The sequence below is a fragment of the Mixophyes fleayi genome, chromosome 4, assembly GCF_038048845.1.
Source record: "Mixophyes fleayi isolate aMixFle1 chromosome 4, aMixFle1.hap1, whole genome shotgun sequence".
NCBI lineage: Eukaryota > Metazoa > Chordata > Amphibia > Anura > Limnodynastidae > Mixophyes > Mixophyes fleayi.
Genome location: NC_134405.1, coordinates 256,126,324 through 256,270,502, shown reverse-complemented (window position 1 = coordinate 256,270,502; position 144,179 = coordinate 256,126,324). Strand labels below are relative to the sequence as shown.

Genomic DNA, 144,179 nt, shown 5'->3' with positions numbered 1-144,179 from the left:
ATGCGGTTCAGCCCGAGTTGCCTGTCCATGCGGTTCAGCCCGAGTTGCTACTCTATGTGGTTCAGCCCGAGTTACCACTTGGTGCTGTCTGCTCTGAGTCTTCTTACAGCGCTGTCTGCTCTGAGGCTTCTCACAGCGCTGTCTGCTCTGAGGCTTCTCACAGCGCTGTCTGCTCTGAGGCTTCTCACAGTGCTGTCTGCTCTGAGGCTTCTCACAGCGCTGTCTGCTCTGAGGCTTCTCACAGTGCTGTCTGCCCTGAGGCTTCTCACAGTGCTGTCTGCCCTGAGGCTTCTCACAGTGCTGTCTGCGTGGGTTTTGGCCATTCAGGTCTTTTGAGTTTAGTATTATTCAGTGTTGTGACAAGTATTTGGCATCTGTTAGTTTTTTTTATTTTATTTCCATTACTAGGCAATAAGATTCCCATTAGTATGTAAAAAAGGAACGAATTTTGTGTTGTCTTCTTTAGTACATGTTCTGGAGGTAAATGTATCAAGGTCCGATTTTTCAGCGTTTTAAAATCTCGGGTGTTCACCCGTGTCACAGAGGTGACTTTAGTACCTGCAAGTATTGGCTCAGCTAGTCGAGGAGGTGCGGAGTCTAACACGCCGCCGGTATTCACCAGGGACCCCCGCAAGGGAGTTTGGACTTCGCGGCGAGCGACGTGCAGGTCGCGGCCCTCCCAGGTAGCTACTTGCGAGGTAAGGGCAAATCCGTAGACGTACAGGCCGAGTCAGAACCAAGCGGGCAGATAAGGTACAAATTCAGGAGGCAGAGGATAGTCAGCAGGCCGGGGTCAAACCGAAGTAGCAATGCAGGACACAGGGAGAATCCAAAGGCGAGGTCAGGAAGCCGGGTCAGTAACAGGAATCAATAGGATGTATACAAGTAGAATGTATAGCTGGAACGCTGGAGGCTAGATAACTAGTTGCTCTGGCATCCTAGTGATGTCAGAGCAGGATATATATAGGAGGTCCTTCATGCTCATTGGTGGACAGTGATTCGGCGGTCAGACAGCTGGCCGCCGACAGGAAGCTTCAGCAGCGCGTCCCGTTGTCATGGCGACGGGCGCGCATGCGCACACCGCCGCCGGAAGATGCGTCTCCGTTGCCTAGCAACGGGACGCTCAGGGAGAGTCAGACGTCCGTCCCTGCTTAGCGTGGAGGCGCGGGGACGGCGTCTGACAGTACCCCCCTCCTCACAATCGGAAGACCCATCTGGTAAAGAGCGCCGTTTAAGAAAGGCGGATAATAATCCTGGGGCATGCAAATCTTCTTTAAAAACCCAAGACCTCTCTTCTGGACCAAAGCCTTTCCAATGTACCAGGTACTGTAACCGTCCTCGAAATTTACGTTCCTCCAGGATTTGACTAACCTCATATTCGTCCCCCATAGTGGTTGGAATGGCATGAGGAACAGGGGTGACCTGGGAAAACTTGTTGAGTATCAGAGGTTTAAGGAGGGAAATATGGAAGGTGTTATGGATCTTCAGAGCCAGAGGAAGTTGGAGTCTAACCGTAACTGGGTTAATGATTTGAGTGACTGAGAAGGGTCCAATGAAGCGAGGTGCCAGTTTCATGGAGTGAACCCGAAGTCTCAAATTCCTAGTGGACAACCAGACTTTGTCCCCAACCTGGAGGACTGGTACAACTCTTCTATGATTGTCAGCGGAAGTTTTATAATGACGTCCAGACTTGAGAAGATTCTGTTTGGTGGAAGCCCATAGTTTAGCCATATCTTGAGTCATAGCGTGGGCGGCAGGGACCGTGGGGGGTGGGAAAGAAAACGAGGGAAGAATGGGATGGGTCCCATATACAGTGAAGAATGGGGAATATCCAGAGGAAGAATGATTATGGTTGTTGTGGGCAAATTCGGCCCAAGGTAGCAGAAGACTCCAATTGGATTGGTTGTGTGAAGAAAAGCAACGAAGAAACAATTCTAAATCTTGATTTACTCGCTCTGTCTGACCGTTGGTTTGTGGGTGGTACCCAGAGGAGAATTTAAGACTGATACCTAAGTCCTTGCAGAAGGCTCTCCAGAAGCGAGAAATAAACTGGACGCCACGGTCCGAGATTATCTCTAGAGGACAACCGTGGATGCGGAAGATCTCCTTGATAAAGATTTGTGCTAGTTTAGCTGCAGTTGGAAGGCCCTTTAGGGGGACGAAGTGGGCCATTTTAGAAAATCTGTCGACAGTGACCCAGATGGTGTTGTAGCCGTTGCTGGGTGGTAAATCAGTAATGAAATCCATTGAGATGCTAGACCAAGGGTGGTCAGGAATTGGAAGAGGTTGTAACAGTCCAGCGGGAGGTTGCCTAGGTACTTTATTCTGAGCACAAGTAGTGCATGAGGCTACGAACTCCCGGACGTCAGTACGGATGGTGGGCCACCAGTATTGCCGAGAAAGTAATGAAAGAGTCTTCTCTGATCCGGCATGTCCAGCAAACTTAGAAGTATGTGCCCAACGGAGCGCCCTCAGACGAAGGTGTGGTTCCAGAAAGGAGCAACCGACAGGCGGTGTCCGAGTGATTGCCACAATGCAAGAAGGTTCTAAGACCGGTGGGGGTTCTACCGAGTGAGGAGTATCAGAGGTATCGAAGGAACGGGACAGAGCATCAGCCTTGGAGTTTAGTGAACCAGCACGGTAGGTGAGTCTGAGATTGAACCGAGCAAAAAATGAGGACCATCTGGCTTGACGGGGATTCAGGCACCGAGCCTCCCGAAGGTAGATGAGATTCTTGTGATCGGTAAGTACGGTGACCGGGTGGAGAGCACCCTCCAGGAGGTGACGCCATTCTTCAAGTGCAGACTTTACAACTAATAACTCTTTATCTCCGATCCCGTAATTAGACTCAGAAGGGGAAAATCTCCTAGAGAAGAACCCGCAAGGTATTAGTCTCCCAGAATTAGTTTCTTGCGACAAGACTGCCCCGACACCAATCGAGGAAGCATCAACTTCGACTAAAAATGGTTTGTTCTGATCAGGTTGAGCAATCACTGAAGCAGAAGAGAAGGCTTTCTTGAGGAGTTCAAAAGCGGAAATAGCTTCCGGAGACCAAACCAGAGGATTAGCTGTTTTTCTGGTCAGATGGGTAATGGGTGCAATGATGGAAGAAAAGTGAGGTATGAACTGTCGATAATAGTTGGCGAATCCAACAAATCTCTGAATTGCCTTTAGTCCCAACGGTCTGGGCCATTCGAGTATGGCAGATAATTTCACAGGATCCATCTGCAGACCGGCTCCAGATACAATGTAACCCAGGAAGGGGATCTGTGATACCTCAAAAACACACTTCTCGAGTTTGCAGTATAACTTATTTCTTCTTAACCGGGAAAGAACCTCTCCTACATGAGCACGATGGGTGGCCAGATCTGGAGAGAAGATTAAAATGTCGTCTAGATAGGCTACTACAGAGACGTAGAGAAGGTCTTGAAAAATCTCATTAATAAAAGACTGAAACACAGCAGTGGCATTGCACAATCCAAAGGGCATCACAAGATATTCAAAGTGACCCTCTTTAGTGCAAAAGGCAGTCTTCCACTCGTCCCCGGAGCGTATACGAATGAGGTTATATGCTCCTCTCAGATCTAGTTTAGTAAAGATCTTGGATCCAGAGATCCTATCAAACAGTTCCGAGATGAGTGGCAACGGGTATCTGTTTTTCACAGTAATGGCATTCAATCGCCGGTAATCGATGCAAGGCCGTAAAGTCCCGTCTTTCTTTTTGACAAAGAAGAATCCCGCCCCTGCGGGAGAGGTAGATTTCCTGATAAATCCACGCTGGAGATTTTCAGATATATAGGTAGACATGGCAGCATTCTCGGGGAGAGATAATGGGTAAATTCTGTCCTTGGGAAGCGGTTTATCAGGAAGAAGTTCAATAGAGCAATCCCAGGCCCGATGAGGAGGTAGGACCTCGGCCGCAGCTTTGCAGAACACATCTCTGTAGGAGGTATATGCAGATGGTAATTCAGTCTGAGGAGATGTCCGTCGACAAGGAAGAGTAGAGTGGCCAGGTTTTAGACCAGACAAGCAGGACTTGAAACATTGTGGGCCCCAAGAGGTAACCATAGCACGATTCCAATCAAACTGGGGTGAGTGAAGTTTGAGCCAAGGTAATCCTAGAATGACAGTGTTGACAGAACGAGGAAGAACCAAAAACTCGATAAGTTCAGAATGTAGCACCCCTACCATCAGCCGACTAGGAGAACAGATGTGGGAAACCGACCCGTTGGAGATCCGATTCCCATCCACTGCGGTGAGAAATAATGGCTGAGGCAATTTTAGTGTGTTTAATTGGAGTTGTGATGCCAGAGTGGCAGTTATAAAATTCCCGGCAGAGCCGGAATCCACAAAGGCTAGGGTCTCAAAGGGGCCGACAGGTGAGTCCAAGGAGATGGGCATGAGGCAATCTGTGCTAGCAGTAGTGTAGGGAGTAGTAACTCCAACTCCTAAGTCGGCCTCCCTGCCACCGACTAGGAGGGGGCGTTTCCCGGTCTTTTAGTGCACGAAGATATGGTATGACCAGGATCCCCACAATATAAGCACAGATTCTGTTTGAAACGTCGCTGACGTTCTTCGGCAGAAAGCCGAGATCGGCCAATTTGCATGGGTCCCTCCTGAAGTATCGGATTTTGGAACATGGGAGCTAGGCGAGTAGGGACCCGTCTGGAGGTGGAACGTTCCTGTGTACGTTCTCGGAAGCGTAGATCAATGCGGTTGCATAGGGTGATTAATGAATCCAGATCAGTAGGAAGCTCCCGAGACGTTAACTCGTCCTTAACTCGATCTGACAGGCCTTGCCAGAATGCCGCTACTAAAGCTTCGTTGTTCCAACTGAGTTCTGAGGACAAGGTGCGGAACTGAATGGCGTATTGTCCGACTGTCATGGGTCCTTGGCGGAGGTTAAGGAGGCTGGAGGCAGCTGAGGATATGCGACCTGGCTCATCGAAGACCTTACGGAAGGTCTCAATAAAGGTGGAAGAGTTAGAAAGCAGTGCGTCATTTCGCTCCCACAAGGGGGAAGCCCAGGCGAGAGCCTGTCCGGATAGTAGAGAAATGATGAAAGCCACTTTGATGCGTTCTGAGGGGAACGATGCTGGATTACACTCGAAGTGAATAAGACACTGGTTCAGGAATCCCCTGCATCTCTTAGGCTCTCCGTCAAACTTCTCCGGTGGAGAAAGTCTCAAAACAGCAGTGGATGCCACGGAAGGAGAGGAGGAAGTTGCTGCAGCCGCAGAGGTGGTCACGGGAACATTCTGAGCTGCGGCCATAGAGGTCTGGAGGGTCTCGAGACGTGAGGCGACTCCTTGAATACAATGAAGCAACTGTGCTTGCTCAGCCTCTTGTTTCTCAACTCTATGCGCCAAATGGAGTAGTAGGTCACGTGCTGAAGGTTCATTAGACGACTCGGTCGACATGGTCAGAGCAAACTGTCACAGAGGTGACTTTAGTACCTGCAAGTATTGGCTCAGCTAGTCGAGGAGGCGCGGAGTCTAACACGCCGCCGGTATTCACCAGGGACCCCCGCAAGGGAGTTTGGACTTCGCGGCGAGCGACGTGCAGGTCGCGGCCCTCCCAGGTAGCTACTTGCGAGGTAAGGGCAAATCCGTAGACGTACAGGCCGAGTCAGAACCAAGCGGGCAGATAAGGTACAAATTCAGGAGGCAGAGGATAGTCAGCAGGCCGGGGTCAAACCGAAGTAGCAATGCAGGACACAGGGAGAATCCAAAGGCGAGGTCAGGAAGCCGGGTCAGTAACAGGAATCAATAGGATGTATACAAGTAGAATGTATAGCTGGAACGCTGGAGGCTAGATAACTAGTTGCTCTGGCATCCTAGTGATGTCAGAGCAGGATATATATAGGAGGTCCTTCATGCTCATTGGTGGACAGTGATTCGGCGGTCAGACAGCTGGCCGCCGACAGGAAGCTTCAGCAGCGCGTCCCGTTGTCATGGCGACGGGCGCGCATGCGCATACCGCCGCCGGAAGATGCGTCTCCGTTGCCTAGCAACGGGACGCTCAGGGAGAGTCAGACGTCCGTCCCTGCTTAGCGTGGAGGCGCGGGGACGGCGTCTGACAACCCGCAATTTTAGTCCAAAAGTTATCAAATGTATTAAGGTGGGATTTTTACCCTGATCTTCAAAATCTCTGGTCATCTCTGGCGCTTTGTTGCAATGTCAAACACTCCCGTGTTTAGCTAACTCTCCTGTGTTGTCCTTGTTCTCAACATAGACAGATGGAGAAAATGATCCACAAATATTGGTATTTGTTAAGACAAGACACAATAATAGGCAATATGATTCCGGAAAAACCAACATTCATCTATAGGAAGGCGAATAACTTGAAGGACACACTTATTAGGAGTCATTTGCCAGAAGAGAAAAGAGTGTCCAGTAGAAGTAAAGGATTTCATAGGTGTGCTCAGTGCATTGCATGCAAAACGTGCAAAATGAAACAAAATAAAATGACAGTCCTTACTTTGAATGGAAAGAAGGTCCAAATAGAACAATTTATTACTTGCCATTCAAAAAATGTAGTGTATGCCATCGAATGCAGCTGTAACAAGATATACATAGGAAGGACCACTCGTCCATTAAAGGTGCGTTTGAGAGAACATCTGAACAATATAAGAAGGGGTTTAGAAACCCATGCACTTTCACAACACTTCAAAACTCATCACTCATGTTCTGTGGAACATGTGATAGGTTTTTGGGGACTACAAAAAGTAGAAGAATCATGGAAGAATAGCAACACTGTTGGGTATCTATCTAGGTCTGAAATGAAATGGATCTTCAATATAGATACACTGATCCCCAAAGGCCTTAACTCTGAATTCGAATTAAAGTGTTTTTTATGATTACAGTCACAGCATCCTTTGTATGTACTCATGAACAGTGTTTTTAATTGTTATTATTGTTCTCTATGGATATTATTAGCATGTTAGGATATGGAGGAAATATGATAAAGTAACAGCACTAATGGGGGACGCTGTCATAGTCCTTATTTCCATTCATTTACATATGTCTGTTTATTTTGTGAGTCATAGTATCATCCCCCGGCATACACGCAATGTCAACAATACAGAATATCCATTTAGAGCAAAGCGGAACAAGTTACCATGGTTACGTGCATGGGGCTGGACATCATGACACCGGAACTTCCTCTTGTATCACAGAACCAAGCCTCGTTTTGGAAAAGGGGCGGACTTGGAAGGGAATAAAAAGGATGCTGGAAACATTGAATATTATACCTTGAAAAAGACCGATCCAGATCGAAACGCGTTGGTTATAATCGTTGTGCAGACCGGAATTGCGGGGACTACATATGGACATATGAGACTGATTGTGGAGAGGGATCGTTCATATTCATACCATCTTGTTCCATGCGTGTTATCACTGCTTTCCGGTACGAGCATATGCAACTGTTTTAAATCTGTTTTTAATTAAAAAGGTTAATGCACCAGATTGTTTTTATCTTTACTGTTTATGAGTGCAAGAGACCATCGGGATAAAGTTGTAAAGAATCCGATATCAGCATTACCTCTGAGGGCTTGAAAACTTCCATTGTGAAGTAAGCGCATACCCTAAGGGGAATTCAGTTTAGAGTGGAAACACGGGTGGAAACACGGGTGTTGTGTGCAGTAGTTTTATCTACACACGGGTTCTGATTCCAGTGGGATATTACAGATTGGACAATTTGTGCTTATGATCTGCACCATTGGTTTTTTTCTTGGATTATATATCCTCCTAGCCCAGAGACCTGAAACCTGAACATAGAATTCATATGTGCATGTATCATCTTTCCCAGTGTGTGTGAAGGCAGCGCCAAATGTATGTATTGATATTGTTATATTATTTACCCCCTGCTGTTCTTCAACATCCTGACATCGAGCTTCCCTTAATCGTTGAAGTAGATGTTCCAGAAGTTTGTGCTGGAGCGGTTCTTCTAAAAAATGCAGTAGGGCTAATATACAGCATATCTTCAGCATAAATTTTGTAGTAGTTTTCTGCTATGCAATCATAGAACATTCCTGAGGTTAAACAGACTGCTGAACACTTAAAATTAGTGTGAAAAAAGGTTTGGTTATCTTGCACATTCTATTTATCAGTTTAAATATTTTGCTGATCTTCTAACAATTTAAATTCAAGGTTGGAGATAAAGTCTGTCTGACAGGAATCACACAGGAACTTCTGGATTCAAACAGCCAGCCAATTAGACATTACCTGCAGACGAGGCGTTGAGTCTAATGGGTAGGCATTCATCAGGAACCCTCACAACGAGGTATGGACTTAGCTGCTATCCCCCACAGATCACGGCCCTCTGAACATGTATTGGAAGTTACTGGTTGGTGGAAGAATCAGGCATGAATAATGTGGAATACACAATCAGCGAATAGCCCAGAACGCACTGGTGTAGATTAAATAACCAGAAACGCACTGGTGTGGGTGGAATAACCAGGAACACGCTGGTGTGGAGGGCATAACCAGGAACACGCTGGTGTGGAGGGCATAACCAGGAATACTCTGGTGTGGAGGGAATAACCAGGAACACACTGAAGAGGATGGAATACGCATAAACACACCCGCATGGTTGTTGAACATGGTGCCTTAAATACTAAGAAGATAATAGGGACGGGGAGGCAAAACCAATGGATACTCCTGCAATCTATAAAACTGTCTAATACTGCACTACTGCAATATGCTCTGTGTCTATCTCCTGCAATATACTCTCTGCCTATTTCCTGCAATATACTTTGTAGCCTGTGCCTATCAATAATACTGTCCTTGCAATATACTCTGCTGTGCTTATCTCCTCATTCTATTCTAACACTGTATTGAAGTAACTTTACTTATGATATATATACTGTTTACATTGTACTAAACTCCCTATTTAATAAATCTATAATCCTGTAATAACCACATTGTATTCTCTATTACATTGCTTACTCTCTATTATCTAGACTGCCAGATGTACTGCTGCATTGAATTGTTGGGCTTATGGACATATACCAATTTGCTTGGGCATTAACTTTTCCTTTATAGCTCAACTTGTACTGTAAATGATTTTTTTTTATTTTTTTTGCATTATTCTATTACATTTCTCACTAAATTAAATTAAAGAGTGGAATGTGATTGAAGTGAGTTAATACAAATTTACAGTAATTTACGATTAATGTGAGATTAAATGTGAATGTAATACAAACATGTTAGTAAATTGATATATGTAACACTAGTATTTAGTGGGGTTTTTTTTATCAGATTTTACATAACAAGTGCAAGTATAACTATAATGAAAGTTGAAATATTTACACATATAGGCCTACATATACTGTATATATTTTGCTTTTACTAAAAATTTTATATATTTGTAATTGTATTGTAGCTGTATGAATCCATGTATTGTTAAGTTTCTACACTCAGACTTTGGAAAATATGCACACTTCTAAACCATGTACTAGACATAGTTAAGATTAGAATGATAGAAGACTATTTAGAAACAGACTACTATTGTCCTTTGCCTTGCTTGAATGTATAAGTAATATAGCTTTATAATGTAAGATAGATGTACCGTTACAGTACCGTACAGTTCACATTTTATACTTAGACAGAGGATTACTGCCATCTACTGTTTAAAGATAGTCCTGCATCCTATTTATATCCTATTAGACAGGAGAATTGAATTGGTAAGACTGGAGAGTATAGAAAGAGTGAAATTTGAAAGGATTATTTAGAATCTGGTGGATGAAGAAACATCATGCCAGTATCCATAATGAAGATTTCTTGAAAGTAATGCATGATTCAACCTACAGAGATGATTGGGATTCAGGACTATTTTTTGTGCCAACTTTATTATTTAATAACATTTATTTATATTGTGCCAGCCTATTCCATAGTACTTTATAATTGGAAACAAAAGTAGACTGGATATTAACAGACATTTTATACTTAGACAGAGGACCCTGTCTGTAAGCTTACAATTTATAGGAAAATATGAGTTTAATACATGAGGTACCACATATTGGATATTGGGCCAGTCAATATGCGGTGCTTAACCTCATGTACTTATTAGTCAGTTCAAGTGAATAATTTTCCCTACATCATTTGTGTCATTTTATTACTCTTTCTTTGTACTAGTATTTCATGGGGGGAATTCAATTTGGCATGTTACTGTTAAAAGTAACGCGGTGTGCGCATTATTACCGTTATTACAGTAATAGCGCGCGTAATTACCGTTATTACGGTAGTTCTAATGCCGGCTTTTTGCTCGCAGCTCAGGGAAAGCCGGGTTAATATTACCGTAATAACCTTAATATCTTTAGCGAGGCGGTACTTCGGGGGCAACTGAATTCCCCCCCATGATTGTAATCTTGATAATGTGCTATACCTACAGACACCAAATATCTGAAGTTTGCCCAATTCAGTTTGTACATACTCTAGTGTTAAGTGCTGCTATTAGATACATGCAAGTAATGACTAATGGTAGTTGTAGTTTATTGCCATGATCATTGCACATAGAGCTGTGATGTCACTTGCAAGCTGCCCTCCCCCCAGTAGGAATGCATTATGAAAAAATACACAGCCAGAAAACTGTTACTTGGATTTTCAGAAGTGTTTATAAAATATATTTCTGGGGTCACAATAAGAAAAAAAAGCACATACATATTTTTGTGCAAATGTTAGCTTTAATACAGGAAATATTATACATTGAATTATCATTTAAAGTACAAAAAAATGTATTTTCTACTATCTCAAACAGAAATCATGCATTAATAAGTACAGTTATGGACTATTTTATTCGGAACTCCAGAAGGTGCCAAAATCCAGAAAGGAAAGATGTAAATAGTTGCTGCTGTTTGGTGATTTTGTCATATTCACAAATATGTTTCCTACAGTTACTGTGAAGAAATCTGCTAAGTAATTTATCAAAGGGGCAATTCCAGTTGCAGGATATGTAAACACAGGGTTTATTTTAAAATGTGATTAATGCAGTTAAACATTATCCAGAAAATGTAAAGTATAATAGATCCCATACATTCATTTGCAAATTAAAAGTTCCAAAATTCAAACCTTAGCTTACTAATGTCAGCACTAAACTTGCCGTGTGTGAAACTGTCCAGTTTGAAAATGCTTTCAAGGTGTCCTGCACTTCCTCCGAGTAAACAGTTACAATGAGTTTCTGCCTCCAAGTACAAATGAATGAAAAGAAAGGCAGTATCCAGATGCATATTCTACAACTACGTACCAGAAAGTAACGACACACTTGAGAGTGGGGGCCTGATTAATTAAGCAACGTAAATACCGAAATGTGCCATATTTCGCGTAAAATAGTCCAGCGAGTGCCTCCTAATTATACTATTTCATACAGCCATGTTTTTTGGAGTTCCTGCACCTAGGCTTCAGAAATATGTGAGTGCCTTTCTTGTGATATGATTATATATATATATATGTATATAGTGTGATACTGGCACGTCGTGGCTGAGATCAGACACAAACAACTTCTTGCTTGGAAATACGGTGCTTTTTAATGTTCATGAAGCATATTAGACTTTTGTCTGGATGACACCAGGTGACTCTCGCTCTAACTAGACACAGTTCAGCTGCCTAGTCACTGGCCAATTAGGTGGCATCACTTTGGACAGTATCCGGTCATGATATTGTTGAGCCTCACCCATGCTGGTGACTCCAATCCTCCCTAGGGTAGCAATTTTCAGCTGCTGATAGTTACCAGCCTGGTAAGATAGGGACCTAGATGTTCAGCCCAACTCTCAGGTGGCCATTTGGCTGGAGTGGGCAGTTATGCTTTTACATCATCGTCAGAAGTTAATTTATGCAGCGTGGGTGCAGCTGGAGCCTCCCAATCTCATCTCCCCTGAGCAATCACCTCGCGGAGATGATGGGTATTTTCCACCTGTGCTGCTGCCACTTTCACCAAAGATCTTATTACATCTTCAATTTTCATAGAAGTTTGGACTGAGAAGTGGAATCTTGCTTCTCTTAGCATCCACACAGGCAAATAACAAAACTCCTTTGCACAGGATATTTTTTGCATTGGATGCCCTGCTCACAAGAACAGAGTCTTTTAGCCTCCACTCAAGCACTACAAACCAATCAAAGAAAACAACACACCAATTACACCTATGTGGTGCGTGTACTGCAAGAGAAACCAAAAGGGCATTTAACCCTGTCTGCAGCCTGTTCCTGCAGACTCCTTGGGTTTCTACCTATCCTTATACAGGAGAGGTGTGGCAAATAAGCCTCTTTGTTGCAATAATACATATGACTGTCAATAAATTATTTATCTTCAGGTAAATTATTGAGGAATTTGGCAGGCAAGCCCAGTGGGGGGGATTAACTAGGTTAAATCCATTATAGGTGTTCTCAGGAACCCAGTTTAGCAAATGCAAAACCTGACTGAGGGCCTGATTCACTGAGGGGGGTAATGCTGCAGCAACGCAACCTCCGGGGTAGGAGAGAGATTTTGTCTAGTAACCTTATTGGCTAGCTGGAAGATTTGTACCCAGAACGACTGTATATGGGGACAACTCCAGAATATATGCATCAAATCCCCCGGTATATTGCATTGCCGTCAGCAAAGTTTCGACTGGGAAGGCCACATTTTATGAAGTCTAGTTGGGGTAAGATACAATCTCTTAATTAATTTTATCATCATTTCTGTGTGATTTATACATTTGGACATTCGGAACGAGTTTGTGAAAATGGCTTCCTATTCTTCACTTTCCAACTCTAGTTGAAGGTCAGATTCCCACTGCAATTGTATTTTAGTTTTATTTTCTGATGTAGAGGGGAGGGTATAGCGGTACCAGAAGGTAATGCTTTCTGCCACAATTTTGATTCAATGGAGAATTGCTTATTTTCCAATGCATTTCTTTGCTGCGTGGTGACTTCTTCAGGTAATGAATATTGCATGCAGTCCTCTCCCAGTATTTGAAATGATCTCATGGGTGGAGGGGCTGTTAATTGCTTAATGGTTTCATTTTATTCCCTTGCTTGCTACTCCTATTTCCTAATTAATCCTTAAACTTGAAATGCCATCAGGTGTGTGGATCTTCTTAAGTAATTCATTCTGAAAAAAAGGGCAGTTGAGTTATGTTGTAGAATCCCTAAACCGTGCTTTCAGGTTATGAAGTGATGTTTCCCACATTCAATTAATGATGTTGTCCATAAGTGGGGTATGGTTTAATTAAACTCTTCCATTGGGCGACCTAATATTGATAGCTCTTTATTATCCCTCGTTCAAGATCTCATATAATAAAGCATAATATGCCATTTACATCTGTACATGATCATTTGATTAAACAGTATATATATCTTCTATGCTTGTCTTGTCTGCTGTTCAATGAAAACCTGTCTTGAAAAAGGTCTGGATGTAAGACCGAAACGTCGACTATAATATAAAGGAACTGGATTGAAAATAAAGAATAATCTATCTGTTTTAAATGGTGAGTGCCCTCTCTATTTTTTGAACATGTGCTAGCTACTATGGAAATGGGAGCTATTGTGGAGCACCCCAAAGAGGATTCACTTGAAGATGTGAGTGCAGCTTTTTCCAATAATATTTAATATATATATATATATATATATATATATATATATACACACACACACATATATGTATATATATATATATATGTATATATGTGTATATATATATATATATATATCTATATATCTATAATATAAATGTCTAGTGGCGTGTGTTAGTCTGTCTGTGTGTGTGTGGAAAAAATAAAACCAAGCTGCAGCGCCACCTGCTGGGCGGAGTTATACACTGACCTACTAAATTCTTAGTGTGTGTGGGAAAAAAAATTCAGAAAGGGCTGAAATTTGGTATACTAAGATGTTTTTAATTTGTTAATTTAATTTGTTAATTGTTAAAAGTGTTTATAAAGATTTAAAAAAAATATATATATATTTCTTGAAGGAGAAGTGACAGTTGGGAGTGGTTGGTGGTTGCCGAGGGTGACAGTGGGGAGTGTTTGGTGGTTGAGGCCTGGGCTATGGCCCAAATGCATGACAAGAACCTTTTTTACACCTTAAGGAGCTTGATTTGACTAGAATGCATGAGTATCATGCACGGGTTAACTTGTATAATATAAATGTCTAGTGGCGTGTGTTAGTCTGTCTGTGTGTGTGTGGAAAAAATAAAACCAAGCTGCAGCGCCACCTGCTGGGCGGAGTTATACACTGACCTACTAAATTCTTAGTGTGTGTGGAAAAAAAAATTCAGAAAGGGCTGAAATTTGGTATACTAAGATGTTTTTAATTTGTTAATTTAATTTGTTAATTGTTAAAAGTGTTTATAAAGATTTAAAAAATATATATATATATTTCTTGAAGGAGAAGTGACAGTTGGGAGTGGTTGGTGGTTGCCGGGGGTGACAGAGTGAGAGGAGTGTGATACTCAGGACCGCTGAGAGAGATCCCTGTGTCTGGATAGACATCTGGATAGATGTGGCGATGAAAATGAAGGATAAGGTGATGGAGAAGAATAATGAGGTGGTGACATGTGGACAAAACCATGTTAAAAAAGGGCGCTTACGTCGGGAAGTAACGCTCTTCCCCGAGGAGGCCTGGGCTATGGCCCAAATGCATGACAAGAGCCTTTTTAACACCTTAAGTAGCTTGATTTGACTAGAATGCATGAGTATCATGCACGGGTTAACTTGTATATATATATATATATATATATATGATCTCAGGGACGAATTGAGAACTTAATGTGGGTGGGGTCAACACAAAAGTAGGCGGGAATTAGAACTACTGGAACTTGGTTGTAGTAACATTTAGGAAAACTAGATGTGATGACTTAATACACAGCGGGTCATTTCTAAAGAAATGCAGGGAGAAAGCTGCCAGTCCTGCACTATAAAAAAACATGATTCCTGTAGCATGATCTGTGACTGGTTTATGCCTCTGTTCTCCAACTTGTTTAGTTGCCTACTAACGACCCCTCCAATATTCCCTTCATAGAAACATATCTGACTTTGATAAGTTTAACTATTACGAAACAGGTTGGCAGAATCCTATTTTATCAGTCTGCCAGAGCAGCACAGGAGCACCTCACTGCACTGTTGGATCTTCCCCTGATGTCATGAGATGCAAACTACCAGTCAAATCTCTCTCTTTAATATAAAAAAATGTGTACTGTGTGTTTCAAAAAAATACATTAGAAATAATCCTTATAATAAATGGCTATCCAGTGTGATCACCACAAAGGTGAAATGCTTCAAGCATCTGCAAGAAAACATTTATTTTGTAACAATTGTGTATGAGCCATAAATGTGCCCTGGTGATTGGTGGTGGTTTGAATTAATAACAGTGCAGGGAGGGTTGGCAGGCAATGGTATAAATAAAGGGGGAGAGCTATTCCAATTGTTTGCTGGTAATATAGTAAGTACAAAGAAGGAAGTATTAATGATATTGTCAGTGCAATGTGGCTGGTCATATGTTCAACAAAGTGATCTGAGAATGGGACCAGTGCAAGGTAGAAGGCAGGCAATGGAATCAATGCAAGAAGCGCCAAAGCATTTTCAGAGCTGTAATAAGGCTCTGGGAATCCCGGGGCACTAAAGGACGGGGGGGGGTTATCATTTTAGACTAATACACAGTCAAAACTGTGTGCACTACTATTAGGCAGCTCTGCCTTCACGAGCAGTATAGCGTAAAGCAGGACATACCTCCTGTGAGGGAACAGTGTCTACCAAGGTTTAATAGCCTAGCGAGTTCCCCTGTACGTGGGTAAAGACTTACACCCAGGCAGATATCCAACTTAACCAATTGTAGCTTTTATTAATGCAACAACAACAGGCACAAAACCAACATATGTACAGGAGTAATGATTACAGGTATGCACAATGGACACGAGAGTGTAATGCTTCGGTCCCGCAAATAGTATCTGTCTCGTTACCTGCATTCTATTCATCTGGAAACTGCCATGTCCCAGCATCAGACACTTTTTAGTTTATTCATTTAGCTATATTCAGATCTGTGCAGGTGCAAGCCTATTGCACTTCAGGACCTCCTCCCTCTTTTTCATTGGCTAAGCACTTCTGGGGCACTATTTAAACCTCCTGGATTCACCTGTCTGATGCCTGTTCTTCAAGCTCACTTCCTGCAGCCTCCGGTTCTGGTTCCTGTTCTCCTTGTGGTTTGCCTGTGTTCCATTCTGCTCTCAGTTCGTGGTCTGGGTTGAACCATCGCTGCTCCAGTACCTCTCTTACCATCTCCAGTGTACTTCATCGTGACAGCTTCGGTTCTCTCATCGCTACCACTACACCGGTGACTCATCAGCTGTTACCACGAGTTACCTCCGCTACTACAGTCTGCTCTCAGTCTCTGGCCGTGTTGAACTATCGCTGCTCCAGTACCTCTATTACCATCTCCAGTGTACTTCATAGTGACAGCTCCAGTTCTCTCATCACTACCATTCAGAGCCTTTATTACATCTGTGACTCATCAGCTGTTACTACGAGATACCTCTACCACTCCAGTCAGCCTTCAGCCTCTGGTCATGTTGAACTATTGCTGCTCCAGTACTTCCATTACCGTCTCCAGAGTACTTCATAGTGACAGCCTCTGTTCTCTCACTGCCTCCTCCCAGAGCCGCAACTACGTCTATGATTCATTAGCGGTTGTCCTGGGTTACCCCCGCTTCTTCAGTGTGCTCAGCCTATGTCTAGTGTTGAACTTCCGCTGTTCTAGTATCTCTACTACCTGCTCCTGAGTACACCATTGTGACAGCTCCTGTTCTCTCGTTGTTATACCGCAGGGCACCTAATTCTCCTAGTGACTCATTGGCTGCTGACCATCAGCCTATATTATTGTTGATCCTGTATTTATACCACTTGTCTGTGGACTCCATTGTCTCCATCCACTTCACCTGGCTCCCCCACATCGTTCTGCTGTACACTCACTCAACCGCGACCTGCAGGTTTGGTGCAGCTAAGACCATACCTACTTGCAGGGGTTCCTGGTGAAAACCACCTGCCTGTTAGACTCAACGCCCGTGGGTGGGCCTAGCTATGTTCAGCAGAGCCTAGGGATCACTGTGACAGAGACTAGTACATACAATACAGGTCCAGTCCTATTATGGCCATCTTGGGAAATCCAACTATAGGTTTATGTTTTCCTGGGAGTGCGAAGCCCCAGTGACTGTCAGCAGGGCAGTGGTCTGGCTGCACTGTCACCTCGCTTTTGGCAAGCACACAGATTCACAAGACCTGGGGGTAACTTATCCAAACGAAGAGGAACAAGGGTCCTCGCAGTCCATCCTCCGTCAACCTGCAGGAACCATTACATCCTACACCAGCCTGATCTTTCCTCTAGGCTGGTACTCCACTGCTCTTTGTTATACCCACATGACACTGGATCACTATTAAATAACTTTTGGAAAAAAATGTATTTAAAGGAAATAGCGCAGGGCGCATATTTATATAATTGTATAGGCACTTATTTTTGTTTATTGTAAGATAGGAAGTCGTTATCTCTGAGACCAGGGTAGAAAAATTGGGTTTTCTGTTAACTTTGCTATAGGATATGCATATAGCTGATACAATGAGCCTGTGTTTACCAAGCCTTTGGTGTATTGTGGTTTGGGGAAGTGGTTTGTTGTGAGTCCTTTTGTTGATCTGTGGAAATGTGTATTTGCCGACTGTCTGAAGTATTCATGTCCGTTAGACCTTTTGACTTGCTAGTGAGTCTCCTGACTCTGAAATAAGATTCAGGAAATCACAGCAAGGTTTTTAAGAATATTATAGCTAAGTGTAAATTTTGTTAGCCTTGAAATACATGTAAATTTCTGTTTGTGTGAATAGAGTATATCCTGTTTCTAAAAATAGACTATTTCTGAACTGTATAAAAGATGAGCTCTGTGAGCATGTATCGTTCTTCTGAATTGTCATCTGACCTGATCACACAAGAACCTTCCACCAGTGCGTGTGAGCAAATAAACCATCTTGCTTCAAAGATCTGCTTGGAATCATCTTCAATATTGCTGTTTTCCTGTGATCTACAGATTAGACCCTAAAATCTAATCCGTTCTCTGCGGTTTGGACCCAAGCTATTCCAGTACCAACGCTCTGCTGCTACCCAGCAGCCCTGGTTAGTGTGATAGGCCAGGGGGAATCCATTCACAGCAACACGGATCCATAGTAAGAGGTCCGGAGTTACTAGCCAGATACACCAGCAACGAGATACGCTAGCAGCGTTAGTGACCCAGAAGAAACCCGGTTCTGGATGCCGGTATAGGAGTCCAGTGGTGGCAGCTCGTGTAAGCCCCTCCTACTGCGGCAAGAGGGCGCTTTTTGGATAACGAAAGGGAACGGTGGCAAAGTAAGCCCAGCCAGTTCCCAGCAACAACAGACAGGGTGGCATAGGCGGTCCATCCTGTCACACCACAGAATAGCCTCAGGCTGTAGGGGTGTGTTGACTGTCTGCTGTGTCTTAGGATATTAAGGCATAGGAACAGTCCCGTAACTAGACATTTTAGTGCCCTGGGCGAGATAGGGCACCGGCGCCCCCCCATCTTAGTGGGAGTGACTTTTGTCGAGCGGGTGCGGCCAACCTACTGTGGAGGTGTGGCTATCACTTTTCCTTCTATGTGTCTCAATGATATTCCTAAAAGCTGTAAAGAAGCCCAACAATGTTGAAAAAACTTGTATCTATACACAAAAACGAATAAACCCTGTCTCAGTGTAATTATGCGTTATACATAAGAATTTGACTTACCATCTCAGTGATGGGGTGCAAATGAAAAGACTGGTACATCCACTATGCCCTGAGACAGGTGAGGTGGCGAGCTTCTCCTTCTCTAGTTCTACCTTGTCCTGGTATGGGGCACAGGGGTAAGCCGCTCTAGAGAGGGGTTCCAAAAAAAATTGACTTAAAATAAAAATAATATAATAATCACAGACAGTGTAGCTTTTTTTTTATACATATTACGCTCACAATCCCAAGCAAATTGTACAAACAGCACACTTGACAGAGTGAAAGGTGATGGTATATTGTGAGAGATACAAATGATTTTTTTTCTTTTTTAAGTATATTTTATTTACAGTTTTAGTTTCAACAGCATACAGGATAGACTGTAAATCAAACAATTTGTTAATAAAAGTACACAAATAAGAACATTGTTATAACGGTACATATCAAGTGAATTGAAGGTGAAAAGAAGAAGACAGAAAGAGAATGAAAAGAAAAAGGGGGAAAGGGGGAGGGAGGAGAGGGGGAAGGAAACTCAGCCCGGCATCCTGATGTCAGCAAAGTGTTCAGTAAACCATTTGCAATCGAGGCCACAATATCTTGCTTTTCATTTAACTTAAACTCTGATTTTGATCGCTCCCTGGTTGATCTGTTCCGTAGACAGCCAGCCAAGGTTGCCATGTGTTTTGAAACTTAATGGGTTTATCATTTATTATACTTGTAATGTGTTCACAACGATAATTCTGCCATATCCTGTTTATGATTTCAGCTAGAGTTGGGGGTTCTGCTTTTTTCCAGTTTGCTGCCACTGCAGTTTTAGCGGTGTTCAGAATGTGGCCCACAAGCGCTGCTGTTTGTTTGCCAGTGTCTGGGTTGATTCTGTGTAGGAGTGTGTAGGAAGGACAAGGGGGTAGTTGTAGCGTAGTTACTCTGTGTAGTAGATTATGGACTTTTTGCCAGAATCCCACAATTTTAGGGCATGACCACCATATGTGATGGAAGGAGCCCTCTTGCCCACAGTTCCTCCAACATAAGTTAGAGGAATCAGGATAAATGGCTTTTAGGCGAGTGGGGACCAAATACCATCTATAAATTAATTTATAAGCATTCTCCTTGGTTTTCACACATATAGAGCTCTTGGCGACACATGCTCTAATCCTAGGCCCATTCCTCCACCTCTAATACCTCTCCAAGGTCTTCCTCCCACTTAAGCTCATACCGATCTTTGTCAGGTTGACGAAATGCCACCAGGATGCTGTAAAATGTAGAGATTAAACCAGTAGGGAGGGATTTGCTTTTGCAGAAGGATTCTAAAGGTGTAAGATAGTAAATGGTTTTAAGTGCTGGAATTGAATGATATAAGTGTCTTAGCTGTAGGTATTGGTAAAAACGGTTATGTGGGATGACATGTCGACGTTGGAGGTCCGCAAACTCAGGAAAAATACTTAAGGGGGCTATGTCTCTCAAGAACCTGAATCCACATGAAGACCAGAGCTGATAAAAGGATTATTGTTGTCCAGGGGGTTAAGGTGGATTATTCCATAATGGAAACATAATTTTGCGATGCGCTAGCAAGTGGAATGTTCGGGTACAGTAGTCCCATATCTGGAGTGAAAAATGGGTAGTAGGTGGAAGTGAGGAGAGAGGCGACCGGTGTTTGATCGATATACTTATAAGGGTATAGGGCGAGAGAGTATGCATAAGGTTAGCTTCTATGTCAACCCATAGCCTCGTACCTAGAGGAGAATGGAACAAGACTAGTTGAGTTAGGTGTGCAGTGATATAGTACTTAGAAATATTTGGAAGGCCCACTCCCCCCTCCGAGGATCGACGATGAAGCACGCGGGCTTGCACGCGAGGTCGTTTCCACTCCCAAATAAATCGAGAGACCTGCTTCTGTAAAGTCTTTAGCGCAAGTGAAGGGACCTGTATAGGTAACGCCTGGAATAGATAAAGGGTCCGTGGCAGTAAATTCATTTTTACCGCCGCTATGCGGCCTAGCCACAAGATGTACAAGTTGTCCCATTTCTCGAGATCTCTTTTAAGTGCATTCAAGAGCCGGGGAAAGTTAGCCGCATATAGCTGACTATATTGGCTCGTTAAATAGATCCCCAAATATTTAAGCTTATCCGACTGCCATCTAAAGGTTGATTGACGTTTGAGGGAGTCTAATAGATGAGGAGATATATTAAGGGGAAGGATTTCAGATTTATCCATATTAATTTTAAAATTAGAGACTTCTCCGTATTTGTCTACTTCCTCCTGTAAAGAGGGAAGAGAAGCAAGAGGATTGGTGATTGTCAGTAAAATATCGTCCGCGTACATTGAGATTTTATAGTCATTTACACCTGTCTGAATCCCTGCTATCCTTGGGTTATTGTGAACTCGAGATGCCAGTGGCTCCATTGTTAGGGCAAACAGCAAAGGGGAAAGTGGGCAGTTATTTGGAATGGTTGTGACGCGGCGTGAGATACAACTGATTTGATGGCGATATCAGCCATATATTTTCCTGCATATTAAAGATATGCAGTAAAACTGGATATATATTTTTTTATGCGTTAATAAGCATCAGGCTCCACTTAAGCAGGTGACCGCTTTCTCATTATGGTTTCCTGGCCATGTGAAGATGTGCGCTCTCTGATTTTAAAGATGTCCTGGCAGAAATAAATAAAATAACTCCTTGTATTCTTTTTAAATGTTGAAATCTATAAATTGCAGAGGTGGAGAGGTGCTTGGTTGCATAGGGAGAGGAATCAATAGCAGAAAGAAAGAAGTAATATTGCCACTGTATAGGTCATTGGTACGGCCTCATCTAGAATACTGTGTTCAGTTTTGGAGGCTGTTTCTCCAGAAGGATATAAATACATTAGACACTGCACAAAGAAGGGCAACTAAAATGGTGCATGGCCTACAGTACAAAACTTACCTGGAAAGACTAAAAGATCGCAATATGTATAGTTTGGAGCAGAGAAGTGAACGGGGGCACATGATAGAAACTTAGAAATATATTAAGAGTTATGACAAGGTACAGGAGGGAAACATTCTACAAAGGAAGATAAGTATTAGAACACAAGGACATGCACTGACACTGGAAGGAAGTAGGTTCAAAGGAAATCTGAGGAAAAACTACTACACAGAAATGGTAGTGGATAAGTGGAACAGTCTCCCATCAGAGGTGGTAGACAGGGCCACCTTAACTACTTTATGGGCCCCCAGGCAATGCAGTGCACCGGGCCCCTAAAATTTTTTTTATATATATATTTATATATATATATAGGGGCCCCCTTAACTTACCTTAAGTCCGATCCCCTTCTCTTCTTTTTTCCGCGCCGTTGAGTCTCTTATGCGCTCTTCCGTGCTGTGCTCGCAGTGAATGCTGGCTGTGACATTACGCCCAGCATTCACTGCGAGCACAGCACGGAAGAGGGAACCAGGGAGGGAGCTGGATCGCTGCTGACGTGACCGCAGGTAAGTATTTTCATTTTTATTTTTTTTTCAGGATTTGTTTTTACAGTGCTGCCTCGGACGGGCCCCCTTGCCCGCAGGGCCCCCGGGCACCTGCCCATTGTGCCCAATGGAAGAGACGGCCCTGGTGGTAGAGGCTAATACAGTAGAGCAATTTAAACATGCTTGGGATAGATATAAGAATATCCTTACAAAGCACTAAGGATCAAATATATGCCATCAAATTCTATGTTTCTTTGGAGAGAATGTTTCTTTTCTCAGGAGGAGCCAGGTGCTGTGCGGCATTTTGGAACCACTGAGCCGCCGAGTGCCCAGCGCCGGTAATCTGTAGTCTGCAGTCACAGACCCAGGGCACAAAGGCAAGTAGCACACAAGTGGCAGAGGCTGACACACACACACACAGAGGGAGGAGGGCAGAGGCTGACACACACAGAGGGAGGGGGGCAGAGGCTGACACGCACACACACAGACGGAGGGCGGGCAGAGGCTGACACGCACACAAACAGAGGGAGGGGGGTAGAGGCTGACACACACAGAGGGAGGGGGCAGAGGCTGACACACACACACAGAAGGAGGGGGCAGAGGCTGACATACACACAGAAGGAGGGGAACAGAGGCTGACACACACACACACACACACACAGGGAGGGGAACAGAGGCTGACACACACAAACACAGAGGGAGGGGAACAGAGGCTGACACACACACATACACAGAGGGAGGGGAACAGAGGCTGACACACACAAACACAGAGGGAGGGGAACAGAGGCTGACACACACAGAGGGAGGGGAATAGAGGCTGACACACACAAACACAGAGGGAGTGGGGGCAGAGGCTGACTCACACACACAGAGGGAGTGGGGGCAGAGGCTGACACACACACACACACACAGAGGGAGTGGGGAAGAGGCTGACACACACACACACACACACAGAGGGAGGGGGGGCAGAGGCTGACACACACACAGAGGGGGGGGCAGAGGCTGACACACACACCACGCACACAGAGGGAGGGGGGGCAGAGGCTGACACACACAATGGAGGGGGACAGAGGCTCTCACAAGCAGAGAAGGAAAAAGGAGAAGACAAAAGTTGTCACACTCATGGGAATTTGTTGAGGAGTCAGAAGAAGACATTTGGGTGAAGCTCTGCCAACTTTCCGACAAGCTCCGCCCCTCCGAAGTCCTTGAAATGGAAGGTGTGCCAACGCTGTCACACACAGATGGGGCGTGATTGAGGGGAGAGAGACTGTCCCAGGGGAGGAGAGAGATAGAGAGAGTCTCACATACTGAGTTTCCGATGTCCAGCCTTATATAGCATAGGCTCGACGGCATTCTGCAGTCTGCTGTCATAGAGCCAGAGCAGAGAGGCAAGTAGCAGGCGGCTGCTGCACCCCCTTGTACTTGCGCCCTGGGCAACAGCACCGCCCGCACATGCCTAGTTACGGCTCTGCATAGGAATACAATACACGTTTCCTAATTAAGGTGCTTAAATCACATACAGAAAGCCACAATGTTTGGCTTATGAATACACTAATAAACATCATCTCATTTGCCTACAGATGTAGCTAAAAGCACAATATTACAGTTTCTCATTTTTAGCCTGTGACGTGTGATTAACTAGCAATGTAAATAGCAGGCCCAAATATACACAATCTATATAAATGGGTACAGCATAATGTAGTGGTGACTATTCACTCCATTGTGTTTTAAACATAACACTTGCCTGACTAGATTTTAACAGAGGAGGGGATGCTATCCCTAGCTAGATCTCCCGTTGTTAAGATAAACAAAGAAAGCTTCTGTTAAATAATAGTCTCCTCTACCTGATAATATAATTATTGATGTATTGTTTCTGCAGACCTAGAATACACATAGACTTACTCTGTTGGCATTAGTAAACAATAGTAAGACCTAGGAATAGCATGAATACCTCACTGTCACTCACCGGACCGTGAGTGCCTCTTCCCGGACATTTAGGAACCGTGGCCGTCCACCATCCTGAGGGTCTGCGCATGCGCAGCCCTTTTCTATACTTCTGTGTATACCCCTTTAACTCAATTGGTAGATCAGGCAACACTCCCTATATTAAGCACCTGTGGTCAATACCACGTTGCCTGATCTTGGAGTCTCATTCCTCATGAGTCTCTGAAGGTGTTCCTATATTCCTCGTGTATTCAGCGCTGCTGATTCCTGTGGTTTCCAAACCACTTCTATGCCTGTGGTTTCCAAACCACTTCTACTACTGTGGTTCCCATACCACTTCTACCATCAACTGTATCATCGTGACTGTTTGCTGATCCGTATCCGCTGCCTCCGTGCACTACAGTCTTCTATACCACTTCATCGCTATTGTATGTCTATTGGACTGTTGCTGATTCCTATCCGCTGCCTCCGTGCACTACAGTCTTCTAAACCACTTCAACATTATACTAACGTGACTGTTTGCTCATTGCTATCCGCTGCCTCCGTGCACTCCAGCTTTTACTTCACTCACCTGCTTCTCATCAAGTCTGTTTGCTGATTCCTATCCGCTGCCTCCGTGCACTACAGTCTCCTGTTGCAACTCGCCTGTGTTCATCATCGTGACTGCCAGCTGATTCCTATCCGCTGCCTCCGTGCACTACAGTCTCCTGCTTGCAACTCGCCTGTGTTCATCATCGTGACTGCCAGCTGACTACTATCCGCTGCCTCCGTGCACTACAGCTTCATCTCATCTTTGCTGTGGCTTCCTCGAGACTGCCGCTTTCATTACCATCTGCTACACTTCGTGATCAACAGCTCCTGCCTGCGCTACGCTCCGGTTTCCCATCGCTGTTGGTTCCCGTGGTTGCTACTGGTTACCTCCGTGTGCCGCTGAGTCCTGCTGCTGTGGTCAGCGCTATCGTCCATCTCCTGCTGATCCACTCTCCACGCCTTCACGTGTTCCACTGGTCTCTACCCTCCTGACAGCCTTGGATTTGTATCTCTGCTACTACCCTCTGCTGCATCATCTCCATTCTCCTGGGTCCCTTTGAAGTCCAGTTCCACGTGTTGCTGACTCCTGTGGATTAGTGTACCTGTTGGTCTCCTCACCGGTGCGCTGCACCTGCTAGACCACTGCCTCACCTATCCTGGGACTTCCTATCCAGTCGGTCTCCAGTCGCTCAGGTACCGCTGCAATCCATCTCACTGCTACTACTGAACCACGGTATGCATACTTCTCATTGACTGTGCTGTGTATTGCATATCTTGCTGGACTGTGATTGGTTCTCTCTGGAGTCTGCTATCCGCTGAGTCTATTGCCATCATTGACTGTGTTATCATTGTGCTGGACTATTTCAAGAGACTCTCTAGATTGCAGACCTGCTCAGTCATTTATATATATATATATCTATATTGTGCATATTACTGTGGATCGTGTATAAGGTGCCTGTGTATATTCTGTGTTGCAGTCTTCCCCCATGCACCTCCTCACATATATATTCAGTGGTACAACTTGCTGATGTCAGACCACTGATTCCTGTTCCCGGTATCACCTGTTCTATTATCCTCTCACATAGCAGTGGTACAACTTGCTATCGCAGACCACTGACTACCTGGATACCTCCACTTGGATTCCATTCCTTCACTCAGACAGCGGTACAACTTGCTAACCGCAGACCGCTGACTCTCATCACCTCCTTGTTTCTGTTGGACATTCCTCCTCACTATAGCAGTGGTACAACTTGCTATCGCAGACCACTGACTACTTCACGTGTCCTTGTCCATACAGTTCCTTGTGTATTATCTCATTATTACCAGTGTTGCTAGTCATAGACTTTCCTGAGCATCTCATCGGCCATCATTTCATGTTCCGTGATCACCCAGCTACCAGAGTACCCTATTACCATCTACATTGCTCTGGTAAGCCTACCACCTGGTGATCCCTGGGTAAAGACTCCTAGTGCCCGTGACAGTAAGATCAGGCCACGTGGTAGACCCAGATGCGGAACCTACCGCCAAAGAGATGCTGCAACATCTGGTTAGCCGTGTGGAGCAACAGGATGCCCGCCAACAGCTGTTACTTCAGTGTTATCAGTCATTAACCGCCCAAGGAACATCTGGACAGACTGTGACAGCTACTACTGAGGCTCCTGTGCTTTCCTCCATTTCCCCATTGCCATCCCAGGTGTCTACAGCTTCCACGCTTCACCTGCCTACTCCGTCAAAGTACGATGGAGACCCCAAGACGTGCAGGGGTTTCCTTAACCAATGTTCAGTCCATTTTGAGCTCCAACCTCAAAATTTTTCTACCCATCGTTCCAGAGTGGCCTATCTTATTTCTTTGTTTTCAGGACAAGCCCTGGCTTGGGCCTCCCCTCTGTGGGAGAGGAACGATCCAATATTACAAGATAGTGCCAAATTCATTTCTACATTCCGAAGTGTGTTCGATGAACCAGGTCGTGTGACCTCCGCTGCTTCCAGCATCCTCCGTCTGCGACAAGGATCTCATACTGTAGGCCAGTACGTCATTCAATTTAGGATCTTAGCCTCTGAACTTCAGTGGAACACTGAAGCCCTAGTTGCCGCCTTCTGGCAGGGGCTTTCCGATAAAATTAAAGATGCACTGACTACTCAAGAGCTTCCTTCGTCACTTGAAGATTTGATCTCTCTATGCCATCATGTTGATATGAGATTTCGTGAAAGAGAGGCTGAGAAAACGACTTCTGCTAAGGCACCTCTTCGCTCTAATCCTCAATTTCGTCCAGTGTCACCCGCTGTGATTCCCATGGAGATAGGACGTTCCAAGTTATCTTCGGAGGAGAGGAAACGAAGAGTCAAGAATAGACTCTGTATCTATTGTGCTGATTCCACTCATGTTCTCAGCTCCTGCCCTAAGAGATCGGGAAATGCCAGGCCCCTAACTAGTTCTGGAGAGGTGAAGTTAGGGTCCCTGGAGTCCTCTCCATCAACTATGAAATCTAAAGTCTGCGCCTTTGATGTGACTATCTCCTTTGCTACCAAAACCTTTGAGTCACAGGCATTGATTGATTCCGGAGCAGCAGGAAATTTTATTTCCAAATCGTTGGTAAATCAATGGTCTCTACCCGTGATTACCTTAAAAACTCCCATTACTGTGACGGCTATCGATGGATCACGTCTCATCAACGGTCTCATCACCCAGAGTACGTCTCCAGTAACCCTTCGGATTGGTGCGCTGCATCATGAAGAGATATCGTTTTTAATTCTTCCTGTTACGACAAGTCCGATTGTCCTAGGCCTTCCATGGCTTCAGTGTCATTCTCCCCAGATTGACTGGCGCACTCCTCAAGTCACATCTTGGGGGTCTGAATGTCACCATCATTGCCTTTCCCAAGTCATTCCTCTCAAGGTACAGCAAGCTTCCATCTCAGCTATTTCACCGGGACTCCCTCCTCAATATGCTTCATTTACCGATGTTTTTGATAAAGCTCAGTCTGAACGTCGTCCTCCTCATCGTTCTTGGGATTGTCCGATTGACCTTCTTCCTGGCAAGACTCCTCCCAGGGGTCGGGTCTATCCACTCTCGTTACCTGAAACTCAAGCTACATCTGAATATTTACGGGAGAACCTCCAGCGTGGGTTCATTCGACCTTCCACTTCGCCCGCTGGAGCTGGGTTCTTCTTTGTCAAAAAGAAGGATGGATCATTACGCCCTTGTATAGATTTTCGTGGACTCAATGCCATCACTATCAAGAATCGGTATCCCATTCCGTTGATCACTGAGCTATTTGACCGCATTAAGGGAGCCCGTATTTTTACTAAGTTGGATCTTCGTGGTGCCTACAATTTAATCAGAATCCGTTCCGGTGACGAATGGAAGACAGCGTTTAACACCAGAGACGGGCATTACGAATATCTAGTAATGCCTTTCGGGCTATGTAATGCCCCCGCTGTTTTTCAGGGCTTCATCAATGAGATTTTTCGGGACTTATTATATGTATGTGTCGTCGTCTACCTGGACGACATATTGATTTTTTCACAGGACCTGCCTTCTCACCACCAACATGTGGCAGAAGTCCTCTCCAGGCTACGGAAAAATTCATTGTTCTGTAAGTTAGAAAAATGTTCATTCGAATTACCCCAGATTCCATTCTTGGGGTATATAGTTTCCGGAGTTGGCCTGAAGATGGATCCTGACAAAGTAAATGCTGTACTACTTTGGCCCCAGCCAACTACTCTTCGTGCTATCCAGCGTTTTTTAGGTTTTGCCAATTACTATAGACGCTTCATTCAAGACTTTTCTTCCATTGCTTCTCCTATTGTGGCCCTGACTCGAAAAGGGGCTAATCCTAAGCAATGGTCAACTGAGGCTATTCAAGCCTTTCAAACATTAAAAGAGTCCTTCTCTTCGGCTCCAATCCTTCGACAGCCTGATGTGACACTCCCCTTCTTCCTAGAAGTAGATGCCTCTAATGTGGGCTTAGGAGCTATTCTCTCCCAACGCTCGGAACAGCAAAAATTCCACCCTTGTGCCTTCTATTCTCGGGGTCTCCTACCCGCAGAGAAGAATTATACCATCGGGGACAAGGAATTACTGGCTATCAAAGCCGCATTAGAGGAATGGAGATACTTGTTGGAGGGAGCTCGCCATCCGGTGACGATCTTCACCGATCATAAGAACTTGTCATATCTTCAGACTGCCCAATGCTTGAACCCTCGTCAAGCAAGATGGTCTCTTTTCTTTTCCCGTTTTGATTTAATAATTACCTTCAAACCAGCTGCCAAGAACAAAAAAGCTGATGCCTTATCTAGAGCCTTTGTTACGTCCTCTGATATAGAAGAGGTTTCCAACCATACCATTCTAGACCCCAAATGTATCTCACTGGCTGCTTCATCCACCAGAACGCTACCATTTGGGAAGACCCTTGTGCCTCCTATACTAAGGAAGAAAATCCTTTCGTGGTTCCATGCCTCTCGTTTTTCTGGACACGCCGGTGAACACAAGACTTTTGAGATCCTCTCTCGAAGTTACTGGTGGCCTTCAATGAGGAGAGACGTCAAAGAGTTCATTGCTTCTTGTGAATTATGTTCGCAATTCAAATCCTCCCGCAGAACCCCAGCAGGGTTGCTGCGACCACTACCCATTCCGTCCAAACCATGGACCCATATTAGTATGGATTTCGTTACTGACTTACCACCTAGTAAGAACCATAACACTATTTGGGTGGTAGTGGACAGATTTTCGAAGATGGCTCATTTCATCCCTCTGTCTGGTTTGCCTTCCTCGGCTATCCTGGCTGAACATTTCATTAAAGAAATCTTCCGTATCCATGGATGTCCATCTGAGATTGTGTCTGATAGAGGAGTACAATTCGTGTCCAGATTCTGGCGAGCCCTTTGTAAAACCTTGGGCATACGATTAGCACTCTCATCTTCTTACCATCCGCAATCCAATGGACAAACCGAACGTGTCAATCAAGATCTTGAGACTTTTATAAGGATATTTTCATCAGCCAATCAAGACAACTGGGTAGAGTTACTCCCTTGGGCTGAGTTCGCCCATAACAACATGTACCATGAGTCATCATCCAAAACTCCATTTTTTGTGGTCTACGGTCACCATCCGTCTTTTCCGGAATTTCCTGCCCTCCCGCCCACCCAAGTTCCTGCGGTGGAAACTGTTTGTCAGACCTTTAAAAATATCTGGTCTCAGGTCAGAACCTGTTTAAAGAAGACATCTGTCAAATATAAATCTTTCGCTGATAAGAAGAGGCGGGCTATTCCACCACTAAAAATTGGAGATCGTGTCTGGTTATCCACAAAAAATATTCGTTTGAAGGTTCCATCCATGAAATTCGCCCCTCGTTTTATTGGTCCATATAGGATCATTCAAGTTATCAATCCAGTATGTGTGAAACTCCTTCTTCCTAAGAGTCTTCGGATTTCTAATGCCTTCCATGTATCCTTGCTCAAACCTCTTATTATCAACCGTTTTTCAACTCCTCCCTCAGCTCCGCAGCCAGTTCAAGTTCATCAGGAGGAGGATTTTGAGATTACCGAGGTACTAGATGCAAAAATTTCGCGAGGAATCCTCCACTTCCTCGTTCATTGGAAGGGCTTTGGTCCTGAGGAGCGCTCTTGGATCAAAGCTGAAGATCTTAATGCTCCTGCCCTTTTGAAGAAGTTTTACTCCAAAAATCCGGACAAGCCCGGTTCCAGGCGTTCTGTGCCCACCTTTAAAAGGGGGGGTACTGTCACTCACCGGACCGTGAGTGCCTCTTCCCGGACATTTAGGAACCGTGGCCGTCCACCATCCTGAGGGTCTGCGCATGCGCAGCCCTTTTCTATACTTCTGTGTATACCCCTTTAACTCAATTGGTAGATCAGGCAACACTCCCTATATTAAGCACCTGTGGTCAATACCACGTTGCCTGATCTTGGAGTCTCATTCCTCATGAGTCTCTGAAGGTGTTCCTATATTCCTCGTGTATTCAGCGCTGCTGATTCCTGTGGTTTCCAAACCACTTCTATGCCTGTGGTTTCCAAACCACTTCTACTACTGTGGTTCCCATACCACTTCTACCATCAACTGTATCATCGTGACTGTTTGCTGATCCGTATCCGCTGCCTCCGTGCACTACAGTCTTCTATACCACTTCATCGCTATTGTATGTCTATTGGACTGTTGCTGATTCCTATCCGCTGCCTCCGTGCACTACAGTCTTCTAAACCACTTCAACATTATACTAACGTGACTGTTTGCTCATTGCTATCCGCTGCCTCCGTGCACTCCAGCTTTTACTTCACTCACCTGCTTCTCATCAAGTCTGTTTGCTGATTCCTATCCGCTGCCTCCGTGCACTACAGTCTCCTGTTGCAACTCGCCTGTGTTCATCATCGTGACTGCCAGCTGATTCCTATCCGCTGCCTCCGTGCACTACAGTCTCCTGCTTGCAACTCGCCTGTGTTCATCATCGTGACTGCCAGCTGACTACTATCCGCTGCCTCCGTGCACTACAGCTTCATCTCATCTTTGCTGTGGCTTCCTCGAGACTGCCGCTTTCATTACCATCTGCTACACTTCGTGATCAACAGCTCCTGCCTGCGCTACGCTCCGGTTTCCCATCGCTGTTGGTTCCCGTGGTTGCTACTGGTTACCTCCGTGTGCCGCTGAGTCCTGCTGCTGTGGTCAGCGCTATCGTCCATCTCCTGCTGATCCACTCTCCACGCCTTCACGTGTTCCACTGGTCTCTACCCTCCTGACAGCCTTGGATTTGTATCTCTGCTACTACCCTCTGCTGCATCATCTCCATTCTCCTGGGTCCCTTTGAAGTCCAGTTCCACGTGTTGCTGACTCCTGTGGATTAGTGTACCTGTTGGTCTCCTCACCGGTGCGCTGCACCTGCTAGACCACTGCCTCACCTATCCTGGGACTTCCTATCCAGTCGGTCTCCAGTCGCTCAGGTACCGCTGCAATCCATCTCACTGCTACTACTGAACCACGGTATGCATACTTCTCATTGACTGTGCTGTGTATTGCATATCTTGCTGGACTGTGATTGGTTCTCTCTGGAGTCTGCTATCCGCTGAGTCTATTGCCATCATTGACTGTGTTATCATTGTGCTGGACTATTTCAAGAGACTCTCTAGATTGCAGACCTGCTCAGTCATTTATATATATATATATCTATATTGTGCATATTACTGTGGATCGTGTATAAGGTGCCTGTGTATATTCTGTGTTGCAGTCTTCCCCCATGCACCTCCTCACATATATATTCAGTGGTACAACTTGCTGATGTCAGACCACTGATTCCTGTTCCCGGTATCACCTGTTCTATTATCCTCTCACATAGCAGTGGTACAACTTGCTATCGCAGACCACTGACTACCTGGATACCTCCACTTGGATTCCATTCCTTCACTCAGACAGCGGTACAACTTGCTAACCGCAGACCGCTGACTCTCATCACCTCCTTGTTTCTGTTGGACATTCCTCCTCACTATAGCAGTGGTACAACTTGCTATCGCAGACCACTGACTACTTCACGTGTCCTTGTCCATACAGTTCCTTGTGTATTATCTCATTATTACCAGTGTTGCTAGTCATAGACTTTCCTGAGCATCTCATCGGCCATCATTTCATGTTCCGTGATCACCCAGCTACCAGAGTACCCTATTACCATCTACATTGCTCTGGTAAGCCTACCACCTGGTGATCCCTGGGTAAAGACTCCTAGTGCCCGTGACACTCACCTACAGTGTAACAGATAATATGACACAATCTCATATATTACCAATCTTAAAGCTAATATTCAAACACAGTATGGGGGTGAGCACAGACATGTTATGGGAATGAAAACACACATACTGAATACACAGTCATAATGTGTGCTAGGGCAGCCACCAGATTCAGGACAATTGGCAGACTGTACTGCTCTCTCTTACCTGTTCTTGTTACTTTCACTACGTGTGGCTGCTGGTGTCTTTAGCTCAGTTGCTGCTCTTCTGAATCCTGGAATGTTGGGGGCCTTGTTTGGAAAAAAAAGGGTACATGAAATGTAGAAAACTCCAACCGGCATTAAATCAATAGCACCCACATTTTAATCATTAGGCCTTCCTCCAGCCCAAACATTAAAATAATATTACTCACATTTGATAAATAGATCTATTTCTCTCCAACCAGCCCTGACATTAAATAAATCTATTTCACTCTCTCCAAATAGCCCCAGCAAAAAGTGTAATAATTTTACGTTTAATATAACCGGGAAAAGTCCTGGGGGTAAATGTGTTAACCTCCGGATTGTTGAACTCCCGCGAGTTCGCCGTCTTCAGCGCTTAAATTTAAAGCGGCGCTTCCTTGTAAAGGGAAAGTAATACTAATCACAACAAAAAAATGACAGTGCGAATGCGAGGCATCCAGTGAGTAATAAAGAACCACTATTGTCCAATAATTCTTAATTGGATATAGAGTCTACAATGATTGCAAAAAATAAAATCAAACATTTAATATAAAAATACTTATAATCTCCAGAAATTATCTGGAAAGATAACTGTAAACTGATGACACATAACATATACTGTATGCTCGATATCAGTAAAAAAAATTATACACCCACATATATAATAAAATCCCAATTGCAATGTCTCTCAGACTGTGAAATATTCCAATCTCCAATAAGGATAATAATGTCCAGACTGCTGAGATAAATACCCGATAAATCTCCTAGGAATATATATCCTCCAGTAATAAAGTGTAGACCTCACACAGTGAGTGTTAGAAAATACTTGCAGTTCTCGATGTCCACATGGAGGAAAGTTCCAGTTTCGGTCTCAGCGTTTCTGCAGCAGTGAGATGCGCACCTCTCAGATGTCCGGATAAACACAATGTAGCTCAAACTGTGTTCTGCTTCAGAGTCCACAGGGCTATTTTGTAAGTCTTTTAACTAAAGTACGGTCAAAGTTGCGAGATATACAAGATGGGATATACTTTAGGTGGTCTAGATGATCCAGTGATAATGTAGCGACGCGTTTCGTCCTTTGAGTAAGGACTTTTTCATAACTACATGTTCTAGCATCAGGCTCACTCTATTCATTCATCTACTGTCAGATCTGCACAGGTGCAGGGTCTGTTGCACTTCAGGACCTCCTCCTTCTTTTTCATTGGCTAAGTGTTATTGGAGCACTATTTAAACCTCCTGGATTCACCTGTCTGATGCCTGTTCTACAAGCTTACTTCCTGCAGCCTGTGGTTCTGGTTCCTGTTCTCCTTGTGAATTGTGTGCACTTCAGTCTGCTCTCAGCTTGTGGCCTGTGTTGAACTATCGCTGCTCCAGTACCTCTATTACCATCTCCAGAGTACTTCATCGTGACAGCTTCAGTTCTCTCATTGCTACCTCTCAGAGCCACTACTACATTTGTGACTCATCAGCTGTTGTCCCGACTTACCTCTGCTACTTCAGTCTGCTCTCAGCTCGTGGACTGTGTTGAACTATTGCTGCTCCAGTATCTCTATTACCAACTCCTGAGCATAGCCGCATTAAGGGGGGGGGGGGGGGGGGGCACGCATTACCTCTCCTAATGATGACTAGCTGTCAGTTACTGTCTGACAGAAACTGACAGCATCTGCAGCCACCTGACAGCTGAAGCATGCGCGATGTGAGCCTACTCTTAGCAGCTGTATTACCTAAAATGGACGAAATGGAGCTGCTGCGCATGTGCAGCTGCAGCAGCTCCTCCTCGGCATGAAGACTGAAGAGAGAGTGAAGAATAGGTGAGTGAAAAAAAAATTATACTAAAACTAAATATATATAGAAAACCCTTAATAACATGGGTATTTCTTGATTAAGTATGTAAAATGTAGCCACCTGTAACAGTAAGAGTATATATATATATATATATATATATATATATATAGGCTGGTAGAGCCAATGTCAGGGTGGCAGATTCTATTTTATTACTCATTAGTAAAGTAATTACTGAAGCCGTCCAGTTATATTAAAGTTTGAATAAAATTGTAGTACATTATATATAATTTATATTTATATTTTTACATATACATATTTATGTAATCTAATTAAAGCTTTAATATAAGTGTCAGGCTTCGATAATAACTTTAATAATGATTAATAAAATAGAGGGTCTTGCATAATTATTACACAAACACACACATATATATATATATATATATATATATATATATATATATATATATATATATATAGACATTTGGGGGAATATTCAATTACGATTCCGGTCCGCGAGATCGCGCCGGAACGGGCCATGTACTTAATCCATGGTACCGCAATAACGTGGATTTTCGTACGCAGCCCATAGGGTTGCGTACGAAAATCCTTGGAACCCGGAACCCTAATTGAATATGCCCCATATAGTCAAAATTGGTGTTAAGTTATCAATGTTTATTTTTTATGTTAGTTTAAATGTGCGGTATCATTGCTAGTTTTAATGTGTGGTGTCAATACACATTTTAATGTGGGCTTTTGATGATTGTTTTAATGTACAGTATTTTAGTTTTGTGTAAGCAATGATTTGTCTTATGCAGACAACCTAGGCGAGCCCCACTGGGAGAGCTGTAAGTGTCATACTGTGGGCTGTAGGTGATGTAGGTGTGTCAATGCTTATAGACTTATACCCAATGGCATTATTTTACATGCGTTTTATACAGAGGTGTTTGTACATTTTACAAGTACCTGTACTAATATAAATATATATATATATATATATATATATATATTACATCCAGCCATTATACCTTCAAATCTTTGTGGACCTAACCAGCTTTCCAGAAGGAGATCACTGGATCTGAGTAGAGGCAGGCAGCTGTAAGTAGTTGTAACATATATAACCATATATACATATATATATATATATATATATATATATATATTCTACAGTGGTGGAAGTGCGGGTATATATGTTGGCATGCCATACTGCCACCTCCCCAAGTGCCTTCATTGTAAAGCTATCATACTCTATGCACTTACTTTCCCATTACATTTTTTGCGATATCATTGCTAGTTTTAATGTGCGGTTTCAAATTATGGAGACTCTAAGTGTGCCGCAAAATGCAAAAGTTTGGGAACCACTGTCTTAATTTTAGATCTTAGGGCCCCCCCTGTCTTAAGTGCCCCGGGCCCCCCGAAGCCTTAATCCAGCTCTGCTCCTGAGTACACCATTGTGACAGCTTCGGTTCTCTCACCGCTACCTTGCAGAGTTCCTGTGACTCATCAGCTGTTGACCATCATTCTCCTATGTTCCTTCTCCCTCAGTGAACATCAGCATATATTACTATTGTTCCTGTGTCTCTACCACTTACCTGTGGGTTCCAACGTTACTTCCTGCATCACCTGGCTTCTCCACATCGTTCTGCTGTTCACTCACGGGACCGCAACCTGCAGGTTTGGTGCTGCTAAGACCATACTTCCTTGCGGGGGTTCCGGGTGAAAATGACCTGCCTGTTAGACTCCGTGCCCTTGGGTGGGCCTAGCTATGTTCAGCAGAGCCTAGGGATCTATTTCCAGTATAGCCAACCATGACACTGAGTTTGGACACCTCTGCTATAGACTATGGGGGTATGTGATGCAGCTATTATGTAGATACCTGCAATCTGTAACTGGGCTTGCTAGACACTAGGGTGCATACAAGTCGTATAGATGCAATGTACGCCAAACCCAAGTATGAACTCACATTGAGAGCAGTTAAGAGAGTTTGTGTCCACAATGCGAGTCTGAGGTCGAAACCATATTCTATTGTAATTTTTCCCCCGCTTAGAATGGTGTTACATGGCTTTGGTAAATATGAAGGAATATGGGGTAGATGTGTCCTGTAAACTGTACAGGGTTGTACAGTAGGGTGGTGGAAGGTCTATAGCCCATGGTCTTTCATGATAGTAGCATGTGTTCCAAAATCCAAATTTAAATCATGTGGTTCTAGGGTTCATCATCATCACCATTTATTTATATTGCGCCACTGATTCCGCAGCGCTGTACAGAAAACTCATTCACATCAGTACCTGCCCCATAGGAGCTTACAGTCTAAATTCCCTAACAGACAGACAGACAGAGAAGAGAGAGACTAGGGTCAATTTTGATAGCAGCCAATTAACCTACTAGTATGTTTTTAGAGTGTGGTAGGAAACCGGAGCAAAACCCACGCAAACACAGGGAGAACATACAAACTCCACACAGATAAGGCCATGGTTGGGAATTGAACTCATGGTCCCAGCGCTGTGAGGCAGAAGTGCTAACCACTTAGCCACTGTGGGTTTTTAGTTGGTAAATCCATTTTGTCTCTTCCTTACTAATTTTCTATATATAATTCAAAGAACACAACTGTCTGCATCTCTCACACAGGGCCTATATATTTATATAGAAAATATAAAACTGAAAAACAATATTCCTATTTCATGCTTAAGAGATTTATACGCCAATCTAAACTCAGAGTCATAGGCTACTTAAGGTAAGCCAGTTATAGTTAAGAAACTGTACCTGGGAAACTATTGTAATAATGTATCTTCCTGAATAAGGGGCCTAATAACATAGTATATGTATATACATTTTTTTTTAATAATTATTTATTTTGTGTGGTCAAAAATAAGCATACAAACAATATAACAGCACTAAGTCCAATATGTTAATGACAAACCAATGTAATTTAGTTAAACTATACAGTTAAAATAATAGAATAATAAAAATAATTTTATTATTGTGCTTGTCAGCTTACATTGGAGAAACTTATAAGGTATTCGTTACTGGTGGGCTAAAATGAAGGTGTACTGTAATGTACATGAGGAAGAGGATATGTGTGAGGGAGGCCTGCCCACCACACATGGGCTCAGGAGTATATTCAAGGGAGAGAGGGTAGGGAGCATGGAGATCTCTGCAAAGAGCCAGGGGCCCACACTTGATTAAATACATGGTCCCTCTCATGGAGATAATAGATGAGTTCATCCATGGCTGCTATAGGTCAAATTTGTTTCCTGAATGCACAGAAGGATTGGGAGACATTTCTTCCAAATTTTAGCTAATAGGCCACAGCTAAGATACGTGATGCTACGTTTTTAGAGTATTTATCTAGATCTGGGGGATGGTAGCACAGAAGGAACACCTACGGGGCCTTAGCTGTGGGAGCCTCAAATAATCTATTTATAATACCATGGATTTTATCCCAATAGGGACAAGACCACCAAATGTATCAGAGATGGAGACTGGCATCAGGGTTAAGTGGTCACATTGTGACAAATCCCAAGCACAAACACAGAGGATACTTTAGTTGCGTCTGCTGTCCGAGCTGGTGGGGAAGATAATTCCGCAATTTAGCAGCAAAAGTTCTCTTGTTAACTGTAACACAAGCTGTACCTTTTGGCTGTAAGTGGTGTATCTGCCGCTAGTAGGGAGCCATATTTTTGCTGAGGTAATGGGGACAAATATAGTATGGCAGATGTGCAAAAAGGGGAGTGGTCATGCCATATTGGAAGGTGGTAAGTTATCCCGAACACCTCTGCTCTAAAAAACACGCTTGAATTGCTGCACTCATGTGGCACCTGCTGATCATGGTAATGTCCCCAGATACAATGGTGACATACTGTACCTCCCAATTCCCTGAGAATCGAGACAAGTGTGCCTACTGGTGAGAAAGTCCCCTCAAATCTGGACAGCTGGGAGGTATACAGGACCATTCACTATACATTAGTCACACAGACAACAGGATCTCTATGCACTCATCTGCCAGCCAGCAAAAAAAAAACAAAAAAAAAAAAAAAACAAATAAAAAGGACCTAATTTAAATCCTGCATACTTAAATAGAAACTAACAAGTCTAAACTGCATACATTTGCAAATATGTTTAAGCCATCATTGAATTTATTGAGCAACTTGACTTTTTTCATTTTTTTGTAGTATATACTACTGACCCATGAGAACCACATGATGCAGCCCCATACACCAACATTCAATGTAGAATCTTCCACTATATTACTGTCACCAGCAATATATGATAGAGTTCACTATAATATTCACCAGCGCTACTTAATGAAGACATATATACAGCAGCACTATACGTGACTGCTCCAATCAGTGTACAATACACACTACTACTGTACTACCCTCACCACCATGCGGCACCACAATCACTTCCATCATGCGCCTCCCACTTCTGAGCGTGCCCGTACAGTCCCGCCCCTCTGAGCCTTTATTGGCTGGCAAGCATCACATCCAGTCTCCTGATTGGCTGTTTGGAACTGTCTGTCTTCCGGTCTCATCGTAGGCCCTGCTGCCTGACTAAGTTGTGCGGTGCTTGAGTCGGGGAGTTAAGCCTGGGATTGGGGGTTGAGACGCCCTGAATGCTGCGAGTGAAGACCTGTCTAGAATCAGCTGGTGGCTTCGGAAGTTGTGGAATTGAGTAGGGCGGTTCGGTCGGGGAGACGAGGATGAGCGCTGGTTTGGCGGTGCTGGAACGATAGTGGTGCCCCACGCCCCCCCAAGGCCTGCCTCAGCCGCCGACATGCTAATAGAGAATGTGGAGGCCTTCAAGACGTGGCTGGCCAAGTTACTGGAGCCCATGTAAGTATCTGGGGGTGTCAGTCCCGCTGTGGGGTCGGGGCCTGGTGGTAACATAGGAAGAGGGGGAGGTGTCGGCATGGCCTTGTGCCCACTGAGGGTGACAGATGAGTGGATGTGGCTCGCAGTGACCACCACTCATCACTCCCTGTCACTGCTGGACAAGTGTCACCCCAGTGGGGCACTATGACTGCAGCCAGGCACACGAGGTAAAGGTCAGACCCTGGTGACCACTGTCCTAGGGGAGGAGTGGGCTCAGGTGACGATGTATTGACAGGAGTCGGGCCCTGTGGATAGTGGAGAGGGCAGTGTGGATTGGGCTGTGCAGGAGCTGGTGGAGATTTAGTTATTGAAAGATTTTTGAGCAAGTTTATGATTGGCAGTGTTGTGGTCTTTCAGTAGCTATAGAAAGGCTAGTTTACTATAATGCATACATAAGTTGTCTTGAATTAATAACAAGTTCCCTTTGATAACATTCAATAGTAGTCTGATGAAATACCAACTATATGATTTATTGGTGTTTTGACTAAACATGGGAACTTATTGTAGAAAACAGATTGTTTCCATGTGCTGCTCTTGTATCATTAGCTATATTTGGATAGCCTTCAGTCTGGCATGTTTTTATTGAATGGTGCTTCTGTTAGATGCAGTCTTTCACATACAATGCATTAAATGAAATTTAGGTTCTATGTTTTGTTGAATGTTGAAGTCTTTGTTTTGCAATTGAAAATTCCCCATGCCTATGCATCCTCACTATTAGCAAGTCTACTTTAACACAAGGCCTGTATAGCTTCTCTCTGAGTACCTTATTCCACAAATGAGATGCTATTTAAAAAAAAAAAAAAAAAGTCTTAACTTTCACTCTAGTAAGTTAAGTAAAACTAATTGTGTATTTGTGCTATTGTGTTTATATGCATGTTGTGACTTTTAAAATATGAATGTCAACTGACATTGCTGACATTGCTTCAGATATAATATTAATAATTTTTAGTTATATAAAGCACTTTTCTCCCAACAGGACTCAAATCAGTTTACACTTGCAGAATAAAACAGATGATAAAAATAAACATATTAAAGATTAACAGAATACAGAAGAGTGCTAAGCATTGGGGTATTATGAAAGTAATGTACATTAATGAAATGCTTGAGTAAACAGGTAGGTCTTGAGTCCATTTTTGAAGATTTCTAGATTGTAGGCGCCTCTGACTGTTCAAGGTAGTGAGTTCCAAAGAGTAGGAACAGCAAAGCTAAAAAGATTTGCCATTTTACAGCTGAAGTGAGGGGAATGGAGAACAATGTTATGGGTCTGGTTAGTTAGAAGTCTGGCTTTGTACCAGCTGAAGGTGGTGCAATTCTTTTTCAGAGGTGACCGAGGTAGAGTGTATTGCATTATTCCTAGATTGTGGACACAATTGCATGTATTAGAGTAGGAAGAATGAATGCTTGATTCTGGCACTATTCATCAGGTTAAAGAATGAAGATTTGATCATGGCTGACATTTGATGTTTTGGTGCCAGGCCACAATCCAAGACGACACCAAGATTTCAGACATATGATCAGAGTTTTGGTAACAGAGATCCAGCTTAAGCACTGTTGGTTGACCCAGCTTCAATCTTGTCATTTGACCGTAGCTCCCATCATATGATCCTCAGCCAACTAGCATTCATCTATTCCTGGAGCTCAGTTAGGCAGTCGTAGAGACTTTGTATTGGGCTCTTAGTACCAGGAGCAGAGGACAGGCACAGCTATCCTCTGCATAACAGTGGTCACCCAGGCCTCAATGTCTGATTATTTCACCCATTGGTAGCATGTATAATGCATATATAGATGACTCTGTATTTTGTTCAATAGAGCAGTTTATTCAGAATAGCTATAATAATTGTAAGTTGGCCAGCTAAACAATTTACCTGCTATAATTGTAACTTATTTAATAGTCATTTAGACATAAGTGACTTGTACCTTCTATATATTTAAGTTGCATCTTGATGGAGCGGTCTTGGAGCAATTTTATTTTTGTTTTATTAGTGTCTCAAAGTTAAACTTTGCACAATAGACCTATTTGACATACAGTGTTAACTAGCACTTGGGGTGGGAAGGAGTAGTGGGAGATACTTCACTCACCTAAATGCGTAACTTTGCAGTGAACGCAAGGGAATAGAGCAGGGAGTGGCCATAAAAATACTGCCAGGCTGCAAATTCTCCTAGTGGGACTGAAGCCACGGGCCATGCCAATTCACATGCTGTTTACTAGCGGTCAATACTAACATTAGTAAAAACATGAATTTTGACACCGTGGATAAGGACTTAAAGACTTTTCTGTGAGCTGTCAAAAATGCCACAGCTGCTTCTGTTTTGTAATTTTTTAGGTGCATTAGTTACATGTGTACTGGGATTTTTTCAAACTTGTGTAGTGTTATGATAAATTTACATATATCTGTTTACATTGAATCAACTTGTATTTTAGGTTTAGCTGCCTTGCAAAGTAGGGAAATACTTGCTACGTACATGTAAACTTTAACTAAAGAAACGTCCGAAAGGTTGTAGTGGATAACCATGTCACCTGTCTAATGCATTCATTGTTAAACTTGCTGTATGTTCATTATCTCGCATGAAATCAGCCAACTTCCAGATTGTTACTTAATGTCCCATTGGTGGTTTGCATGCTGTCATTAGCCCATCATATTGCATGGCTGTTTGCAAATCTGTCTGTCCAGGTGTGGTGGTTCAGCGGTCAGTTTGGTTTCCTGATTGATGGCATCTAGCAATTGGGGCGGTTAACTGTACAGTGTGTGGGCCTTTAAGAGGGCAGTAAACCTAAATAAGAATTGTTTCAGTATGGTGAGAATTGCGTTTAATATATATTCCCATTTAGTGTAAAAAAAAACTATTGGGTTGACATTTTTGCCCTTGCTTTGCAGCCTTGTGCAATATATTGTCTTTGGTTATCAGCTATTATAGAATGAGAGTCCTATTCAGTGTATCCTCAGTCTCTTAAATACAAAAGGCCTAGGGTGTATAGGAATAACATGTGGCACTACAAGTAACACATTCTTTATATGTAAAAGTTTCTATAGGCCTAAGTATTGACCACTATACAGTTTACTATAGATCGGGAGTATCGTCTAATACTGCAGAAACTATTATTTTTTATTTATTTTTTATTTTTTTCTGCTTTTAATTCTGGTAAGCAAAGTTTTGTGTCCGCTATGTTTGCGATGTACAGCAAATATACTCCTGGTCCCAGGATCACGGTAAGGCTTATACAAGTACATCAGCAACTGCTGTAGAAGCCTGCAGCTTGTCTATTGCAGTGACCCTGCCTCCTAAATGAAGCTCTCTGCATTACATTATGCAAATGTACAGTTGGCTGTGACGGGAAAGAGGTGGCATTGTGGGACTCTGCCCTGTAGAGAGCCGTTGATGTCACGCGCAGCGTTAGAGGGATGGTGCTAGAGAAGTGTCTGATGAGCAGTTGCTATGAAACTGAAATCTGACAATACTCCATGTCACAGTAATAATGGCAGAATGTTGCACGGCGGCTTAGTGGTTAGCACTTCTGCCTCACAGCACTGGGGTCTTGAGTTCTATTCCCAACCATGGCCTTATCTGTGTAGAGTTTGTATGTTCTCCCCATGTTTGCGTGGGTTTCCTCCGGGTGCTCCGGTTTCCTTCGACACTCCAAAAACATACTGGTAGGTTAATTGCCTGCTATTAAATTGCCCATAGTCACGCTCGGTCTGTGTGTAAATTAGGGGATTTAGATTGTAAGGTCAAATGTCGCAGGGACTGATGTGAATGAGTTCTCTGTACAGCGCTGCGGAAATTAGTGGTGCTTTATAAATAAATAGATGATTGATTAAAGGTGATACAACACATCTTCTATCTATATCTAATAACTGACTGGCAACACTGGATTCCCACAGTGCATTGCATTTTTCAAGTTGCTACAACCTTGAAGTAGCATGTCATGTTGTTTATGTGCATAAGGAACACAACGATGTATGTTCGTTTTACTTTAGTTCAGTATTCTATCTTCAATTGGTTCTTGACCAACTAAACTTTTTTTTTTTCAACTTTATACAAGTTATAATGAACAGAAATTTGAAACTTGTTATTTTCTTAGTGTTTATAGACCTACATAAATATGTAAATATGCGGAAACAAAAATTGCAATCTTATTAAAATTGATGGTCATAAACTAACATGGGCATTTCAATGTTCATAGGCAATATTGGTTTTTAATTCCTGTAGACCTTTTATTTAAGTTATTTCACAGTACATATAATCTGATCATATATGGGCAAAAACTTGGCAGAAACTTGTGCCTATTGCGCTCGCAAGAATGAAGAGAACAGGGCTGCTACTGGGGGTGGAGAAGCTGCAGCACCGGCACTTGCCCTTTAGCACCAGATGGAAAGAAGGAATGGAAAAGTGTTGTCTTTCCATGCAAGGTATCTGTTCCCCAAGGAAAGAAATTGAGAACAACGAAGGAACACCTGAAGCCACCACTTCCAGTCCTCAAGTATACAGAAGTGTTCAGTTCCTTGGAAAATCCTTGTGCAAAAAGATCTTTGCGATGCAGTTCCAGGAAGAGGCATGATGTTAAATGTTTGTCAGATTCCTTTAAAATTCAGAACAATTTGCCAGAGCAGAAACCTTTCCATGATGATTTATCCCTTGCATCTGAAGTGACATAAGCCATTGTCACCCTTGTAGGGAGGAATACATTATAACAGAAACAGAAAATTGGGAAGGAGAAAGTGCATCGTCGTTACCTCCTCATGTCAGTTATCGAATGTTTACAGTCTTTCAAACGGCATCCAGATTTCAAAATTGGAAAGCCAAAATTCTTTGAACTGCGACCAAAGTTCTGTCTTTCAGCGTCGGAAAACCCCATCATTAAGCAGTTATTGTGCCAATATTCTACTTCTGCAACATCCTCGCACCATTCTTCTTCAACTTTCCAAATTTGAAGTTAAGTGAGTAACTGATCTGTTAGAAGAGAGGCAAAATGGCTGAGTTTTTAATTACTGCTGAAGGGGCTGTGGTCAGTTACAGCAGTGTTTATACAGTAAACCTTTAGCACTTGGCTAACAAAAACTTTCATTAACAAACAAATTTCCCAGACTCTTCAAATCATGTTAGTTACCTGAGTTTTTGTTTTGATATGTTTAATTTTCTGTGTTTTTATTCTTTTCTTTTTGTATCACTGAAAACAATAATTTAAATTAGACAAGATATACTTGGTAAATGCAGTTTCAGGCAGGTTAAAAACTGTTTTTTCGTAATGTTGTTCCTTGACCATTCCCATGTTAGTCTCTGACCACTTATTTTCACTACATCCTGAAAAGTACGATAAATATTTTACTAAAACTACACTTATTTTGCAAGTGCCTCTCAATTCACAGAATTTTAACACATTCTTTTGCAGTTAATATCGAGTTTTAATGCATGTTAGTCCATGACCACAAAAAACAGTGATGTTGAACAAGTGTTAACATTAACACACATAGTAAAACTTATTATTGGACCTAATACTGTATCCTTGTGATACCTTGGTTTATGTTTTCTGTTCTCTTTGAGTTCACTACTGAACTTAATACCTGGAGATTTGTTCTCCCAATGAGTATTTACATATTCCACTGTGTTGTGTTTCCTTATAAAACAAGAGGTTTTTCCCCTTATCTTGTAGATGTGATGCTGACCCTTCGGCTCTAGCAAACTATGTTATAGCTTTGGTCAGGAAAGACAAATCGGAAAAGGAACTAAAGGCCATATGTGCAGACCAACTGGATGTTTTTCTGCAAAAAGGTATAGCTGCTCTGCTATTTATTCCATGTTTACTGACCTCAAACACAACTCTAACATTATTTAGACTGTTTATTAGTGACAATAAGCACAATACCAATACCCTAAACATTTTTTCACAAGAGTCTCACACATTTTGGCTGTGATTTATTTTTCAAGTATAGTAACCAATACAAATATAGAAAATTATACAAATCTATTATTAAAGTGATAACTTGGCAGTTTACTACTGCTAAACATTGGTCTGATTTGACCTTCCTCAACTAGGATATGTAGATCTGCTTGATGCTGCAATTGGAATGCGTCCTGTCATCTAACATTTTTTTGCTTGGCTTAATTGCTGCAGTCTTTGGCTACTTTGCAGAGTCCAATTTTGTGTGTCCCATTAATATAGAGCACGTGAGCGTGATTTCTAGAAAAATTGCTAACCGGGCATGGAACAATTACACAGAATTGGATACAGATCTGTTCAGATGTCCCTTTTGGATTTTTACTTAGTCGTTGTAAAAAAAACATGCAAAAAAACAAACTGATGGTACCTCCTGGATTACAAATTCACAGGACTTGCTCTTTGCCAAAGAATTGGCAAATAGGAGTAGAATTCAAGCAACTGTGTTTGTTTAATCTTTTTGTATGTTGAAAAAAAAAATGTATTTGTTTTCTACATGGTTTTTTCTGTTTTTTTTCTCAGAAACAAATGATTTTGTTGATAAACTTTTTGAAAGTTTACACACAAAAAGTTACCTTCCTGCTGAGGAACCTGTAAAAGAAGAAGAGAAGTTGGAGATTTCTGAAAAGTGCCATGTGGCTGTGCTAGGAACTGGACAGGTGAGGATTATCTGACCATTTGTGACTCAGTGCTGTCATCAGGGCCGGATTAACCCTAGGGCTAACTGGGCTACAGCCCAGGGGCCTCGGGCATCCAGGGGGCCCTTGAAAGTGCTCAGCAACATTATTGATCGGTCGGGGGCGGGGGACCCGATCAATGCCGCTGAGCACTTTAACTGCGGTCCTTCCCCGGCGCGCTGTAGTCTCCTTATTGAGGTAATCTTGTGAGTCTCACTCTCACAAGATCTCCTCAGTAAAGAGCGCACGGGGAAGGACTGCAATGCCAGGAGAAGGAGGTAAGTGCCTTGGGGGCGGCTCAGATCACTGGGGGGGGGGGGCCCTCACGGGGGAATGGAGGCCCCCTTAGCCCAGGGGCCTCCATTCCCTTAATCCGGCCCTGGCTGTCATACAGGGCAAATATGAGCATGGCCTCCCCTGAAGCTCAGTGTACCACCTTACACGTGGGGGTAGTGGATTGGCCACTTACCAATTAGTAAACAGCAGCATATGTTTGCTACATAAGGCAGACATGCAGATGCCATCAGTCATTGACATATGCTGACTGAATTTATGGTCAATGTGTCGGCCTTTTTCAATTTATAATATATATATATATATATTTGTATTTTGCATATCTATCTGTTGCATAGTTAGGTGAATTATTATGAAGTAATCTTGGATTTCCATGACCTGTATAAAACCTTCATCCTACAGTCTCATGCTTTTATGTGACCACATAACTCAGTGACTTCTCATAGACACAAGATGTGCATTCTCCAATATAGAGTATTTGCAGCCTAATACTTTAATCTCAAACTTTCACATTGCAGGAGAACTTTGAAGAAGAACGAGAAACTAGGAAAAAGAAGTACCCGAGCCCCCAAAGAAACCGTTCTGATTCCAGTGAGAGAAGGTGAGAATGTGTTCTTCTGTTTTAGTTTCAGACAAATGTATTATTGAGTGGGTGTAAATAAAAGCTAGCGTACTTTCAAATATGTTCGCAAGTGGACCTTTAAAACATTTTATGAAAATTAATAGCTGTGGAACGGGCTCTCCAGACCACTTAAACTCTTTGATTTTCCCCATACCCCTCCATTATTATCAAATGTATTTTTATTTTATATACTTATCTGGCTGGTGTTTACAGACCTGATGGAGTATTGTGAACACACTTTATGCTGCTCAGGCCTCAGCCTGGACAAGAATGATTTGATGGGTCTGCAGACTTTTTCCATGTCATTTTGTACGTCCTTGAAGCTGCTGTATATTAATATCTATGATGACACATTATAGTGGAACCTAAACTGACTGCAGATATCTCTCACAAATGCAATTGGGTATGATGAGGGACAAACTGGACATCCATTTACATAATGCATTTTTTTTTATATAAACTTAAAAAAAAAACAACAAAAAAAAAACCATTTTTTTTTTTTTGTCCTTTTTCTGCCACTTTTTTCATTCTACTACAATGGAAAAGTAAGCACCACCAGCCCTTTATTGTGTTTTTAGTGTGATGGTTTTTTATGTCAAGCGATTATTTAAAGCTCCACAAATGAGCTCTGTTTCCCAATAACGAATCCTCTCCCCCCACTAGTAGAACTGCAAGGGACTCACCCTGGTGTCTGTAACAGCTGAGAGAACTTTAAATGTAAACTGCATTATTGATGTGGAGGAGTAGCTCCTGAACTAGACAGGTCTTGGGGATGCTCGAGGTTCTGTAAATGGAGGAATGTAGCTATTGGGAAGAAATCAGTCTTTGTTTTTAAAGCAAATACTTTAAACCAGGTTTTTCCAATTTGACTGTTGGAAACCTAAAATGCGTTGCAATTCATTTAAGCTACTTCCATGTTATTTTTCTTACATAACAATTTGGTATTAAATCATAAATGTCCTTGCAGTCCTATTTAAGAAATGAAAAATACCACTAAGATCACTCATATTTTAATTTGGGTATTAGAAATTTTTAACCTTTTTCAGCCGTAAACTAATCTTGTGTCTTTTTTTTTTGTTTTTTTTTTTAATATAGGATAAGAGATAAAAAGAGGGACGATGGCAAGTGGAGGGATTACGACAGACATCGAGACAAGTATGACTGGCGAGGTGGAGGCAGAAGTAAAAGTCCTCCCAAAAACAAGTCTACAAATCGAAGTAGAAGCCGCAGCAGAGGAAGGAGCAGGGACCGGGAAATGGCCAGGAGTAGAGGTAATAAATAGAAACCATCGTAACGCAAGAACTTGTTTTGGGCTAACTCTCTGCCAGAGCTCTTTATGCACCAAAGGCCATTTAGTATGTAATGAAAATGCCAGGATATATCTAGATTTTTCAAGAATATATTTCTGGCTACATAGTGAACACTGATGTTTCCCCTTGTTGTAAGTTTAGTCTGTACAACCGTTCATGCACTTTTCCCATAGTGTTTCCTCTCCATTATACGTTGGTCAGTCATTCCAGTATCTGACAATGTCTAAAGCATTGTGTGCATTCATGCAGTTTTGTTCGGTCAGTATGTTCTTCTTCCCCTCCTTTTGTGTGTGTGTCAAAATTACTTGCAAACGAGTCTACTTGAGTTCTATTGTACCATGTATGGTTGGATGTATGCTAGCTGCATTTGTGTCATTTAGTGGTTTGGAATATGTAAAAAAAAATATTGGTAGTGCACCATCCACCATGCGATAAATATGTAGGACATGCTGGATGACCAGAGTTGTTTGGGAATATATTATTTAGCAGCAATAACTTTTTGTGCGGTTCTAAATCTTACATATTCGCAAGAAATTAATATAGTATAGTAAGGCACTTTGGAACATTAGAGCAACCGTATATAAAATAATGGTGTACTTGGCATCCTGGTTTGGTTACCAGCTTCTGGGATTTGTCATGGCCTCTATTATGACTTTTGAATGCAGATTCCATAATGTTTGTCCAGCGTGTCTGCCCTTCTATGCAATGACTTAAACTACATAAGGTCCATTAGGAAGAGGAGGTATTCTTTTAATGTAAACCACGCTAATTTTGCCTCATTAGCACTTAACTTTGATTTCTTAAATGTCCTTACAATGGTGTAAATAATTATAGAAAATGACTTGTAGATAACTACTTTAAACCTTTTTATTTTTAGTCTCATGCATCTTTTATAGAATAACCCCATGGTCTTGTAGATTGTGTTCGATGATTCACTAGGTCTATTGCAGGCCCAGAAATGAGCATGATGGAGAGAGATCACTTCCATCTCCTGCCTAATAGAGCTGTAGGATCACCACATCATTAATGTGTGCTATTCAAATAAAATACTGCTGGCTCAAGCATTTGTTTTCAATAAATCATGACTGAGGACATATCAGGACTTTAATTCTGACAGGCACCTGTGTGTTTGAATGTTTATTAAATTGTGATTTATGTACAAAATAATGTGATTTCCCGCACTGAGACTGCACAGAGCAGAATCCATTGCATGCCGTTGACAGTATAGGTGAAGTCCGAGCCCTTCTGGCACTGACGTGTGATTATTGGACATTGGATGAGAAAGTAGGGATTACTATTAAAGACTATGGTTTGTTGTATTTGTTCCAAATCTACTGGAACCTGAGAAAGTGCTGTACTGTTTGCCATTTATTTATTAAAAATAGCAGAAATAAAAATTGTCCTTCGCTTGTCTAGTACCAAACCCTCAGTGTTGTCACGGGTGCACTTAATTTGTACCAGGATTAAAGGGCAGCTACATTCACAAGTATATGTGTTGGGGGGGGGCACTCTGGGTTTTACCATTGCAACAAGAAATGGAATTTCTGCCCATTTTATTGACAATCTCAAAAGCATTGTATTTTTTTTCTTATTTTTTTTGCCTTTTTCTTTTCTGACATTATGCAATGGTTTTATAAGAATCTCTCTGTGTTTCTGACTTATTTTGTAGACTGAAGGAGTGTTGCTTTTAGAGCAATTAAGTACCCTTCGCACTGAGCGTCAGCTCAGGGACTTTGGCCAAATATAACCTAGTTTGTCTAATTTATTCACTAGTGTATTCCAGCAAATGTGTGCATTATCATAGGTGTGGGTGTGTTATTGTTTAGTGTTTGCTTAGAGAGAGATGCAGCACTACCTGCTTCAGTAGATGTATCCTTTCTTTTCTGCCTTGGGTCACTGGCATTGGGCCTAGTTTGGTTTCTGATGGACCACTGTTATCATCGCTTGGGGTGGTCTTGCCTGCAGATGAATGAAGTTACTCAAGTGGTTGCATGGAGAAGTAATGTATAGTAAATATATTTACTTTCTTCGTGGACTATTTATAAATTGTTTTTATGCAAGTATATTTACTATTTCTTAGGTTGCACCAAGCTATGGAGTACAATTCCAATCATGCATCTAGTTATTTTTTTGCAGTAGCCATATAGGTAATGTGTATCTTTTATTTAACATACTATTTATTCCATACTTGTGCTGTGTCCTGCCTTGCAGTCTCTTGTATATAGATGGATTTAGAACAAACTGCAATGTAATTTTGGTTGGTCATATATTTGGAACATCTGTAGGTTAGCATAATAGAGTGGAGCTCTTCATATTTTAACTACATTGAACTTGCTCTTATCCATATAATTTTTCTAAAAAAAAAAATTGTGTTCCCATATTTGTTTGAAAACTCTTATGGCATGATTGTTTTTTTGATGTTTGTGACAATGCCTGCAAGTATATTAATTACATGGACAGTTTGTGCTTCCACAGAGCATCGAGAGAGGCCGAAGTTTGACTCTGAAAGAAGTGATTTGGAGCCTGCCTACAACCCAGCCTTACAGCCAGCCAGCAGCTCCACTGTGCAGCAGTATTCCTCTGGTGGGCAGGCTATACCCAGCACTGTGACTGTAATTGCACCTGCTCACCACCCCGAGAGCACAACAGAGATCTGGTCTAATTACTATAACAACCACAATCCTCCCAATTCATTTAACAGAAACCCACCACCTAAACGACGCTGTCGGGATTATGATGGTAAGTCGTTCACTCTTCATTTGTTTTTGTTTTTTAACTGTGTTTTGTATACCTTTTTGTGTGAGAGAGATCTAAATTATATAGTATAGAGATTTTTACAGAAATCCACTGCACTTACAACTTATTCTTAAGTTGTGGTAGTCCTTATCATTTAAATAAAGCTTAGTTTTGGGTGAATATGAATAGTACATCCTTCTCTGTTCTCTCTCTTCTGCCTGTCAGCACTGATACATCTATTGTGTTCTGGATCTAACATTCTAAGGGGCATATTCAATTAGCTTTTGGATTCGCGGTAACGCGCCGGAACAGCCGCGAAACGTAATACACGGTACCGCAATAACGTGGATTTTCGTTCGCAGCCCATAGGGTTGCGAACGAAAATCCGCGTTAATGCGGTACCAAAATACCCGCAAGAATGCGCACTTTTCGCGGCAACGCGCGTTACCGCGAATCAAAAACCTAATTGAATATGCCCCTAATAGTGATAACATCCATGACGCACTACCTGTCCAAGCGCTCCTTAATCCTTTGGGGTCCCATAGGACTCTATCCGTTGCCTTTTGATCTTCTCTCTGTACTAAAAATAACCCTTCTTGGGTAGATCAGCCCACTGCCTGTCTAATGATTCCCCCAAATCATACATGCTTTGAAATGTATTAAAAAATTTTTTTAAAAAAAGGGGGGCAACAAAGGTTATACCAGTCAAAAATCTTTAATTGTAGTCTGAGGGTCTTTTCAAGAAATCCTGGAGGAGTGTCTTTAAGTCTTCTAAGCAACAAAGGAACAATTAAATCTTGCTGCTCTGTTTCTGCCTTTCTCTATAATGGCTTCCATTCTCTATTGAAGCCAATTAAAACTTTATTACAAAGCCCTTATGCCTCTCCCCGACACATATCCGACCTTCTCTTACTCCATACTCCCATCAGTCCTCTCTGTTCTGCCAGCGACACCACCTCAAATCCCCACTGATAACCACTCGCACTTCAGCCTCCAAGACTTCATCCATGCTGTTCCACACCTATGGACACACATGTCCAATTGGACTCTCCACCAGCCTCCAATGCTTCGTACACTGCTTAGAAACCCAACAGTTCATCACAGCCTACCGTTTGTCTTTAAAATCCACTCCCGTTAGCCAAGCTTCCCCACATTGTCACTTTGTCATGTGCTCTGCCTCAGCCTTGCTTCTTCCCATTAGAATGCAAGTTCTCACAAGCAGGGTGATCCTTGCTCTTGTCTGCTCCACCTCATCCATTTGTGCATTCTCGTCTTTTGAGACACCTGTTGCACACTCTGCCTATTATATCTTATGCACAATAATATGAGATCTGCTCAAGAGAGCTGTTGGTAAGTCTCTGGTGCAGCAGTCTGCTTGCTGTTGCTGCTGAAACCCTCAGGATTCCAGGGTAGCACTTTGCTACTAAAGCCCCTGCGATGTGGCTGAGGTGAAGTGGCCAACAGGGGCTCCACTGGACTACCAGGAATCGGAACTATGTATTACTGCTGCTTTCTAGTCACAAAAACTGAAAGCTTTATACCTGCATAATGCTGCTGGATTCAGCCCTGGTTCCCGCTAGCAAGCCAGAAGGAACTATAGGAACAGGGTATATTGACAGGGGAAACCTGGTCACCATAGGCATCCTTGGCTAGTATGCCTTGTTTAGAAAATCGACATGTTTTCATTACAACTTGAGGAGGACTGTCTGGATGCAGGGTACAGTTTTGTGGTAGTACGCTGCTTCCTACATGGGAAGCTATACCCTTTCCCTATGTCTCCAAATATACATTGAGAGCATCCCTCTAATCTAGTGTATTCTGTGGGTGACATCCCAAAGCACTTTATCTCTGTATCTCAGATTGTGTAATGTTGCAGATAAAATGTCAAATGTCTTGTTTCACGCAAGCGTGAAGTGTCATTCCTTAATGTTATATTGAAACCCTTTGTTTAGTGTATTCAGCCAAATAGCTAATTGAGTCAAGCCATTCCATTGTATAATCAAGGTAACAGAGACTGTATGTCTAACAGTTAAAGTGTCCACTGATAGATCCTGCTGTAAGGGGGGAGGATTGAGACCTTTGACCCTACTCCCTGTGTATACAGCCAAAAATATAAGGAGAGCAGAATACTTAGGAGAGCGATTTTAGTTTGGAGGATCCTGGTGTACAAGACATCAGCAAAAGAGGACTCTGGGCCAGGCATTGTAGTGCAGGCTGGGTGACATGGTATCTATCTAGCTAAACGGTAGTGGTGATATTGCGGAGCATAAGACTCTGAAAGAGACTGAGATTATTACTTTGGAGTGCTGACTGCAAGAGACTGCTGGAGGGTATATACTACCATTTATCCTGTAGCTTGTGAACGTCTTGTGCCGTTGTAATAAAGCCTTATTTTGGATATACTCTGGTCTACCCGAGTGAGTTGAATCCCACAGAGGGTAACTGCCATCCCAGCAAAGGGTTGTATCCTCACAGGATATAATATATTTTAAAACATGCACTTCATGTACTGCCTGAACCACTGCTTGTTTTCTGATGGAAAAGCTTTTCTGTAAGCTCTTCGAGCAGGTTTGATGTATTTTTTTTTTTTTTTTTTTTGTTGTAGCACGCACATTGTATAGCACTGCAACATGTTTTGTGATTTATAGGTTAAATGATATGTATTCTGAAATGAAGTTCTTGATCTTTCACTACAAATTATCAACCTCACGTTTAGGCTGTTTTTTTTTTTTGTTTTTTTTTTTTCTTTTCTTCCTTGCTTTTTAATTTTACTATGTTTTAATAAAAGAACATGAATTTGGACAATGATTATTCATAGTCACCTGAAAACAAGTGTGTTTTGAAAAGTAGTTTGAGCCATTTTTAAGTTTATTCTGCCTTTTTTTTTTTCTTTTCCCAGAGCGTGGATATTGTGTCCTTGGTGATCTCTGCCAATATGATCACGGAAATGACCCTTTGGTAGTTGACGAGGTTTCGTTACCCAGTATGATTCCATTTCCTCCTCCCCCTGGACTTCCTCCACCCGGTATTTTGATGCCTCCTATCCCTGCCCCAGCTCACAATATGAGGATGCCAGTTCCTCGGCCACTCAGCCAGCCGCCGCCTCCTCCTCCTCCTCCTCCTCCTCCTCCTCCTGTCCATCCTGCTCCAAGTAAGTAGCATTTGTATAAATGAGCTGTGTGGTATACAGAATATTTATCATTTTCCAGGAAATAGAATAGACAGCAATTGCTAGTTAGCAAAGTTGCTTATGTGTTTTTGTTTGTCTTCTCGCATGTTTTGCACTTTATATCTACAACTGAAATATAGTGACGAGGACAGAAAAACCACTTTCTCTGTTTTCTTTACAACTGTCATGGAATAAACTCTTACTCACATGCTCATCTTTCTGGCCAGTCAGACATGTTCAGGAACTGCAGGGCCTGATAAATGTAACTACATCTTTCCCAGTTTTGTTTTATGGCTTCCAATCTTATATTTTATAGTTCTCGTTTTTCCTTAAGTGTTTTTAAGAACATATAGTGTAAAGATTGAGAGATGCAAGGAAACAAGGAAAATAACAGAATATAAGGCAGTGAGGGATATTTGAATTGGTAGAAATGGAAATTTTAGAAAACTACAAAACCTAGTGTAGAAGTGTTTTTTCTTTGGCAGTCTCATCTAGGCAAAATCTACCCTAAAATAAAAAATATATATATTTTGCTTCCAAACATGCAGGGCTTCCATTAACGCATCCTTGCTTGCTAAATAACCGTGAACAACCAGGAACAAGTATTGTGCCCAGTCTTGCACCAGTGGGAGGAAGATTGCCCCCTCCATTACCTCCTCAGAATCTGCTCTACTCCGTGTCAGAACGTAAGCATAGCTCTCACCTCCCCCTTTTATATCCTCTGAAAACTAATATCACTGTTCTGGTACGTTTCCAGCTAATTTCCCTTTAATTTTTTTAACCATCGGGTGGAATTGAGCAAAACACTTAATTGTGTATTAATGGTATTTAAAAAAACGAAAGTAATTTTGGAAAATGTTGCTGAAAATTGATGCTTTCAAATAACTACCTGGTATACAGGTCCAATAATGGACCTACTTTATCTGTGCTCATGCACAGACAAGAAGATAAGTATAGAATTACCTGCCGTGTCCTTCAGACTGTCACAATAACTGGTGGGGCTTAACTCTGCTCACCCTACATCAGTGAGACCTTTTGTTCATCCAATCCTTTTGGTGTTCAGTGAACCCAGAAGCGAGGCGTTTCAGTTTTTATTTGTGCCCCCCCCTGGTCATTAAAGTTTCAGCTCATGGGGTCAGGTTTAACCACTTGTCTTGTAAACACTCCGTGAGCTAGCCAATATTAAACTTTGGGCAGTGGGGAACATATCTTCCAACTGGTGACATGAGAAAAACTATGCTAAATGCACTCAAGACACCTACCCATTAACTTGCGTATAGCAACAAAGAAAAAAAAAATGACACTTAAATATCTTATCGTGTAATTTTAGGGGCATATGGGCTTGCTTCCAGCTGGGGTAGGGTGTTTGTATTGGGGTTTCACTGAGAATCAAAAGTTCGCACCAGTTCGGTGTCCCCAGTTGTCAGACTATTCACTGCTACCATCAGGACACTGGTTACTGTTTACTTCTGTGTAGAGCTGGAGCAGTCAGTCCTTGCTGGTTACATCCTCCCGAATGCTTAATTTGGATCTGAACTGACTGTGGGGTAGCGGGACAATGCTGAGGAAGAATGCTGATTATTGCTCAGATAGTGCTTACAAGAGCTTTTACACACCACTGAAAGATAGTCATGATGCACCCTTTATATATCCCTTTTTATGCAGTGGCTATAATGCATCCCAAGCTAAACACGTAAAGTGGATTAGTGTGGACCATGCTGTTTTTTAAATTCTATTTTTATTTAAAATGGTACAGCTTATACATTTTTGAACAGTATTATACATACATTTGAGTGTTCTCTTTAGCCATCTTTTAATTAAACCTCATATAGATATCAAACAGCGGCTGTATTATGATTCATTAGGAAACATTTAGCTATTTAACACCAGGCTTTGCGGACAGAGCTGTAAGCTATGCAAATAAACTTATCAAAAGATGCGCAGTCAGTTTTTTATTTTTGTTTACATTAATTTACAGTGGTGCTCTGCATTTACGTAATTCTAACCAGGAATGGGACAAGTACTTGGTATCCATGGACATCAGGAATGCTTACTTGCTTGTTCCAACCTGGGTCACTAAAACCTTTCCAGGTTTGCTCTGTAGTCCCAACATTTTCACTTAGACTCTACCATTTAGTCTGACAACCGCTCCGTTAGCGTTCATAAACTGATGGTGTCCATGGCTACTTTTCTAAGGTCCCCATTGTGGATAATCTTTATCAATTCACAGTCTCCAACTTTGAGCATCACTTGGTTATGCACCAGAAGCAGAGTCCCATGGTTGCCCTTGCTAACTTTAAGAAATCCATTCTGCTCCCTACTCGGAGGCTGGTCTTTGTATCTGCTATTCAACGGCAGCAGGTGACAAACCTCTATGCAAAAATGTGTAAGTTGTTAGTTTGCTCTCACTGCATTAGTGTCCTGGGAAAGACCGTCTCGACTTTCCAAACTGTGCAGTTTGCATGGTTCCATTCACGGGTGTTCCAAAACAAAATTTGACAAGTTGTACCGTCACTTAATCAGACTACAGATCAGTCTGTCGCCAAGAATGCACCGTTCTTGGTGATGAGACGCCAGAGTTGGGGGAGTTGTCATTCTCCATTGTCAATTCCCCGGTCTATGGTCCCCAGTGGAAACAAAACAAAAGATGAATGTTCTAGAATTAAGAGCAGAGATAATTTTTTCAAGTTCAGGATCACTTTCTGTTGTAATAAAATCCAATACCGCATGGTTGATGTATGCCATTGCATGTGCATCTTCACCATGGATCTTCCAGAGACAGTCAGTCCTTTTATTTTGGTGGGAGTAATCGTTCCCATCCTGCGTCGGCAAAAGGGTTTGTGTTTTTACACAAATCTCTACCTGGTCCAATTCCTAAATGTGCAATTTCGGGATTCAAGATGGAGTCCTTGAGGCTGGTAATCAACAGCATGGAATGGGGCGAGTTTATGGTGTTCATGGACATCAAGGGCACATATTTATCTGTTCCAATCTTTGAGAGACATCCGTCTAGTGGACGCAATGTCTGTTCTGTGGACCTTCCAACTTGTCTATTGTTTGTGTTAAGTCAGGGTCCCTTCCTACACCACAGTTTACATTGGTTAGCTTTAACAGCAGAGTTGTTGAATCTGTGGTTTTTAAGGCCAAGGGGTTTTCCGAAAGGGTGATTCAAACCATAATTAAGGCTTGTAAGCCTGTAATGGCCAGAAATTACCATAAAAGATTTACCTTGTGTGATTTGAAGAGTTTTCCTACCTTCTTTCTAGTTGGGGTGGTCTAAAAAGGGTATTTTAAAACTCTGTTCATTTAAGGTTTAGCTCGCTGTATCTCATCTTCCACAAGAACAAGGCAGTGTTTAGGACTTCGCCTTCCTTCCAGCCCAAGGTAGTCTACAGGCTCCAACTGAATTGAGACATTGGGCTAGATTTACTAAGCTGCAGGTTTGAAAAAGTGGGGATGTTGCCTATAGCAACCAATCAGATTCTATCTGTCATTTATTTAGTACCTTCTACAAAATGACAGCTAGAATCTGATTGGTTGCTATAGGCAACATCCCCACTTTTTCAAACCCGCAGCTTAGTAAATCTAGTCCATTTTTTGCTGCATTAGACTGTGATAAGTCTCCAGAAGAAGAGGGCTCTTATAGCTATATATGTTTAGGACATTGGGGGATGTGCAGTCTATCCCTATGAATGTGAGCGTGCATTCCACTAGATTGGTGGGATCTTCTTGGGCTCTGTGACACTAGGTCTTGGCTGAGCAGCTGTCCATGTTGGCCACCCAGTGCTCCAGTCACTGTACTCTATACCACAGTGTTCCATTGTAGTCACTCTCCTTCCCCCCCCCCCCCCCTCCATAGGTTTCAGAGAAAAGGCTTTAAGTGCCTTTGTGGCGCTGCTGCAAGTTTTGAAAGGACCTCCTAAAAGTAAGTGCCTATGCACTTTAGCTCCATGGCTCAGGGCACTATTGTCAGATAGTACTTCAACAATCATTTATATTTGGGAAGGTAAAGTATTTCCTGAAATGAAATGTTTTGTATAGGTGATCACTTCAAGCAAGTTTCTACTCCACAGTATAGTTCATTAATAAGTTTTACAGATGTCAACTCCCAGATTGTATTGTTACCTGAAAAAGCTATACACTACAAAAACCGCATCCAAAATTAAACCAACGCACACTCCATTATTTCTATTACCAATGGCATTGGGAAATGTGACAATTGTTGAATTAAACTACATAAGCAAGTTGAATACATCAGATGTTTGTTAGGTTGCAAGGCCTGTAATATAACAATAATATAATGGTAGCAGCACTAGTTTTATGTTCCGTTTTCATATATCATAATGCCATCTCATGTGTCAGGGAGGCTATCCACAGAAATGCACAAAGTCTAGCTTTTACAAAATGCTTTACTATTGGTGTCAGGGTTTTACAAGAGTACGCGTAGTTGTTGCATGTCTAACAATTCCAGCAATTCCTTAGTGTTTACCAATAGCTAACTGAAAAGCATATATGTATAAGAGAATTCTTGTTCTATTTTATTTACACTTCAACGTCACCGCATCAAATTGGTTGCTGGTATGTTTTCTGATTACATCCAACAAAAGGCAATTTCAAAACTTTCATGACTCGTTATTACCCAAGAAGTGTCTAAATTACTAATAAAAGCATCAGCACTAGACTGTTCTATTTGGGAGGATACTTAAAGGAATGTCAAAATTCCTTCAATTTTGTAACTAGTAGTTTCTGACAACATTAGACGCAGCAGAGATTTCCACTTCCAGGTTAATTCAGTTACTTTCATACTTATATCCTCCAATTCAGGCCAAGGGTGGTGGGGGAAACCCACTACCACACCAGGCTGTAAGGGTACATCCAGATGGCATCATGCTCCTATTACTGGAGTCTTGAGTGTCTTCAAATTGGCAAGATTTAAATATGGTAAGATCTAAATAATGTTATGGGTAGATTAGGAAGCTTACATGATAAAGGAAGGCCATTCAAGCCAGTTTGACTAAACATCAGTACTGTACTTAAGTTGTTAGGATGACACTAACACATCTAATATATATTGACAGCAAAATATGTTTCTGGCAGAGAAACCACCTCAACAGGCAACTTCAAACAGATGTAACTCAAATTGACTGTTAGGTTGGTGGTTCCTCTGGGTGAATAACAGAGAACCTAAAAATGTCATAGAGTAGAATGGGAAGCTTTGAAGTGAGTCTCGACTTTTCTATGACGTCAGGTCAAGGAACTGCTGAGTTAGATGGCACAGAAATGCTCTCTTAGCATACATTACTCAGATGTGACCCATAATTCAAATTTCCCATCTGTGGTCAAGAGTGGGTAGAACAGTTCCCCACCTCCTTTCAGCACATCTTTATATCTAATATACTGTACATAACACGAAGTGGAAATTTGTGGTGACTTTATGTTGGGTCTGGACAGTCTTACAGGTATAAAGATGTGCACCATTTCATTTTTAGTATGAAAACATTGCAAAAATTATTTTTGTATATTTTTTTTTTTTTTTTTTAATTAATTTTTTGTTTCTCAAATCCTTGATATAGTTTCGTGTGCAACAAATTGTCTTATGTTTCCTTACCTCCGAAAGTTAAAACAGTCAAGCAGAAACACCTATTGGTCCTCGCCGTACTTCACTTTTCAGTATTTCTTCTCTTTACCCCTCCTATTACTTGAAGATTAACACTGCATGCTTATTTTTAATGTGGGGAAAAGGGACTTGCCCTGAAGCTGGTAATGCCCAACCCCCAAAACACACATTTAAATTAACTTGTTCTGCATCCTACTAAAAATTAGTTACGTTTCCCTTGTTTTTTTTTTGTTTTTTTTTTGTTTTTTTAATCTAGATACGTATGAACCTGATGGCTACAATCCTGAAGCTCCAAGTCTAACGAGTACAGGTAGAACTGGATACCGGCAGTTTTTTACAAGGACACCGACACAAAGGCCAAACTTGATTGGGTTGACATCAGGTGACATGGATACTGCACCAAGAGGTAGGTTTTCTTTTGTGCTCACTCTCATATTAAAAAATAAAGAGGTTGTTTGTGATGATTCTTGCTTTCCACTGCACAGACAGACCGATTTGACATTGTACAAAGTAAAAGCTATCCTATGGTTGTGCTCATTGCAGAATCAGTGTGTGTGAACGCTATAGGGCACAAGTTGGTGTTTGTACTTGAACAGGTTAAAATGGATAACTATAGAGCTATATGTCTGGAACATTTATCAGAAGCTTCTGTATTGTTTTTCTACATTCATTTTTTGTTATTACAATTTGTATTTATTTTTCTCTCTTGAACGTCCAGGTAAAGTTCTTTGTTTTTGTCCATGGCAAACACTGGAAACACTGGGTTATAGAATGTGGCACATTTAACCAGCTTGGGCACTTTTAAATTTGCCTCCAAAAGCTCAAGCCCCCCACCCCCATACCCTGGAAAGCCTGCAGGGAACTCCAGGGTTTTTGTTTGTTATTTTTGTTTTTTCTTAAGTGCCCACTGTAACAGGGTATTTCTCTGTCATCCTTGGGGGACACCGGGGATATTGGGGTATAGAGTAGGGACAGGTGAACTGGCACTTTAAACTTTTAGTTTAACTAAGCCCTAGCTCCTCCCCCCTCTATACCCCACCTCCTGTCAGAGCCTCAGTCTATGTTTAAGTGCCCGGAAAACAGCTGTCTGGGCTGCGTAGCAGCTGAAATCTTTTTTTTTTTTTTTTTTTTTTTTTAATTTTTATTATAGTGTTTTAAAACACTAATAGGAGACGTGTGTCTCCAAGTTTTGACAGCTGGCGGCTCAGTGTGCCGCCTGCCGGTTGTTAGTCTCTGCTGCAGGCTGCTTTGTTAGGGTCAGGCTTCTTCTCCTGCCTGTCTGCAATAGTGTAATTTCTCTCCCGAGCCTGCAGTTGGTAGCGGAGACTCGGGAGAGTATATGGGCAGCATATGCAGCTTACAGGGCGCCGCTTGATTGAAGCGGCGGTGCGCTGTCTGGAGGGGTAGAAAATCGCAGTTGTTCCCTGAGCAGGCCGATTTTTATTAAGGGCAGTCATTTTAAAAGAGAAAAGTTCTATTTTTAGCTCAGGGAACTGGGTCAGGCTAGTGATCCCTGCTAGGCGCTGGATTGGTTGAGGAGGTTGTCATGTTGGACGATAGCCAATCCAGTGCAGGGCCCTGGGGGTGGTTTCCCCCAATGCACTTTCCCCATGGTGGTCTCTCACTCCTTGTAGACAGCCATTTTATAGCTACAGCTTCTGCCCTTTTTTGTCCTGAGTCCTGTAAGGTAAAGGTTTGGGGGGGGGGGGGGGGTGATTTTCAAAAGTTTGGCTTTTACACTCTGGGGCTTTATTGGCTGTATTGCAGGCTCACTTTCTGTTAAGTTTTTTTTTTGGGTTTTTTTTTTTGCTGCTTGTTATCTATATTGTGTTTTATTATACTGACATGTTAACAGATGGGACAAAACAAACACAACACAGAGAGGGTAAAATCCATGCGTGGTAGGGCTGGTGTTACATCTATGCTGAGTTTCACCTGTGCTGTCTGTCACGCTAAGTTAACGTCTGGGCAGTCAGGCGCGCAGGCTCTGTGCGTAACCTGTCGCCCCACGGAGAGCACGCCGTGTGAAACAGCAGCTGCTTGTTCACATACGGCGGAGCCAAGCTCTGAAATTCTGCGTTCCGAAAATATGGCCAAAAGGAAAAAACTTTTTCCAGGTTAGAAATTTGAAATCCACAGTATTCAAAGGTCAAAAGGCGGATGCTACAAATTCAAATCCCATGGTGGAACCAGCGGAACATATAGAGGTTGTACATGGAAAACACCCTGAATGAAAGTTTGCACATCAGGTATGACAGCAAGTTTTCTTTGAAAGAAGACCGAAAGAGCTGATGCTTGACCCTTAAGAGAACGAAGACGCACACCTGCATCCAAGCCGTCCTGCAAGAACCTAAGTAACCTGGCCAAGTGAAAAGAAGTAGGATATCCCTTCTTTTCACACCAGCCAATATGTCTTCCAGACTCGATGATATATTTTTGCCAAAGCCGGTTTTTCCGAGCACAGAACATGGTCTGCACCACCCGATCTGAAAAACCCTTAGCTCTTAGGATCATGGCTTCAACAACCACGCCGTTAAAGCCAGAAGTTGCAAACCTAGATGACGAAAGGGACCTCGAGTCATGAGGTCTGTGCGTATCTTGCAAATCTCCTCTGATTGTTTTTCATAAAGAACCAAGCCCTTTTCCTTCCTAAAGTTGTGTCTAGATTTCATCTAAATCAGGACATTGTCATTCCTGCCCTGACTCATAACTTGTCTTCAGATAACTGAGTCGATTCGTTATCTCAATGTCGTCCGTGCCTTGCGAGTTTATGTAAAAAGGTCACAGAAACTGCGCGAGACTGAGGATTTTTTTTATTCTCTATGATGCTCACAAAAGAGGTTGGCCAGCTTCTAAAGTGACTATTGCCAGGTGGATTACGGCGGTTATCAGTCAGGCTTATAGTGGGGCTGGGGAGCCTGTCCCAGATAATCTACGGGCGCATTCTACAAGATCTGTAAGTGCTTCCTGGGCGGCCCCCCATGGTGCCTCCAGTGAACAGCTGTGTAAAGCGGCCTCGTGGTCGTCTGTACACACATTTACTAGGTTTTATTGTGTCTGCATCCAGGGATGCAGGTTTTGAGAGAGAGAGGTGCTTTGTGCCGTTTCTTCTGAGCGTTCCCTCCCGTGACGCAGCTTTGGGATGTCCCCAGTGTCCCCCAAGGATGACAGAGAAAATGGATTTTTATACTTGCGTAAAATCCGTTTCTCTTAGTCCATTGGGGGACACTGGGCGCCCACCCTTAATGCTCTGGTTTCTCTTTCTGTTTGACATGTAGTCTTGTTAAGAGAATGTTTTGTTAAGTTTATTCTCTTTTCTTGTTTTCTCTCTATCTTCACTTTCTGTGGGCTTGGTTAAACATAGACTGAGGCTCTGACAGGAGGTGGGGTATAGAGGGGGAGGAGCTAGGGCTTAGTTAAACTAAAGTTTAAAGTGCTAATTCGCTTGTCCCTACTCTATACCCCAATATCCCCGGTGTCCCCCAATGGACTAAGAGAAACGGATTTTACGTAAGTATAAAAATCCCGTTTTAGTAAAAACCTGCCTTCTATTTTAAAACTTTACTTTTATTTTTCCACTTGCTGATCTCAGTGAACATTGGTGGCTGCAGGATGCTTGGAGTGGGCAGAGGAAGTACCACAGATGGTAGATCCATTTGCCCACTCCTGAAGTGGGATTGCATCTGGGGATGACCAGGTCACTGGACGCAGGTAGTTTCTGGAATCCCTGTGCCTCTAGCGACATCATGTCGGGATCAGCACTGGGCTGTGCACTAAAGGCACAGTATTAAGGTTAGTAGCTCCTCTCCCGTAGAGGGAAGCAGTCTCCAAATTTAAGTCACATACCTGTGCTGAGGTGTGCAGGGAAGTAGTAACTCCTTGATGCCAGAGGATTGTGGGCACCCATTACAGGCATCACCACACTAGGCACAAGATGGAGTTGGAGGGGCTGTCCTGGGGCAATTGCGATACCCTATCCAGCACACTCTTAGAGTCAAGCCTGCCAAAACTGTAGACTGAATAGCTCTCACAAGAAAAGCTAGACAGCGCTAGAAAATGGACCTACAGATCGTGTCTATAAGGACATTTATGTAAAAACATACAAAGTTCCCACTGGAACATAAAGAAATTTCTTTATTAACACAGATAAAAACAGGACAGGACCAATGATGGATATAACAATAATAGCTTTGCTAAAAGCTTGACTATTGATCATTACATCGTAATATATAGGTAAAGGAAAAACTTAGAAATATCAGTGGGTGTGTCTTGCCATGTCTACTACAGGCTGTACAAATTGTCTCATACTCTCTCTAATGTAGATTGTGGGGTTTATCCAATAACAAGACTGTTGTTAGAGCTCCTAAAGCACAAAATTGTCAGGATAAACACCTCTCCAATGGTGTACTACAACAGTAGCAGTTTTTCCTTAGGGGGCTGTTTATTACTAGAATTCTTTTGGTCACATTGCTCTGAACTTCGTTTTGAAGTGCACATTTAGTCTGACTTTGTGTGCTACAGCTTTGCTCTGTACTGGGGAGAAGGAAGGGGGGGTTTCATCTCCCTGTTCATGCTCAGACTCAAGGCCTCTAGTTGTCACTCCTTTCATCCCTCAGGGAAGTTAGTCAGACATGCAGAGATTAAACCTTTGCACCTTGTGGTGGTCATCAGAGAGGTTAACTGGCTTCGGTAGCTAAGCATTCAGCTACCAAGCCTGGGTCCAATTCGGTCAGTATGTCACAGGTTAACCACGTGGGACCTCACATGGAGGAAGCAGTCTGCTTTGCTTCTGGGACTGGTGGTTCAGTTTCACTACAGATTCCTGGGCATATATCCTAGATCTCCGGAGGATCCTGCTCAAACTGCTTTACATCGCTGGCCTTCCTTTAAACAAAGCGCAGCATTTTGCTTTGCAGGAAGCCATTAATTAATCTCCTCAGGAGTAGGGGGGGGGGTTCCAGTTCTGGAAGAGCAGAAGGAATTTGGCTTTTACACAGATGTCATGTTGGTTCAGTAACTGGAGAGGACATTTCGTCCCATTCTAAATATGAAATCCATGAATATTCAATTTTGGGTTGACAAGTACAGGATGCAGTCCTTGAGGACTGTCATCTACAGTATGCAGGAGGGTGAGTCCATGGTGTCCATTACATTGAGAATGTGTACTTGCATGTCACTATTTGGGAGGAATATTTGTACTTCCTCAAATTCGCTGTACTGTTTCAACATTTTTATGTTGGGGCGCTGACTTTTAGATGGTTGCCAGTGCCTTTTATGTTCAACAAGATCCAGGGGGTGACTCATTCCTTATCTGGACATTTTACAGATGAATGCGGGGCATTCTCCAGGATGGTCATCTTGGGACTGCCCTTAAATACTTGTAAGCAGAGGGTTTTTTGCCAGAGGACTTATTCCTCTTCTTACAGTGACTTGTTAACAACTGGTTAGTTCAGACTCTTGCATATTAACTTTATGTTGAGAATCCTAGGCAAAGATGGTCTCCACCATGGAGGCAGTGCACAGTTCCACTCGGAGTTCCAGATCAAACTTATTTCAAAATGGAGCAAATTTCACATCAGCTGACCAGCCATTTCATCAGACTGTCTCCAAGGGTGTGCTGGTTGCTCCCCTGGAGACTGAGGGAAGACAACCTCATTAGTGGATGCCCCATCGCGATTAGAAATGGACATTTGTTGTCTACAGGTGCCAGGTGGGGAGGTGGGGGGGGGGGGGGGGTTGTCGCCTGATAGTGCCCCTTTCAGAGTCTTTGGACTGGTTTTCAATGCCCTAGTCAGAGCACACCCATTTTTGGGAGGAAGGGCCGTTACCATCCAGTCAGACTATGCTGTGGTGGTGGCGTACAACAATCTTTAGGAAGGCACCAAGAGTGGGCTGGCCGTACAAGTAACTTTCAGAATCTTGTGATGAGTGCCATTTTCTCGGGTATGCCTTTTATCCTCTGAATGGTGGCATCCTGGTTGAACGACATGGTGGAGCAATACTGATCCTGGACAGGAAATCTACAGCTGTTGCTACTAGATGCCATATCAGTACACTGGGACTTCCATCTGTTTTACCTGTTCCCTCTGGTAGTTAGGCTTCTGTGAGTATAATTTTATCCCCAGCGCAAAAAGAGGAAAAAAAGGGGGTAAATAGGTGGAAAGAAATATAGGCCAAGATGATTTGTATTGCAATATTGTGTATTGCTGAGTAATCACAAAGTGAAGTAAAAAATCACATAAATATATAGCAAGTAGCTGTTAAAAACAATTCCAATAGACAAACGATGTTGCATAGATATATGTTCTGGAGTTAATACATATATAACTCAAAGCAAAAAAACTCACATTTCAGCACACCTGCTAGGTGAGGTTCCTTCTGCATCAGTTGCGTTGGCTGGCTCTTGAATCCATTATCCTCAAGTCTTAAAGCAAGGAAACTGGTTTCATACAGAAATGAATTCAGGATCTTTAAGACCTATGTCTCCTGGTGCATACAGAAGGTTCTGGCAGGCTCCCAGACTGTAGAGGATGAGCTTGAGTTTTTAGAGGCAAATTTAAAAGTGGCCAAGCTCCTGTCCCTGCACTCTATAACCCAGTGTTCCCCAATGATTGAAGGCAACTGCAGAAATTTTCTTCCATCTTACACATTATTTGGGTTCTTTCCCCAGTTCAATGAAAATCTGGGGTATTGTATATCAATTGACCAAAGTAAAGTTCTAAAATATTGTAATATGAGCATTTTTGTGTGCAAAATTATTTTTCTATGTTTAGTTGGCACTTAAATGTTACAAGTGAACTAAAAAAAAAATATTTTTTTTACAATTCTAGCTGCAAATATTGTCATACAGACAGAGCCATCACCTCCTGCTCATGTAAACAGCAACCTTAACCGAGTGGTTGTTGAACCGGAAAGGAAAAGAGTACTTGGAAGCATGAATGATGGTCCTTTTGCAAAGAAACCGTGGTTGGACAAGTAAGGACTTTGCAACCTTTTTAAATTAAGTTTTGCTCTCAATGTATTTAGCAACCATGTCAACTAATACAATAGAGGCTTAAGAGGAAATGTGTGGGCAGAGCGTGGAGTTACATAATTCTCCCTTCCTATTCAGTAGTAGACGGCAGGAGATGTTACATCCTTAAGGGTATGTAAAAACTTAGAGTATGTGAAGCTTGTTTTGTTTATTTAAACTCTGCCAAAATAAGCCACAGTGTGTGTGCTTAGTTGCTTTTGAGATATATATATATATATATATATATATATATATATATATATATATATATATATATATATATATTTTTTATTTATTTATTTTAGGGGTTTTTTTTTTTTGCTTTTTTATTTTTATTGTGTTGGACAAAAATGGAACGCTGCCTAATTGAGGCCAGCGCCATAATGCGTAGTTTGTAGAAAGTCAGCTGCATTTATTTGTTATGCATCCCCCATTTAGATGAGTTTTCAGCTGTGTTCACATGCATTGGATGCACTGACATGGAACAATAAGTGTTAACTAGTTAATTCTGTGAGCTATAGTTAAGTGCCAACTCCTCCTCCCCCTCACATAACCCCATGGTAAGCAGTGTCCCCCAGAAGAAATTAGAGAAACAGATTTATTGTATGTATATAAAGCCTCTTATAAGGCGCAACAGATTCCGTAGCACTGGATACAGAAGCAAGTAACAAATAGATGAGTTAATACACATAACTGGCACAGATGAGTGTGAGTAATGCTATGGGGACTTGTACAGAGTGCAGCAAAACATGACCGGACGTACAAGGGAGACAGACAGACAGACATGGGTCAAAAGGTAGAAGGGACCCTGTCTGCGAGAGATTATTCTAGAGGGAGGAGTGATGAGACACCGTAGGCCCAACTGGGAGAAATTGAGATGGCAAGCAAAAGAAGAGGAGGTGGTAGGATAGCAAGGCCTGAAAAGGTGAGATTTTTTGTGTTTTTTTTTTTTTGCTTTTTAGTGCGCTTTTGAAGGATTGGAGGTTGTGGCCATAGATCAATATTGCAAACAGCTGGTTCGCTTTGATCCATGCGAAGTATAGAATACTGAACTCTATGGTGTAGCTTACCTATACAGAGCAACTACAAGGTTTATAAAGTCAGAGTGGCTGTATGGCTAAATTATTGGGAATTACTAAATTGAAAATATCTGTCTACATATATCAAGTATTTGGTTGCTTGTATGTACTTATTTTAACCTGTACTAATGGATAGGTAGCATGCTGAAGGGAAATATAAGTAGCAGTTTGCATGTCTGCTCACAGTTTGTTTGATGGAGGTTCCTAATTTTTTGGGTTTTGGCATTTTTCTAGCAGTGGGACATGTGATTTTTTTTTTTTTTTTTTTCTCATTTCAATTAAAAATAAATAAATAATTGTTTACTGTGTGAATAATCAAGCGGTATCTGGGAATTCAATTGAAAGTGGTGTGTCGCGGATTGCCTTTGGAATGATCTGCAATGGTATTCTGCGGCATTGTATCTCCGCTCATTTGTCTTTGCACCACACAAGTGTGGAGATTCCTTACCATAATATGCACAGCCGGTCATCAAAGTGAAGTCTGCCGGCACATCACATACAGTTGAATTCTAGCCCTGAAATATATTGCTAGGCTACTTGTTGAGAGAACTCTTGGTGAGTTTGCTCTAACTGAGCACAGTGGGAGAGATTCCTTCTAGCAGTGGATTTTTCTTATCTGATGTTCTGTTCACTTGTGTGAGTATTTTGGCGATGTTGTAGTACACTGTGGCATCCTTCACAGTCCCAGTCACTTGCCTTCGAATTTCTTCCTCCCCTCTGACATTCAGCAGCTCACGAACCTCTTCCTCCATCCAGTGTGTCATAATTGCTGTTAATACACACTTTTTCAGAGAACTCCACCATCCACCATTTCTCCTAAACTCCTTCTAGAATCTTCCAGGGGCTCCCACCGAGGACATCATCCTCCAGAGACAGGCAGACAGCCAATCGGCTTGTTTTCTGTGCAACCCGGGTTGAAAAACCCGGGTTGCACCATTCATAAGGCAGGCAACCTGGGTCCGACCCGGGAATTACCCCTCGATAAATACCAGGTTGAAGACCCGGGTTTTTAGACCTGGGATTTTGGACTTGTACCATTCATACTGCACCAAGACCCGGGTCGTTTGAGTTCGCCCCGGCAAAAACCCGGGATTTTGGTGCAGTATGAATGGGGTATAAATTAACCAAATCATGTTTTTTTAAGGTTACCTGCACAATTACACAGCTTTTTTTGTTAATGTAACATTGTTCATCTTCCGTTTCCCAGGCAAGGAAATAACAATCACAACAAGCTAGGCTTTGGGAAAAAGATTCAGTATACGAATACCAAACTTGAAGTCCGAAAGATTCCTCAGGATCTAAACAACATTACCAAATTGAACGAGCACTTCAGCAAATTTGGTACCATAGTTAACATACAGGTGAGTCTATAATTGCAGCTAAAGGCATTTTTGGGCACGTCCATGGAAACGGAGTAATGGGCTTCTTTCATTTCAAACTGTTTCTGTTCTTCAGAAGGGTGTGGTCTTAGTGAATATTATTTTACTGTTTTTTTTGTTTTGTTGTTTTTGCTGGCTTGTAGCCAAGTGCAATGTCCTAATAGAACTCCAAGCAGTTGACATTGTTGCAGATGGTAAGACAGACATCTAATACCCCATTCATACTGCACCAAATCAGCTGCTATTTTATGGAATCCTTCAGATTAGTCCTCCGTCCATTGAAGTTTACAGTTTAAATTCCCTACTAAACACAAATACTAGGGTCAGTTTTGTTTTTTTTGTCAGAAGCCTGTTACTTGCTGGTGTGTTTGTATAGCATGGGAGGAAGCTGGAGTACCCAGTGGAAACACACCCAGAAATAAGGAGAACATATACAAACTACATAGTTGAAATCCAATCCATGATCTCTGTGCTGTAATAAGCACAGATGCTGGAATGGTAACCACTCTGCTACATATATACCTGGAAACATGAACATGATTGTAACATGGCTTAGTTTTATTCTTTGACTTTTCAGTTTTAACTCCTCCCATTTTACTGTGCTTTAACAAGTCTCTTAAACCTCCACTTTGTAATCTCACCAGAGTTAGATTTCAATAGGCTGGCATATGACAGTAATGGGTTTGATATCTCTGGGGAGTGTGGTATCACATTTTTGAATTGTCCATAGTCTGAAAGGCTGAGAAGTGAAAGGGAGTTAAAGGGTGAAAGGGAGATGAATAATGTCCTAAAACTGTCTAATTCTTTTCCCTGTACATAAGAGATTTGTATACCCTTTTTTTTTTTTTTTTGTTATAAAATTATTTTGCAACTATAATTATCCTTTTTGTAATGGTTTGCTAGATACACTCTACCATAGTGTATTTAGCCATTTTCCCGCGCAATAGCTCACTGCATCAACTAGTTGGCATCAGTGATTTACTCTGAATAGAGCAACAAGCTGCTTGCACTATCCAGTTCACACCTGCTGAAGTTCCTGCTGGGAGGACTGCATTTGTTTCTGTCCACCACGGATAACCTTTTTAAAAATTGCTTTATACTTTAAACTCTTGAATACCAGTGGATATAAAGTGTATCGGCGTGCAAAATATGTCTATGTATATTTCATCCCAATACAGGGACCTGAGAGCTACATCAAGATGGATAATCTCCATTTATAAGACAAGTTACCTAGAGCAAAATATGGCTCAAACTCGCACTAAAATGTCTTTCATATAATCCTATTCATGGATCACTTAGTTGTGTGTGTGTTATATATATATATATATATATATATATATTTTATTTATTTATTTATTTTTTCTTTCTACATTTTAAGGTTGCTTTCCAAGGAGATCCAGAAGGTGCACTCATCCAATATTTGACAAATGATGAAGCCAGGAGAGCGATATCCAATATAGAAGCCGTTTTAAACAACCGGTTCATTCGGGTGCTTTGGCACAGAGAAAACAATGAGCAACCATCTCAGCAGCCCCAACAGCATATGGCACACCACCATACAGTGCACACAATACAGACATCTATTCAAGCTGGACAGGGGCATCTACAAAAGGTAAGGCCACAGCATGCTGTCTGTTTTACATGAAAGATGAATGTGTTGCTACTCTTATTTAAAGAGCTCTTTTAATATACACACAGTGGTGCTGATCTTATATACATGAATGCAGCCTGTTTCTTAGCAACAAAGTAATTAGTCTCATGAATCAGTTGGTCACATAATGAGAATTGTTCTTGAAGTGCCTCAGTAATGTCTTGTTCCTAAAGAATGGATGGGGCTGCATTCCTGTGAGTTTTTGATCAGCCTGCAAAATGGCTGCCTCTATTGTTCCTAGACAACTTGTGTACTTAGACTTTTAATGAAATAATAATACTTGCTGTTGGTGTAATGTAAATTGTCTCTAATGTAAGCATCCTCCTCAAATATCCAATTTTTCATCAATTTTTTTTTTTTTTTTTTTTTATATTTGGAAATCTGTTTTGCCTACTTATGCTAATAATGTTATTGCTGTTCTGGTGTTGAGAATGATTTCAAATGCAACAAGCTTAGTTTTATTCACTATTGTGGCTTTAGAAACTAGACTTATTAAGGCACTTCAGCAAATATTCATGAAATATGGACAATTGATAAATGTAGTTGGTTTTTAATAAATTGATAGTGTGCGCTCATGAATGTTAGTTTAGTCAACGCAGTGGCTGTCTGGTATAAATCAGAAATTAGAACCAACTTACAAATGGCGTATGCTTTCTTTTTATTCAGAAAGTAAAGTTTTCTCTCTCAAAATCTATACATACACTCTTATTATATTGTCTGCTTGTTCTTACTCTTATAATCTACAGGCAATGTCCAAACCTCTCACCCAGGGATCCTATGTCATCAATAAATTACCTGCAAAACACCGCCTTGGAGCAGTAAGCAGCGGTCAGACTGATTCGATGTATGTGGCTCCTAACCAGAATAGTTCAGCGGAGGAAACTCCGGTAGGTGCTTTATGTATGTGAATGGCTCCAATGTACGCTGTTAGGAACTGACTGACTGCTTGTAAGACATGTAATCTCAAACGGGGGATTTTTTTTTTCTTTTGTAATGGTTGTCATATAGTGGGAGGCACAGCTACCATAGATACATGCCAAACCAGTCCCAGAAAATGAGGGGTGGGAGCAAAGTACAAGATGAGCATGGGCTTTATTGAGCCCCTGCTCTACTATATATATATATTTTTATAGTTTAGAGGAAGAGGTAGGTTAAACTTCGCCTTGGGTGCTCCCAGACATTTAGGCTTCTAAAATTACAATTTAAAAGCAATGTTTGCTGTTAGTGGAAAACCAATGGTTGGAGGGGTTACTGTTATTTATGACAGGTCTGTGATGGAAAGAGTATTATTATTAATTTTTTTTTATTTATAGGGCGCCACTAGGTATCCGTAGCGCAGTACAGGGACAGACAGAAACACGATACAGGGTGAGACAGCACAGTACAGTTAACAGAAATCACAGTAACTCAGAAGCTCAATGAACAGCTAGATTAGAGGTGAGAGCCCCCAGCGGGGTAGAGACAGGGGCCAGAGGATCTCACGGAGGAGACAAGGAGCTGGAGAGCAGAGTTAAGGTGGTGGAGAACAGAAGGAGAGGAGGCCCTGCTCGGAGGAGCGTACAATCTAAGGGGAGGGTAGGACGGACAACGACACAATGGTAGGAGGAGGGAATGGGGAGAACGGAGAGGGGTGGGGAGTGGAGAATGAAAAGGTGGGAGGCGGGTTGGGGGAGACTGGGAGGAGGTCAATGGGTGGGGGACTGAAGGGCTTTAAGGAAGAGGTTGGTTTTTAAGGCCCGTTTGAAGCTGGACAAGTTGGGGGAAGTTCTGATGGAGCGGGGGAGCTGGTTCCAGTGGAGGGGGGCAGCGCGGGAGAAGTCTTGGATGCGAGCATGGGAGGAGGTAACCAGGGGGGGAAGAGCGGCGGCGGTCGTTAGCCGAACGAAGAGGGCGGGATGGAGCGTGAATGGAGATAAGGTTGGAGATGTAGGGAGCAGTGGAGTTGGAGAGGGCCTTGAAAGTAAGAGTGAGGAGCTTGAACACTATTCTGTAGGGGATGGGGAGCCAGTGGAGGGATTGGTAGAGGGGGGGAGACAGAAGAGGAGCGGCGAGAAAGGAAAATGAGCCGAGCGGCCGAGAGGATGTTACTGTTGGTAGCTCCATGTCTGATAGGCAGCCACTATTTCTCTTTCCTACCATTGGGGGACACTGCAAGACATTGGGGTATAGTAGGTGGGACTAGGAGTTTAGGCACTTAACTCTTTGTTCCCTACACTCCTCCGCTACTATGCCCCTCTTAACCAGCAATTTTGGTTAGTTCACTTGGGTAGGAGTGATTGCTCTTTACTGCAGTCGGCAAGAGTCATGGTAAAAGGTGCCTCCATATTTTTTGGGCTATGATTGGTGCCCTTTTCGTTTGGAACCATTGTATAATGTAGGTAGTCTGAGTTGGTAATTAAGGAGGTAAGCAACTTTATCTTGAGTTATTGGGTCCAGTATGAACTAAGCTACACTGAAATGTAAGTGCTGAGAGGAAGAGGGTTGTTTTTTGGGATTACCATGGGGCACGCTGCAGAGGGGTGGCAGAACAGACAGGAATGTATTCAGTTTCTCTTCCCTCAGTGGGCATTTATTTCAGGATTGCTCTTCCTCGGGTATTCTTGACATCAGGGCCAACCCTTCAGTGACCCTTCTCAACGTTTTACTTCCCCCAAGTTTTGAAGGCAAACAGGACTGTGGCTGAGAAGGCTCCATAGCGGGTACAAAGAAAGTGATGAAGACTGAAATAAAAATACATTTCTTTCTTCCTACCTGGGGGACACTGCTACCAAGGGTTGTGTGAGGGAAGTGGAGTTTGGCACTTAACTAGTTAACTTGGTAATGTGTCATGCTGACAAACCCCTCCCCTCTGTAACCCCCCTGTAGCCTCTTCAGTTTTAGTTGAGTGCCCATGGGAGTTCGGCTTACTTATGCTAGGTATTTTCTTTCTTTAGTTAAAATACTTTATTTAACTTTTCACTTTTATTTAATTCCTTTACAGAAGTGTGCTCTGTCCTATCACATAGAGCAAACTCGTTCAGGGAAAGGAGCAGCTATCGGAGAGCTGGACGGCTCACTGACGGCAGATAATTTTTATTATCTTTTCTCAGTGCTGACAGGTGTCTCATAAAACCGCTGTCGCACTGATTGTTACACGATTACCGGCTTTGCCACGAGTGATGGAGAACGCTGATAATCAATAGCTTTGGAGGCTGCCATTTCTCGAGTGTACCAAGTCCTTTTCTAAGAAGCAGCAAATTGCCATTGCCGGCATTACTATTTAAATGAGGAGCATGTGCAGGACAGGGAGAGCTACGGATAATAGAGCTCCCCCGCCTGCAGAGAAGCTTTGGACTCTCTCAGGGCGCCAAGAACTGCCCAGGAAAAAGGCAGCAGCTTTTTGAGGGGAATATGCAGAGCTGCTGACAGACCTCTCCTGCTCCAGACAGCTTAGCCTTATAGTAGGCTAAGTACCACTAAAACATTCATCTGGTCGGGGCCAGACACACCGGTCCAGACCATCTGGCACCAGAGAACACCCGCACCGAGGTAGGTCTTCATCCTCCTCCACGAACCGTCCTTCTCCCAATCGCTGGCAGGTTGAAGCCCCCCCCTCTTCTTGCGGTGGCGACAGTGGGGGGGGGACGTCTTGCTTCTGTTCAAAGATCAGTGGTTAGAGTCCTTGGAGGACCGTTGGATTCGCAGCATAATGACGAGGATACATAGTAGACCTGATGGGTCCAGCCCCTCATCGGTTCTTCGTAACCAACTTACCCTGAGACCCACAAAGAGGACAGGCAATGCTCCTCTGTTTTGCCTCTTTCCGCTGGAGTTATCCGCAAAGTCCCGGAACACCAAAAAAGACAGGGTTTGTACTCCAACCTCTTTTTGGTCCGAAAGCCAAATGGCTCTTCCGCCCTCTCCTGAACCTAAAACAGTTGAACCTGCAGATGGACAGATTTCGAAAGGAATCCCCCATACCTATCTGGAAGGCACATTAGGCCCTCCTCAGATTCATATTGGGACCTTCTCACTACCAGTTCAGAGCTCTCCCATTTGGCCTCTCATGGGTGTTTACAAAAATAATGGCAGTAATGGCGGCTTGTCTTCATTTCAGAGGAGTACAAGTCGTACCCTACCTGGACGTTCTACTAATCAAAGCTGCCTCTGCTCACCTGCTAGACCAACATCTGTAGCTCACCATCAGGATCCTGGAGATGCACAAGTGGCTCATAAATTGGTCAAAATTCCAATTAGCTCCTTGCCAGAAAAATGACATTTCTGGGGCTGATAATGGATACCAACAAACAAAAGGTATTCCTTCCAGAGGACAAATCCCGATCCTTGCGGGACGCTACGACACGAGTTCTGACCTGCCGCAGACCATTGGTCCTCTTATGCATGCGCCTACTAGGAAAGGTGGCATCGACCATTGAGACTTTTCCTTTATGGTCGACTTCACTCTCGCTGCTTCCAATGGGACCTCTTAAAGAAGTGGTCAGGATACCATAAAAAAATTAAAGCGCCAATTGATACGCTTGTCACCAGAAACAATACAATCCCTCAGATGGTGGGACAATTTGGTAGTCGGCAGGTCCTTTACCCTATGATTCTGGATCTCGGTATCCACACACACCAGCCTTCGGGAGGGGGGGGGGGGGGCTGTGGTCCTTCATTTACGTCTTCAGGACTCTGGTCTGCTCGGGAGACCTCTTTCCCCATCAACATACTGGAACTGAAAGCCATGCTAATGGCCTTATAGGGCGCCCTTGACCATTCTTCTATGGCCGCCCGGGCCCATCTGCAATCAGACAACGCCACAGCAGTGTCTTATGTCGACAGACAGGAGGGCACCAGGAGTGCAGGAGCAATGGAGGTGGCTGCTCGGATCTTGACCTGCGATGAAAACCACGTTCCCTCCATCTCCGCAGTCTTTATTCCAGGCATCCAGAACCGGGAAGCAGACTATCTAAGCCCAGCATGCAATTCTGCCGGGGGAATGGTTTCTTCAAGAGCAAGGGGCCCCTTGGCGGTGGCCATCGATGTAATGACCATGCCCTGAGACTCCAGGTTAGGGTACCTGTTCTCTCCCATTTCCATAATTCCCTGCGTCCTTCGAAGAGTCAAGCAGGGCAGACTCCCAGTTATACTGGTGGCTCCAGCTTGGCCGCGGAGAATCTGGTATGCAGAAATCCTGTTGATGGCGGTAGGTCCAGGTCTTTGGTTACCACTTCGAGAAGATCATCAATCAATCCAACATCAAGACTTACCTTGGCTGAATTTAACGGTGTTGAAGCCAACCTTTTGGAGGTGTAGAGGGTTTTTTCCACGAGTAGTGGACACCCTCGTTCGGACTAGAAAACCAATCTCTGCTCGCATTTACCACCGCATCTGGTGTACCTACATTAGATGGTATGAGAGCTGACCCTTCCACATGGCTTCTTTCTGCCTCTCAAGGGTTCTTGCTTTTCTCCAGAATGGCCTGGATCTGAGCCTTCACCCGGGTTCCTTAAAGTGCAGTTCTCGTCCCTTTCTGTGTTTTTTTTCACCTGGCAGACACATCGGATGTCAGGACCTGCAGGGAGTCCTACAATCTATATATTCCACCCACGACACCATGGGGCCTCAACCTGGTCCTTAATATGCTTAAAGGACCTCCTTTGAACTGTTACATAATGCGGAATTACAGTTCTTAACATAGAGGGTTGCGTTTCTACTAGCTATTGCGTCAGCTTATATAGTTTCCAAGATGGATGATCTCTCATGTCGCAAACCATATCCTGTGTTGCACGATGATAGGGCGGTTCTCAGAACATTTCCTAATTTCCGGCCAAAAGTGGTTACCAGTTTACATGTTAACTAAGAAATAGCGGTCCCTGTGTTCACAGGGGAGCCACAGTCTTCAGGAACACGACATGTGCCAGATCTGATTGCTCATTCTACCCATTCGGTGGGGGTGTCTTGGGCTACGCCAAATGGGGCCTCAGCGGACCAGTTATGCACAGCAGCCAATTGGTCCTCGATCCATACTTATACAAAATTTTATCAATTCAATGTATTTGCATCGGCAGGCGCCAGTTTTGGCCGTAGTGCTCTACGTGCCGGGCTGTCAGAGCCCAGCACCTCCCTTGAAGGGGCTGCTTTAGAACGTCCCTTTTGGTAGCCGTGTCCCTCAGAAGGGATGAAAGAGAAAAGAAGATTTTTATACTCGTGATAAATCCGTTTCTCCGATTCCATCTGGGGGACACTACGTTCCCTCCCTTCTGCTGTTTGGTCTCTGGTTGGTTGACTCTCCATCCTAGAGGCTTTATACTTAAACTGAAGAGGCTACACTGGGGTTGCAGAGGGGAGAGGTTTGTCAGCATGATACATTAACAAGTTAACTAGTAAAGTGCCAAACTCCACACACTTCCCTCACACAACCCTTGGTAGCAGTGTCCCCCAGATGGAATCGGAGAAACGGATTTATCGTGAGTATAAAAATCCTTTTTTTTAATTGTTACGAAAGCTGCCACTGTGGGCAAAAAGTTGCATAAAAAAAGAAAAAAAATAGTACCGCCACCTCAAGCTAAAACTGATTAGCCATGTCTGTGGTTAATTCTTGCATGGAAAGAGCTGTTTTTTATTTGCCTTTTTCTCTTCTAAAATGTCCAAGCTCCTAATGACAGAACCTGTTCTCCATGGTACCAGTCTCCTCCAGTGGGTATGCATTAGAGATTAAAATTCTAAGAAAGCAATAGGGACATCCTTGTAGAAAGATTACTTATGTTTTACAGAATATTTATAGAAAAATGTTTATTAGTTTTATCTTTGTTTCTTTTTTTTGTAGACCTTACCACCTTCCTCAAGCCTCTCAAAATCGGTTTACAGCTCATCTGGCTCAAAGACAGACAATAAGAATATAGCAGTATCAAAGCCCGTTGATATGCAAGATGCTGTGAAAAAGAAGCAGGTATAACACCCGACTGTACCTAGTACATTGTACTTTCTGAGAAATGTGTAATAAAAAAGCTATTATAATGTGGTAATGTGCCAGAAAGACATACCGTGGTAGAAAAAAGGTTTGGCACTTTTTTCCTTTTTTATGTTTTGTTTTTCTTATATCCTTAACATTTTAGAGTCTTAATAATGTTTTCTTTAAATGTACAATGTTATCCTGATGTTTCAGTGGGGTTCTGGGCACATCTGGTGGCATTTGTGGGAGTTGGTATGCCAATGAACTTCTGTCCCTAGTGGTTCAGTGTTGGTCTGGTTCCAGAGATGTTTGGCTGCTTTCCCTGCTCAATATGGGAACAGGAGAAGGCAGCACTGGTGGGAGTCACAATAGCTCAGTCATGTTACCCAGCTGTGTACTGATGTGGTACTCCACTTGTAGGAGTGTATAGTTGCCACCTCTAGGCTTCTGGGCAGTGTGTACAGATGTTACAGCACCTCTTTGCAAGTTACTCTGGCTAATGTCTCCTGAATACTTTTCTTTGGATTTCTTTTGGAACTACTGGGTACTTGGCTCTTGTTTGCTAAAAACAAGAGCAAAATTAGAATCTGAGCATTGAAGATGCAGAAGACAAGAGCCATTACAAATTGCTGAAAGGTAGTGATGGCACACACTTGCAGTGCTTGCAAGTGTAAACTAAGCCCTTGTCACTTTTTAACTGGCCTTGACTGATCCCCCTCATCATTCATGTGGATCTGTCTGTACCATGCTTTTAATTTTTACATTTTACGCAGTGGGAGTCTGTTGTACTCATGACTACTCCACTCCAAGAGGCATGGGATGCTCAACTCCCTCTCTTTCCTATCCACCAGGGCATTTTGGGACTAGTAGTTTTATAACATCTGGAGATCCACAGGTTGGCAAAGCCTTGAACAGAATCTGTCTTCAATAGAATCTGTCTGGCGCTACAGGCAGGTTTAAGTGCTGCCGCTGTAATCCTGCAAATCCCGCCTTAAGCTGCTTTGACGATCCAGGCGCTGCCATATTCAGGAGCGGAGAGCGTACTACTAAAATCACCTGATCCACTCGACCAACAGGGGGAGTGCTACATTTATATCCCTCCTAAGCATTTCATGTACAGTAATATAAATGCATTGGTTCACATACAGTTATACAAATATTTGTCCTGGCATGTGCTATTGGGGAAGGACTTTGTAGTAAAAGGCTATCATCACTGCAGTATCTGTAGAAGATTGTCACCCGTTGTTTCGATTTTCTTCTGTTAGCACTTTACACATTTTATTGCTAGCTATATACTTTTACTCCCCTTAATGCTCCTGATTGGGTATGCCGTTTTCTCTCACGTCCCTTGGGGGACACTGGGACCTTGGGGTATAGAGTAGGACAGGCGAACGCTGGCACTTTAACTTTGTTAACTAAAGCTCTGGCTCCACCCCCTCTATACCCCACCTCCTGCTAGAGGCCAGTCTAGTTCAAGTTCCCGGCAAAGCGGGCTGTGCAAGGGGCAGCCTTTTTTACTTTTTTTTTTTTATTTATTTTTTTTACAGCTTTTATTATTTTAATGGTAGCGGAGACTGTGTCTCCGAGTTCTGACAGCCGGCGGCTCGCTGAGCCGTGTAGTCGGCTGTCAGTCAGACTCTCCGCTGCAGATTCATTCATTCTGCTCTCCCGCGGCTGCGGCCGGCAGGGAGAGTGTGAGGCAGCGATGGGGAAGATCTGTGGAGCGCACAGCACGGGCGGCTGTGCGCTGGCGGCGGGGGAGCGGAGTTGCGGTGTAGGTCCTCCTTGTCTGCCTACTCCCTCTGCCGAAATTAATCCTCCATTGGAGCCAGATACAGTTGTTGGTGGCTGGGGTCTGTCCTCCATGTACAGACAGCATGCTGTCTGCACACACTGCGTCTGCACACAATCGCAGTGGGTTCCCTGAGCTGGCAGTTTTTTTCCTAAAAGCAGTCTGTGTAATTGGGTAGAGATAATATTCTATTTTTAGCTCAGGGAACAGGGTCAGGCAAGGGTCACTGTCTCCATGAGCCCTGCTAGGCTGTGGATTGGTTGAGTTGTTTGTCTGTCTTAAGCTGGGTACACACTACACTGTTTTCGTCCAATAATCGGCTCAAACAGCCGACATACGACAGTTCGTTCAAAAGTCGGGTCAGTGTGTGCAGTGACACGATGGTCGAAAGTCTGCTCAAATGGACGATTGTCGCCTCATTTGGTTAGTCGTACCGTTTAATATTTTCGTTCCAATCTCGTTTTCGCTGTGTAGTGTGTATAAACTTCCAACCGATCCACAACAGTGAGTATGAAATTACAGCCATTGCTCACGACAACATGGCTGTAAAAAGTCGCTAAAGGGACGTCCGCTCTTCCCTTTTATCGTTCTAAACAAGGCTAGTGTGTATGCAGTCCATGGACCGAGCGATCGGAACATCGATTGCATGTAAAATCGCTCGGCATAAAAAGTTGGTAGAAATTTCTGTAGTGTGTACCCAGCTTTAGACGTCAGACAAGCCAGAGCTGGGCCCTGAAGGGGGGGGGGGGCTCTTCGGCACTTCCCCCGTGGTAGTCTTTCACTCCTCGTGTGTAGACACCTGAATAGGCAGCCATTTCAAAAGCTCCTGCTTCTCCCCTTTTCTATCCTGTATACTGTAAGGTAAAGGGTTGGGGGTGGTGTGTCTAGCCTTTGTATTTTTTACACACTAAAGAGCTTTTGGTTGTATTGCAGGCACACTTTCTCTTGTAGTTTGTGTGCTGCATTTTATCTGTGTTGTGTGTGTTTCACTGTACTTTTTTGTCCCATCTTTGAACATGTCTGAGAGGAAAAAAATCTACACGTGGCAGGGCTGGTGCTACTATGTTAGGTTTCATCTGTGCTGTATGTCATGTTAAGTTACCGTCTGGGCAGCCAGGAACACAGGCTCTGTGTGTGTCCTGTCGGCCCACGGAGACTACTCCTGGTGAAACAGTTGCTGTCTGTTCAAACACGGAGGAGCCTGCTTGGGCTCGGTCTCTATTTAATACGGTGGAACTGCTTGCTCAGAAGGTAGTCTCAGGCTGCTCAGTCTTCTGATTCTGCTAACTTAGTCAAGGCTTTGCCTGTTGCTGCTCCAGTGCAGTCTGTAGAACCAGCCTGGGTGCAGGGTCTTGCATCCTCAGTACAGGGTCTGGTAGCGGTCTCTTCCTCCTTGGAAAGGATGATGCAGTCGGCCACACCGTCTTCCTCACGTAAGCGGAGGCAGGTGGCCGCCCCTTTTCTGGGACATGTATCTGATTGTGGTTCCCAGGAAGAGGGTGAGTTACCGCTGGGCTCTGACATAGATGCTGCTTCTTTGGTGGAGGTTCCATCAGATCGTCAGAGTGTGGAAGAGTTAATTCAGGCTGTGCATCAGGTACTTGATATTCCTGAAGAGCAAGTGCCTGAGGCTTCTGGATCCTCTCTTTTTGAAAGACGCAAAAAGAGGCAGGTGGTTTTTCCGGCCTCTCCCCACTTGGAGGAGTTGCTGTTGAAATCTTGTACTTCCCCAGACAGGAAGTTTCAGGTGACTAAGCGACTGCAGTTGTGTTATCCATTTCCCCCTGAAGTTCTCGCTAAGTGGGAGACGCTTCCTCAAGTGGATGCAGCTGTGGCGAGGTTGGCAAAGGTAACTACTATTCCTCTGCCTAACCAGGCTACTCTTAAGAACGGTTTCAACCTTCTGGTCTGTACCATCCTTAAGTCCATTTTTGTGGCAGCGGATGTTTCTTTGAGGCCTGCTTTAGCATCGGCATGGGTTAGCAAAGCTGTTAATCGCTGGTCGGAACAATTGTCAGAGGGTTTGTTGGCAGGCAGGCAGGCCATCCTCTGAACTGATTCCTTTAGTGAAACAGATTCAGAGGGCAACGAATTATTTAGGAGAAGCTGCTATGGAAGCGGGGTCGATGGGAGCACGCTTTTCTGCCTTGGTTGCAGCACGTCGGACTCTCTGGCTAAAGTCCTGATGTAGAGTCCAAAAAAGGCTGTGGAGTCAATTCCCTTTTCAGGAGGTGTTCTGTTTGGACCTCAGCTGGATTCCTTTATTGGTCAGGCATCAGGAGGTAAGAGCACTTTCCTCCCGGTCAGTGCTCCCAAGCAGAGGATGTCCAGATTTTGGGCCTTTCGTTCCACCCTAGAGGTGGTTTGCAGCAGGGAAGTCAGGCCTGGTCTGCGCGTCGTCCAGCTGCAAAGCCGGCAGACAAACAGTCTGCATGATGGGGTGTTTGCTCCTCCACTGTCGTCAGTGGTGGGAGCCTGTCTTCTGCGGTTCAGGGATTGGTGGTGTCCACTACCGATGTCTGGATTCGGGGAGTGGTGAGCCAGGGTTACAAGATCGATCTGCTCAGTCTTCCTCCCAGACGGTTCTTCACCACAGGGCTTCCGTCATGTCCAAGAAGGCGATTGGCTTTAACAGAGGCGATTCAATCCCTCCTGTCTTCCGGAGTGATTATTCCGGTTCCTTATTCTCAAAGAGGTTTGGGGTTTTATTCCAATCTTTTTCTTGTGACAACCCGACGGCTCCTTCAGACCGATTCTCAATCTAAAGGCTTTGAACACTCAGGTGAGAGTTCCCAGCTTCAAGATAGAATCTTTACGCTCGGTCATTCTCGGCATGGAACGGAGCATTTAGACATCAAGCATGCATATCTCCATGTGCCCATTTGGAGGGGTCATCAGTCCCTGCTGAGCTGAGGTTTGCGGTTCGCTCAGAGCACTTCCAGTTTCAGGCTCTTCCATTCGGTCTCGCCACAGCTCCACAAATCTTTACCAAGATCATGGCTTTTATGGCTGCTTTGCTAAGCGCCAAAGGGATTACAATCATCCCCTACCTGGACGATCTGATTCTGAAGACAGATTCTTCTTTGAAGCTTCTGTTGCACATTCGGGTAGTAATCCAGACCCTGGAGTCGCACGGTTGAATTATCAACGTCAAAAAATCCAAGTTGATCCCATCCCAGCGGATGGTGTTTCTGGGTCTCCTATTCGATACCCGTCTGAGACGGGTATTTTTTCCTCAGGACTAGATTTTAGCCTTACAGGGGATGGTGAAATCCCTGTTGATGGCAAGGCGACCTTCCATTCATTTTGCGATGGGGCTTCTGGGCAAGATGGTATCGTCTTTCGAAGCGATCCAGTTTGCTTAGTTTCAGTTGGAACTTCTGTCGCAGTAGAACAATCTCATCGCAATCTGGCGAGTCAGGTTTTTCACCTGTCTCCGCAGACGCGTCAGTCGCTGATCTGGTTGGTGGCTACAGAAGCAGAATCTCACCAGGGGCCGCTTGTTCTCAATTTGGAATTGGATTCTGATTACAACAGATGCCAGCCTTCGGGGTTGGGGGGGCTGTATGTCTTCAGGCTCTGTTTAAGGGGCTTTGGACTCACAAGGAGTCCAAGCTTCCAATAAATGTCTTGGAAATGCGCACAGTGTTTCACGCTCTAAGAAGTGCGCAACATTTGCTGCAGGGAAAGCCGGTAAAGATCCAATCGGACAATGTCACAGCAGTGGCATATCTCAACCATCAGGGCGGCACCAGGAGTCCTTTTAGCCATGGGGGAGACTCGCAGGATATTTTTGTCGGCCGAAGCTCACGTTTCGGCACTCGTTGCCGTGTTCATTCCCGGAATAGAAAATTGGGAAGCAGACTTCCTAAGCAGGCAGACTCTGCATCCAGGGGAATGGTCTCTCCATCCGGAGGTGTTTCAACAGTTGGTGGTGAAATGGGGTCAACCGGATGTCGACATGATGGCATCTCTGTTGAATCACAAGGTTCCCCGCTACTGTTCCCGTGCAAGAGATCCCGGGGTAGACGCTATGTCCGTCCCTTGGAAGTACCGCTTAGTGTACCTTTTTCCTCTGATAGCCATGCTTCCACGAGTACTGAAAAAGGTGGAGAGAGGGTGTTCCAGTGCTTCTAGTAGCACCGGATTGGCCGCGCAGGGCTTGGTACACCGACGTGCTCTTCATGGCAGGAGGTAGGTCGTGGCGGTTGCCGATACGCCCAGATCTTCTAACCCAGGGTCCCTTTTGTCATCAAGGTTTGCATCGTCTGGCTTTAACGGCGTGGCTGTTGAAGCCAGGATCTTAAGAGCTAAGGGGTTTTCGAGTTGGGTGGTTCAGACTATGCTTCGTGCTCGAAAGCCAGCTTCAGCCAAAATATATCATTGAGTCGGGAGGACATATATTGGTTGGTGCGAAAAGAAAGGGTATCCTACGTCTTCTTTTCGTCTGGCCAGGTTACTCAGGTTCTTGCAGGACGGCTTGGATGCAGGTTTGCGTCTTAGTTCTCTTAAGGGTCAGTTGTCGGCTCTTTCAATTTTCTTTCAAAGAAAACTTGCTGTTATACCTGATGTGCAAACTTTCATTCAGGGTGTTCTCCATGTTCAACCTCCTTATATTCCTCCGGTTCCGCCATGGGATTTGAATTTGGTGTTGAGGGCTTTACAGCATCCTCCATTTGAGCCTTTGAATTCAGTAGATTTCAAATTTCTTACTTTGAAAACGTTTTTTCTTTTAGCCATTTCTACGGCACGCAGAATTTCAGAGCTTGCGGCTTTGTCTTGTAAGCCTTCTCTGTTAGTTTTTCATGAGGATAGGGCAGTTCTTCGAACTATGCCATCCTTCCTTCCTAAGGTTGTCTCTAAGTTTCATTTGAATCAGGATGTTGTCATACCGGCTCTAACTGATTCATCGTCTTCCGATAACGATGATTCTATTCGTTATCTTGATGTTCATGCCTTGCGAATTTATGTTAAGAGATCTCAGAAGTTACGTAAAACTGAGGATCTTTTGATTCTTTACGATGCTTACAAAAGAGGCTGGCCAGCTTCTAAGGTGACCATTTCTAGGTGGATTACGGGTGTTATCCGCCAGGCTTACAATGGGGCTGGGGAGCCTGTCCCAGATAATCTACGGACGCATTCTACAAGATCTGTAAGTGCTTCCTGGGCGGCCTGCCATGGTGCCTCCAGTGAACAGCTGTGTAAAGCGGGCACGTGGTCGTCTGTACACACTTTCACAAAGTTTTACAGATTTAATGTGTTTGCCGCTAGGGATGCAAGTTTTTGGAGAAAGGTGCTTCGGGCCGTTTCTTCTGAACGTTCCCTCCCGTGAGACAGCTTTGGGATGTCCCCAAGGTCCCGGTGTCCCCCAAGAGATGTGAGAGAAAATGGGATTTTTATACTTACGTAAAATCCGTTTCTCTTAATCCGTTGGGGGACACCGGGCGCCCACCCTTAATGCTCTGGTTTTTCCTTCTGTTTGACATGTTGTTTGAATTTTAAGAGAATGTTGTGTGTTAAGTGTATTCTCTTTTCTTTGGTTCTCTCTATGTCCCTTTCTGCGGGCTTGGTTAAACATAGACTGGGCTCTAGCAGGAGGTGGGGTATAGAGGGGGTGGAGCCAGAGCTTTAGTTAACTGAAAGTTAAAGTGCCAGCGTTCGCCTGTCCTACTCTATACCCCAAGGTCCCGGTGTCCCCCAACAGATTAAGAGAAACGGATTTTACGTAAGTATAAAAATCCCATTTTCATACTTTTTAACTTACACTTCCTTGGAGAACTGTTTTGGCTGGTTTTTTTTAGCTTTTGGCACAAAGCTTTGTTGCATGTTTTTGGTTTACTCAACTATTTCTGCATTCAGTTCAGATAAATTGCATTTATTATTTTAAAATCTACAACCATTGTTCACTTTCTATCGCCTGCTCCAAATGCATGCTGAGTTTTGTCTTGAAAAATGTCCCAGTATTTATTTTATTTATGTTGTGAAGCACTGCCCTATTATGAGAGTACTCTTCAATAAATATTGGTATGCAGCTTATCGAACTTGCTCTGGCAGTGGCTTATTTCAATGCTCTCATGTTATTCCTTGAGAAGGATCATTTTAAAATGTCTTTCTATAGCCCAGAATGAAAGCTGTGAAGTGTAGTTCGACCGTGTGATTGCGCTAGACAAGCTTTGGATCTAGCTGGTGTTTCACCAATTAAATATTGCAGTGTTATGCTTTGACACAGTAGAAAATTAATGATAGATTTACACCTTTATGATTCCCAACAATTCAGTGTGACTTGATTACCTTTTATGTTGCAGGAAGTAAAAAAAAAATTGTATTTTATTTTTTTAAATGGTCCCCAGCTTATATTTAGTTTACTTTTCACTAGATTGTTTTATGAGTATCTTCATCCTTTTTCTAGAATGTTTCCAGGTTCTCCAAGGAGTTTAAAATGACGGAAAACTAGCAAACAAAGACACTAAGATTGCAAAGTACTGAACAAACCCCTTACTTATTTTCATGTAGTATTATTTGTATAAGAAAGACTTGTCCAACACCGCTAAAATCTGTCCTTCAGTACTTTATAATCTATTAATTATGTTCTCCCTGTGTTTGTGTGACTTTTGTCCTAGTGCTCTGGTTTCTTCCCACAGCCAAAAACATACTAGTAGGTTAATTAGCTGCTATCAAATTGACCCTAGTCACTCTGTGTTATTGGGGCAGGGACTGATGTGAGGGAGTACTCTGTACAGCGCTGCGGAATTAGTGGTGCTATATAAATAGATGATAACCTGCAGGAGAGAGAATTAAGAATACATTGACACACTGCCTTTAGTTGTAACCCTTTATTTTGGACAAAAACAAGAAAAGCATCGGCTTTACACTATGCTTCAAGGCATCTACAATCTCTCTTCATGGGTATTTTGTGTGTTTTTGTTTACATATAGAATTATTTGAGTTGATGCTAAACTATTCGCAGTGCCAGACAGCGCAAGGTGGCCTTAGCACTTTTGCATGTCTTTGAACCATTTACAAAATAAACTGCATGTTGGGAGTCTTCATTTTCAATGGGTTTAAAGCATTGTTGCGTTTGTAACCAGGATTTAAATACTTGTGATCCGTTATTTGCTATGTGTGGATGACATTGGTAAAATGTTGTTGCGCTTTAATTTTGTGTTTTTGCTAACAAAACCAAACGCAGATAGAAAGCAATATTTTATAAATTTGTACAGTCAATTCAGCTGCAGTGCTGACTGTACACACCTGAATTTGTTGTAAATGAATTGCTTTGTAACTTTTTTTTTTTTTTCAGGAAGCCCTGAAGCTTCAGCAGGACATGAGGAAGAAAAAGCAAGAGATGTTGGAAAAGCAAATTGAGTATCAGAAGGTCTGTATAGCTAGTTTGTTTTGAACATTTGCCAGCTTGGAACAACAAAACACATGCATTTCCAATGGACGCATGCTATGGATTTTTGAGTTGTTAGGATCAACTTTATTAACTCCCAAGTCCTTTCTCTGAAGGTTTTATCTCCATCATTGCATTAGGCTAAATAACTTAAAACATTGATATATTTCTCCCTTCATTGTTCCCCTGCGTGGTACCACTCGCACATTGGACAGTGTACGAATGAATTCAATTCCAATTGGGGTGTTATGGGTGGATGCCATGGGGTTTTATTGTTTTTAATTTAAAATTTTTTTGTTCCACGCGGTTCAATTTAAATTTACTTAATTCTCATGATGGCCAGTCACTCTGAACCACCCAATAGTACTAGGATGACCCGAGCTACTCCAGTGCAGACAGTGTACATAACTTTACCTTCCTTTCCACTTATAGTATTTTCAAAACAGAATGGTGCTAGAAGACCCAAAAAGTACTGAAAGCCATGTTATGGCAGCTTCATGGTCCTTTCATATATTGTCAAATTTTTACAGTCTCCATTTAATGACTTCGAAAGATAGTCGTTTGGGAAACAAGATTTTGCAGATTGCAGTCTTGTTAGGGGTCATTCTGATATTTATTGATGACCTATTTGCTTTGTTTCTTTTTTGCTTTTCTACTACATGAGGCCGTCATGTATTCCATTGGAAAACAGAAGTTCTTCCAACTTTCCTCCCCAGTTATATCATTGGTTGGTTGATTGATTCTCTTGTGGTGTGTGTAGCTTCCTGCCACAGGTTCTTTGTCTTTATTTAAATACAAGCTAGAATATTGCTGGGAATTTCATTCATCTGTCTTCCCATGTTTGTAACAAAATTAAACAGATATCTTGTTGCTAGCGTTTGTGGCATTGTCGGCCGGTGTGGACCCATCTTTGCGTATGGCAATGATTGTCAGATATGATTTATTGTTAATTGAGGTTTGTAAATAAGATATGACTTTAATCTGTTTTTGTAGATGTTGATATCAAGGCTAGAGAAAAATAAAAATATGAAGGCAGAAGAGAGGACAGAGATAATTAAAACGCTGAAAGAACTCGATGAGAAGATCTCTCAGGTCAAAGATGAATTGAAAACGCTTTCTACACCATCAAAAGTAAAGTCTAAGACAGAGGTATGAATCAGAGTGTGTGTGTGTGTGTGTGTGTGTGTGTGTGTGTGTGTATATTTATTTATTTTTATAATAATGACGCTTGGCTGTTTCCCCTCTGGTTATAGGCACAGAAAGAGCTTTTGGATGCTGAGATGGACTTCCACAAACGGCTATCCTCAGGAGAAGACACAACAGAGTTGAGGAAAAAGCTTAATCAGTTACAAGTTGAGGTGCGATGATGTGTGGTTGTATCAGTCATTGTCGCAAATTAAAATGTCAGTATTATCCATTCTGTATCAACTATCTGGAACTACAGTCATGGCCAAAAGTTTTGAAAATGACACAAATATTATTTTTCACAAAGTCTGCTGCCTCAGTTTTTATGATGGCAATTTGCATATACTCCAGAATGTCATGAAGAGTAAACGGATGAATTGCAATTAATTTCAAAGTCCCTCTTTGCCATGACAATGAACTTTATCCCAAAAACATTTCCACTGCATTACAGCCCTGCCACAAAAGCACCAGCTGACATCGGGTCAGTCATTCTCTCGTTAACACAGGTGAGAGTGTTGACGAGAACAAGGCTGGAGATCACACTGTCGTGCTGATTGCGTTAGAATAACAGACGAAGCTTTAATAGAAGGGTGGTGCAAGAAATCATTGTTCTTCCTCTGTGTTAACCATGGTCATCTGCAAGGAAACACGTGCACTCATCATTGCTTTGCACAAAAATGGGTTTCACAGACAAGGATATTGCTGCTAGTAAGTCTACCTAAATCAACCATTTATCGGATCATCAAGAACTTCAAGGAGAGAGGTTCAATAGTTGTGAAGAAGGCTTCAGGGCGCCCAAGAACATCCAGCAAGCACCAGGACTGTCTCCTAAAGTTGATTCAGCTACAAGATCGGGGCACCACCAGTGCATAGCTTGCTCAGTAATGGCAGAATTCCTGAGCAATGAGTGCATCTGCACGCACAGTGAGGCGAAGAATTTTGGGAGGATGGCCTGGTGTCAAGAAGGCCAGCAAAGAAGCCACTTCTCTCCAGGAAAAACATCAGGAACAGACTGATATTCTGCAAATGTACAAGGATTGGACTGCTGAGGACTGGGGTAAAGTCATTTTCTCTTATGAATCCCCTTTCAGATTGTTTGGGGGCATCCAGAGCAGGAAAGGTGAGCGTTACCATCCGTCCTTTGTCATGCCAACAGTAAAGCATCCTGAGACCATTCATGTGTGGGGTTGCTTCTCAGGAAAGGCAGTGGGCTCAGTCACAATTTTGCCTAAGAACACAGCCATAAATAAAGAATGGTACCAAACATCCTCCAAGAGCAACTTCTCCCAACCATCCAAGAACAGTTTGGTGACGAACAATACCTTTGCCAGCATGATGGAGCACCTTGCCCTAAGGCAAAAGTGATCTCTATGTGGCTCGGAGATCAAAACATCGAAATTTTGGGTCCATGGCCAGGAAACTCCCCAGACCTTAATCCCATTGAGAACTTGTGGTCAATCCCAAGAGGCGGGGGGACAAACAAAAACCCACAAATTCTGGTAAACTCCATGCGTTGATTAGGCAAGAATGGGCGGCCATCAGTCAGTATGTGGCTCAGAAGTTGATTGACAACATGCCAGGGCAAATTGCAGAGTTCTTCAAAAAGAAGGGTCAACACTGCAAATATTGACTGTTTGCATAAACTTAATGTAATTTTCAATAAAAGCCTTTACACCCTTTTGAAATGCTTGTAATTTTACTTCAGTATACCATAGCAACATCTAACAAAAAGGTCTACAAACACTGAGGCAGCAAACTGTGTGAAAACCAATACTTATGTCATTCTCAAACATTTTGGCCATTGCTGTAAATTGTACGTGTTATGAATCTGGAATTGACAATCATGTGACTATTCCACATTACACTTAGTAGAAATGTGACATATTTTGGGTAAATTAGTCTTAACAAACCTGTTGTAAATCATATTTTCTCTTTCATCCAGTCTGGGGGACACTGCTTACCATGGGGTTGTGGAGGGGAGCTTGGGAGTTGATACCTAACTAGTTAACTTTTAGTACTGCCGACAGACCCCTCCCCTCTACAATCCCCCTGCCCCCTCTTGTTCAGTTTGTTTTAGGTGCCCAGGAGTTGGGCAGTGTTTTTTAGTACTTAAAAATTTACACTTTCATTTTTATTTGATTCTTAATTTTTATTACAGGTGGCAGCGCTGGAGTGTGTTCTGCTATAGAGAACACACTCACAGCTGTGCAGCGCAGGCATTCCCCTGTCAGATGAGAGTTAGCAGCTCTCACTGACAGGGACAGGAGAGAAGGAAGAAGATGGGTGCCTGATTTAGGAGTGACAAGCGGTCTCACGGACCGCTGTCACTCCAGCCTCCCCGATAACCGGCGCTGCCATTACAGGCATAGAGCGCCGGTTATCGGATACTTAAGATGCCGGCGGCCATCTTGGATTGGATCAGTCGGCGCTACGGAGAGAGGAGAAAGGGGGCTATACCAAGATCCCCCTCATACATAGGAGAAGGACCCTTTGGCGCTCTGCTCTGCATGCGAAGCAGGGGTCCCCCCTGCGCAAACCCAGCAGATTTCAGACCCACTGACGGAGGAGCCGGCCTGGGTGGCCTCCCTGACAGTCTGTTTCCGCCCTAGCACAGATGGTTTTTCAATCTAATCAGTTGCTATCTACTGTGGCAACTTCCGTGGCTAATAATACTAGCACACATTTAGGCCTCCCGGCTTCCTCAGGGTCTATTGGAACGTCTATACCAGGACCTTCCTCATTAGAGTCTGACCCAGCCCCTGTCTCCACAGTACCGGCGTGGTCTGCAGCATTTATAAGGGGTTTGGATAAGCTTAACCAGATTCCCCAAACATCCCGCCTACTAAAAGAAAGAGGCCTAGATCTGTAAATCCCCTTATGGTCCTTTCAGACTCTGAGGAGTGTTCTGAGGATGAGGGGGAAATTTATTCCGATCCTGACCAGGTTCAACCCTTGGAACAGGAAGAAAATCCTAAAAGCCAATTTATTAACGATTTGGTTTTAGCGGTTAGACAGGCGTTGGACCTCCCAGAACCGGAGGATCCTTCCCCTAGATACAGAAGTCTTTTTAAGAAGGCCAAAAGGAAGGCTAGCCGTTTTTCCCCCTTCTGTAGAACTTAGGGATACTGCAGAAGGAGCATAGAAACAACCTAAAAAAAAGGTTCTCTGTTCCCAGAAGGTTCTCGTCCCTGTATCCTTTGCAGGAGGAAGATGGGGTTCGCTGGGAGAGTATTCCCAAGGTGAATATTCCTACAGCCCGATTGGCAAAACACACCTTACTTCCAGCTCCTGGTTCAGCGTCCCTTCAGGATGCCAATGACCACGAAGTTGAATCCCAGCTGAAATCTATATTCACGGCTGCGGGTTCTTCTTTTAGACCCACATTTGCTTCAGCTTGGGTTGCTAGAGCAATGGAAGCAGGGGCAGACCAGCTGGCAGAGGCCTTACAGGACTCCGATTTGCTCCCCCTGGCTTTGCATTTGAAGGAGGCATCGGGGTACCTTTTATGAGGCGGCCCAGAACACAGCGGCCGTCTCCTCTTCTATTCAGGCGGCATCTATTTTAGCTAGATGGAGGCTTTGGCTGAAATCCTGGGAATCAAAAAAGTCAGTTGAAACCATTCCTTTTTCAGCAGCAGGTTTGTTCGGTCTGGAATTAGATACCTTGATCTCTCAGGCAACGGGGGGCAAAAGCACTTCCTTGCCGGTATTCCCTGGCAAGAGCTGGAACCCTCGGGTCAGCTCCTTTCGTCAGCCCTTTCGGGGGACCTCCTTGTCTAGAGGACAGTCCTTTAGAAGTAGACAGCCTAATGCTCGAGGCTCCTCTTCTAGGGGGAAATCCTCGTTTACGGCTAGGCGCCAGGCCTTCAAGAACCAGGAGAAACCTGCGTCCTGACGACCACTCTGTTCTCCTGGAGGGGGCGCCAGTGGGGGGTCGTCTGTCTTTGTTTCAGGAACAGTGGGCAGTGTCCTCCCAAGACTCATGGATTCGGGGCATTATATCAAGGGGGTACAGGATAGACCTGCGGGGCCCCGTACCACATCGGTTTTTTGTAACCCCACTACCCCGAGATCCAACAGGAAGACAAGCCATACAGGATTGCGTCGCCTCTCTTCTTTCACAATGAGTTATCTGCAAGATCCCAGACTACCAAAAGGGACAGGGGTTTTATTCAAACCTGTTCCTTGTCAAGAAGCCGGACGGCTCCTTCCGACCCATCTTAAACCTAAAGGGTCTCAATGTACACTTAAGGGTGGATAGATTTCGGATGGAATCCCTGAGGTCGGTGATAAACGGCTTAGAGAAAGATCAGTTTATAGCGTCCATAGACATAAAAGACGCATACCTCCATGTTCCTATTTGGAGCGACCATCAGTCCCTCCTCAGATTCACAGTGGGGATCCTCCCACTATCAGTTTCGGGCCCTCCCCTTCGGCCTCTCAACAGCGCAGAGGGTTTTCACGAAGGTCACGTCAGTGATGGCAGCGCGCCTTCACTTTCTGGGAGTTCAGGCCGTACCTTATCTGGACGACCTGCTCATCAAGTCCTCAGAGGATTGCTTACGTCATCACTTGTCCCTCACCTTGGCGGTTCTCGAGGACCACGGATTGCAGATGGTCCCGTGTCAACGCATGGTTTTCCTAGGCCTCATCATGGACACCAGCCAGCAAAAAGTGTTCCTGCCTGTCGAGAAGATAGGTTCAATTCAAAGCATAACAGCCCAGGTCTTGTCTTCTCCCAGCCCCTTAATCCACTTGTGCATGCAGCTGCTGGGAAAGATGGTGGCCTCCTTCGAGATCATTCCCTTTGGTCGAGCTCATTCTCGATCTTTTCAGTGGGATCTGTTAACAAAATGGTCAGGATCCCACCTACGCTTAGATCTTCAGAGGATCTCTCTATCCCTGAGGACGAGAGAATCACTCCAGTGGTGGCTGATTCAGGATCGCATGACGGTGGGCAGGTCCTTCGCTCCATGGTCATGGATCATAGCCACGACAGACGCCAGCCTGAAGGGTTGGGGGGCGGTAATCCTACACCTCCGGCTCCAGGGCCTTTGGTCGGTTCAGGAATCGACCCTATCGATAAACGTGCTGGAATTGAAGGCTATTCTTTTGGCCCTCAGGGAAAGCCAGCCCCTCCTCCAGGGCAACCCTGTCAGGGTTCAGTCCGACAATGCCACGGCTGTGGCATATGTCAACAGACAGGGAGGAACCAGGAGTGCAGCTGCAATGAAAATTTCAGCTCAAATCTTGATTTGGGCGGAACAATATGTTCCTGTAATATCAGCAGTATTCATTGCAGGAATAAAAAATTGGGAGGCCGACTACCTAAGTCGAAACCAGATGATGTCGGGGGAGTGTTCACTCCATCCGGAAGTGTTCCAGTCTCTGGTTCAGAGGTGGGGTCTTCCAGATATAGATCTCATGGCCTCCAGACACAACAAAGGTTTACAGGTTTTGCGCAAGGGCAAGAGACCCCTTAGCGGTGGCAGTGGATGTAATGTCGATGTCATGGGACTTCAGGTTGGGATACCTGTTCCCTCCGATTCCCATGCTTCCTCGGGTGCTCAAACGAGTAAAACAGGGAGGTCTGCCATTAATTCTAATTGCTCCCTCATGGCCGCGCAGAGTCTGGTAGGCGGACATACTCTCAATGGCAGAAGGACAGGGGGTTCGTCTTCCATCTCGAAACGACCTTCTTATGCAAGGTCCCTTCCGTTACCAGAATTTACCTCCGCTCGGTTTAACGGCATGGCTGCTGAAGCCAGTCTCTGAAGGGCTAGAGGTTTTTCCTCCAGCGTGGTGAACACTATGATGCGAGCCAGAAAGCCAGTCTCTGCTCGTATCCATCACCGAATTTGGAAAGCGTGTATCAGATGGTGTGAAAATAGGTCATGTCACACGTCGTCATTTCGTCTCCCTCGTTTATTGGCTTTTCTTCAAGATGGCCTGGAAGCAGGGCTTCGCTTAGGTTCCCTAAAGGTTCAGGTTTCGGCACTTTCAGTCTTTTTTCATCTGAAATTAGCGGATTTGCCAGACATTATGACTTTCCTTCAGGGAGTCTTGCATATTCAGCCTCCCTATGTAGCGCCAACAGCACCGTGGGATCTCAACCTGGTGCTGGACATGCTTAAAGGGCCTCCCTTTGAGCCATTACTTGTGACTGATTTGAAGTGGTTGATCTGGAAGGTCCTCTTTCTTCTGGCTATTGCATCTGCACGTAGGGTTTCAGAATTAGGTGATCTGTCTTGCAGGGAACCATACCTAGTTTTCCACGAAGACAGAGCAGTGTTAAGAACCCTCCCTTCCTTTGTTCCTAAGGTAGTTTTGGCTTTCCACCTGAACCAGGAAATTGTAGTTCCGGTCTTTTCTCCCTCTTTCATTTCGGATTCAGAGTCTATGGAAAAGTTAGACGTGGTTAGGGCTCTCCGCATTTATGTTAAGAGAACTTCTCAAGTGAGGCTTACTGATTCCTTGTTTGTTCTGTATGATGCCAATAAGAGAGGTTGGCCAGCCTCAAAACAGTCCATTGCAAGATGGATTACGGCTACCATTAAGCAAGCTTACATAAAGGCTAACAGTCCGGTGCCAGAGAGACTTACGGCCCATTCCACCAGATCAGTAGGGGCATCATGGGCAGCGAGAAATGGGGCTTCTGCAGATCAACTTTGCAGGGCAGCCACCTGGTCCTCTGTCCACACCTTTACGAAACTTTACCAGTTTAATGTATTTGCCTCTGCGGATGCAAATTTCGCTCGTAGTGCTTTACGAGCGGGGCTTTCAGAGTAGTCCCATCCTTAGGGGGCTGCTTTAGAACGTCCCCATGGTAAGCAGTGTCCCCCAGATGGATGAAAGAGAAAAGAGGATTTATGCACTTACGTTAAATCCGTTTCTCTGATTCCGTCTGGGGGACACTGCGATCCCTCCCTTCTGCTTTTCTTCTGTGTGCTCTTGTTTGACTGCCCTTTTTTTCCTTGGGCTTTTTAATTAACTGAACAAGAGGGGGCAGGGGGATTGTAGAGGGGAGGGGTCTGTCGGTAGTACTAAAAGTTTACTAGTTAGGTGCCAACTCCGAAGCTCCCCTCCACAACCCCATGGTAAGCAGTGTCCCCCAGACGGAATCAGAGAAACGGATTTAACGTACATAAATCCTCTTATCTATAGTCCAAAAATATTTTTCATTTTCCTGCTGCTCTCTAGTGTTAATGCACACATTGTGGTCATTTTAAAAATATCTACTTGCGTGCAGAACAACTTAGTCTATCTGTAATTTTTTTAAAAGCTCCATTCATCCCCTTTCAACATGTGGAAGTCAGGAAAGAGCCATTACAAAATATATAATTTTGTCTTTATATTTGTATTGTGCATTTCACTTCCAGAGCCTTCTTATCAAATTTATTTACTAATACTCTAGAGATACCAGAGCTTAATGCAATGTCATTAATGTGTATGGCCAGGTCCCTCTAAAGAAAATGTGATTGAAGCGGCGAAGAGGTAGCAGACACCACTCTCATGGCAGACACATATCGCATTTATTTCAGCATAAGATTTTCCTTGTACTAAACGCACATAATAAAAAATCTTGAGGATGAGGTGGTGGTAAATGTGTTCAGCACAAAACAGTATAGGGTACAAAAAAGGATGCTATAAGTAGAACTAAATGCTCTGATTTTGTGTCTTGTGTTAAAGGCTGCTCGTTTAGGACTCTTACCTGCAGGCCGGGGGAAGGCTTTATCCATGCAGAGCAGAGGTAGAGGAAGAGGTCGTGGAGGAAGGGGACGTGGATCATTAAATCACATGGTTGTCGATCATCGTCCCAAAACGATATCTGTTGTTGGCTTTTATGAGATGGAAAAAGAAGAGTTGCTGCAACATTTTGCTGTAAGTAATGTTGAAGAAATATATTGTCTATTCAGTGAAGATACAGCAAATCTTTGTAATGTTTTTTTTGTTAAAATATATAAATTTTGCATTAATTCTGTAGTGGCACTAGGCCGTGGGGTATAGAGGCTCCTTCAGGTCTCAGGAACTTTAGTTTAGTCACAATGATTTTTTTTCTCTCTCCTCTGCCACCATCCCATAGTATGCAGTGCTTTTTTGCTAGGCTGCAAAGGCCACGGTTAGTTTGTTTTTGTTTTTTCTTACCACTGGCTTTACGTTTTCAATTTCACATCACAGCCATTTCAATTTAACGCTGCGATGGTCACTCGGAGCAGACAGCCTTACCAGGCTGTCTGAAAACCAAAGTGTGAGGAGGTACTGGTCTCTGTATCCATCTACTGCCGCCTCCTGACGATCATTTCACACAGGGTTGGGTACCTGGGCACCTTCCGGTGACTGCAGCAGCACCAAACCACAGATTGGTGTGTGGCAATAGGTAAGTGTTTCTTCCCTCCAGTCCCGTGAAGGGGGAGGGGCGATCCAAACTGCTGTCTTCCTCTCTGGGGAGCTTACCACTGACCGTTCCCTGGTGCCTACTCAGAAATCAAGGTCAGCTGGTGGTGTACTACAAAAGAAGGCCTGACACTAGGCAGAGATCAGACATTAGGTGTTCAGTGACTTTTTTTTTTTTTTTTTTTTTATACCTGCCTAAATGTCACAAAATTGCCCAGAGGACAGCCTGATGCCTTATGCACAGCTTGAGATTGCCAGCTGTTGAGGACACCCATGGGATCCACTGCTGTTCTGGCAGAACCAGCCTGGGATAGATCCTTTGCATAGTCCATTGAGGAGATCATGCAGCATGTTCAGCTATAAAGGTTGGATGTAACTGAACCTGCAGTAATTGATCCCATGCATCCGAGCATGCGTGGTCTGGTTCCATCAGATACAGCAGCAATGCCTCCAGATGAAAACATTTGGCTGCAGTTTCTTGCGAAGTCGGTGCATGGTCTGGGGGAACATTTCCTCATCATTGAAGTATTCTAGAGAAAACCACCTACGGTGTGTTCTTCCTCAGCTCGGTTGTCTAAGACCACCACCATTCCTAAATTGTGCATCACTTAAGGAGAGTATGAATAGAAAATTTAGACTACCCTGAAATCTAATTATGTAGTAGCTTGTGCCTCTGAGACCTATTTTTGCTGCTGAATGGATCAGTAATGCAATTGTAAAATGGTCTAAAACTTTTGGACCGTTTGCACTTTGAAATGTTTAGGTCTGAATCTGTGACTTTAGTTGATCACATCTGTGAGATGTTTGAGGATTTGGGGGACATGGCTTTGGATGCTTGTCTTATCGGAGCCAGAATTTTGGCTTCCGTTGCCTCAACTCACCTCACCCTTTGGTTTAAGGCTTGGGAGAAAGGCGTGGTGTCTATAAAGACTTTGAGGTTCTTGCCTTTCTCGGGTGATGTTTTTGTTCACCTGCCTGTGAATTTACCTAGAACGAGGGGTCTTTATCTTCACACCTTACATGCTTCCAATAAGAGAGAAAATCATACGCCTGCTCCTTGTGAAGGGTAGCCTAACGGGTAACTGGATTGGTCTGCAGAGAAACTAGCGACCAAGCTTACAAACAGTTTGCATGTTCGGCAGTCAAGTCTCTGCTTCTTTATTGTGATCAGTGGTTCAGATTTTTGTGTAAGTGCATTGCTCCTGGGATATTTCCGGCTCCTGGGATATTTCATTGGTCTTCTCAGATTTACGTTCGGTTCGGATATTTCTTCCATGAAAACTTTTCATGTAGATCAAAAGAAGTGTCGGGCAGTGCAAGGTGCTGTTCACACCTTGCCGTCCACATAATAATTCTGGGTCAGTGGAAAGGGTGTGTGTGGGGTGGGGGGTGTTGTGGTTGAGGCTGGGTTTTATTCAAACCTGTTTTTTGTCCCAAAGCCAAACACGTGATTTCGGCACATTTTGAACCATTCTGAGTTGACAAGTTCAAGGTGGAATCATTGAGATCTGTCATCAATCAAATTGAACGCAACAAGATCCTTGTAGTAAGAATTTTTGACGTTCATGGATACATGTCCCAATGTGGGAGGGTCATAACTGAATTCCCATATTTGCAATTCATTCCCATCCTTTACCGTTTCAAGCTCTTCTTTTGGTCTGACAACTGCTCCATGCATGTCCATGAAGGTTATGGCCGCTCTCTTAAGCAGACCTTGGAGACCCATTTTTGGATTTTCAATTGCCAGAAATTTAATGTAGTCCCATCTCAGGGGCTGGTGTTTATGGGATTGCTGGTTGACACTCGACTGCAGAATGTGTTTCTTCCAGTGGACAAGATGGACTGTTTGCAAAAATTATTAAAGTGTCTATAGGCGTGTCAGTCAGTTCATTTTGCGTAAAAGTTCTGGGTAAGGTGGTCCGAGGCTGTACTGTTTGCAAAATTTAATTTAAGAGAGTTCAAGATGTAAATCGCATTCCTTTGGTGGCTAAGGGACAACAACCTTGTTAAAGGTTTGCCTTTATGCCATGCGGAATTGGACAATTATGACGGATGCCAGCCTGTCAGAGCCGTATCGGATTTCAGTACAATATCACCACCATGGCATATATCTAGCATAAGGGAGGCAAAAAGAGCTCCTTTGCAGTGAAAAAAACAGCAGAATCGTGGAAAATACTTAACAAAATGTTTTCCGAAAAGATCAGCAGCAGTTCATACCAAAGGTGAACAATTGACACAGTGATCATCTCAGCAGGCAGCTAGACATTAAGACAGTAGTGTTTCTGTTCTGCACCAAGGGATCCACATACATTTCTGATGGTCCCATGGGATTTTCATTTGTGTTACTTGTTTTTTGCTGGTGGCTATACTTCACCTTGCCTCAAAAAACAAAAAGTGGGACTCTGGGTGTTGGTGGCACTGGACTAGCTACATGTTAAGAAAGGACTTGCTAACCCAGGAACCATTTTACCATCTGGGTTTAGTGTGACTGGCTTTAAGAATGTGGCAATTGAAGTCATGATCCTTAAGAAAAAGGTGTTTTCTTATTCTGTCCAAGGTGGGATCTAGGAATACTTTGTCAGCAAGAAATTATCAACAGGTTTGGAAGGGCTATGTTTCTTGGGGCGGAAAGTTTCCTACTATTTTTTTCCGTTTTAGATGTAGATGTGAAGTTTCTTACTTGTCTGAGCTGGGTGGGGGTGTCTATCAGATCTCTTTATTTTATTTTTCAAGAGGATAGGGTTTTTCAGATAAAACCAGCTTTACTGTCTGGTGATTACTAAATTCTGCTTATATCAGAACTTTGATTGTAGTTTAGGTCAAAGTCCATCTTCAAAGAAAGAGGAATTTGTTTACTCATTTGATTGTGTTATGGCTTTGTAGGTATACTATATGGACAAAAGTATTCAGACTTGACCATTACACCAACATGGACTGTAATGACATTGTGTTTAAATACATATACTTTAATATGGAGTCCTTTTGCAGCAATAAGTTTCCACTTTTCTTGGAAGGCTTTTCACAAGATGTTGGAGTGTTTTTGTGCGAATTTGTGCCCAATCATTCTGTAGTGCATTTGTTAGGTCAGGCACTGATATTGGGCAACCTGGCTCGCAATCTCTGTTCCAGTTCATCCCAAAAGTATTTGATGGGGTTGGGGTCATGGCTCTGTGCGAGCCAGTCAGGTTGTTCCACAATGAACTCCTCAAACAATGTATTTGTGGTTGTTGCTTTGTGCACTGGGGCACAGTGGTGGTTGAATAGAAAAGGGCCTTTGCGTCAACAGTTTGGGGAAAATGACATTGTCCAAAATGACTTGGCATGCTGAAGCATTAAGATTGCCCTTCACAGGAGCTAAAGTGCCTAGGCCAAACCCTGATAAACAGCCCCATACCATTATTCCTCCTCCTTCACAGTTGGCATAATGCAGTGAGACAGGTAACGTTCTCCCGGCATCCGCCAAACCCATACTCCCCAATCTGACTGCCAAACAGAGATGGATGATTTGTCACTTCACAGAACATGTTTCCACTGCTCCACAGTCCAGTGTCTGTGTGCTTTTACACCACTCCATCCAACGCTAGGCATTGGTCTTGGTGATGTGAGACTTGCATGCAGCTGCTCGGACATGGAAACCCATTCCAATAAGCTCCTGCCGTATAGTTTTTGTGCTTACATTAATGCCAGTGGAAGTTCAGAACTCTTCAGCTATGGAATCAGCAGAGCGTTGACGACTTTTACGCACCATGCGCCTTAACAGTCGTTGACCCTGCTCTGTGATTTACATGGTATTCTGCTTTGTGCCCAAGTTGCTGCTGTTCCTAATGCTTCTGCTTTCTAATAATCACTTAGTTGACTGGCATATCCAGCAGGGATGAAATGTCATGAACCATCTTATTGCAAAGGTGGCATCCTATGACAGAACTACACTTGAATAAACTGAGCTCTTCAAAACAACCAATTTTGTATCTCAAATCTTTGCAAATGGAGACTGCATGGCTAGGTGCTTGATTTTTTTTTTTTTTTTTTTTTTACATCTCTGGCAATGGGTCTGATTGAAACCTCAGTTCAATAGTTAACAGGTGTGACCAAATACTTTTTATCCATATAATGTATATGTTAAGAGGACTTGTGAGTTTTAGGAAAACTGATCTCTTAATTTTCTATGATGGTGACAAAAGTAGTTGTCTTGCCTCTAAATGGACGATGGCTAGGTAGCTTACTTTTGATATGGAGTAAACCTGTTCCTTACATTGTCAAGGCAAGTTTTTTCTAGATCAATGAGTGCTTTGTAGGTGATGCATCTTGGTGCTTTGGCTACACAGCTGTGTCAGGCAGCTGCTTTGATCTAGTTGAACTTTATAAGTGCGTGCACAGAGAACATGTTTTTGCGGCCAAGAATGCCAGATTTGGTAGGTTTGGTGCAGTGCAACTCTGAGTGTACCCACCTGAAGGAGAAGTTAAGTATGTCCCCATAGTCCAGTGTCCAGGATAAATGAGAAAACAGGAGTTGCGTTAAATCCCTTTCCTGGAATTCATTGGGACACATTGTGCTCCCTTCTTGGTTATGCCCTTGTTTGTTCCTTGTGATAAAGGTTCTGTGGGACTTGTTTAGACAAATAACTGAGTTCCTGCTGGATGGAATTATAGAGGAGGGAGAGCAAAAGCGTTGTAAATAATTTTAAAAAGTGGCAGAGTCCTGGAGGACCATCCATGCCCCGTAATCCAGGGTCTCCCAATGGATTCAGAGAAAAGGATTTAGCGAAAGTATATAAAAATCCCATTACATCAGTATCTTACTGCAGTAAGTGTCATCTTGCATACATTTCATGTATGTAAAAACGCTCTACAACTTTTTAATGTAAAATTCTCATTGAAATAATGTTTTAATTTTGTTTTTGGGTTTTTTTTATTGACAGAAATTTGGTGATGTTGATGACTTGAAGGAGGAAGAGTTTCCACCAACCGTTATTTTAACGTTCAAAACAAGGCAAGAGGCTGAAAATGTAAGCGGAGGGAATTAAAGCTCCTATGTTTTGTTATGATATAACAAACTGGCACAGCGTAATTGTAAAGCACTCCTTTTTACATTAGAATATTTATCCTGTTTAATGTGCAGTGCGTACATACATATAGTAGTGAAACCTAGTGCAATGCCATTTTTGTACAAGTGATGCAACAGATCGAAACTGTCCTATCATTAGTGTGAAAATATATCTATATCCGTTTTCATGATCACTAAAGCTGTGGTTTAAGCACTAGAGGGCAGACTTTGAATTTGTACTAAAAAATTCAGACTACAAAACCAGGTAGTAAATTACACCAATCCTAGGGATTGGCTTGGTCTTTGCTTACAGTATGCATTTTGAAGAATGTGCATACCTATTGTAGTTTATTATGTATTTTAAATATCACGTTAAATGTGTATGACTAACCTTTTATGACTCTAGGCAATTATAATTTGTTAACTTTGAACATGATGCAGTAATGATATTGGTAGAAGGAATTCAGTTGCAATATTCTTTACTTGATTGTGCATTGAGACTACTATTAGAAATTAGTTAAATATGATCCCACTATTAGAATTTCTCTTATAACTAGGGAGTTGTGTTCTACTTCTGCTCCCAGAGGCAGAGCACATAACAACCACTCAGTTTGCCTGCTTCCAGTGCTGGAATCCCTTACTCACACCTCTGTGTTCTGCCTCTCCTATGGACCATGTAGACCCACAGCCACTTCTGCTCAGGTAATAATAAACATGCATCTAATTTTAGTTACTGCAGTAACACACAGGTAGTGCTAATGGATGGCCACATCAAAAACTCTGGTAGTTTAGAAGGAGGTCTAAAATTACAATAGGGTAGGCAGTGAAAACAGAAAGCAACATTACCATTTTCAAGAAGGCATCCAGCATAAGATTGTTGTAGACTTCAGCATATGTAACTGAACAGTTATCCAGGGATCACTGCCTGGATATTGCCTCCTGAACAATACAGGAGCAAAGAGATACTGCATGTCACAGGATAGTCTTATTAGCAACTAATTTTCCTGCGGTTATCACCACAGTGTAGATGTGTGCATTTTTTTCTCCATCTGCTAGCTTCTCTCCCATAGTGTGCAACAAGGGATGTACAAATGCTATGTGGCATATTTCAAGAGCAGTATTTTTGAGTCGCATGAGTTAATGGCTAAGATGAGTAGCGGTGGATCACTCACTTTGGTGGTAGTGGGAAAACTTAAGCTCATTCTGACCCATTGCTACACAGAATTAATCCCAGGTGATGCCAGGGTAAGCCCAGTGTCTTGAGTCTATTCACCTTCTAATTCGGATACCAGTCCTTGATGGATATGTGTGGAAATCAAGTGTTGTAGTCAGCACTCATTGTAAATCCTTTTGAGAATGGGACCTTGATTCAGTCAATCACTGAACTTTTCAGAAAGCTTGGTGGGCTTCTAGCTTTGCACCTTCACTTCCCTACAGATTAGCATTTTGGACTGATCTATGAAAGACCAAAACGGAGGATGCTGCCGACGACAGTCCAGCCACCTACTTGGAATTTGATTAATCGCTCTTTCACACCGACCACTGCCTTATCAGAGCTGAACTCTGCACTCTCTATTCTTTTAAGGAAACGGAACAACAGACTTACCTTCTTTCCCCAGGGCTGGTTTTTCTAGAGAATTTGATGTTGAAGGGCTGGGAAGACCCAGACAAACTGCTTTGTCATGCTCTATCCTGGAGACCTTTATACCTTCTCTCAGGAACAGGGGTCGGCAACATTTTTCTATACCACCACTAAAAAATTTCCGCTTCAACCACCGGTGCATGTATTAGTTATTTTATTATTATGATCGTAATGGGACCAACAAAAAATGTTCATGTTATGGCACACAATATTGTCCTCACATCATCATGCTTCACTAAAGTATTTTTTTCTGATCACATCCCATCGCTAATTCACTATTCTATCCATCCTCGGTCATGAAACTGTGTTGGAATTATTAATCTTATTAGCAAATGTAACCCGGTAATGATTGATTTTGAAGTAGAGGCAGGTATATTAGTCTAAATGTTACTCCTGTTACTGCTTTCTATATGCACACCATCCCTCCAGATCTATGCACACATCTTCAGCTCTCCACACGCATTTGAGACATGCACATTCTGCTTAACAGATAAGCATGTATTCCTATTGACAATTACTTTGAGATATCCCTCACCAGAGAAGGGAAAAATGAGTAGTTTGTATCCTTTCCTTAGAGCAGGGGTCAGGGAACTTTTTTTTACCTTTTACCCCCAAATATATTTAGATACCCCAACGTTACCCCCTTGATTTTAAAGGAAGGAAATCATATATTAATTATTGGAATTCAACATTTTATTGAATCTATTCAAAATTTCTTTGAAAGCTTCAACTTCAAGTTTTGGAGAAATGATGTTGCTTCATTTTTGATACGCGAGCATCAATATTGGGGCATTTTGATGTCTGAGCAATTTGGATACAGTCTTCAGCGTCTAATCGATTTCTCTGCTTTGTTTTTATGTTCGTTAGAGTGGAAAATCCTTGTTCGCAAAGGTAGGTTGTTGCAAAAGGCAGCAACTTTTTGACTGCCTCCTCATGTGCAATTTTGAATGCATTTGCAGCTGTTGACATCCAAAAATGACAGATCTGCTTTGTTTTCAAATGCAATATGTGCTTCATTATTGCATCGAAGCTTAAGATGTCTCTGCCAACCCTTGAGGCTCTTCTGGTACAACAGCAATTTCACATTTAAAGGGATCTACAATCCAACTGACGGCATGTGAATCGGCAGCACTACCCCAGGAATTTCATTTTTTACCCCATTTGGGGTAATTTACCCCTGTTCCCTGACCACTGCCTTAGAGGGTACAGGGAGAAAGACCAGCTCGCCCAGGAATGCTCTTTTTCTTTTCCACTCTGCTCCTCTTATTGCTGCCATTGTCATGCAGAGCTAGTGGAGAAATGAGGTCCGTTATCTTGCAGTGTCCTGCCTCCTTGGAGAAGTGGCATATATTCCACCATCTGTGACCACATGCAGCTTTTGAAAGGATTGATCCATTGTGTCTATTTTTCTTTGTGTTGAACTTATGTCTGACTTTTATACTACAGAAGTGCAGTTACATAGCTTTTCAAATGTCCAAAGCAAGACACTCTGCTGTGAGTAACAGCAAGGTGCACGAACACCGAATCTGGCTCCAGAGATAATTACATATGTACATTGGCAGGGAGACAGATCATGTTTGAGGTATACATTGAACTACAAACAAGGCCTGCCTTTTTGGTAGTCCATGCACAACAAGTTACATGCAGTGGTACAGGATGAAATGCAGAAGTTCACTGAAATTATTTTCCCCTTCTATTTCTTTTTATGCAAAGGTATTGGTGATTTCAAATAAAACGATCACATGAAAATTGTCGGTGTGCTCTGACATTTTGTGTCTTAAGAAATTCAGCTTTATTATGTAAAAAAACAAAATAGCAGATGGGATAGGAACAGGCTGTTTTTTCTTCACCTTATCTCCTGTCTGTTTTTCGGTGATGTGGAAAACTATGTGCTAATGTAATGGTTTGCCTGTTGCAGTGCTGGAAGCCAGTATATTCGAGCTCCATACGCAAACATTTAGAAATTGTTACTTTTAGTTTCAGATGTGTTTTTCTGTATATATTTTGGTATTGTTTAATTGAATAATAATTTCTTTCTGGTTAAATTAGGCTGCTAACCAAGGTTCAAAATTTAAAGGTCGAAAACTTATAGTGTGCTGGCACAAACCGAAGACGCCTTCCATAACCACAGGAATGGAGGAGGAAGAGCCCAAGGAAGAGGTATAACCAATGTATAGCTGAGACATAAGTGTTTCTGCTCTTTAGATTCCCTGCTGAATATGTAAACATCATAAAAAGGAGACGCCACAGTTTTTTTGCGTACTCCATCAAATGTACTTGGTGATCATTGGAGGGAAGATATATTTACATGGAGGTTTATTTTCCATTTGTTCATTAAACATATGGGCCCTCTGTGAGGCTGAAGTGAAAGGAACCCCCGGACAATATGCTTCAAGTTTCCACAATAATATTACAAATGGTAAAATATTTGGCAATTTTTTGAACAAAACATCTGACATAAAAGCTCCCGTTTTAACTGTATATATCTTTTATTATTTTTACACTTGTAATTTATTTACAACAGCTTCCTATGCATGTAAAAGGTACCCCTGCTGCCAGCAGTTACAATCTAGTGTTTTTAAGATCAAAGCTTTATTTTCCCAAAGTAGTGTATACTTGTTTACAATGCCTGCAATGTTTAACTTCAGTTTCTTATTTTTTTTTATTATTTTTTTTACCATAATCAAATTAAGCAAATTTATATTATTGACCTTGTATAAGGCTGTAGCAATAACCCAAATTATTTATCGTACACACTAGCATTTAAATCGCTGCTTGCAATTCTTATTGACTGTTATTGGTAATGTCACGTGCTCTCATAATTTGTTACAGGGCCTGAATGTAAAAAACATTTTAATGTTTTTCTAACATGCAGTTTGTACCCATGATTATTTTGAAGGTACTAATTAGATGCTCCCACTACATATTTTCTGTCCATTGGTTCACACACACAACCACTAAGCCTTGCCTATACCAACATTTCTTTCATTTTTGCTGTGGTAGAAACTACATTGACTTTTTGTAAATTGTTTTTGTCACGTCTTACATTTAAACCCAGAAATATGGAACGTGAAGTAAAAACCTGTGCTTCAGATGTAGTTCTATATCTTGTTACTACTCGTTCTTTGGCTCCATGTGGGTCTTTTATGCTGTTCCCCATTTAGCTTTTTGTAGGGTCTGCGTAACGGAAAGAAGAGGGTTTCTGTTAGAATAAAGGCAAGGCTCGTGAACGAGGCCCATCTCCGTTTTAGAACCAATGTCCTATATTACACAAATGTCCAGTTACAATATCTGGATCCTAAACTTGAGGTTTTTTTTGCGTTTGATCGATACTCATTGGCTGCTTTATTAGGTACACCTTTCTAGTACTAGGTAGGACCCACCCCCTTTTGCCCCTAGAACAGCCTGAATTCTTAGAGGCATGGATTCAACAAGGTGCTGGACAACATTCCTTAGAGATTCTGCTCCATGTTGATGTGATAACATCACACAGTTGCTGCAGATTTTTGTCTGCTGCACATTTATGCTGTGAATTTCCCTATCCACCACATCCCAGAGGTGCTCTATTGGATTGAGATTTGGTGACTGTGGGGGCCATTGTAGTACAGTGAACTCATGTTTATGGAACCAGCTTGTGCTTTGTAACATTTCCCATTATCCTGCTTGGAAGGAGCCATTAGAAGATGGATAGCTAGGTATTGTTGCTGACCAAGTGCATCCCTTTATGCCCACAGACTAGGGCATTTAAAAGCTCAGTTGGTATTGAGAGGGTTAATGTGTGCCAAGAAAAAATTCCCCTCAACATTACACCACCAGCCTGCACTGTTGGCACAAAGCAGGAAGGATCCATGGATTCATAGTTATGCTAAATTCTGACCCTACCATCTGCATGCAGCAGCAGAGATAAAGATTTGTCAGACCAGTATTCAAGTGACTAGTTTTGGTGAACCTGTGCCCACTGTAAACTTAGTTTCTCTTTCATCCGGTCTGGGGGACACTGCTTACCATGGGTTGTGGAGGGGAGCTTGGGAGTTGGCACCTAACTAGTTAAACTTTAGTACTGCTGACAGACCCCTCCCCTCTACAATCCCCCTGCCTCTTCCTGTTCAGTTTTTTTTTTTAGGTGCCCTGGAGTTGGGCAGTGTTTTTTAGTACTAGTGTAAATTTAAGAAATTTTATTTTTTTCTTTAATTGTTTCTATTTTTTCACAGGTGGCAGCGCTGGAGTGTGTTCTACTATAGAGAACACACTCACAGCAGGGCAGCGCAGGCATTCCCCTGTCAGATGAGCCAGCGGCTCTCACTGACAGGGACTGGAGGAAAAGGAGATGGGTGCCTGATTGAGGAGTGACAAGCGGTCAGGGACCGCTGCACTCCTCTAGCCTCCCCGATAACCGGCGCTGCCATTACAGGCATAGAGCGCCGGTTATCGGATACTTAAGACGCCGGCGGCCATCTTGGTTTTCGTCAGGCAGCGCTGAAAGGAGGAAGGGGGCCCCCAAGATTCCCCCCTCATACATAGGGGGGGGGGGGGGGGGGGGCGTCGGATATCTTCCGCTGCGGAGACCTCTGTCCTAGAGGTATCCGCTACTCTGCCACGCTTAAAGCAAGGTTTTTATTTGGAACCTTTTTTGATAAGAATATCGCCAAAATGGAAGGGGGGGAGCTAAAACATAGAGTTCCCCCCTCCTTGCTGAGAGAGATGGTCTTTCTTAAGGTTCTGGCGCCAGCAGAAGCCTGGGAAGAGGAACAGAGCTGAGGGAGAAAGCACAGGACTGCTGTTGGACTTCTCCCCCTTATGGCCCTTGGGCTAAGTATCAGCTTTAATTAAACACATTTCTGATGTTCTAATACTGGGCTAGCAGGTTTACATTATAGTCTCCTAATAGCCTAAATATTTTATGGTGTTTAAATTTACAAGTACAACTTTTAGAAAAATATATCAGTTGATTTACTTGTTATTCACTCTGTTCCTTCCATACTTTATTCTTGCTCTCTCTCTTCTCTCTATCTGTTTATTCAGCTAGATTGATAATTTTGTCTGTGAGCTTGGTGTGCCTTCCTTTATAAAAATGACAGATAAGGGAAAGGGCCCTATAGCAAAATATTTCACATGTTCCAAATGTCATGTAAAATTACCTTGTGGCCAAAAGGACCCTTTGGCGCTCTGCACTGCATGCGAAGCAGGGGTTCCCACTGCGCAAACCCAGCAGGTTACAGCCCCACCGATGGAGGAACCGCCCTGGGTGGCCTCCCTGACAGTCGGTTACCTCTTTAGCTCAGATGGTGTTTCAATCAAATCAGTTGCTATCTACTGTGGCAACTTCGGTGGCTAGTAATGCTAATACGCAGTTAGACCTCACGGTTTCCTCAGGCTCTAGCGGTTCGAGTTTGCCGGGACCTTCATCATTACAGACTGACCCAGCCCCTGTTGCTACAGATCCGGCATGGTCTACAGCCTTTATAAAGGGTTTGAACAAGCTTAACCAGTTGCTTGATTCCTCTAATATCCCGCCTGCTAAAAGAAAGAGGCCTAGATCTGTTAATCCCCTTATGGTCCTTTCAGACTCTGAGGAAGAGGGAGAAATTTATTCGGATCCTGACCAAGGTCATTCCTCGGAACAGGGAGAGTATCCTAATAGCCAATTTATTAATGATTTGGTTTTAGTGGTAAGACAGGCGCTGGATCTCACAGAGCCGGAGGATATTACTCCCACAGACAGAAGTCTCTTTAAAAAGGCCAAAAGGAAGGCCAGCCGTTTCCCCCCCTTCCGCAGAACTTGAAGATATTGCTGAAGGGGCATGGAAACAACCTGAGAAAAGGTTCTCTATCCCCAAAAGGTTTTCTTCCCTGTATCCCTTACAGGAGGAAGAAGTGGTTCGCTGGGAGAGTATTCCCAAGGTAGACATCCCTATTGCTCGCTTGGCAAAACATACTTTACTTCCAGCTCCTGGTTCAGCGTCCCTTCCGGACGCCAATGACCGCAAGGTTGAATCCTAGCTCAAATCCATATTTGCGGCTGCGGGTTCTGCCTTCAGACCTATGTTTGCCTCAGCCTGGGTTGCTAGAGCCATGGAGGTATGGGCAGACCAGCTGGCAGAGGCCTTACAGGACTCCGAATTTCTTCCCCTAGCTTTGCATTTAAAGGAGGCTTCGGGATATCTTTATGAGGCGGCCCAGAACTCAGCGGCGGTTTCCTCTTCCATTCAGGCGGCCTCTATTTCAGCAAGGAGGACGCTTTGGCTGAAATCCTGGGAAGGTGATGCGGAATCAAAAAGGTCCGTTGAAACTATCCCCTTTTCTGCAGCAGGTTTGTTCGGCCCGGAATTAGATACCCTTATTTCCCAGGCAACGGGGGGCAAGAGCACTTCCTTGCCAGTATATTCTAACAGGAGCCGCGCCCCGAGGGGCAGCTCTTTCCGTCAGCCCTTTCGTGGGACCTCCTTCCATAGGGGACAATCTTTTAGAGGCAGACAATCAAATTCCCGAGGCTCCTCTACCAGGGGGAGGTCCTCGTTTGCAACGAAGCGCCAGGCCTCCAAGACCCAGGAGAAGCCTGCGTCCTGACGACCACCCTGTACCGCAGGGGGCGCCAGTGGGGGGACGTCTGTTTCAGGAACAGTGGGCAGCGTCTTCCCAAGATCCTTGGATTCGGGGAATTATTTCAGAAGGGTACAGGATAGTCCTACTGGGCCCGGCTCCACAGCGTTTCTTCCAGACCCCGCTACCCCGAGATCCATCAAGAAGACAGGCTATACAGGATTGTGTCACTTCTCTTCTGCTTCAGAAGGTCATCTGCAGAGTTCCAGATTGCCAGAGAGGGAGGGGTTTTTATTCCAACCTGTTCCTAGTCAGGAAGCCGGACGGCTCCTTTCGTCCCATCCTAAACTTAAAGGGCCTCAATGTTCACTTAAGGGTGGACAGATTTCGGATGGAATCTCTAAGGTCAGTAATAAACGGCCTAGAGAACGATCAGTTCATGGCGTCCATAGATATAAAGGACGCATACCTCCATGTTCCCATTTGGATCCACCATCAATCCCTTCTCAGATTCTCGGTGGGAACATTCCACTACCAGTTTCGGGCCCTCCCCTTCGGCCTCTCTACAGCGCCAAGGGTCTTCACGAAGATTATGTCGATAATGGCAGCATGTCTTCACCTGCAGGGAGTTCAGGTCGTTCCTTATTTGGACGACCTACTCATCAAGGCTTCCACAGAGAATTGCCTACGTCATCACTTATCCCCCACCCTGGCGGTTCTCGAGGGCCATGTATGGCTGATTCAAAAAAATCCCAGATGGTTCCGTGTCAGCGCATGGTTTTCCTGGGACTCATCATGGACACCAGCAAACAAAGGGTGTTTCTCCCAGAAGAGAAGATCAGCTCTATTCAGACTGTAACTACTCAGGTTTTGTCTTCTCCCAGCCCCTCAATGCACTTGTGCATGAGGCTACTCGGAAAGATGGTGGCCTCCTTCGAGACCATTCCCTTCGGTCGAGCCCATTCTCGATGTTTCCAGTGGGATCTATTGTCAAAGTGGTCAGGATCACACCTACACCTGGAACTTCAGAAGATCTCTCTATCTCAGAGGGCGAGAGAATCTCTTCAGTGGTGGCTGTTTCAGGATCACATGAATGTGGGCAGATCCTTCGCACCATGGTCGTGGATCATAGCCACGACGGACGCCAGCCTGAAAGGCTGGGGGGTGGTAATCCTGCACCTCCGACTCCAGGGACGTTGGTCAGTTCAGGAATCAACCCTATCAATAAATGTATTGGAATTGAAGGCCATTCTCTTGGCCCTCTGGGGAGCACAGTTCCTTCTTCAGGGCCACCGGGTCAGAATTCAGTCCGACAATGCCACGGCCGTGGCATATGTCAACAGACAAGGAGGAACCAGGAGTGCAGCGGCTATGGATATTGCAGCCCAAATATTGGTTTGGGCAGAGGAATATGTTCCGGCAATATCAGCAGTTTTCATTCCAGGAATAGAAAACTGGGAGGCGGTCTATCTAAGTCGAAACCAGATGATGCAGGGGAGTGGTCACTCCACCCGGAAGTCTTCCAGTCTCTGGTTCACAAGTGTGGTCTTCCGGACATAGACCTCATGGCCTCCAGACACAACAGGAAGGGTTACAGGTTTTACACAAGGGCAAGAGATCCCTTAGCGCTGGCAGTGGATGTCATGACAATGTCATGGGAATTCAAAATGGGATACCTGTTTCCTCCGATTCCCATGCTTCCTCGCGTCCTCAGACGAGTACGGCAGGGCCTTCTGCCAGTAATTCAAGTAGCTCCCTCTTGGCCGCGCCGAGTATGGTACGCAGACATAATATCTATGGCGGAAGGACCGGTATTCCGCCTTCCGTATCGAGACGACCTTCTTCTGCAGGGTCCATTCCATTACCAGAATTTACCTCAGCTCAATTTAACGGCATGGCTGTTGAAGCCAGCCTCTGGAGGGCTAGAGGTTTTTCTTCCACTGTAGTACACACAATGATGCGAGCTAGGAAGCCAGTTTCATCTCGCATCTATCACCGGATTTGGAAGGCCTACATTAGATGGTGCGAAAATAGGACGTGCCACTCGTCCTCCTTTCGTCTCCCTCGTCTGTTAGCTTTCCTTCAGGGTGGCCTGGAAGCAGGCCTTAGATTAGGTTCCCTAAAGGTCCAGGTATCGGCACTTTCAGTATTTTTCCATATGAAATTAGCTGATTTGCCAGATATTAGGACTTTTTTACAGGGAGTCTTGCATATTCAGCCTCCCTATGTTCCTCCTACAGCTCCATGGGATCTCAACATGGTACTGGATACGCTCAAGGGGCCTCCTTTTGAGCCATTGAGCAGTGCAGATTTAAAGTTGTTGACCTGGAAGGTCCTTTTTCTTTTGGCTATCGCATCAGCTCGTAGAGTTTCAGAATTAGGAGCCCTGTCCTGTCTGTACCATTTTTGGTTTTCCACGAGGACAGAGCGGTGTTGAGGACCCTTCCTTCTTTTGTCCCAAAAATAGTTTCGGCTTTGCATCTTAACCAGGAAATTGTAGTTCCGTTTTTTTCATCTTCTTCCCATGCGGATCAACAATCTATGGAAAAGTTAGATGTGGTTAGAGCTCTCCGCATTTATGTTAAAAGAACTTCCCAGATTAGACGTACTGACTCTGTTTGTCCTTTATGACGCTAATAAGAGAGGCTGGCCAGCCTCAAAACAATCAATCGCAAGATGGATTACGTCTACCATCAGACAAGCATATATAAAGGCTAACCGTCCTGTGCCGGAGAGACTTGCAGCCCATTCCACCAGATCGGTAGTGGCTTCGTGGGCAGCAAGGAATGGAGTTTCTGCAGACCAGCTTTGCAGGGCAGCCACCTGGTCCTCTGTCCACACCTTTACAAAATTTTATCAGTTTAATGTTTTTGCATCAGCTGATGCGGATTTCGCTCGTAATGCTTTACGAGCGGGATTTTCAGAGTAGTCCCACCCTTAGGGGGCTGCTTTAGAACGTCCCCATGGTAAGCAGTGTCCCCCAGACCGGATGAAAGAGAAAAGAGGATTTATGTACTTACGTTAAATCCGTTTCTCTGATTCCGTCTGGGGGACACTGCGATCCCTCCCTTCTATTTTTCTTCAGTGTGCTCTTGTTTGACTGCCCTTTTTATCCTTGGGCTTTTTAAAACTAACTGAACAGGAAGAGGCAGGGGGATTGTAGAGGGGAGGGGTCTGTCAGCAGTACTAAAGTTTAACTAGTTAGGTGCCAACTCCCAAGCTCCCCTCCACAACCAATGGTAAGCAGTGTCCCCCAGACAGAATCAGAGAAACGGATTTAACGTAAGTACATAAATCCTCTTTTCCTAATCTTTGCTAATTGGAGTGGAACCTTGTGTGGTCGTCTGCTGCTGGAGCCCATCCACTTCAAGGTTCCAACTTGCTGTGTTCAGAGATGCTCGGTATACCACTGTTGTAATGCATGGTTATTTGTGTTGGTCGCATTTCTGTCAACTTGAACCAGACTGGGCTATACTCCACTAACCTCTCTAACAGTGCTTTTCACCCATGTATCTGCCACTTACAGAATGTTTGTTTGTTTTGTGCATCTTGCTTTGTAAACTCTAGCGACTGTTCTGTGTGAAAATCCAAGGAGATGAGCAGTTTTTGAGATGCTCAAACCACAACATCTTGCACAAACAATAATTGTTCCATAGTCGAAGTCACTTAGCTCATATTTCTTCCCCATTGTGGTGTTTAGTCTGTACACAGCAACTGAACCTCTTGACTATGTCCGCATACTTCTTTGCGTTGAGTTGCTGCCACATGATTGGCTGATTAGATATACGGGCAGGTGTACCTAATAAAATAGATTGCAATCTGCTGTCTTAATTTCATACCTCCCTAAGGCTGCTTGCCTTGCAGTTTAGACAAATTTGTTTCTTGTCATCTATGGTTTTGTGCCAAAATGCCAGTCTAATACATTCCTATTTTATATTTTTTTAAGGAGGTAGTGACAACAGACCCTTTTCTTCATGAAGATGATGATGAGGATGAGGACGAAGACGAATCTCGCTCCTGGCGAAGATGAAAGCACCAATAAAAAACTGTACATAGAAGTTAATTTTTAAGGAGTGTTTACTGCCCTTTTTTTTTTTTTTACCATAATATGAGTAAGGAAGAAAAAGTAAACACAAATGAGCCAATTTTTTTTTTCTCTCCTCGTCACAGGAAGTAAATATCTTGATTGTGTAAATCATTGAATTTGATGCTTTTCTATGAAAGCCAAAGGCTAGAGACTTTGTTCTTGTGTTTATTTTTTTTTCCAGTGTGATTTATTGTTTTTTTGTTTTGTTTTTTTAAAACATGGTCCTACATGGAAAGTAGTGAGAAATATTTTTGAAAGTCTTTAAGAGTCATAGTTTTATTTTTTAAATGTCTAGAAATCTACCAATCTTACACAGATTTTTTCACTAACAAAAGTATTTATGTTAAACTACTTGTATTGTTGCCCAGGTATTCCAATTAATTTAACCCTGCAAATCAATTGCCACTGTTAGGATTTATCTGTGCTTGGGGTGTGCATTTAAGTGAACAATTCATTGACAGGAAAACATTAAAGTGCCCTAAAAACCCAAGCCCACACATCTTTGCTTTCCCACGCAGCCAAGGCATTTGGAGCCGAAGATGACACATTTGCTTTAATGAAGACGAACTTGTGCCTAATATGGCTTTCTGCATTGTGTTAAAGGCTTGCATCATCAGCCACCCTGTCTACTTGAGACCTTTTGATTGTCATGTACAGTGTTTCCCAAATCCAATCCTCTGGTACCCTAACAGTGCTCGATTGCCATATCCCCTTGTGGGAGCACAGGTGTAGTCATTACTGACTGAAATATTTTGAAAGATCCACAGGTTGTACTAATTATGTCACTTGTCATCGGGAAAATCTGCACTGTTAGGGGTCCCCTGAGGACTGGGTTTAGGAAACACTGTTCAAGTACAACTTCTTCAATAGACAAGCAAACTAGCCAAAATATGTGTTTAAAGTATCGCCTTAACCTTGCTGTTTGCGATCTCAGCGTAGTGATCTGTTGCCAGAAGTACAACTGCACAAGTGGAAGATGTGGGACATTGAGATAACTTTGTAGTTGACTACATGACTGGATAGTTCAGATGTATTTCTTTTCATGTACATGTGATTTGAAAAACGGGTGATCAACAGATGAAGACCCTAAACACATGTTTATCCTGTTGTGTGCCAGTTAGTTTCTGGGATTTCAGTAGCTCCACAATTCTTTTTGGCCATAGTGTGTTCTACCTATATCAATAAAGAGCTAGGTTTATTCAGAATGTGTTTTTATTTAGAACTGGAACTATGCACTCTTTGCTTAAATATGCATAGTGTCTCTTACTGTTGCATTAATAAGCTCCATTACCAAGTTGAATAGAAGGGCCTGTTTGTTAAATCTGCTTAATGACTTTGCAAAGTGATCCTACAGCTATGTAGTGATGTGAGTTCCCAAATTTTGTGAAAAGTTTAAGAATGCAAGTGCTCCAATTTGTGTTAAGTTTCAGAATATTCCCCACGCTACCATAGTATTTTTTTTATTTTTTTTTTCCTTGTATCCACCCATGTTCATAAAGATAACTTTAATGCATACATTGTTTTCAAGAATGGAGTTGCTTGGGGGGCTGTAGATATAACCAACTGCCCAGTCCTCTTCTGTAATGGTGACTGCATAACTGTTTCGTGCTTGATGTTGAGACCTTTATACATGATAAAAGACCAGGGATGGTGGAGACAAGATTTATATATTATGTACAGATGTTTTCTTAAGGTGTATAATTTTGTACATAACTTTCTCCTTTCTGTGTACTAAGATTACAATTGAATAGATGCCTGAAAATGTTTTATTTTTGTACCAAGGATGGTGAGAAAGAAGACCAAACGTTTGAAAGACTAAAAGCAGCATGTTTGACTTTTTTTTACTACCTACAACTGCACCAATCTAAAGCTTAGTCACAAAGAATTATACAGAATTTTCAGAATTAATGGTGAACACTCATAGGCTTTCGAATATTAAAACAACCAAACTATAAGATCTGTACTGTAGAATACTGAACATGCATGCTTACGCAACACGCTTACACAAGGCACAAGTCTCTTGGTCTTCAGCCAAACCATCTTACTATATTTTATTTCTGTGAATTTGTTGACCGTGGCAGTTTTGTAAGGATTGGCAGAAAGACCTAGGAGTAGATTTACTAAGACTTCTAAAAAGGAAAAGTGGAGGTGTTGCAGCAACCAATCCGATTCTAGACTGTGATGATAGCTAGAATCTGGTTGCTCCAATTTTGCGGATTAGAAATTTTAGTAAATCTACCCCTGAACTTGATTTTAATGGTATGTACGTGTAGTTTTCAAGTGACTGAAAAATCAGATTAGATTATTATTATTTTCTGCATTTTTTTTTTCCCCCCCGCACTTTCCTTTTTTTTTTATTCTTTATCTGCCTGTATGATGATAAATTGCCATTTCCACCAATGATTTTTAAAGAGCTGCCCCTATTTAATTGCATATTTATAGCAATTTGTTTTACAGTTCAACTTCTGTGGTACATTTACTGTCCATAGCAATGAAATTGTAAACTGTGTGGTATGTATGGTCCTATTTACAACAAAAAGTGTACCTTAGGCCATTCAAGCAAATTGGGCATAAAATTAAATGGACTGCCACTTACCAATTTGTGATTACCACTATTACAATTTAGAGTGCCTTATTTGAAATGCACTGTTTTGCAACTGTATTTTCCAACTTCACTTACCTTACTGTAGGCTATGTCTGGATAATACAAAGTTTGTACCTCAAGTAGAAAATGGGGTAACTTCCAGTCAGATGGCAGCACTTTCCTTAAAGGGTTTGATAGTTAATGCACTGTTCTTGCCACAAGAAAGTGGAACCCTTTTATTACTATTTTCCCTAGACTTCAGTAAGTTTATAAGGGTACTATGTGAAAACCAATTTAAAATGATATTCTTGGAACAGGTTTAAACATTAACATTTAGTACTATACCTATGATGATCTGTAGTAATGTATAAATCTGCTAAGTGACTGGCGCATACAAAACACAAGGGCCTTACTTTATACAAATGAAAAGGACTTATATGGTTTTTCACTATATACAAACACTGGTGTGCACACTAAATCCATGAGCATAATACATGAACACAAATCAGCCATAGAGATTTTGTGAAAAGGATCATGGGGGGGTAGGGTTTGGTTCTTCTGATGTACAGTATACTTGTATTATAGTTTTTATAATATGGTGAACTTGTGTCATAGTAAAATAGGCAATATTGTTGAATTTCTAACTGTTTATACATTTAAAATCATCCTATGTAATGTTTGTTTTATTGATTTACAAGCTGAATTTCCTAAAGCATGTTTACTTTTGCAATAAAGAAACATGGTTCAGTGGTTCAAAACCAAAACAAAAGTAACAATAATGAAAAAAAAATAATCAATCAAAAAAAAAAAAAAGAATAAAAAAAATCCATAGACATCCTACAAGCTCTATGAATTCGGAACTCTTGAGAACCACTCCAGAACGTTTACAGCTAAACATGTGTTGTGTCACTTTATTGGGATTGGGTGGAGGTATGCATTTAGATTTATTTTGTTTGCCGTAGTGGGGGGTGGAGGAAAACTTTGAAACTGGGGTACTTTATTCCTCGAATATACTTTGTTCAGATTTTGTGGCAAAAATGCCTTACTGTGATGAGGGATTTTTTTTCTTTTGATATTGCAAAAAAATATTTCTCTTTTGTGGGGAACACTGCAACAATGGTGTATAGTAGGTGGTCCTGGAGTTGGGGACACCTGGGACTGCTCCACCCCTACTGTGCCCCCCCCCCCCTTCCTTCCCAGTAGGGAACTATCCTCACTTTATTTTAAGTGGCCTAAGGAGTCTGGCATAATTTTAGCTCTCTTCCCCCCTGGATGTTTTGGGGTTTTGTTCTTTTTTGGTTACTTTTATTTTTGTATGGGTTTGACTCAAGGACACCTTCCCAGGGATGGGATAGCCTGCGGCAGTAGACAGTCTAGGACAGACCAGACCAACCTGGCTCCACAGGTGTTCTGAAACAAGTCCCCAGCATGCCCTACCAGCTATCTACTTTCTATCTACTGGTAAAGCATACTGAGGCTTGTAGTTTCACAACATCTGGAGAATCACAGGTTTGCCAAACCTGCTCTAGGATGTTTCAGAGGGAGCTTCTTTGGAAATGGTTGAAATCCCCTCTTCTGGACTTACAGTTCATCAGGTTGTCCACTACCGTTCGCCAGTCCCTCATCTGGCGGTTGAACAGGTCTCATCTCAGCATGGGTCGATCTTTCCAGTCTTGGGAATGGACCCTGATGACCAGCCACCTGTCTATCCTCCTGGGGCAAGGTCGCCTGTGCTCTCTTGTTCCAGGACCTCGGGGTCCTCCTAGAGGGACTGCTGACCATCAACACGTTGGCACTTGGGGCAGAATACAGGATGCTTGTATCCCTAAAGATCAAGTAAGACAGTGTGTCATATTCCCCTGATATTGGTCATCATCCCAGGAGTGGAGACATGAAAGACCGATTACCTCAACTGCAACAGTGTCCACGAGATCTGGCTGAACCATTTGTCCAGATGGTGTCCTGCCTGCAATTCAAGATCCCTCTTTTCTGCGTGAAGCCTGAGGATTCAACTCCGGGGTACACTAATGCCATGACAATTCTGTGGTAGTGTTGTTTGGTATACTTGTTTTCTCTGATACTCATGCTCCTGCGGGTACTCAAGAAGCTGTAGATGAAGATTGGCCACGCCGGTCGTAGTAATCAGACATCCTTGGGGTGGCTGTAGATACACCAATCCAGTTGCCTCTTGGTCCCGATCTTCTCATCCAAGGCTGTCTTCATTGCCACTCTTTAGGTTGTCTGGCTTTGACGGCATAGCTAGTGAGATCCTGATTCTTTAGTCTAGGGGTTTCTCTCATTCGGTTGTTTAGACTTTGATAAAGGAAATGAACGGTTTTCTGCCAACTATTATCGGGTGTGGATGGCTTACATTCTCAAGTGTGATAGACTTTTCACACTTCCCATTTTAACCTTTCTCTCCTTCCTTCACCTCAGTCTTGACAAAGGTCTCCATCTATATTCTTTGCAGATGCAGAATTCTGTGTGCTCTTTTTCCAGTGCAAGTTGGCAGCTATGAAGGATATCCAGACCTTCCTGCAAGAGGGTCTCTATGCTCAACCTCCTTTTTGTACACCCTGTTGAGCCATGGGATCTTAATTTGGTGCTCTGAGCTTTTACCATAGGCCTTTTTAGCTATTGCGTTCTGTGGATCTCTGTTATGTCACCTGGAAGGTAGTATTCTTATTTGCAATCTCTTCTGCTCGTAGGGTGTCTGAGGTGGGCGGGCCTTATACTGTAATCCTGCCTTTTCTGTTGTTTTATTCGGACCAGGCAGCCCTCTTATGTTACTAAAGTGATCTTGCGGATACAATTAAGCCAGGAGATTGCGACCGAGGGGAGGGGAGGGGGGGAGAAAAGTCAGAACACTGTTCTGATGCGTCCATGTTGTTTTGGACATTGTCTGGGCTCTTTGAAGTTATGTGGAACGTATCGCTTCTGTTTGTACAGCACAAGCAAAGCTGTAGTCTTGCAAATCACACGAGTGTTTGGCCATCTTCTAGCCTCTGAACGTAAGCCAACATGTTCCAATGAGCAAGAGACAGTTGGCTAGGCCGGTGGCCTTTAAAGCTCATTTGACCAGGCTGCCTGTACTTCATATGCAGCGTGTCACAGGAGCCCAGCACAAGTGTTCTGCAAAAGCACTATGTAGTCGTCCGTCTACACCTTTGCTAACTTCTGCAAGTTGCAGGGCTTTGCATCTCGGAATTCTAGCTTTGGGCGCAAGGTTTTAAGTGTTGACATTTTAGAGCAATTGCTCTCTTTTGGAATATCTCTATTTTTGAAGAGTCCCTCGATAGGATGCCAGAAAAAGAGGATTTTTGTTATTCACTGTAAACTCCATTTCTCTTAGTCCACTGCAGGACACTGATCCCTTCCTTTGCTCTGCTTGTTTGCGTTTTCCCTTTTTAGACTCTACTGGGCTTTGTTATTAAGAAAAAAAAAAATCTGAGGATAGTTCCCTTTTAGGAGGGCCATAGTAGGGTTAGAACCATCTTGCCAACACTTTGCAGCAATGGGCTTTAGCAGGTGCTTCTGGAGTCAGGTGTACCTCAAGCAGTGTCCTCAATGGACTAAGAAATGGATTTTACGGTGAGTAACAAAAAAATACTCTTATCTTTGGGTGTTTACATTGCACATCTATTTTATGATATTACTATTGCCTCAACAGCAACACAACCCTAAAAAATTCTAGACAAAATAAATTGAACATGTTTTATACTCTTTACGTTAAATGTAGGCAGTAAGAATTTTTTAGCTTTGCATTCCAAAATTATAGTAGGGCTTAACATTTTAAAAAGCAGGACACCCTCTTTATCATGCATTAATGTGTGCTATCTGTACCATAGATTCTAATTGTAAACATGCTTTACTGGTGCATTTACCATCCAAGGCTGTTAGTTTTCATGTTTCCACCCATGCTCACTTCATATATGTGTGAATGTAAAGGCAAGTCTACTTTTCAAGGAAAGCAGGGTTTGCATTTTACTATATGCCTTTACAAAATATCTTTTCTAGTTCTTGCTCAACAAACCTGGTTTGTTTGTTTTGTTATTTTTTTAACCTAAACTGGTTTTTGTGGTTTGGTGTCCACAGTTTTGATTAAGATTGTTAACATTTCTGCTTCTTAAAGTTAGTACAGTCGTATGTCATAGGTTTGTGGCTGGATGAGCCTTTCACAACATATAATCGCTATTGAAGCGAGAACTGGGGCAAAGAAACAGAACTGTTTCAGCTACTGCAGCAGATAAATGTGACTTGATCCCAAAAGTAGACAGTGGTAGCTAATCTCACTTAAGACGATCATTACTTTGAAAGATGGAGGGCCATTAAAAGTAGGGATGTGCACCGGCGACTTTTGAGGTCTCGTGTTTTGGATCCGGATTTTCATTATTTCTGGGGTTCGGATTTGTCTCGCAAAACACTTGACGAAAGGTCTCTGTTCGGATTTAAGGTTTTGGATTCGGATTTTTTTTTGGAAAAAACATAACAAGTTTAAAAATCAAGTTTTTGGGCTTATTTTCACTCCTATGCTATTAGTAACCTCAATAACAAGCATTTCCACTAATTTACAGTGTATTCTGAACACCTCACAATATAGTTATTAGTCCAAAACGTTGCAACGAGGTATCTTTCTGGACTGCGTAGAGGAGTGGGTCACCACAATATATATTAAAAACCCTGAACTTGTATGATTCGCACCAATAAATGTACCTGGACTGCGTAGAGGAGTGGGTCACCACAATATATATTAAAAACCCTGAACTTGTATGATTCGCACCAATAAATGTATCTGGACTGCGTAGAGGAGTGGGCACTGGGCACCACAATAAAATATATAAAAAAAAACCTACAGGTCTGCATTACACTGCACATACGGCTGCTCCTCCATCCTCTCCATCATATACATGTTGGAGTTTTAGCGTGTGACAACCTCTTGTTTTTGATAATGTCAGTGCATTTTGAATATTTTTCAATTTGCCCCACACCACTGAATGTACTTTATATATGATACGCATCTATCTATCTTGACTGCGTAGTGTGGTGGCCCCGGTACACAATTTGGTACCGAGGCCACAATATAATTAAAAAATTGGGCATCAACTGTCACCGTTGTTTAATTTCTGATACACCTAAATATGGACTGCACAGTGGAGTGGCCCCGGTAGTAAATTTGGTGCCGGGGCCACAATACCTCCTCCAACTTCCAAGTGTAGTGTTTATAAAGACAGCGTCGAAGTGTTATTAGTTGACTTTCTTAACCCTAAAATTGTCCCTGTTGCAAATATTCGTGCAATGGACAGTTACTTTTTATTGAAAGACTCAAGCTTTCAAGTGTAGTGTTTATAAAATATAAACAACAATACAGTAGTTTTAGAGCACGTCAATACCTCTTGTTTTAAATTATGACAGGGCATTTTACTTTTGGTTTAATTTCTTGAATTTGTTTAAATTTGGTTTTACTTTTTGAACATGGCAAACGACTGTTGATTGGTCATATAATGCAAAAAAAAAAGTTCCAAGATGGAATTGTCCTTGGGCCCTCACACCCACCCTTATGTTGTTGAAATAGGACATGCACACTTTAACAAACCAATCATTTCAGCGACAGGGCCTACCAAACAACTTTGGCTGAAATGATTGGTTTGTTTGGGCCCCCACACCAAAAAAGCTATTCATCTCTCCCTGTACAGACTAAACAGGCTCTACTGAGGCAAGATGTCGTCCTCATCCTCAACCTCTGATTCCTCTCCCCCTACAGTGTGTACTTCCTCCTCATCACACATTATCAATTCGTCCCCGCTGGACTCCACAACCACAGGTCCCTCTGTAGTATCTGGAGGGCAGTGCTGTACTTCATTGAGGAATTGATTATTCATTTTTATAAACATCATTTTTTCAACGTTGTGAGGAAGCAACCTCCTTCGCCGCTCACTGACCAGGTTCCCCGCTGCACTAAAAACTCTTTCCGAGTACACACTGGAGGGGGGACAACTCAGGTAAAATAGAGCCAGTTTGTACAGGGGCTTCCAAACTGCCTTTTTTTCCTGCCAGTAACAATATGGACTGTCTGACATGTCTACTTGGATGGTGTCAGCAAAGTAATCATCCACAATTTTTTCTATTGTGACAGCATCCAATGCAGCGAGAGTAGACATGTCTGCAATGGTTGGCAGGTCCTTCAGTCCGGACCAGATGTTATCAGCATCCCCGCCAGTGCCTCTTTTGGGAAAACTGAGCTTTTTCCTCGCAGCCATAGATGTGGAAGAAAATGAGGGTGGAGCTGTTGGCAAGTCACGGCCCTCTTCAGAGGACAATCTCCTGACCAGCAGGTCTTTGCACCGCTGTAGACTTGTGTCCGCCGGAAACAGAGACACAACATACGCTTTAAACCGAGGATCGAGCATGGTGGCCAGAATGTATTCCTCTGACTTTAAAAGAGTGACCACCCTCGGATCCTGGCAAAGCGTACGAAGGGCTACATCCACAAGAGCTACATGCTTGGTGTAATCGCAATGGCTTACCAGCTCCTCCCTCACTTTCTCCAGCTGCTTCTGCAACAGCCTGATCAGGGGAATGACCTGACTCAAGCTGGCAGTGTCGGAACTGACTTCTCGTGTGGCAAGTTCAAATGGCTGCAGAACCTTGCACAACACGGAAATCAGTCTCCACTGCGCTTGACTGAGGCGCATCCCCACTCCTTTGCCTATGTCGTAGGTGGCTGTGTAGGCCTGAATGGCCTTTTGCTGCTCCTCCATCCTCTGCAGCATATAGAGGGTGGAGTTCCAGCGCGTCACAACCTCTTGTTTGAGGTGATGGCAGGGCAGGTTCATGCTTTTTGATGTGCCTCTAGTCTGCGGTAGGCACTGGCTGAATACCGAAAGTGTCCAGCAATTTTGCGCGCCACCGCAAGCATCTCCTGCACACCCCTGTCACTCTTGAGGTAATGCTGCACCACCAAATTAATGGTGTGGGCAAAACATGGGACGTGCTGGAAATTGCCCATATTTAATGCCCGCACAATGTTACTGGCATTGTCTGACACCACAAATCCCCATGAGAGTCTAAGTGGGGTAAGCCACTGGGAGATAATTTCCCTCATTTTCTCTAATATGTTGTCAGCGTTGTGCCTCTTATTAAAGCCTGTAATACACAATGTTGCCTGCCTTTGCACGAGCAGCCATTTTGTAGTTGTTGCTACTGATGCAGCTGTTGCTGCGGAAGGGGATGCATCTACCCAGTGGGCTGTCACAGTCATATAGTCCTTCGTTTGCCCAGAACCACTTGTCCACATGTCCGTGGTTAAGTGGACAGTGGGTACAACCGCATTTTTTAGAGCACTGAGGACACTTGATCGTACTTCTCTGTACATTTTTGGTATCGCCTGCCTAGTGAAGTGGAATCTGGACGGGATTTGGTACCGGGGACACAATACCTCCATCAACCCTCTAAATCCCACTCCACTGATGGCGGACACCGGGCGCACGTCTAACACCAACATTGCAGTTACAGCCGCAGTTATACGCTTTGCAATAGGGTGACTACTATCGTATTTTGTGGTCATGGCAAACGACTGTTGGACGGTCAATTGTTTTGTGAAAGACTTAGCGGTCTTACGACTTCTCCTCTGGGAAGATGACCGACTAACAGCAGCAGTGGCAGTAGTAGGCGTACCGCTGCAGGATTCCTCGGATGAATCCCGTATTGAGGAGGACTCAGTCTGGCTGCTGACTTGGGCTGCAGGACTGAATCTGATGGAGATTGTGGAGGAAGTTGATGAGGAGGGTGTTGCTGGTGTGTATCCAACTGGACCACGGGATTTAGGTGTCCCTGTACCGATGAGGGTCCTAGCCCCAGTTCCTGAACTAACCACTGAACTATGAAGGTTATTCAGGTGACGTATAAGGGAGGATGTTCCTAGGTGGGCAAGATCCTTACCCCTGCTTATTTGAGCTTTACATAAGCTACATATGGCCATACATTGGTTGTCTGGATTTGGATAAAAATAACTCCAGACCGAAGAGGTGCATTTTTTGGTCTTCTGACCAGGCATGACGATGGGCTTTTTCATCCCATGGACATCAGCTGTTTCCCCCCCTGGTGCCTCATTTACAATAACCACATCACCATCCTCATCCTCAAGTTCCTCCACAGCGCCAGCTACATCATCAAGAGCCTCCTCCCGAGCCACCTCTTCCCGTACAGTGATGGGAAGGTCAGGCTTGACAACCACCAACATCCTTGGACTCGCCTTGTGGATTTGTGATAATTTCTCTTTAGAAGGCAGAGTTGTTTGCTGTTTTGTTGCTGACAGCATAACTCTCTTCAATTTTTTGTAGGGGGGGGGAGGAGGAGGGCTAAGATCCGTGGGTGAAGCTGAACCACTAGTCATGAACACGGGCCAGGGCCTAAGCCGTTCCTTGCCACTCCGTGTCGTAAATGGCATATTGGCAACTTTACGTTTCTCCTCAGATGATTTTAAGTTTCTCTTTTTGCTACTTTTTCTTAACTTGGGCTTTTTGGATTTTACATGCCCGGTACTACGAGATTGGGCATCGGGCTTGGAAGACGACGTTGATGGCATTTCATCGTCTATGTCATGACTAGTGGCAGCAGCTTCAGCATTAGGAGGAAGTGGGTCTTGATCTTTCCCTACTTTATCCTCCAAATTTTTGGTCTCCATTATATGTAGCACAAGATACTGCAGAATGTGTGAACTTTGTAATATTGCAGTACCAATGGACTTATACTGCTGGATTGGTTTTGCAAATTTGGTTATAATTATATATTTTTTTTTTAACTTTTTTTTATTTTTTAAAAACTTGGGAATAATGGGGAAATAACTATGCCCTTAGAAGCACAGAGCACAGGACACAGCACCACTGGACTGAACAGGACACAGCACAGGACCCAGCAGCACCACTGACCTCAGAAGGACAGAGCACAGCACCACTGGACTGATACTGCAGAACACAGCACAGCACAGAACTAAACAGCACAGCACGAGATCTACCAGGACAGAGGACCACCTAACACACCCTCCCTCTACCCTGATCAATGCCCGAGTGAAGATGGCGGCGACTAGCGGGGAATTTATAGGATCCGAGTATCGCGAGATCCGACAACGGGATTATGAGTCAGAGCCTCAGTTTCAGATTTGAATTTGGCGCCAATACCCGGATCTGTCTCGGATCCGACTCGGATCGGCAACGTTCGGGTGAGCTCGGATTTCAGAAATCCGAGTGCGCTCATCTCTAATTAAAAGAGCCCATGGATAGTAAGTTGAAGTGTTTTAAAGTATTGCATGTTTCAGCTGGAATTACAGTAAAGTCTGGGGTAGCTGTAGCTTCAGTCTCCAGGGTTCTCAGGAATTGGCTGGATGTTATTTAAAAATGCTCAAAAAAATGTATTTATAGTATGGAAACTGAAGAAGGGTATTTTTTTTTTTGGGTGAAACTTCTTTGGATCTGGTTATGCGCTTGGCAAAAAGCATAGCCTCAACAGGATTTGCCAGAATGTGGGTCCACTGCCAGTTTGCAAAAATTAACCCTAGTTTGACCAGATAGATTGGATTCCATGCTCTAAAAGGTTACTAGAGTAAATTATCCTACAACAGGATCTATAGAGACCAGTTTTGAAGTAATACATTTAGAAATTTCTTTTTGTGTCCTTTGGGGCAAAGTAGTATGAGGAAAACAATCCCCAATATTCTGTGGTGTTTTGTTTTATTTTTTTTGTTAACTTCATTTCCTCGTAGGAATCCATGGCAGCTGCAATATCTCTACCCTTATTGGCTATTGCATATTTCTTTAGTGCTGCCATAGTGTTAATCGAGGTAACTAAATTAACAGTTACATTTTTTTTTCTTTTTTGTGCGACTACAGCCATTCGTAATCCTGTGTTTAACGTGTCAGAAAATTGCCAGAGCACACATGCTAAGAAGCAGCTGAACCAATTAATGTGAAAGTTAGTATGTCTTTGGCCACATGTGACTCCACTGTCTTCCTCCTGCAGCTTGTGGCAGGAGACATTTTTTTATTTCTAATTCGTTTTTCCCTTCTACAGCTATGAGGGAGGATCTTTGAGGGTTTGTGAATGGGTAGTAACCAGTGTCTTTGCAGCCTAAGTTTGTCCAAGTCACTTTAAATTAGAGATGGGCGGGTCCGGTTCTGCGAGAACCGAACCCACCCGAACTTTGGGTATCCGAGTACCGAGCTGAGCAGCTCGGTACTCTCCCGCCCATTCCGAATCCAAATCGAGGCCGAACGTCATTGTGACGTCGTCGGATCTCGGGGCTCGGTTCTCGCGATACTTCAACTTTATAAATACACGCCTCCACAGCAATCCATCGCCATTTGACAGAGGGAGAGAGCAGGGTGTAGTCATAGGCTAATTAGAGCAGGGACAGATAATACAATATTGTTCTTGCAATTGCTCTAACCAAAATCGCTAGTGCAGAGAGGAGGATAGAGATTTATTATTTTTTCTTCATATTTGGCACTCCCCAGCGCTTTTGGGGTGTCCCCCATAATTGTGCATAAATATTTCTGGCTGTCAAAAGTCATATCTGTCAGCAGTATCTACTAAATAATTTTTAGCACTCCTCAGTGCTTTTGGGGTGTTCTCCCTAATTGTGCATTAATATTTGTGGCTGTCAAAAGTCATATCTGTCAGCAGTATCTACTAAATAATTTGTAGCACTCCTCAGTGCTTTTGGGGTGTCCTCCCTAATTGTGCATTAATATTTCTGGCTGTCAAAAGTCATTTCTGTCAGCAGTATCTACTAAATAATTTTTAGCACTCCTCAGTGCTTTTGGGGTGTCCTCCCTAATTGTGCATTAATATTTCTGGCTGTCAAAAGTCATAACTGTCAGCAGAATCTACTAAATAATTTGTAGCACTCCTCAGTGCTTTTGGGGTGTCCTCCCTAATTGTGCATTAATATTTCTGGCTGTCAAAAGTCATATCTGTCAGCAGTATCTACTAAATAATTTTTAGCACTCCCCAGTGGTTTGCGCTCAGAATGGATTCAAAGCAGTCCACATATGATCTGAATGAGCAACCAGGTTCTGTCACCAGTCCTGATGTTAGTGTTCCCAGTACGTCATCTGGCCAAGGCGATGTCAAACAACAGAGTGTTTTCAAATTAGTGCAAAAAACAAAAACCAAAAAAAAATTTACTGTATTGAAGCGAAAAAGAAGTTAACTGAGCAAAAGTTAAGTGACGATAAAAAAAAAATTGCAAGCATGCCATTCTACACACGCAGTGGCAAAGAGAGAATGAGGCCTTCACCTTTGGCTATTAGTGGCAGATCCCAAAAAGTTACCCAGCCTACAATTGGTGCACAACTACTGTTACGCGTCAAAGCCGAGCTGCAAGATAACAGTGAGGCATTACAGGAGAATATTTGCTCTGATTCACAAATGACAACAATCCCTGTGGAGAGTCCATCCAACAGTGGGATGTCTAATCGTGAGCATTCTGCTGATGTGTGCCTTAATAGCCCGAGTGTAGCCGGTGATACCCAAATTGAGGATGCCACTTTGGAATTAGAAGAGGATGAGGGGGAGATTTGTGTAGGCGACGAGGGCGCTAATGAGGATGTTGATGAGGATGAGGTTGTTTGTGTAAGTCCTGCACCAGTGGCAGCAGTTCTGGCACGTGACAAGAAAAAGGCCATTGTCATGCCTGGGCATAAAACAAAAAAATCCACTTCTTATGTGTGGAATTATTTCTACCCAAATCCAGACAACAATTGTATAGCCATTTGTAGTGTATGTGAAGCCACAGTCAGTCGAGGGAGGGACCTTAACCATCTTGGAACCTCGTCTATGTTACGCCATTTAACGAGAGTTCATGGCAAAGTGTTGGGAAAAGCTGAAAGTTCTTCCCAAAAGAATACAAGCACTCCCTCATCAGCTAAGACCCTCCGCTCACCGACATACCGACGGCTACAAAATACACCCACCACACCATCCTCATCAATATCCTCAGTAGCGCTCGGAGTTAGCCCGGCATCCCACTTAAGGCTGGATGACTCCGGCACTATTATTGATTCCTCTGAAGAAAGCGTTAGTCCTGCTGCTGCTGTTGCTGCTGCTGGGGGTGAATCATCATCCCAGAGGCAGGTTAATAAAATGAGCAGTCCTACATTTCAGCAATTAACTGTGAAACAATCATTTGCGAGGGGAAGCAAATATGGCAGCAGTCACCCAGTCGCCAAGCGAATCACAGACGCCATGGCTGCAATGTTAGTGTTAGATCTGCGTCCAATCTCCACAATAAACGCAGCTGGTTTTTCACAGTTAATTGAGGTTTTGTGTCCGCGTTACAGAATTCCATCGCGACACCATTTCTCCCGTAAAGCTATTCCACAACTATACCAAAAAGTGTGTAAAAATGTAGAGATTGCGCTGAAAAATGCCATTCTGCCCACTGTTCACTTAACCACAGATATGTGGACAAGTGGAAGTGGCCAAACCAAAGACTATATGACTGTGACAGCCCACTGGGTTGGTCATTCACCTTCACCAGCAGGAACAGCAGCAGCATGTACACCACTACGTAACATTTGTCACAGGCAGGCCACTCTTTGTATCACCGGCTTCACTAACAGGCATACGGCTGACAATTTGTTACGCAAACTGAGAGATGTGATTGATGCATGGCTTATACCACTCGGACTCTCCCCAGGGTATGTCATTTCAGATAACGCCAACAATATAGTGCGAGCATTACAGCTGGGTGATTTCCAACATATTCCCTGTTTTGCTCACACCATCAACTTGGTGGTGCAGAGCTTCCTACGAAATAACCGTGAGGTGCAGGAGATGCTTTCGGTGGCCCGTAAAATTTCAGGCCATTTCAGGCATTCAGCCACAGCATGTAGGAGATTACAGCAGCTCCAAGAGCAGTTTAACTTGCCCTGCCACCAACTTAAGCAAGAGGTGGTAACTCGGTGGAATTCCACCCTGTACATGCTTCAGAGCATGGAGGAACAGCGCAAAGCCATCCAAGCATATTGCACAAGTCATGACATTGGGAAAGGAGGGGGGATGTATTTCACTCTTGCACAGTGGGGAATCCTTTCAGTGCTGTGCAAGGTGCTGAAACCATTTGAAGTTGTGACATGTGAGGTCAGTGCAGACTCTGCTAGTTTGAGCCAAGTCATTCCTTTAATTAGACTATTGGAAAAGCAGCTTGAGAAAATGAAGGAGGAGCTGAAAGCAAGCAATTCAGCAAAGTATGTTGGCCTTGTCGATCAAGTACTTAATTCGCTTCACAATGATCCTCGAGTTATTAAGATCTTGAACTCGGATCAGTACGTTTTGGCCACTGTGCTTGATCCAAGGTTTAAAACCTACATTGAGTCTTTACTTGTAAATGAGCGAGATGTGAACTTTTGCAAGGAGCTATTGCTCAGCAAGTTGGCCGCTGAACTGGGCCTCGGCTTGACGACGTGTCCTCCTTCACTTTCTCAAGCTGTTGCTCGTAAAAAATTAAATTTCCAAAAAAGAAGCAGGGAAGACACAGGGGGCAGACCAGAACAATTTAACATCTGGGCTGGTTTGAAGGATTTTTCAAAAAAATGTGTCACTTTGCCCATAACTCCATCCAATATGAGTATAAACATGCAAAGGATGGTGGAGGATTACTTTCAAGAGGTAGTTGATATGGAAATGTCAGACAGTCCCTTTCCTTACTGGGAAGAAAAGCAGGCCATTTGGAAACCCATGTACAAACTTGCTTTGCAATACCTAAGCTGCCCACCCTCCAGTGTGTACTCTGAACGAGTGTTCAGCACAGCAGGGAACTTAGTCAGTGATCGCCGTAGAAGGTTACTTCCCAAAAATGTGGAGAAAATGATGTTTATAAAAATGAACTACATCTTCCACGAGGAAGGCCTTCACCATCCAAGACATCCAAGCACTGACTGTTCTCTAATGGCGGATTCAAGCGGCGATGAATTGATAGTCTGTGATGATGACGTACACACTGATGAGGGTGAGGATTAAGCTGAAGATGATGCCGATAACCTCTTTTTAAAACTTTCTATGTAAGTGTAGGGTGCAATCTACCCCCAAAGAGGAAAGGGACTTGTGGCATTTCCATATCACATACCATCTTGAAAGGCTGCTGTTAGGGCAATTTATCCTTAAGGGTAGGGTGTCATAGACAGAGTGACCCTAAACTGGCTTTGTCCATTTTTCATAATATTGTACAGTCTATAATGGCTGAATTTTTGGGTATTTTATACAAGTGGAGGGGGGCCTAGAGAGACAGAAACCAAACTGGCTTTTTCCATGTCAATTAATATTGTACAGTCTATAATGGCTGATTTTTTTGGTATTTTATACAAGTGGAGGGGGGCCTAGAGAGACAGAGTGACCCCAAACTGTCTTTCTCCATGTCAATTAATATTGTACAGTCTATAATGGCTGAATTTTTTAGTATTTTATACAAGTGGAGGGGGGCCTAGAGAGACAGAAACCAAACTGGCTTTCTCCATGTCAATTAATATTGTACAGTCTATAATGGCTGAATTTTTTGGTATTTTATACAAGTGGAGGGGGGCCTCGAGAGACAGAAACCAAACTGGCTTTTTCCATTTCTTTACATATTTAACTATAAGTGTAGGGTGTAATATACATTCAAAGACGATGGCTGCATTGCCAATATGCATAGATGGAGAGGAAGACAATCTGTTTTGTGTGTAGAATAGGCCTACCAACGAAGAATTAAACTGTTTTTTTGGATGATTTATTACCTCAACAATTAGATTACTTGTCTCTAAAACAGTTGGAGCACTAAATTGGGTTAATTTAGGCCCAAAAACATGGATTTTCCCAAAAAATAGCAAAACAAAACCAAACAAAACCAAAACCAAAACACGCAATGGCGGTTTTGCAAAACCAAAACCAAAACCAAAACACGACGGTAATCCAGATCCAAAACCGAATCCAAAACCAAAACACGGGGGTCAGTGACCATCTCTACTTTAAATATACTCTACAACCATATTGAAGCCAGTTTCCATTTTCTTACATGTGGGACACTTCTGTTTGTTGCCCCTTCCAGCAGTGCTGACAGGCAACCAAAGAGAGTATTGATGGCTTTATTACTGGACACTATCATCATCATCATCATTTATATAGCGCCAGCAAATTCTGTAGCACTTTCCAATTGGGAACAAACATTGATAAGAAAATACTGGGTAAAACATACAGACGGAGAGGTAAGAGGCCCCTGCTCGCAAGTTTACAATATATGGGACGATGGGAGTTTGAAACACGGGCATGTGCCACATCATATTGCACATTGGACCAGCTAGAATGCAAAGGTAAAAGTTATTGAGTGGGCTGTGTGATCAGTCACACAGCAATGTTGGTCAGAGGGTTGTTGTCTTGTGTTAGCTGTGTAGAGGGTGGTAATAGGGTAACCTAAGGAATATAAGATGCCAGTTGAGGAATATTATAAGCTTGTCTGAAGAGGTGAGTTTTCAGAGAACGCTTGAAGCTTTGAAGACTAAAGGAAAGTCTTACTGTACGGAAAGGGAATTCCACAAAGTGGGTGCAGCCTGAAAAACACCTGTAACTGGGAATGGGAGAGTGATGAGAGCGGAAGAGAGACGCAGATCTTGTGCAGAACGGAGTTGTCTAGTTGGGAGATATTTTGACACCAGCAAGGAGATGTATGTCAGTGCAATCTTGTATGTTAGTAGAAGAATTTTATATTGAATTTGTTGAAATACAGGCAACCAATGTAGAGACTGACAGAGTGGCTCAGCAGAGGAAGAACTGTTTGCAAGGAAAATCAATCTGGCTGCTGGGGTAGGGGTTCAAGTCTGATTTTGGGAAGACCAGTAGGAGGAAATTGCAATAGTCCATGCGGGAGATGAGTGCATGAATTAAGGTTTTTGCAGTGTCTTGTGTGAGATATGTGCATATTCTGGAAATGTTTTTTAGATGTATGTAACGTGATTTAAATATAGAGTTGTTGTGGGGAATAAATGATAGTTGTGAGTCAAGGATTACACCTAGGCAGCGAGCTTGCAAGGTGGCATTTATGGTCATGTTCTCAATAGAAATGTCAGGCAGGAAGCTTCTGTTTTTGGGTGGGAAGATTCTGTTTTTGAAAGATTGAGTTTGAGTTGGCGAGAAGACATCCAAGATGAAATGGCAGAAAGAAAGTCAGTAACGCAAGACAACACAGATGGTGAAAGATCAGGAGAGACTAGATAGATTTGTGTATCATTCCCATAGAGATGATGCTGAAATCCAAAGGAGCTTATTGGTTTTCCAAGAGAATTGGTGTAGATAGAGAATAGCAGAGGACCTAGGACTGAGCCTTGTGGTACTCCAACTGATGAAGAAAGCGGAGCAGAGATGGATCCAGAGAAATTAACACTGAAAGAGCGATTAGATAGGTAGGATGAGAACCAGGATAGGACAGTGCCTTCAAGACATAGGGATTGCAGTGCTTGTATGAGGAGAGTGGTCAACAGTGTCAAATGCGGCAGAGAGATCCAGTAGAATTAGAGCGTAATGGCCTTCATTTTTTGCTGTGGTCAAATCATTGACAACCTTGGTCAGCGCAGTCTCTGTGGAGTGTTGAGAGCGCAAGCCTGGCTGAAGAGAATCCAGTAGGTGGTTTGTTGTAAGAAAGTGTGTGTGAGGCAAGTGTAGGCTATTCTCTCGAGAAGCTTGGAGGGGCATGGGAGCTGAGAGATGGGGCTGTAATTTGAGTGAGAGTTTGGGTCAGAATTTTGTTTTTTCAAAAACTGCATGCTTGAATAATAATGGAAAAATACCAGTAGAGAGAGAGCGAGAGATTACAGATTTTAGTTAGAGGTGAAATAAGCACAGGAGACCGGGACCTACCAATTTGTGAGGGAATGGGATCAAGAGGACAGGAGGTAGAGTAGGAAGATGAGAAGAGAGTAGAAACTTTCTCTTCATTTGATCCCACACATGAAGAGAGAGTGTCAGAGTGCTATAAAGGAATTGAGCTGATTGCTTGTCAAGGGAGATGATACCATTTCAAGTCTGATCTTATCTATTTTGTCCTTGAAATAGGAAGCAAGATTCTGGGCACTGAGGGTAATCTGAGGATTTGAGGTGTGAGGATTGAGAAGAGATTTAAATGTGTTTAAAGGCGTTTGGGGTTAGAAGCCTGAGCATAGATGAGAGATTGGAAGTATGTTTTGCAGTGTCCAGAGACTTTCTATGGGAGTGGTAGATACCAGTATATGTGATGAAATCAGAGGTGCAAGATTTCCGCCAATGACAATGTGGATTAGCAATAGGGAGGTTGAAGTCACCCTAACAGCATGTACTTCAAAAGATGTGAATGTGAGTGATGGAACATTTGGGAGAACTGTAAACGTGTACTGTGGGGAGAGAATTAGTCCAACCTCACCTTCTTGTCTGCCTTCAGGTCTGGAGGTGTGGGTGAAATGGAGACCACCATATGAAAGGGCTGCAGGTGAGGTAGTGTCTGATTCTGTGAGCCATGTTTCTGTTATTGCTAGAAGGTTTAGGTTGTTTGAGAGGGATAGATCGTGTACGGAAGTAAGTTTTTTTACAAATAGGACTTTGGAAAAGAGGGGAGACAGGTGATGCGTTTGACATTTGCTGGATTTTGGTAGTGTTCAGATATATGCGTGTAGGAGAAGTGAGGGGGACCTGGATTAGATGATATATCCCCAGCTAATAGAAGCAGGGAGGAAGAAAGGTAGGAAAGATGATTGTAAGATGTGCATCTTTTAAGTTTCTGGAGACAGGGTGAGGCTGTTTAAAGTTATTGAATTTAAAGAGGAAAAGAGTTCATGAGTGTTCACTAGAGGTGAATGAAGTAATGAAGGGGCAATATGGACAGAGGTTTGTGTTGCAGGATGGGTGAGGTAGTCCTAAAGATGATGCCATGAAAAGAGAGAAAAAAATATTTTGGCAAGCATTGGGATTTGTAAGTTAAAAAAAAAAAAAAAAAATGAGGGCGTTAAAAGAATTACCCAATAGCACTGTCCTGTGTAATCAGAGAAGTAGTGCAGAGTGAGGCTGTAGTAGATGTAGTTTATTTGTGGATGTCAGAACAGCATGGAGTAATGTGGGTAAAAATGTTAAATGGAGAGTAATAAAGAACAGGAGATGGAGTAGCTGAGTTATTGCAGAGTCATGAGAGTGAAGAGTGGTTCAAAATCAGTTTAATTTCTTTCTATTTCTGATGGCAGACAAAGCCTTGAGTAGAATTGAAAGTACAATAATGAGATAGGGGACTGAAATAGCTGTAGCATGGGTAAGGAGTGGCTGAGCAAGTAGTACAACAGGCTGATTAAACAGAGGGGATTTTGCAGGGAAAATAAACTGAAAGAAAAAACAAACTTGCATGAGCTAGTAGAAAATAAGAGCAGAGTTTAAAAGTCTTCTTGTGGTGTGAAGCTTGTAGCCAGGGAGAGATGAAAACATCAAGAGTAGAATGTTTTGGTTGTTTTTTTTTTAGGTGAATACTGACTGTAGTCTGTGTGTAGCTATGATAATAGGCAGAATGTTCTTTTCCTGTTTCCTCATGTTGAAGTCCGGTGTAATTCCGAACTATGCTATTTAAATTTTTTACACTTGTAGCTATACGCTAAGAATTATACACACTAGCTACGCAGCCATCATTGGCTTGCTGCCATTCTACAATGAATATATATAGTTAACAAACACATGAGATCAGTATTCTTCAATCAAGCCCTCAATAAACTCCCCCAACAATCACTAGCAATAAAAGGTTTTAAACAAACCGTGAAAGGATAGCATACCATTAGAAATAAAAAAAAAATGCACTTTCTTAGTTCAATTCAAACACTGGTGCAATAAGGTATTTGAGGCATTGGCAATTATTAATTTTGGTGGACTATTGCAGGGCATTCCTACTGCTGTCATTTTCTAGGTCTGGTCTGAGGGGAGATGTGCGTGGCATATGGGATAATCTGAGTGAATGTGGGGGAGTTTGTGACCGATTGGGATCTGAGTGCATGTGGTAATTAGATTTGCCACTTTCTCCAAAATAAAGTAGCTTGTGGATTTTTGGTATGAGTGATTTGAAGGTGCTGATGTTTTGAAGCTAAAGAAAATATGCAGCCGTTTTGAATGAGGGAGGGCCGCAAATGCGGTGGCCCTTGAAGTTTATCTGGTTGCCTGTCACTGTTCTAGGGTGTGGTATAATGACCCCATATCATTCACCCATTTCCACTTAATGTTGGGTTGTCATTCACTTGCAACCATTATAATTATATTTAACAAAAAAAAAATACAACTATATGCTGAAGTAAGTAATGCATATTCTCCATAGACTAAATTCAGTGCCCCCTACAGGTAAGATCTGAAATATATGGTTAATTTCTCTTTTATGGTAGTATTGTGAGGGTGTGGTTATTGTGCAGAGCAGATGGATGCCTTGCTGGCTCCAATTGTGATCATTTAGAAGAGATATTAAATGTTCAGGAAGATAGGAGTAGAACTTTAAGAATTTTAATCCAACTCCAAAAGGCTACCTCAATTGTGGGACTTCATTGCGCAATATATTTTCATGCGGAAAACAGTTTCTTCAAAGTGCTTAGGGACTTGACTCTGGTTTGTCGCCTTAAAAGCAAGTTCTAATTACCAGCGCCATATAGACAGGAAACATAATATCTACTATTGATGGGGGCTACTTTGTCAGATTGTTCATGACCAATATGGTCACTCAATATGTAATTGAGGCACGGGAATAGATGATGGAGTTCATTGCATAAATGTAATATATCTCCTCCTAAGAACCTCGTATCCACCAGAACAGATCTTTAACCAAGCAGCTATGGATTAAAATGAGTCAAAATCCAAGACCTCTAAACAGTGAGAACTGGACTTGAACAAACCTGATTTCGGTACAACAGAAGTTGCTTTCTATAATTGGAAGCTAATCCACATCTGATTATTAGAAGCATCGTTTGCGTTCCGTTATTGGACTCTGATATTGGCACTCGGAAGTTTCCAAGTTGTCAATGATTGTTGTATTGTTCACTGAGACTAGTCTACTAGCGCCTTACACAGCAGCTGGTTTTCCTTATAGTAACATAGTAACATAGTAACATAGTTGATGAGGTTGAAAAAAGACACCAGTCCATCAAGTTCAACCTATTTTGGATCTCCTGCGATCCTGCACTTATATTTGTAATTAATCCAGAGTAGGCAACCGCCCATTTGTTTCAATTTTGAAAATCCCCCCAGACTCAATATTGCAATCCAATTTTTACCCTATATCCACTATTATCCTTTATTTTAAATTAACGGTCGTATCCCTGGATACACCTTTCCGCTAAAAATTTGTCTAACCCTTTCTTAAACATATCTATTGAATCTGCCATCACAACCTTCCCTGGCAATGAATTCCATATCTTGACTGCCCTTACTGTAAAGAACCCCTTCCTTTGCTGGTTGTGAAATTTCCTCTCCTCTAACTTTAGGGGATGACCACGTGTCCTGTGTATGGTCCTTGGGGTAAAAAGTTCCCATGAAAGCTCTCTGTATTGACCCCTAATGTATTTGTACATAGTAATCATATCTCCCCTTAAACGCCTCTTTTCTAAAGTAAACATGCCTAAACTGGCTAACCTTTCCTCATAACTTAATGACTCCATACCCTTTATCAATTTTGTCGCCCTTCTCTGAACCCTTTCTAGTTCCAAATTATCTTTTTTATAGAGTGGTGCCCAGAACTGTACTGCATATTCAAGATGAGGTCTTACTAATGATTTATACAGTGGCAAAATTACACTGTCTTCCCTTGCATCTATGCCCCTTTTTATGCATGCCAATACTTTGTTTGCCCTTGCAGCTGCTGCTTGACATTGAGCACTATTGCTAAGTCTACTGTCTACGAGCACTCCCAAATCCTTTTCCATTATAGATTCTCCCAAATTAATTCCATTTAATTTATAGATTGCGTTCTTGTTTTTGATCCCTGAATGCATAACCTTACATTTATCTGTGTTAAACCTCATATTCCATTTAGCCGCCCAATCCTCCAGTTTATTTAAGTCTCTCTGTAGAGAAGCTACATCTTGCTCTGATTTTATTACCTTACAGAGTTTAGTGTCATCTGCAAAAATAGAAACTTTACTCTCTAAACCATCACCAAGGTCATTAATAAATATATTAAAAAGGAGTGGTCCCAGCACGGAACCTTGAGGAACTCCACTTAAGACCTTTGACCAATTAGAAAATGTTCCATTTATCACAACTCTCTGTTCTCTATTCTTTAACCAGTTTTCGATCCAAGTACAAATTTTGATTTCTAGACCCAGTTCCCTTATTTTGTAAACCAACCTCTTGTGTGGCACTGTATCAAAGGCCTTTGCAAAATCTAAGTAGACCACATCTACTGTCCTGCCCTGGTCTAAGTTCCCACTAACTTCCTCGTAGAAACTAATTAGATTAGTTTGACATGACCTATCCCTCACAAATCCATGTTGATTCCCACTAATAATTTTATTGCGTACCAAGTAATCCTGAATACTGTCCCTTAAAATACCTTCCAGTAGTTTCCCCACTATTGATGTCAGGCTTACAGGTCTATAATTCTCTGGTTGTGATCTCGTCCCCTTTTTAAACAACGGCACCACATCTGCTATTCGCCAATCCCTTGGTACTGAGCCTGATGAGATTGAATCTCTGAAAATTAAGAATAGCGGTCTAGCTATTTCCGAGTTTAATTCCATAAGGACCCTTGGGTGTATGCCATCTGGACCTGGAGCTTTATTTATCTTAATATTCTTCAGTCGCCTTTGGACTTCTTCCTCTGACAACCAAGTATTAATTAATGGCATGGTTTCATTTCCATTTTTATGTATTACTCCTGCCATTTGTTCCTCTCTGGTAAATACTGAAGAAAAGAACGTGTTTAATATCTCTGCTTTTTCCTTAGTATCATTTATCAATTCACCCATCTCACTTCTTAGTGGTCCTATATTATCTTTTTTAATCCTTTTGCCATTTATATACTTAAAAAACTTTTTGGGGTTTGTCTTACTTTCTTTTGCAACGTGCCTTTCATTTTCTAATTTAGCCAATCTTATTTCCTTTTTGCATGTTTTATTACATTCCTTGTACCTATGGAAGCACTCCTCTGACCCTTCAGACTTAAACAATTTAAATGCACGCTTCTTCCTTTGCATTTCTTCCCTTACCTTTTTATTTAGCCACATTGGTTTAGACTTAATTCTTTTACATTTATTTCCTATAGGAATGAACTTATACGTGTATGTTTCCAACAACATTTTAAAGACAGCCCACATTTCTTCCGTATTTTTTCCTTCAAAGGCTTTGTCCCAGTCTATGCTCTTTATAGACTCCTTTAGCATATTAAAATTTGCCTTTTTAAAGTTTAAAGTCCTAGTTGATCCCTTATACTGTTGTTTCTGGAAACTAATTTCAAATGAGACCATATTATGATCACTGTTTCCCAAGTGCTCCTTTACTTGAATATTTGATATTACGTCTACATTGTTTGTTATTACTAGGTCCAGTATAGTCCGGTTCCTAGTTGGTTCCTCAACTAATTGGGACATGTAATGGTCTTTTAGCGTGCTCAGAAACCTATTTCCCCTAGCTGTACCGCAGGTCTCAGTACTCCAATCAATGTCCGGATAATTAAAATCCCCCATAATTAAAATTTGACCTAGTTGTGTAGCCTTTTCAATTTGCTGTAGAAGTTGGGCTTCCTCAATCGTACTAATATCTGGCGGTTTATAGCATATCCCTATCAGAAACTTCTCTGAACTTTTTCCTCCGCTGGATATTTCCACCCACAATGCCTCTATATTATCACCAATATTCTCGTATATAACTTCCTGAATACTTGGTTTTAATTCTGGCTTAATATAAAGACATACTCCTCCTCCCCTTTTATTTACCCTATCCCTCCTGAAGAGAGAATAGCCTTCCAAGTTGACTGCCCAGTCATGTGTATCATCCCACCAGGTCTCAGTAATACCTATAATATCATACTGCTCATTCATTGCTACTAGTTCTAACTCCCCCATTTTACCTGTCAGGCTTCTTGCATTTGCAAGCATACACTTAAGTCTATTGCCTCCCTTAGGTATTTCTTTTAGCTTTAAAAAGGGCCGCTCCTTATCGGCTATGCTTCCCTTTCCCCCCTCTCCACCCCCTTTACTCTTGTTAAATTCCTCCTTACTACTCTCAATGTCTATCCCATAAATACTTGCTTGCCCCTCCCCCCCGGAGCCTAGTTTAAAATCTCCTCCAACCTTCTAACCATCCTCTCCCCTAGCACTGCAGCCCCCTCCTCATTCAGGTGCAATCCATCACGACAATAAAGATGGCAACTGACCGAGAAATCAGCCCAGTGCTCTAAGAATCCAAAACCCTCCTTCCTACACCAATCTTTTAGCCACGCATTAACCTCCCTAATCTCCCGCTGCCTCCCTGGACTAGCGCGTGGCACAGGTAGTATTTCCGAAAATACTACCTTGGATGTCCTTGCCTTAAGTTTGCGACCTATGTCCCTGAAATCATTCTTTAGGACACCCCTTCTTCCTCTAACTCGGTCATTGGTGCCAACATGCACCAAAACCGCTGGGTCATTCCCAGCCCCTCCCAACAATCTGTCCACCCGATCCGCAATATGCCGAGCCCGAGCACCCGGGAGACAACACACTGTTCGGCATGCACGGTCCCGGTAACAGATTGCCCTATCTACCTTCCTAATAATTGAATCCCCTACCACCACAATCTGCCTGGGTCCCTGAGTAACTTTGGTCCCCTCTATGCTGGAGAGACCATTCCCCTGGTTGCTAGAGGAAGCAGTGTCATCCAACTCTACCAATTCTGAACTGCCTTCCACAGTATCTTCATCCAATCTGGCAAATCTGCTGGGATTGCCTAGCTCAGAACTGGCCTGCCTCTTCCTCCCTCTGCTACCCCTAGTAACTGTTACCCAGCTGCCTACCTGTGCATCCTACTCTGTCTCTGCTCCACCCTGCTCAGATAACGCATCAACGGTGAGCTGTAAACTCTGCTCCAGGTTGGCAATGTCTCTCAATGTTGCAATGGTCTGCTTTAGATCAGTTACCTGGGCTTCCAAAGAGACCAATTGCTCACATTTCTCACAGAGGTATAAACCTTGGAACACTTGCTCCAAGTGTGCATACATATGACAAGATATGCATTGAGTGAGATCATCAAGCCTGCTACTACTCATCTTATTATGGCTAACCTAACTTCTTATAGCCTACAGTGAACTTTAGTACTAGCCTTTCCTAGCCACTTACCAGATTAAACCCCTTCCTGGATTCAACTCCTTAATGGAACCAACTCCACACTTTAAACAAAAACAGCACTTGAAATCAAAAAAGCAGTGAAATCACAAGCTCAATGAAATCGCTTGCTACCTCCTGTTAAATAGAGCTTGCACTAACCAGCTGTATCAACTATGCAATTAACCCACACCCACTAGCTCTAACAGAGAGAAGGGAAAAAAAACAAAAAAACACTTAATAAACACACAGAAAAACGAATCCCGTTCAATAAACACACAGAATAATTCCCCAAACTATATCACTCTCTCAGCACAGCACAGCAATCCTTAATGGAACCAACTCCACACTTTAAACAAAAACAGCACTTGAAATCAAAAAAGCAGTGAAATCACAAGCTCAATGAAATCGCTTGCTACCTCCTGTTAAATAGAGCTTGCACTAACCAGCTGTATCAACTATGCAATTAAACCACACCCACTAGCTCTAACAGAGAGAAGGGAAAAAAAAACAAAAAAACACTTAATAAACACACAGAAAAACGAATCCCGTTCAATAAACACACAGAATAATTCCCCAAACTATATCACTCTCTCAGCACAGCACAGCAATCCTTAATGGAACCAACTCCACACTTTAAACAAAAACAGCACTTGAAATCAAAAAAGCAGTGAAATCACAAGCTCAATGAAATCGCTTGCTACCTCCTGTTAAATAGAGCTTGCACTAACCAGCTGTATCAACTATGCCATTAAACCACACCCACTAGCTCTAACAGAGAGAAGGAAAAAAAAAACAAAAAAACACTTAATAAACACACAGAAAAACGAATCCCGTTCAATAAACACACAGAATAATTCCCCAAACTATATCACTCTCTCAGCACAGCACAGCAATCCTTAATGGAACCAACTCCACACTTTAAACAAAAACAGCACTTGAAATCAAAAAAGCAGTGAAATCACAAGCTCAATGAAATCGCTTGCTACCTCCTGTTAAATAGAGCTTGCACTAACCAGCTGTATCAACTATGCAATTAAACCACACCCACTAGCTCTAACAGAGAGAAGGAAAAAAAAAAAACAAAAAAAAAAACACTTAATAAACACACAGAAAAACGAATCCCGTTCAATAAACACACAGAATAATTCCCCAAACTATATCACTCTCTCAGCACAGCACAGCAATCCTTAATGGAACCAACTCCACACTTTAAACAAAAACAGCACTTTAAATCAAAAAAGCAGTGAAATCACAAGCTCAATGAAATCGCTTGCTACCTCCTGTTAAATAGAGCTTGCACTAACCAGCTGTATCAACTATGCAATTAAACCACACCCACTAGCTCTAACAGAGAGAAGGAAAAAAAAAAAAACACTTAATAAACACACAGAAAAACGAATCCCGTTCAATAAACACACAGAATAATTCCCCAAACTATATCACTCTCTCAGCACAGCACAGCAATCCTTAATGGAACCAACTCCACACTTTAAACAAAAACAGCACTTGAAATCAAAAAAGCAGTGAAATCACAAGCTCAATGAAATCGCTTGCTACCTCCTGTTAAATAGAGCTTGCACTAACCAGCTGTATCAACTATGCAATTAAACCACACCCACTAGCTCTAACAGAGAGAAGGAAAAAAACAAAAACAAAAAAAAAACACTTAATAAACACACAGAAAAACGAATCCCGTTCAATAAACACACAGAATAATTCCCCAAACTATATCACTCTCTCAGCACAGCACAGCAATCCTTAATGGAACCAACTCCACACTTTAAACAAAAACAGCACTTGAAATCAAAAAAGCAGTGAAATTCCTTGTTTTTACATGAAATACATATATCAGGATGTTCTTAATGCCTACTGTACATAGAATTAATTTTTACAGTTGTCTTTACTTGTAAACACACATTCATCACCACTACCAACTGACACTTATACCTGCCCTGTAGGTGGTACCTAAGAGATGGCCAGAGCTTGAATTGGACAAAGTGTGTGTGTGTGCGCACACACACACACACACACACACACACACGACCTCCGTGCACCTTATTGTACATTGCTTACATGAATACGCCCTCTTCCCTACCCGTTTTACCCTTAAAATTGTAGCCAGTCGGATGTATTTGCATTTGGACTTGAACTGCATGCACTTGTGTTCACTGGCGTAAAGTCAGATTCTAAGCATGTGCAGAGATATCAGGCAAGACAACAGCATGCAATGGGGCTTGCTTCTGAAGATGAATCGGGCCCATCATGTGGAATTATGGTTTAAGATCCATTACTATGTCATTTCCAAGTGTTGTAGCGTATTGTTGAGCTTTGTTTAAATACATAATTACTCCTTTTCCCTACCCCAGGGATTCCCAAACCCAGTCCTCAGGGCTCCCTAACAGTGCAGGTTTTCCATATCTCCTTGCTGGAGCACAGGTGTATTCATTACTGACTGACATATTGTAACGGATCCACAGGTGGTCCTAATTATGTCACGTGATCCAGAAAACCTGCACTGTTGGAGAGCCCTGAGGACTGGGTTTGGGAAACCCTGCCCTACCCTATATTTTCTTTTGTAGCCTCTTCCTATCCCTACCCCATAACATGCAAAATATCAATAGAAATCATTTAAACAAAAAAAAAAAATTCACAGTATATGTAATTTTTAATGCTAGATGACTTTACAGTTTACTCTTATTACTGGCCTATATTTGCTTCAAATCTTGAATAAATTGCAAGTATTTGATATTTCTGCACTCTGTTTAAAGTTAGCCCTTTAAATTCGTTGTTATAATTTATCCTGAATTCAAATGGGTGGATTTTGTCACTGTCATGAGATTGTAATCATCAATTGGATCAATTTGTATGGCCTTATTCACACATAACAATTGCCCTGAGGAGCTACATAGCAATTATTTTGTACAGTGCATTGTTGTCTAAACAAAACTCATCTGTTTAAATCCAGCTTTCGGGAAACTATTGTTTTATTTCTGTATGCGTGAATGTGTCTGTTAAGCAAAGCCAGGATCTAAAACCTGATCACTAGTAGACTATTTTTTGTTCAGTAATATAGTACATACAGCTTAATTAGTATTTGGAGACAAGACCTGGCCAACAACACAACTGATAGCTCTCACTTTAACTATTGCTGTCCATTAAGACATTTAAATAATGGTTACAAAAACACTAAACCAGGCCTGGCGAACCGGTGGCTCTCCAGGTGTTGTGAAACTACAAGTCCGAGCATGCTTTGCCAGTTATCGACTGGTTATGTACTGGCAAAGTATGCTGGGGCGTGTAGTTTCACAACACCTGGAGAGCCACAGGTTGGCCAGACCTGTTATAGACTCTCATTTTTCCCAGCAACATAGAATGTAATGTGCATATGTAAAACTGACACACTACAATTAGAGTAAATCGCTAAATTACGTCTTGTGGATATTCAAGTTGGTGATTCAGACAGAAGCAAAAAATTACATAGGAGTGAAAGAGTGAAGTTCCAGGGTCCAAATGAGTGTGTATTGGAGAATATATGATGGCTATGGATGGG

The 144,179-nt window shown here is 42.9% G+C and overlaps 1 protein-coding gene across 3 annotated transcripts; it reads left to right on the top strand.

The window, feature by feature from the left end:
- The first annotated feature begins 38,893 nt into the window (after nt 1-38,893).
- On the top strand, nt 38,894-117,219 carry RBM27 (RNA binding motif protein 27). 3 transcript variants are annotated; one of them, XM_075209673.1, is made up of 21 exons: nt 38,894-39,210; nt 44,900-45,018; nt 45,707-45,843; nt 46,674-46,756; nt 47,873-48,048; nt 50,563-50,826; nt 53,723-53,974; nt 54,541-54,678; nt 59,866-60,015; nt 66,440-66,584; nt 68,908-69,061; nt 70,458-70,691; nt 71,477-71,617; nt 77,539-77,661; nt 86,757-86,831; nt 87,843-87,998; nt 88,103-88,207; nt 95,723-95,914; nt 101,347-101,433; nt 105,163-105,273; nt 113,600-117,219. In XM_075209673.1, the coding sequence occupies exons 1-21, from the start codon at nt 39,152-39,154 to the stop codon at nt 113,681-113,683; spliced, it is 2,985 nt and encodes a 994-aa protein (XP_075065774.1). In that variant the 5' UTR covers nt 38,894-39,151; the 3' UTR covers nt 113,684-117,219. The 3 variants fall into 3 exon arrangements, with proteins under 3 accessions (XP_075065774.1, XP_075065773.1, XP_075065775.1); XM_075209672.1 differs by having other exon boundaries at nt 50,548-50,826; XM_075209674.1 differs by lacking the exon at nt 54,541-54,678 and having other exon boundaries at nt 50,548-50,826.
- The last annotated feature ends 26,960 nt before the right edge of the window (nt 117,220-144,179 follow it).

Coding starts and splice junctions, on each gene's coding strand:
- RBM27 (XM_075209672.1), top strand. CDS start 39,152: ATGCTAATAGAGAATGTGGAGGCCTTCAAGACGTGGCTGGCCAAGTTA. Junction 45,019..45,706: donor GGATGTTTTTCTGCAAAAAG/GTATAGCTGCTC, acceptor TTTTTTTCTCAG/AAACAAATGATTTTGTTGAT. Junction 101,434..105,162: donor CAAGGCAAGAGGCTGAAAAT/GTAAGCGGAGGG, acceptor TGGTTAAATTAG/GCTGCTAACCAAGGTTCAAA.